The 143,473-nt window shown below is 49.4% G+C and overlaps 3 protein-coding genes across 4 annotated transcripts in view; all 3 read left to right on the plus strand.

The window, feature by feature from the left end:
* LOC147104992 (synaptophysin-like protein 2) overlaps window positions 1–5,238 on the plus strand; it is a 28,730-nt gene extending 23,492 nt beyond the window's left edge. The window contains exons 5-6 of the mRNA XM_086010988.1: window positions 1,522–1,713; window positions 3,795–5,238. Of these exons, the coding sequence (XP_085867114.1) occupies window positions 1,522–1,713; window positions 3,795–3,920 (318 nt within the window). The 3' untranslated portion in view covers window positions 3,921–5,238. The remainder of the gene's footprint in view (window positions 1–1,521; window positions 1,714–3,794) is intronic.
* Window positions 5,239–31,280: 26,042 nt separating this feature from the next.
* On the plus strand, window positions 31,281–92,296 carry atxn7l2a (ataxin 7-like 2a). Of its 2 annotated transcripts, none has more exons than XM_086010989.1 (11): window positions 31,281–31,386; window positions 43,907–43,975; window positions 45,234–45,338; window positions 50,066–50,282; window positions 52,077–52,396; window positions 56,095–56,180; window positions 58,075–58,310; window positions 64,517–64,712; window positions 69,511–69,632; window positions 70,750–71,551; window positions 87,512–92,296. In XM_086010989.1, exons 1-11 carry the CDS (start codon window positions 31,284–31,286, stop codon window positions 87,527–87,529), a joined length of 2,274 nt encoding a protein of 757 aa, XP_085867115.1. In that variant the 5' UTR covers window positions 31,281–31,283; the 3' UTR covers window positions 87,530–92,296. The 2 variants fall into 2 exon arrangements, with proteins under 2 accessions (XP_085867115.1, XP_085867116.1); XM_086010990.1 differs by having other exon boundaries at window positions 56,098–56,180.
* A 9,786-nt stretch (window positions 92,297–102,082) lies between these two features.
* cyb561d1 (cytochrome b561 family, member D1) lies at window positions 102,083–116,064 on the plus strand. Its single transcript, XM_086010992.1, has 3 exons — window positions 102,083–102,466; window positions 104,799–104,836; window positions 109,767–116,064. The coding sequence occupies exons 1-3, from the start codon at window positions 102,298–102,300 to the stop codon at window positions 110,268–110,270; spliced, it is 711 nt and encodes a 236-aa protein (XP_085867118.1). The 5' UTR covers window positions 102,083–102,297; the 3' UTR covers window positions 110,271–116,064.
* Window positions 116,065–143,473: the final 27,409 nt, after the last annotated feature.

Genomic DNA, 143,473 nt, shown 5'->3' on the forward strand with positions numbered 1-143,473 from the left:
TGCTTCTAAAATAACCTTCCCTCCAACATAAGGTCACAAGTGGGGGTGTTCGCTGATGATTGCACAGTGTTCCTTTCCATTTGCATGCAGCAAGACCTGGACGACATTCAGGCTTGTGCTGATAAGTGGCAGGTAACATTCACGCCACACAAGTGCCAGGCAATGACTATCTCCAACAAGTGAGAGTCTAACCACCGCCCCTTGACATTCAACGGCATTACCATCGTCGAATCCCCCACCATCAACATCCTGGGGGGTCACCATTGACCAGAAACTTAACTGGAACCAGCCACATAAATACTGTGACTACAAGAGCAGGTCAGAGGCTGGGTATTCTGCGGCGAGTGTCTCACCTCCTGACTCCCCAAACCATTTCCACCATCTACAAGGCACAAGTCAGGGGTGTGATGGAATACTCTCCACTTGCCTGGATGAGTGCAGCTCCAACAACACTCGAGAAGCTTGACACCATCCAGGACAAAGCAGCCCGCTTGATCGGCACCCCATCCACCACCTTAAACATTCACTCCCTCCACCACCAGCGCACCGTGGCTGCAGTGTGTACCATCTACAAGATGAACTGCAGCAACTCGCCAAGGCTTCTTCGACAGCACCTCCAAAACCCACGACCTATTCCACCTAGAAGGACAAGGGCAGCAGGCGCATGGGAACACCATCACCTCCAAGTTCCCCTCTGAATCACACACCATCCTGACTTGGAAATATATCACCATTCCTTCATTGCCACTGGGTCAAAATCCTGGAACTCCCTCCCCTACAGCACTGTGGGAGCACCTTCACCACACGGACTGCAGCGGTTCAAGAAGGCGGCTCACCACCACCTTCTCAAGGGCAATTAGGGATGGGCAATAAATGCTGGCCTTGCCAGCGACGCCCACATCCCAGGAACAATTTAAAAAAAAATCATTTCTGATGTAACAATAGGGAAAGAAAATACACAGTAAATGTTGAGAAATTTTCCTCTTCAAGTATTTATCCAATTCCTTTTTGAAAGTTACCATTGAATCTGCTTCCACCGCCCTTTCAGGCAGCGCATTCCAGATCACAACAACCCGCTGTGTAAAAAAACCAAAATTCTCCTCTCCTCTGGTTCTTTTGCCAATTATCTTAAATCTGTGTCCTCTGGTTACCGACCCTCCTGCCAGTAGAAACAGTTTATCCTTATCTACTCTTATCAAAACCCCTCATGATTTTGATCACCTCTATTAAATCCCCCCTTAACCTTCTCTGCTCTAAGGAGAACAACCACAGTCTCTCCACATAACTGAAGTCCCTCAATCCTGGTGCCAGTCTGGTCAATCTCCTCCACACCCTCTTCATGGGACGTTTTTATGCTTGACTGAAGTCAAATGGAGCATCTACTAATCAAACGTGCAGAGAGAAGTTGGTGAATAGTTACAATCTTATTGGATCTGCATGCGAGTCTCCCAGTTTGAACTGGTGAGTTCGACAGTGTTCGCTACTTGTATTAACATTTATTTCTCTCTCTCGCTTTCTCAGGATTTTCTCGTGACTGCACTTTTCGCCTTCCTCTGGCTGGTCTCCTCCTCGGCTTGGGCGCAAGGTCTGACCAATGTTAAGAACGCGACGAAACCGGAGATCCTCCTCAGTGGTGCACGAGCATGCCAGAAGCAGGCTACCGTCTGCACAGCTGGTGCTCTGCCCCCCATGGGACGCCTTAACGCATCTGTGGTAAGTGCAGAGCTTGCGGAGGGTCACTGGGGCTGTGACGGTGCCGGGCCGGCTTGTGCTGTTGCCTTGCTGCTCAGGTGAAAGAGAGAACTTTCATTTCTCCCGCGCCTTTCACAACGCTAGGCCATCCCAAAGACGCTTTACAGCCAATGAAATACTTTTTTGAAGTGTAGTCACTGTTGTAATATAGGAAACACGGCAGCCCATCTGCGCACAGCAAGCTCCCACAAACAGCAATGACCAGATAATCTGTTTTAGTCATGTTGGTTGAGGGATAAATATTGGCCCAGGACACTGGGGAGAACTTTCCTGCTCTCCTACGAAATAGTGGCCGTGGGATCGTTTATGTCCACCTGAGAGAGCAGACAGGGCCTCGGCTTAACTTCTCATCCGAAAGTGCAGCAACTCCGACAGTGCAGCACTCCCTCAGCACTGCACTGAACTGCCAGCCTAGATTGTGTGCTCAAGTCTCTGGAGTGGGACTTGAACCCTGTTGAACTGCCTGTTACAATCTGTTTTTTACCCAGCACTCACTTGTATTGGCAGCAAAAAGTCAGATTCCATCAGCAGGCTTAGAAACATAGAAACTAGGAGCAGGAGTAGGCCCTTCGAGCCTGCTCCGCCATTCAACGAGATCATGGCTGATCATCCAAACGCTAGCACCCGGTCCCTACACCGATTGCCATCCCACCCAAGCCCTATCCCCGTAACCCCACATATTTAATCCCCCCCCCTAACACTAAGGGTCAATTTTTTTTTTATCATGGCCAATCAACCTAACCCGCACATCTTTGGACTGTGGGAGGAAACCCACGCAAACACGGGGAGAATGTGCAAACTCCACACAGACAGTCACCCGAGGCCGGATTTGAACCCGGGTCCCTGGCGCTGTGAGGCAACAGTGCTAACCACTATGCCACCGTGCCTCCTGCCACCTCAGGCCGGACGTTAATGGGATAACACATGCGGGAATACTAATTACCCCGTTACCATGACGCACGTGGATTTCAAAAAAACAAAAGAGAGAAGGAGAAAGAAAGGAACTTGCATTTATATAGCGCCTTTCATGACCACCGGACGTCTCAAAGCGCTTTACAGCCAATGAAGTACTTTTTGAAGCGTAGTCACTGTTGTAATGTAGGAAACGTGGCAGTCAATTTGCACACAGCAAGCTCCCACAAACAGCAATGTGATCATTTTTAGTGATGTTGGTTGAGGAATAAATATTGGCCCAGGACACTGGAGAGAACTCCCCTGCTCTTCTTCAAAATAGTGCCACGCGATCTTTTACGTCCACCTAAGGGGGCAGACGGGGCCTCGGTTTAAAGTATCATCCAACGTTCTATCATCTGTCTTAATATCACACAATCAGACCAAGATATTCAGGCTAAAACTGATGAGTTAAATTTATTTACAAATGAAACAATTACACAGAAGCCAAAATAAACAACAAGGAACTAGTAAAATATTTGACTTACTATATAAAGTCCTTGTTTTCAAATCCCTCCATGGCCTCGCCCCTCCCTATCTCTCTAATCTCCTTCAGCCCCACAACCCCCCCCCCCCCCCCCGAGATATTTGCGCTCCTCTAATTCTGCCCTTTTGAGCAATCCCTGATGATAATCGCTCCACCATTGGTGGCCGTGCCTAGGCCCTAAGCTCTGGAATTCCCTGCCTAACCCTCTCCATCTCACTACCTCGCTTTCCTCCTTTAAGATGCTCCTTAAAACCTACCTCTTTGACCAAGCTTTTGGTCATCTGCCCTAATTTATCCTTCTGTGGTTCGGTGTTGATTTTTTTTGTCTTAAAATATTCCTGTGAAGCGCCTTGGGACCTTTTACTACGTTAAAGGTGCTATATAAATACAAGTTGTTGTTAAAGTGTTTCAAAACCATAAAAGGCAATTAATCTATAGTCCTTTCCAATAACCTTTGGCTTCTGTCTCTGAAGCATTATATGGCAACAGTCTGTGGAGCGCCCCCCGCCTTCGCGAACTGGAAACTCGAGGACTGCTTTCCAGACGTATTTCACAGATCAAGATGTCTGAAAATGGGCTGTTAATTCTCCTTCTCTCTCCGCAGATATTTGGCTTCATGAACTTCATCCTGTGGTCGGGCAACAGCTGGTTTGCCTATAAAGAAACCTCGTGGCACAAGCCGGCCATTCCACAGGATGTTGCCGAGCAAGGCACTAATGTGGAACACTGATGTGATCGCCAGCTGCCCCGTTCCCCCTCCCCCCGTTTCCGTGTCCCGTTCCCCCCCCTCCGTCCCCCTCCCCACCCTCTTACAGAAGAACCTTGTTCAGACGCCTCGGGGCAGAGTTGGGCCGCGCGATCAGCCTCCAAGTGCCTAACCCAACGGGGAGAAATGATTGGCTTTTGGATTTGAAACATCCAATCAGATCATAGGATTATCACTTCTGTCTCGTTCGCAATCCAAGCTGCCCAATAAAGTGACTGTGTAGGTGTTTGGGGACCTGTGTAAATCGCTACACAGCCGAGAGGGGAGTGGGAGGGAGTCCCATTGAGCCATGACCTCACTATTCTGCACCACCTACCCCCCTCCCAATGATTACAAGCGATCCCTGCACCTTAAGATGACTCTTCACTCCCCCGACGCTGACTCTTTTATAGAGAGCTTATTGCGTTCAAATGATACCCAATTGCTGATCTCGTGGTAACTGTGTGCCTGTTGTATCCTCTGATGAGCTTTAACGCGCACCAACATTGGAACAACAGCGGTTAATCTTTTTAATTAATTGAAAATATTGGGACATAGCTCACTCCAGGCCTCAGAGTAGGCAATTCCATATCTTGGGACTAGGCTTTAGCTCCAAGTTCTGGATTGCTTGGGGCTTAAATATAAAAGAGAACGGGAGATCTTTCTGACAATGCACAGACACCGTCCTCCCCATCCCTTCCCTACAGCCCTGGAAAACCTTTGCCCAGTAACATTATCACTTTAAGAGGATAGAGTGCATCCTTCCAGCAATCTATTATATATGTAAATTACTTCTGATTCCACAGAGTGTCAAAGGTATGGAGGGGGAGGGTGGGGGTAAAGAAAGTTTGTCAATTCAGGCTGTATTTCTTTCTGATTTGTAGCCTAATGCTTGCAAGCTTCCTGCCAGCATGCAATTGAACTCTAAGTGACCTCTGTCCATGTTTCCTGACAGGTCGACTTAAACCGGGCTCCTCCTCAGCATTGTAAAACACTGTATTGTCTAGTTTCCTTTGGACAATGCCATGGGGCAATCGCTTAGTAAAACAAAACAAAAATAATACATGGGGCTCTTTCCATTTTGCAAACCCCCCCCACCACCAATTTACGCTCTTGTTACAGTTTGCAGGAATTCTGAAGGGTTTCTTTTTGTGCTGATGTGTTGTGTGTTTTGCCCCTGGTGTGTTGATGATTGGAAACTGATGTGTGTTTATCTAGCTGCTGAAACATTCTTTGGAAGGTGAGGCTTCACTGAGTTTGGTCGGGGGGGGGGGGTGCGATTTGTGAGCCGAGAATTTTTTTTTTTTAAATGATCTGTTGGCGTTACTGAGAGTCAGCGCTCTGCTTTTATTCTGTCCGATCATTTCAAACGCAAGCCCCTTGACTGCCAAGCGGCTGCTCTCTACGGTGGGGAAGCACCAATAGGCAACTATCGCCCCTTCACCCAAGAGAGGGCGAGAGAGGGGGGGGGGTCTCATAGGGACTGGAAAACCTCAGGCGGGGGGGGGGGGGGGGGGGTTTGGAGGGGCTACAATGTGGGTTTGGGAGCACTTGCGGGGGGGGGGGTGCAGATCGTTCAGATACGGGGGGGGGCTATTAAGCTCGATCCAGGGGTGGGAGGGGGGCTGGGTTGGTTTGCGAAGCAGGGTCTAGCACATACTGGCTGGGGGTTAGACGGGAAGGCGGGGAGGGCTATTGGCACTTGCTTGCGAGTCGGTTCACTGCTCGTCTGATCATTCACCCCAAACACTGGCCTCATGATCTATAAATGTTTCCTGTTTCTCAGGGAGCTGGTTTACAAAACATTGAGATTTTTCAAATGAACGCAAGCTGTGAACAGGGTGGGGAGGCACGCCCTTGCAACGAGTGTGAGTGTGAGCGTGTGTGTGTCACATTCCCGCTGATCAGGCGTGCAAACAGCTTCCTGCTTGTGTCGACAAACTGTGACCTTAATGCTCGGGGAAAATGTAGCCTTCCGATGGCTTGAAATTTTGCGATTGAAATAAAACTATGGAATGTCTCCGTGTGTCCGTGTTCATGTGTGGGAGGAGGGCGGAACGGGAAGGAAGAGGGTTGCAACCTTCAATCAGCCAGGAATGGCCACTGCTGAGACCCAGTCACCAGCTCTCGATGCAACTCTCCCTGTCCGTCGCTCAGCGAGTTCAGAAATTACAACAATAACAGCAACAACTTGCATTTATATAGCACCTTTAACATAGTAAAACGTCCCAAGGTGCTTCACAGGAGTATTTTAAGACACACAATTTTTACACCGAGCTACATAAGGAGAAATTAGGGCAGGTGACCAAAAGCTTGGTCAAAAGATGAGAAAGAAAAAGTAAGACTTGCATTTATATAACAACAGAAAATGCTGGAAGCACTCAGCAGGTCAGGGAGCATCCGTGGAGAGAGAAACAGAGTTAACGTTTCAGGTTGGAGACCCTTCGTCAGAACTGGAAAAAGCTGGAGATGGAACAGGTTTTAAGCAGGTGCGGAGTCAGGGAAAGGTGGGGTGGGGAGGAGAGAACTGAAGGAACATTCTGTGCTAAGGGAGGAGGCAGGAAAGATAAAATGTTGCAGATGAGGATGGCAAAATCATACAGCCTGAAAAATGGGGGCAGGGGTTTACAATCTGAAATTGTTGAACTGGATGTTGAGTCCAGAAGGCTGTAAAGTGCCAAATCGAAAGATGAGGTGCTGTTCCTCGAGCTTACGTTGAACTTCATTGGTGGGACATGATCCCACCACCAAACACATCTTCCCCTCACCTCCCCTTTCAGCATTCCGAAGGGACCGCTCCCTCCGCGACACCCTGGTCCACTTCTCAATCACCCCTAACAGCCCCTCCCCTCCCCACAGCACCTTCCCGTGCAAACGCAAGAGATGTAACACCTGCCCTTTTACCTCCTCCCCATTGTCCAGGGCCCCAAACACCCCTTCCAGGTGAAGCAGTGATTTACTTGTACTTCTTGCAATCTAGTATACTGTATTCGCTGCTCACGATGCGGTCTCCTCTACATTGGGGAGACCAAATGCAGATTGGGTGACCGCTTTGCGGAACACCTCCGTTCAGTCTGTAAGAGGGACACCGAGCTTCCGGTCGCCTGTCACTTTAATTCTCCACCCCACTCCCACTCAGACCTCTCCGTCCGCGGCCTCTTACACTGTTCCAATGAAGCTCAACGTAAGCTCGAGGAACAGCCCCTCCTCTTCCGATTAGGCACTTTACAGCCTGCCGGACTCAACATTGAGTTCAACAATTTCAGATCAGAACCTCGGCCCCTATTTTTCAGGCTGTATGATTTTGCCATCCCCATTTGCAACATTTTATCTTTCCTGCCTCTTACTTAGCACAGAATGTTCCTTCAGTTTCTTCCTCCCCCCCCCCACACCTCCCCCCCTGTCTCTGCACCTGCTTAATATCTGTTACATCTCCAGCTTTTTCCAGTTCTGATGAAGGGTCCCAGACCTGAAATGTTAACTCTGTTTCTCTCTCCACGGATGCTGCCTGACCTGCTGAGTATCTCCAGCATTTACTGTTTTTATTTCAGATTTCCAGCATCTGCAGTATTTTCAATTTCAATTTCAATTTTATTGGCCACATAACTAAATACAAGAAGTGTAATCTAGTCAGTGAAATGCTTTTTTCTTGACGAGCCGAGAGCACCAAGAACACTGAGCTACCTGGTACGCACGGAGCTCGCAAGGACGGCAGCCATCTTCATCGGCGCCATCACAAAAAAACACATACCGACATATACACGCATACATACTTTAAATATAAATAAAGCAGACATAAAATAAATAAAAGACATAAAAAGACAGCACATAAAATGAACAAGCAATAATGTAAAAAAAGTAATTTCTACAGTAATTACATTGATATTTCTACCCAGGCTTCTAGAATAATCCCTGGTTACAGGGTGGCCGCACTGGGAGAGCATCGTGAGGAACTCACAATTTATAATTAAATAAATTTAAATAATTAATTAATTAATAAAATTAAATAAATAAAGTGCCCCCTCAGTCTTTCTCGATGTTTCCATCTTGGTCTCTCTCGATGTTTCCTCTGTCTTCCTCGATGTTTCCTCTCAGTTTTTCTTGATGTTTCCCCTCGGTTTCTTCCACACACCTGGCCTGCACATTACCCCTGGCTGTCCAACTTGGCGTCCTGGTAACCGGGTTCCGCTCCAGCTCTCATCCTTCAAACTGTCACTCCAGCTCTCGACCTTCAAACTGTCTCTCCAGCTCTCACCCTTCAAACTGTCTCTCCAGCTCTCATCCTTCAAACTGTCTCTCCAGCTCTCGACCTTCAAACTGTCACTCCAGCTCTCGACCTTCAAACTGTCTCTCCAGCTCTCAACCTTCAAACTGTCACTCCAGCTCTCGACCTTCAAACTGTCTCTCCAGCTCTCGACCTTCAAACTGTCACTCCAGCTCTCGACCTTCAAACTGACTCTCCAGCTCTCGACCTTCAAACTGACTCTCCAGCTCTCGACCTTCAAACTGTCACTCCAGCTCTCGACCTTCAAACTGTCTCTCCAGCTCTCGACCTTCAAACTGTCTCTCCAGCTCTCATCCTTCAAACTGTCTCTCCAGCTCTCGACCTTCAAACTGTCACCCCAGCTCTCGACCTTCAAACTGTCTCTCCAGCTCTCATCCTTCAAACTGTCTCTCCAGCTCTCGACCTTCAAACTGTCTCTCCAGCTCCCGACCTTCAAACTGTCTCTCCAGTTCTCATCCTTCAAACTGTCTCTCCAGTTCTCATCCTTCAAACTGTCTCTCCAGCTCTCATCCTTCAAACTGTCTCTCCAGCTCTCGACCTTCAAACTGTCTCTCCAGTTCTCATCCTTCAAACTGTCTCTCCAGCTCTCATCCTTCAAACTGTCTCTCCAGCTCTCGACCTTCAAACTGCCACTCCAGCTCTCATCCTTCAAACTGTCTCTCCAGCTCTCGACCTTCAAACTGGTATTTTCTTCTTGTACCGGGGAGAACTCCCCTGCTCTTCTTTGAAATAGTGCCATGGGATCTTTTATGTCCACCTGAGAGAGCAGACGGGGCCTCGGTTTAACGTCACCTCTGACAGTGCAGCGCTCCCTCAGCACTGCACTGGAGTGTCAGCCTAGCTTTATGTGCTCAAGTCTCTGGAGTGGACTTGAACCCACAACCTTCTGACTCAGAGGCGAGAGTGCTGCCCACTGAGCCACGGCTGACACAAAAGAGGTGGGAGCATCTTGAAGGAAGAAAGAGAGGAGGAGAGGTTTAGGCAGGGAATTCCAGAGATTAGGGCCTCGGCAACAGAAGACACGGCCACCAAAGGTTGAGTGATTATAATCAGGGATGCTCAAGAGGGCAAAATTAGAGGAGCACAGATATCTCGGGGGGGGGCGGTTGTGGGGTTGAAGGAGATTACAGCGATAGGGAGGGGCGAGGCCATGGAGGGATTTGAAAACAAGGATGAGAATTTTGAAATTGAGGCGTTGCTTAACCGGGAGCCAATGTAGGTCAGCGAGCACAGGGGGTGATGGGTGAGCGGGACCTGGTGCGAGTTAGGACACGGGCAGCCGAGTTTTGGATGACCTCAAGTTTATGTACAACAATGAACTGAGAGGTTTGAACTGAGAGGTTTTAACTATCAGGAAAGATTGAACAGACTGAGGGGAGACCTGATAGAGGTCTTTTAAATTATGAAGGGGTTCGATAGGGTAGATGTAGAGAAGATGTTTCCACTTGTTGGGAAGACCAGAACTAGAGGCCATAAATAAAAGACAGTCACTAATAAATCCAATAGGGAATTCAGGATGACTGCTCTTCTTTGAAATAGTGCCATTGGATCTTTTACATCCACTTACAAGGACAAGTTAAACGTCTCATCTGAAAGACGGCACCTCTGACAGTGCGGCGCTCTCAGCACTGCACTGGGAGTGTCGGCCTAGATTTTGTGCTCAAGTGTCTGGAGTGGGACTTGAACGCTGACTCCGAGGCGAGAGAGTGTGCTACCCACTGAACCACGGCTGACACCGTAACAGAGCAGGATGGGACCCAGTACCGTCCCCTGGCCTGTGCTGTGTCCGCTAATCTTGGGGAGTGCCCTGGTCAGGTGGCTGAAAACTGGCCTCAGTGCTCCTGAAATAATCAGCCAGGAGCCTGGCTCCTGATCACAACCCAATGGCCCAACCCCCGGCTGCCAAGTGGATATGTGAGTACAGAATAGGGCTTGACTCTGAAGCCTCCTACAGTTGAATAGGCTGCTGATGTGCACTGTCTTGATTCAAATGGGGAAAAACAGCCAGTTGGGTGAGGTAGTGGAGGCTAGCCAGTGCTTGTGGAACGTGCCCCAGTGCAAGCAGTGCCTTCGGGGGGGCGAGGGGGAAATGTTATTCACTTGTCTTTCCCCCCAGACTGAGTGGGAACTCACAGAGTGATCCAGTTCACCCATTTCCCCAGTATCACTAAATAATTAAAAAGGCTGATGGAATGTTGGGGGTCAATTTTCTGGCTGCCGTCGGGCGGCTTTTCATGCGGCCGAGGGCCGAGAATCAGCGAAAAAGCGGGTCGGGACCCCCCCCTGCCTGATTCCCCGCCCCGTCTGACTTTCGGACCGCCGTTTCCCCGCGACCCACTTCAGTCCCGGCCGCCGCTGGCGGGACTGGTCGTCGGCACACTAATTACCAATTATCAGCTTGTTGAGGTAATTATTCCGGGGCCGTTGCAACTTTGGGGCTTTCCCCACATCAACCCCACTGATGAAACCTGGCGTGAAGCTTGCCGGCTTGCTTGCTGTCAGCTGCAGGTCAATCGGAGAAGCTGCGATTTAAAGGGACAGCACTTGTATGTTGAAGGACCTTGTTGCAGGTTTGGGGCTACTTCTTCAAGGCTTAGGCACAGCTGTGGAAGGTTGGAGCCTCACACACTTCTCCAATGCGATCTCCTGGGAAGCCCCTCTCGCCACCCTCACTCAGCGCTTCCTCAGCGGAGGCATCTACCAGAAACATGGGACGCCTTTTTTTCCTTCCCTTCTTGCCATTAGAGGATCTCCAGCAGCAGAGGCGGCAGCCGCAGAACCAGGAACAGCAGGATGAGCACCAGGAACAGCAGGATGAGCACCAGGAACACCAGGCTGCTGCTCACTCACCTGAAGCTGCACAGGCCAGAAGGGGCCAGTGCTTGGAAGTGGCTTGAGAGCACTTTGCTGCGCTTTAGGGGGCCATGGGGACCCGTTTCTGCACTGGCAGTCCTACTCAGAAGGACTTCCATGAAGATCTGGTTTCTCTGTTCAACAGATGGCCAACGCTCCTCAAGAGATGTCATTCTCTTATGAGCACTCACCATGTTTTCCGTACCCTGGCGAGTTATCTCCTCCATGGAGGTTGCCAACCTTTCCATGGTGATGCGTTCATGCGCCAATGAGTCCACAAAGGCTCTGCTCATGGTCGCTATGGACTCCTCCATTCGCTACACACTCGCAGCGACCCTGGAGACAAAACCTGCCAGAGACTCCTGAATCTGTGCATGGAGATCCATCACCTCTTCTCTTGCGGATGGACCCAGAGGCAGAGGGTCGACATGCAGCGCAGCTGAGCTGAGCTGGCAGAGTCCTGCGCCCTCCGACGAGGACTCTCCACTGCTGTCCCTGTCTCCAGAATCTGCTGAGGCTCACTTGTGAACTGTGAAACACCAGGTGACAACACTACTCTATGTCCCGAAGGTCCCCCCGAGGTGTGAGTGTCTGCGCTGGTGCTGGGTGCGCTTACTTCTGCTGACGCTGCGCCCTCAGAGGTTGGAACTTCCTCTGAGGAGTCTGGCTGCACAGCCTCTTCCTCCTCCACAGTGAGGACGGGGGCTCTGGATGGTACTGTGGGGGAGTAAAGGAAGGAGTTAGAGATGTAATGCCAAGGTTCTTCTGGTGACTCCCAGCGAGTTGGCATCTGCTGACACCTGTATCCATGCAGCATTGGTCTCAGTGGGAGGCCTCTTCCTCCCTGACCTAGGGAAGAGGACCTCCCTGTGGGCCCTAACCCCATCCAATAATGGCTGCAGTGAAGCCTCGTCGAATTTGGAGGCAGCTCGGGGTCTGGCACTGGCCACAGCTGCTGCAGGCTCCTCTGCCATCCTGTGTGGTTTGTTTGGAAGCCTTCAGAGGATGCAGTGCTTGCTATGGACCTTGAAAGCACCACAAAGGATGACATCATACTGTGGGGATTTCTGACTCGAATTGGACAATTAGCAAGGCTTCCCACATGCTGGGAATTAATTGGCCACTTGAGGGAAAATTGCGTGGAGCTGGCTGACACTTTTTTATGTGTGTCAGAAACCCCACATTCAGGGAAACCCGACCATTTCCCACACAAGCCGAAAATCGGGGCCTTGGTCTTTATCTCAGGGGGCTGGAATACAAAGGGGTGGAAGTGATGCTTCAGTTGTATAAACTTCTGGTCAGACCCCACCTGGAGTAACTACGTTCCGTTCTGGGCCCCGCACCTCAGGAAGGATATCTCGGCCTTGGAGGGGGCGCAGCGCAGATTCACCACAATGATACCCCGGGGGCTAAAAGGGTTAAATTATGAGGACAGGTTGCACAGACTGGGCTTGTATTCCCTCGAGTTTAGAAGATTGAGGGGTGAACTAATCGACATGTTTAAGATGATTAAAGGAGTTGATCGGGTGGATACGGAGAAACTATTTCCTCTGGTGGGGGGGAGTCCAGAACTGTAAAGTCTGTGGGTTGTTTAGTTAATTAATACACAGACTACCAGAGTAACTTAAAACAGGACTTTACTATTCGAAGGTCAGGGCGAATCTGCCCAGTAAATCCTGACACAGCACTTATATACCGGTGGGGTCACCGTCGGTATTACAGTATACAGAAGCCAACAAAGTAGTGCAACACCTAAAGTAGTTCTCTTAAAGGTGGACGGTTACATACAATAGTTCTCTTAAAGGTAGACGGGTACATACACTACAATCCTCCCTTTTTAGCTTACAACATACTGATTCCCCATTAAACATACATTATAACATATATACAACTTTATGCAAGACAGTTCACAGATTCAGTCTCTCTGGAGGTTTCCGGACTCTGTCCGGATAACGCCTCGGTGGTGTCGTAACTCCCGGCGGGGTAGTAGGTGCTTCTGGCAAGGTCGATTCGGCTTGAAGGACAGTGTCAGGTTCATCTGATTCCAGTATTACCAGATCGGAGGTAGGTGTTCTGGGTATCTCTGTCTCAACATTAACCGTGTAAGGTGGTGGAATAGGTTGGCCATTTGTGGCTGACCCTATGATCTGGTCAACATGGCGCCTTATTATACTGTCCCCAATGTCCACCGTATACATCAACGGCCCTAGCCTTTTTCCAATAGTTCCAGGCTGCCATTTCTCGGTACGGTAGTCCCGGGCCAAAACTTGTTGACCTATCTGAAAAGATCTAGTTGGCCTTTCATTCATGCCCTGGATTGCCGGTTCTCTACGTCCCTTCTGACGTTTGGCTTAAGCAAATCCAGCCGGCATCTTAGTCGTCTATTAAAAAACATCATAGCGGGAGTTTGATTTGTGACCGCATGTGTTGCATTCCTGTACGCCAACAAGAAGCTATCCACCTTATGTTGTAAGTTAATGGCTTCATTACCCATGGCCTTTATGGCCTTCTTGAAGGTCTGGACAAACCTTTCAGCCAATCCATTGGAGGCGGGATGGTATGGGGCTGACGTGTAGTGCTTAACCCCATTGCTCTTTAAGAATTTCTTGAATTCTTCGGACACAAATTGCGGTCCATTATCAGAACAGATCTGTTCCGGCAGCCCATTCCTAGCAAACATGGTCCTTAACACTGTGATGGTTTTTTCCGTGGTGGTGGTGGACATCTTTATTACCTCCGGCCACTTGGAGTGTGCATCCACCGCTATTAGAAACATTAAGTCCATAAATGGACCAGCAAAGTCGATGTGTACCCTTTGCCAAGGAGATGAGGGCCACTCCAATGGATGCAGAGGAGCCTGTGGTGGCGCGTTTTGGACCTTCTGGCATCCTAGACAGCTCTTAGTGATTTCTTCGATGTCCCTATCAATGCCTGGCCACCACACAAACGCTCTTGCTAGGTTCTTCATTTTCACTCCACCCAGATGTCCCTCGTGCAGCTCCTTTAACACCTTCTGTTGAAGTTTGGGTGGAATCACCACTCTAGATCCACACATCAGGGTTCCTCGACACACTGACAGCTGTTCTTTTCTCTGCGAAAATGCTGGCAGTGTTGGTTCGCCCTGTGCTGGCCATCCCTCCACCGTTAAATCATAGACTCGTGAGAGAGTCGGGTCATTTCTTGTTTCGTTTTCGATCATCGAATTTGTTACTGGTAGACATTCCACTATGGATGAGTGGAACATCTCTACCAGGTCCACTGTAGTCGCTTCTTCTACTATCAGCAATGGCAAGCGCGATAACCCATCAGCATTTCCATGCTGTTTGGACCTTTTGTATTCGATGTCATATTGGTGTGCCCCAAGTAACACGGACCACCTCTGTAACCTTTGCGCTGTCATGGTGGAAACGGCCTTGTTAGGGTTGAATATGGACACCAACGGCTGGTGGTCTGTCAGTAATGTGAACTTCTTGCCCTGCAGGTAATGATTGAATTTCTTTACGCCCCACACAAGGCTGAGGGCCTCCCTATCTATTTGAGCATAATTTCGCTCCGCGGAGGTCAATGATCGGGACGTGAATGCCACTGGCCTTTCCGAGCCATTTGGTAACTTGTGTGACAGTACTACTCCAATTCCATAGGGGGAAGCATCACAAGCTAGACGAAGAGGTAACGTTGGGTTGAAATGAGCCAACACTTCTTCAGAGGTAATCAACGCCTTGCTTCTGCGAAAGGCCTTTTTACATTCCTCACTCCACTTCCATGGTACTTCTTTCCGCAACAGAGCATTCAGCGGATGCAGCACCGTGGATAGATTCGGCAGAAACTTGTGATAATAATTAATCAACCCCAAGAATGATCTTAACTGTGATATGTTTTCCGCAGCGGGGGCCTTCACGACAGCTTCTATCTTGTCAGGTGACTTGTGCAGCCCCTCTCGGTCAATGACATGACCGCAGTACGAGATCCGTTTTTGGAAGAACTCACATTTCTTGCGATTAACTCGAAGGCCATATTCCTTCAACCTAGTGAGCACCAGTTTCAAATTTGTGAGGTGTTCTTCCTCGTCTTCTCCCGTAATCAGGATATCGTCTAAGTAACACTGCGTGCTTGGAATTCCTTGTAATACCTGCTCCATGGCCCTCTGCCAAATTGCTGGAGCCGAAGCTACCCCAAAAACCAGTCTATTATAACGATACAAGCCTCTGTGTGTGTTGATGGTGAGGTACTGACGCGACTCTTCCTCGACTTCCATTTGTAAGTATGCCTGTGCCAGGTCTATCTTGGTGAAGTGTTTCCCTCCAGCCAACGAAGCAAAGATGTCTTCAATCCGCGGAAGCGGGTATTGTACCGTGTGAAGCACCGGATTCACTGTGATCTTGAAGTCTCCGCAGATGCGGACCTTCCCCGGTCCCCCTGGCTTGTTACTTGGTGAAGACTTCATGACGGGAACAATGGGCGTGGCCCACTCACTCCAGTCCACTTTTGACAGTACCCCTGATCGTTCAAGTTCTTCCAGTTCTGCCTCCACAGCAGGTCGTATCGCGTAAGGTACCGATCTGGCTTTGAAAAATTTTGGGCTTGCATGTTCTGCAATCTTAACCTTTGCTTTAATTCCTCGCAGTGTTCCCAGTCCTTGCTGGAATACCTCTTTAGCTTCGTCCAATATTCTGGACAACCGTTCAGGTTTGACATCTTCCTTTCCGGAATCTACCGTCATGGTGTTTAGTGAATGCCAGTCTATCTTTATTTTCCTGATCCACTCCCGTCCCAGAAGTGGTGGACCTCCCTCAGGCAACACATACAGGTCCATCCTTTGGTGATCTTTGTCCTTGTATCTCACCTTGACTTCTATCTTTCCGATGGGGTATACTTTGTGCCCCGTGTATGTCTGCAATACTAGTTCCGTATCCCGTAGGGGAATATGCTTGAATAACTTTTTATAATCATGCTTATTCATGACCGTCAACGCCGATCCGGTGTCCACTTCCATTTTCACTTGGACTTTTGCAATCTGTAGTGTGATCCAGATAGCTTGTCGGTCAGCTTCATTACTCACATTGTGAATTCTCAGACTATCCAGTTCCTTGCAGTTGGAGTGTGAGTCCGAATTCTGTTCTTCCGGACTCTTCCTAGTCACCTCATGTACCTTCCTGTACCTCTTTTGTGGTGACTCATTATTGTTGGTCTTCTTTCCTGACCGGCATACCTTAGCTATGTGACCGAGCTTGCCACATTTCCTACATTCCTGGTTTTTAAACCAGCATTGGTTCTGGTCGTGTGTTGTCTTCCCACAACGATAGCATTTCGTTGTACCCGAAGTAATTTGCTGCACACTGAGTGCCGCTGCCTTTAGCTGCATTTCCGCCGTTCCTTTCGCTGCGGCTTCGTTCGATGCAGCAATAAGGACAGCCTTATCAAGTGTAAGATCGTTCTCTTCGAGCAGTCGTTTTTGTGTTTCTTCCTTCGACATTCTGCACACGAATTTGTCTCTGAGTGCCTCTGCCAGATCTTCCCTAAACTGACAGTGTTTCGCTAGCCTACGCAGTTCAATCAGGTACTCCGCGTTGCTTTCCTCTTTCCGTTGCGTTCTCGCGTAAAATTTGGATTGTTCCACTAACATCAGTGGTGCAGGGTTAAAATGATCCTTCAGGACAGCAACAATATCATCGAAAGTCTGATCCGCCGGTTTAGCGGGTGCTAGTAGATGCTTCAAGAGCCCGTATGTCTTCACGCCCATCGAGTTTAGCAAGGTTATAGCTTTGTCATCTTCTTCTATTTTATTGGCCTCACCATAGATCTCAATGCGTTCCACATACGTGGCCCAGTCTTCTACCTCGGAATTAAAATCGTTGATGTTACCACGCTTAGGCATCTTCCTCTCTTCCTGATAACACCACGGATTATTTCTTTAAATTTTCTTTTTTTTTCTTCAAGATGGCGGTTCCCGCGAAAATGGCGGTTTCCCGCGCTTCTGTCTTCTTCTCCGCCTAATGGCGGCTTCCCGCGTTTCTTCCCCTGGCGGGAGGGGTACACTTTCCCCACGGGCGACGGCCGCTGGCTTTCAGGTTCACAGCCTGCGCGTCGGCTTCAGTGCTTTCCCTTTTCTCGGCAGGGCAACCGGCGCTGGGTACACCCCGTTGATGGCGAACAGTTTCAGCCGCTGGGCTGGCTCTCGCTCAGTTCCCCTTGCTCGGGCTCTGTCTCTCTCCCGCTTGCTCGGCTCTACCGGCGCTGGGTACACCCCGTTGACGGCAAACAGTTTCAGCTGCTGGACTGGCTCCCGCTCAGTCTCCCTTGGTCGGCTCTGCCTCTCCCGCTCGCTCGGCTCCCAATCGCGCCTCCCAGCCCTCTCGCAGTCCGGTGCTTCCCTCCCCGGCTGCGGCTGAGTTTTTATATCTTCCCGCGCCTACGCTCCCGGTCGCAGCGCTTCGTGGCTTCGGTCGCTGCCCGGCCTTTTTCGCCGGTCGCGGTCTAGCTGTCTCACGACGCCGTTGCGTCCCCAGCCTGTCTGTACCGCGGCTTCCTTGCTCCACGCTGCCCCAGTCTCAGCGCCTCTGGGCCCGACTTCTGTCCGGCTCCTTTCCCCCTCGACCGTGGTCGAGTGCACCGCCCTTATCCTCCAGTTATTCTTTTTACTTTTCCCTTACTCACAGTCACCGTGGCCGGCTTGCTTCTCGTGCTGATCGGCTCACTCCTCACCGTGGCAGAAGGGACAGTCAGTGCCTGTTGCTGATGGAAGTCTTTGTCTCTGAATTCTTCCTCCTTTCCAGCTCTGCAGACTCGAGTTTTCTCCCAGCAGAATGACGAGGGCGGTTGCCTCTTCTCGACGCTCGTTAACTGCTTCGGAAGTATTGTTGCCGCAGGGTACGATCGGACTCGTCGCCACTGTAAAGTCTGTGGGTTGTTTAGTTAATTAATACACAGACTACCAGAGTAACTTAAAACAGGACTTTACTATTCGAAGGTCAGGGCGAATCTGCCCAATAAATCCTGACACAGCACTTATATACCGGTGGGGTCACCGTCGGTATTACAGTATACAGAAGCCAATAAAGTAGTGCAACACCTAAAGTAGTTCTCTTAAAGGTGGACGGTTACATACAATAGTTCTCTTAAAGGTAGACGGGTACATACACTACAAGAACAAGGGGGCAGAACCTTCAAATTAGAGCCAGGCCGTTCAGGGGTGATGTCAGGAAGCACTTCTTCACACAAAGGGTGGTGGAAATCTGGAACTCTCTGCCCCAAAAAGCTGTTGAGACCGGGGGGGGTCAATGGGAAATTTCAAAACTGAGATTGTTAGATTTTTGTTGGGTAAGGGTATTGAGGGTTACGGATCCGAGGCGGGTAAATGGAGTTAGGTCGCAGATCAGCCCTGATCTCATTGAATGGCGGAATAGGCTCAAGGGGCTAAATGGCCTCCTCCTGTTCCTATAACCATACATGCTGCACTCCCTCAATCAAGGAACATAAGAACATAAGAAATAGGAGCAGGAGTCGGCCATTCAGCCCCTTGAGCCTGCTCCGCCATTCAATAAGATCATGGCTGATCTTCGACCTAAACTTCACCATCCTGCCCGAACTCCATATGCCTTGATTCCCTTAGTATCCAAAAATCTATCGATCTCTGTCCTGAATATACTCAACGACTGAGCCTCCACAGCCCTCTGGGGTAGAGAATTCCAAAGATTCACCACCCTCTGAGTGAAGAAGTTTCTCCTCATCTCAGTCCTAAATGGCCGACCCCTTATTCTGAGACTGTGACCCCTGGTTCTAGACTCCCCAGCCAGGGGAAACATCCTCCCTGCATCTACCCTGTCAAGCCCCTTAAGAATTTTATAGTTTCAACGAGATCACCTCCCATTCTTCTAAACTCTAGAGAATATAGGCCTAGTCTACTCAATCTCTCCTCATAGGACAATCCCCCCATCCCAGGAATCAGTCTAGTGAACCTTCATTGCACTCCCTCTAAGGCAAGCAGACCACAGTAGTCCAGGTGTGCTCTAACCAAAGCCCTATATAATTGTAGTAAAGGAGATCAGCAAATACATTCCTACGCCAAAATAACCGAGACAAAGAACTCACGTTTACTAAAGTGCTTCGCAAGCGATGATGAAGTGCAGTCAGTGGCATATAGAGAAATACCACAGGCAACTGGACATTGCTCATATAGACAAATACCACAGGCAACTGGACATTGCTCACATCTCAGAACAAGCACGTAAGATGAACGACTTCCTAATCTATTTTTGGTCAAGGGAAGAATGTTGGTCCCGGGACACCGGGGAGACCGCCCCTGCTCTTCTAACAACTTTAACATCCACCTGAACAGGCAGACGGGGCCTTGGTTTAACATCTCATCCAAAAGATGGCACCTCCGACAGTGCGGCACTCCGTCAGCACTGCACTGGGAGTGTCGGCCTGAATTATGGGCTCAAAACACAAGGGGCACAACTTGAACCCTCAACCTTCTGAATTTGAGGCACGAATACTGAGCCAAGCCGAGAGCGAAATTAGATTCATTGAAATTTACGGCCCATCATGTCTGCGCCGGTCGACAAAGAGCTATCCAGCCTAATCCCACTTTCCAGCTCTTGGTCCGTAGCCCTGTAGGTTCCGGCACTTCAAGTGCATATCCAAGTACTTTTTAAATGTGATGAGGGTTTCTGCCTCTACCACCCTTTCAGGCAGTGAGTTCCAGACCCTCACCACCCTCTGGGTGAAAAAAGTTCTCCTCAACTCCCCTCTAATCCTTCTACCAATTACTTTAAATCTATGCCCCCTGGTTATTGACCTCTCCGCTATGGGAAATAGGTCTTTCCTATCCACTCTATCTAGGCCCCTCAGAATTTTATATACTTCAATCAAGTCTCCCCTCAGCCTCCTCTGTTCCAAAGAAAACAACCCAGCCTATCCAATCTTTCCTCATAGCTATAATTCACCAGTCCTGCCAACATCCTCGTAAATCTCCTCTGTACTCTCTCTAGAGCAATCACATCTTTCCTGTAATGTGGTGACCAGAACTGCACGCAGTACTCTAGCTGAGGCCTAACTAGTGTTTTATACAGTTCAAGCATAACCTCCCTGCTCTTATATTCTATGCATCGGCTTATAAAGGAAAGTATCCCGTGTTCCTTCTTAACCATCTTATCTACCGGCCCTGCTACCTTCATAACATAAGAAAAAACAAAGTTAAAAGCTCTCTATCTGAATGCATGCAGCATTCATAACAAGATAGATGCGTTGACGGCACAAATAGATACAAATGGGTATGATCCGATCACCATTACAGAGACAAGGTGACCAGGGCTGGGAACTCAACACTCCGGGCTATTTGATAATTCGGAAGGATAGACAGAAAGGAAAGGGAGGTGGGGTGGCTTTGTTGGTAAAACATGGGATCAGTGCAGTGGTGAGAAGTGATATTGGCTCAGAAGGTCAAGGTGTAGAATCGGTTTGGGTGGAGATAAAAAATACTTAGAGGCAAAAGTCTCTGGTGGGCGTAGTTTACAGGCCCCCAAACAGTAGCAATGCTGTTAGACAGAGTATAAATCAACAAATAATGGAGGCCTGTAAAAAAGGTACGGTAACAATCATGGGGGATTTTTATCTCCATATTGATTGGACAAATCAAATTGGCCATGGTAGTCTGGAGGAGCAGCTCATAGAGTGCATCCGGGATGTTTTCCTAGAACAGTATGTAATGGAACCAACCAGGGAGCAGGCTATCTAGGAACTGGTACTATGTAATGAGATAGAATTAATAAATGATCTTATAGTAAAGGATCCTCTAGGAAAGAGTGATCATAACATGGTTGAATTTCAAATTCAGTTGGAGGGTGAGAAAGTTGTATCTCAAACCAATATCCTGATATTAAACAAAGGCAATTATATTGGCATGAAGGCAGAACTGGCTAAAGTGGACTGGAAAAACAAATTAAAGGGTAAGAAAGTTGAAATGCAGTGGCGGACATTTAAGGAGATATTTCATAACTCTCAACAAAAATATATTCCAGTGAGAAAGAAAGATTTTAAGAGAAGGGAGCACCATCTGTGGCTAACGAAGGAAGTAAAGGATGGTATCAAATTGAAAATGAAGGCATACAATGTTGCCAAGATTGGTGGGAGACCAGAGGATTGGGAAATTTTTAAAAACCAGCAAAGGATGACTAAAAAAAAATAGAGAGATGAATTATGAGAGTAAACTGGCAAGAAATATAAAAACAGACTGTAAGAGCGTCTACAGGTATATAAAAAGGAAGAGAGTAGCTAAAGTAAACATTGGTCCCTTAGAGGATGAGACTGGGGAATTAATAATGGGGAACGGGGAAATGGCAGAGACTCTGAACAAATATTTTGTATCTGTCTTCACTGTAGAAGACACTAACAACATCCCAATAATGGATAATCAAGGGGCCACAGGGAGTGGGGAACTAAAGACAATCACTATCACTAAGGAAATAGTACTCAGTAAAATAATGGGACTAAAAGACGACAAGTCCCCTGGACCAGACGGCCTGCATCCCAGGGTCTTAAAATAAGTGGCTGCAGAGATAGTGGATGCATTGGTTGCAATGTACCAAAATTCCCTGGACTCTGGAGAGATCCCAGCGGATTGGAAAACTGCAAATGTAACACCCCTATTTAAGAAAGGAGGGAGACAGAAAGCAGGAAACTATAGACCAGTTAGCCTAACATCTGTCGTTGGGAAAATGCTGGAGTCCTTCATTAAGGAAGCAGTAGCAGGGCATTTAGAAAAACATACTGCAGTCAAACAGAGTCAGCATGGTTTTAGGAAAGGGAAATCATGTTTAACAAATTTGCTGGAGTTCTTTGAGGAGATAACGAGCAGGGTGGACAAGGGTGAGCCAGTGGATGTGGTGTATTTGGATTTCCAGAAGGCATTCGATAAGGTGCCACATAAAAGGTTACTGCATAAGAGCTCACGGAGTTGGAAGCAATATATTAGCATGGATAGAGAATTGGCTAACTAACAGAAAGCAGAGTCGGGATAAATGGGTCATTTTCCGGTTGGCAAACGGTAACTAGTGGGGTTCCACAGAGATCGGTGCTGGGGCCTCGACTATTTACAATCTACATTAATTACTTGGATGAAGAGACCGAGTGTAATGTAACCAAGTTTGCGGATGATACAAAGATGGGTGGGAAAGCAAGTTGTGCAGAGGACTCAAAGAACCTGCAAAGGGATATAGACAGGCTAAGTGAGTGGGCAAACATTTGGCAGATGGAGTATAATGTGGGAAAGTGCGAGGTTATCCACATTGGCAGGAAAAATAAAAAAGCAAATTATTATTTAAATGGAGAGAGATTACAAAATGCTACAGTTCAGAGGGACCTGGGGGTCCTTGTGCATGAAACACAAAAAGTTAACATGCAGGTACAGCAAGTAATCAAAAAGGCAAATGGAATGTTGGTCTTTATTTCAAGGGGGTTGGAGTATAAAAGCAGGGAAGTCCTGTTACAACTGTACAGGGTATTGGTGAGACCACACCTGGAGTACTGCGTACAGTTTTGGTCTCCTTATTTAAGGAAGGATATACTTGCATTGGAGGCAGTTCAGAGACGATTCACTAGGTTAATTCCAGAGATGAGGGGGTTGACTTATGAGGAAAGGTTGAGCAGGTTGGGCCTATACTCATTGGAATTTAGAAGAATGAGAGGTGATCTTATTGAAACATATATGATACTGAGGGGGCTCGACAAGGTAGATGCAGAGAGGATGTTTCCCCTCGTGGGGAAATCTAGAACTCGGGGGCATAGTTTCCGAATAAAGGGTCGCCATTTTAGAACTGAGATGAGGAGGAATTTCTTCTCTCTGAGGGTCATAAATCTGTGGAATTCTCTGCCCCAGGGAGCCGTGGAGGCTGGGTCATTAAATACATTTAAGGTGGAGATAGACAGATTTTTACAAGATAAGGGACATAAGAAATAGGAGCAGGAGTCGGCCATTTGCCCCTTCGAGCCTGCTCCGCCATTCAATAAGATCATGGCCGATCTACCTCAACTCCACCTTCCCGGACTAGCCCCATATTCCTTAATTACCTTAGTTCCCAAAAATCTATCGATCTCTGTCCTGAATATACTCAACGATGGAGCCTCGACAGCCCTCTGGGGCAGAAAATTCCAAAGATTCACCACCCTCTGAGTGAAGAAATTTCTCCTCATCTCAGTCCTAAATGGCCGACCCTGTATTCTGAGACTGTGACCCCTGGTTCTAGACTCCCCAGCCAGGGGGAAACATCCTCCCTGCATCTACCCTGTCAAGCCCTGTAAGAATTTTATATGTTTCAACTAGATCACCTCTCATTCTTCTAAAGTCTAGAGAATATAGGGATCTGTGTACATGCACTCCGAAGTCCCTCTGTTCCTCTACACGTCTCAATATCCTGCCATTTATTGTGTATTCTCTTGTTCCAAAACTTGACCGAGATTCTTCTTCTACTTTAAAACAAAAATTGCAGCAGATCTAATGATTTCTTTATGATAATGTCCGACATCCATTGTCTCCGGTCCTTGCCACAAGCTCTCTTCCCTAGCCGCTGACTCCATCCCTCTTCCTCGCCACTCTCTGAGGGTAAACCAGACAATTGGCAACTTTGCCGTCCTATTTGACCCTGAGCTGAGATTCCGACCACATATCCGCTCCATCACCAAGGCCGCCTACTTCCAAATCCATAACATCGCTCGTCTCCGCTCTGCTTCAGTCCTTCCGCTGCTGAAACCCTCATCCTTGCCCTTGTTACCTCCAGACTTGCCTATTCCAACACACTCCTGGCCGGCCTCTCACCTGCCACCCTACGTAAATTCAGCTCATCCAAAACTCTGCTGCCCCGTGTCCTAACTCGCACCAAGTCCCGTTCACCCATCACCCCCTGTGCTCGCTGACCTACATTGGCTCCCGGTCCAGCAACACCTCGATTTCAAAATTCTCATCCTTGTTTTCAAATCCCTCCATGGCCTCACCCCTCCCTATCTCTGTAACCTGCTCCAGCCCCACAACCCCCGAGGTCAGGGGGAGATAGAGGAACAGATATGTAGGCAAATCTCAGAGAAATGTGCAAATAATAGGGTAATAATAATGGGGGATTTCAACTTCCCCAATATTAACTGGGATAGTCAGAGTGTGAAAGGCTCAGAGGGTGTAGAATTCTTAAAGTGAATCCAGGAGAGCTTTTTGAGCCAGCATGTAGAAAGTCCTACAAGAGAGGGGGCGGTACTGGACCTAATTCTAGAGAATGTGACCGGCCAAGTGGAAAAAGTGCTAGTAGGTGAGCACTTTGGTGATAGTGACCATAATATGGTAAGATTTAAGGTGGTCATGGAAAAGGACAGGGATGGGCCGGAAATAAAGGTTCTAAATTGGGGGAAGGCCGATTTTAATAGGATAAGGCAGGATCTGGCCAAAATGGACTGGGATCAGCTACTTGTAGGAAAATCCGCATCGGAGCAATGGGAGGCTTTCAGAAGGGAGATTGAGATCATACAATGGCAACATGTTCCCGTAAAGGTCAAGGGTGGTTCCAAAAACCACAGGGAACCTTGGATGTCAGGGGATATACGAGAATGGATTAGGAAAAAAAGGAGGGCTTTTGGTAGATACAAAAGGCTAAAGACGGAGGAAGCCCTAGAGGAGTACAAAAAGTGCAGGGGGATACTTAAAAAAGAAATTAGGAGATCAAGGAGGGGCCATGAAATAACACTGGCGAGCAAAATAAAGGAAAATCCGAAGATGTTTTATAAGTATATTAAGGGTAAGAGGATAACTAGGGAAAAAATAGGGCCCATTAGGGACAAAAGTGGCAATCTGTGTGTGGGGCCGGAAGATGTAGGAGGGGTTCTAAATGAATTTTTTGCATCTGTTTTCACTATGGAGAAGGACGATGTAGACATAGAAATAGGGCGGGGGGACTGTGATATGCTCGAACATATTAACATCGAGAGGGAGGAGGTATTAGCGGTTTCAGCTGGCCTAAAAATGGATAAATCCCCAGGCCCGGATGAAATGTATCCCAGGCTGCTGTGTGAGGCAAAGGAGGAGATTGCGGGGGCTCTAACACATATATTCAGGACCTCTCTGGCCACAGGGGATGTGCCAGAGGACTGGAGAACCGCTAATGTAGTACCATTATTCAAGAAGGGTAGTAGGGAAAAACCGGGGAACTACAGGCCAGTGAGCCTAACATCAGTGGTAGGAAAATTATTGGAAAAAATCCTGAGGGACAAAATTTGTCTCCACTTGGAGAGGCAAGGATTAATCAGGGATAGTCAACATGGCTTTGTCAAGGGAAGATCATGTCTGACTAATTTGATTGAATTTTTTGAGGGGGTGACTAGGTGTGTGGATGAGGGTAACGCAGTGGATGTGGTATACATGGATTTCAGTAAGGCCTTCGATAAAGTCCCGCACAGGAGACTGGTCAAGAAGGTAAGAGCCCATGGAATCCAGGGTGCCTTGGCACATTGGATACAAAACTGGCTTAGTGGCAGAAGGCAGAGGGTGATGGTCGAAGGTTGTTTTTGTGACTGGAAGCCTGTGGCCAGTGGGGTACCACAGGGATCGGTACCGGCTGGGTCCCTTGCTGTTTGTGGTCTACATTAATGACTTGGATATGAGTGTAAAGGGTATGATCAGTAAGTTCGCGGATGATACAAAAATTGGTAGGGTGGTAAATAGCGAGGAGGGTAGCCTCAGTCTGCAGGACGATATAGATGGGTTGGTCAGATGGGCGGAACAGTGGCAAATGGAATTTAACCCGGAAAAGTGCGAGGTGATGCACTTTGGGGGGACTAACAAGGCAAAGGAATACACAATGAATGGAAAGACCCTAGGCAAGACGGAGGGTCAGAGGGATCTGGGTGTGCAAGTACACAGATCCCTGAAGGCGGCGGAACAGGTGGATAAGGTGGTAAAAAAGGCATATGGGATACTTGCCTTCATTAGCCGAGGCATTGAATATAAGAGCAAGGAGGTTATGATGGAGCTGTATAAAACACTGGTTAGGCCACAGCTGGAATACTGTGTGCAGTTCTGGTCGCCACACTACAGGAAGGATGTGATCGCGTTGGAGAGGGTGCAGAGGAGGTTCACCAGGATGTTACCAGGGCTGGAGCGCTTCAGCTATGAAGAGAGACTGGGCAGATTGGGTTTGTTTTCCTTGGAGCAGAGGAGGCTGAGGGGGGACATGATTGAGGTGTACAAAATTATGAGGGGCATAGATAGGATGGATACTAAGGAGCTTTTTCCCTTAGTAGAGGGGTCAATAACTAGGGGGCATAGATTCAAGGTAAAGGGCAGGAGGTTTAGAGGGGATTTGAGAAAGAACTTTTTCACTCAGAGGGTGGTTGGAGTCTGGAACTCACTGCCTGAAAGGGTTGTGGAGGCAGAAACCCTCACAACATTTAAGAAGCATTTGGATGTGCACTTGAAATGCCATAGCATACAAGGCTACGGGCCAAATGCTGGAATATGGGATTAGATTAGACAGGGCTTGATGGCCGGCGCGGACACGATGGGCCGAAGGGCCTCTATCCGTGCTGTATTACTCTATGACTCTATCTATCTCTGCACTCCTCCAATTCTGGCCTCTTGAGCATCCCCGATTATAATCGCTCAACCATTGGTGGCCGTGCCTTCAGCTGCCTGGGCCCTGAGCTCTGGAATTCCCTCCCTAAACCTCTCCCCCTCTCTCTCCACCTTTAAGACGCTCCTTAAAACCGACCTCTTTGACCAAGCTTTGGTCATCTGCCCTAATTTATCCTTATGTGGCTCGGTGTCAAATTTTATTTGATAATCGCTCCTGTGAAGCACCTTGGGACGCTTTATTATGTTAAAGGTGCTATATAAATACAAGTTGTTGTTGATGGGGCGGTAATTAGCTGGGTTGGATTTGTCCTGCTTCTTCTGGACAAGGCATACCTGGGATCTCGGCAATTTCCCACATTGAGACTGGTTAATGTAGTCTGGTTAATGGAGGCTGGTTAATGCAGTCTGGTTATTGGAGGCTGGTTAATAGAGGCTGGTTAATGTAGTCTGGTTAATGGAGGCTGGTTAATGCAGTCTGGTTAATGGAGTCTGGTTAATGCAGTCTAGTTAATGGAGGCTGGTTAATGAAGTCTGGTTAATGGAGGCTGGTTAATGTAGTCTGGTTAATGCAGTCTAGTTAATGTAGTCTAGTTATTGGAGGCTAGTTAATGTAGTCTGGTTAATGCAGTCTGGTTATTGGAGGCTGGTTAATGTAGTCTGGTTAATGTAGTCTAGTTAATGTAGTCTGGTTAATGCAGTGTGTTGGTTGAAGCTGGTTAATGCAGTGTGTTGGTGAAGCTGGTTAATGCAGTGTGTTGGTGAAGCTGGTTAATGCAGTGTTGGTGAAGCTGGTTAATGCAGTGCTGGTGAAGCTGGTTAATGCAGTGTGTTGGTGAAGCTGGTTAATGCAGTGTTGGTGAAGCTGGTTAATGCAGTGTGTTGGTGAAGCTGGTTAATGCAGTGTGTTGGTGAAGCTGGTTAATGCAGTGTTGGTGAAGCTGGTTAATGCAGTGTGTTGGTGAAGCTGGTTAATGCAATTTACAATTTAAATCGCTTTATTGGCATGATAAGTCACATCTTATGTTGCCAAAGCATCAAAATACATTTATGGTTTAGCACATAAACGCAGTTCTATTCATACAGTGTATAAACAGGTATATCCCTGAGTGTATAAACATACATTCGCATTGTCTATATATATTTTTTTCTTAGTTTACTGGTTGTCCCTCTGTTCATGGCAAGCTGTAACATAGTGCGCCGCCAGTGTTATACAGCTTCTCTCCTCTCCCAGTAGGAATGGGAGTTTTTGGTTGTCATTCAGATTTCTGAAATCAGGGCATATTTGTGAGAATTTTTGGTAGAAATTCTCCCTGATGCCCTGATATTTTCCACAAGCTGTGAGGAAGTGCATCTCTGTCTCCACCACTCCCTGACTGCAGTGAGAGCATATCCTGTCCTCTCTTGGCAGCCTGGTCTGCCTGTGTCTGCCTTTTTCGATCGCTAGGCTATGTTCGCTAAGTCTGTACCTTGTCAAGGTTCTTCTCAGTTTGTTATCCTTTACCATGGTCAGGTAATCAGCTATGTTGTATTGTCTGTTTAGGGCCAAGTAGCAATTGAGTTTGCTTTGGGTTTTTGTTGTTTCTGCCCAATATGTCAGATATTTTTCCTTTTGCTTAGCGACGATTGTGTTGGGTCGAATTCTTTGTGTTACCCTGTCACTGTCCTGGGGCTGGTTATTGTTAGTATTGTTAGTAGTTACTTCACTGAGTCCCAGGACTAATTGACTGAGGGTATTCTTCTTTATGGTCAGCTCTTGGCATTTCAGGGCGTCGTAGTGATAGCATTGGGGATTGCTCATTTGTAGGTGATTCCAAAATTTGGTGGCTCTTTTTTGGATAGTGATTATTAATGGATATTGGCCTAGTTCCGCCCTGCATGCATTGTTTACTGTTTTCCTTTGAGTCCGGAGGATACTTTTACAGAATTCTGCATGTAGGATCTCAATTGGGTGTTTGTCCCATTTTGCAAATTCTTGTTGAGTTAGCGGTCCCCATACCTCACTGCCATAGAGTGCAATTGGTTCAATTACTGATTTGAAAATTTTGAGCCAAATGCTAATTGGGATTTCTATTTGGATTGATTTTTTGATGGCATAGAAAGCCCTTCTTGCTTTCTCTTTCAGTTCATTCACAGCCAGTTTGAAGTTTCCCGTAGAACTGATTTTTAAGCCCAAGTATGTGTAGTTAGTGGTTTGTTCAATTTTGGTTGTTCCTACTGTGAAATTTATTTTGGGTCCCTGATGTTTGGATCTTTGCTGGAACACAAGGACTTTGGTTTTTTGGGGATTTATTGTCAGGGCCCAAGTCTGGCAGTACGACTCCAGCAGGTCCAGGTTTTGCTGTAGCCCCTCTTTAGTAGGTGACAGCAGAACCAGGTCGTCTGCATAGAGGAGGAATTTAACCTTGGATTCATATAGGGTGAGGCCGGGTGCTGTAGATTGTTCAAGTAGTTTTGCCAATCCATTTATGTAAATATTAAAGAGTGTCGGTGAGATTGGCGAGCCCTGCGTCACCCCCCGCCCCTGTGGGAAGTATTTTGTTTGTTTGTCTCCAATTTTAACTGCACATTTGTTGTTTGTATACATTGATTTAATTACATCATATGTTTTCCCTCCTACCCCACTTTCGATAAGTTTCAGGAATAAACCGTCATGCCAGATGGAGTCGAAAGCCTTCTGGAAATCTACAAAGCATGCGTAGATTTTGCTTTTGTTATTGTGAACGTGTTTGTCAATTAGGGTCTGTAGGGTGAAGATATGATCGGATGTTCTATAGTTTGGCAGGAATCCAATTTGGCTTTTACTCAAGACATTGTGCTCCTCAAGGAAGTTTATAAGTCTTTTGTTTATGATGCTACAGAATACCTTCCCCAGGTTACTGTTTACACAGATGCCTCGATAGTTGTTTGGGTCGATTTTGTCCCCACTTTTGTATATGGGCGTTATGAGTCCTTTGTTCCAGATATCAGGGAAATAACCGACACTCAGAACCAAGTTGAAGAGTTTTAGGATAGCCAGTTTCATTTTGTTGTCTGTGTGTTTAATCATCTCGTTTAGTATGCCATCTGTCCCGCAGGCTTTTCCTGGTCGCAGGTCCTTGAGTTTTTCAAGAAGTTCTTTTTCTGTTATTATGGCGTCCAGCGGGTTTTGGTTATCTTTTATGGCCATTTCTAGCTTTTCCAGTTTTTTGCATATTTGGTGTTGCTCTGGTCTTAGTGTTTTTTTCTGGTATAATTTTTCAAAGTGGTTTACCCATGTGTCCCCATTTTGAATGGCCAAATCGTCGTGTTGTTTTTTGTGTAGTGTTTTCAAGTTTTCCCAGAAACAATTGGAATCAATGGATTCCTCCATGGAGCTGAGTGTATTCTTAATATATTGCTCTTTTTTGGTTCTGAGTGTGTTTCTGTATTGTGTTAGTGTCTGACAATAAGTAAGGCGTAGTTCCTCGTTTTCTGGATGTCTGTGTTTTTGGTTTGATATTTTTCTAAGTTTTTTCCTCATGTTATGGCAATCTCGGTCAAACCATTTTTCATAGTTTTTTGTTTTGGGTTTGTTCTTGCGAGCTTTCAAGTTTGCATTTGTTGCCAAATTATCAAAAATATTGTTTAGTTTACTAACTGCCCGGTTTACGCCTTCTTTATTGTGAGTGTATATGTTATCCAGAAAGGTGTCTAAGAGAGCTTGAGTTGATGCATTGCTAATTGTTTTCTGGTATTTTTCCGTGTCGTTTTTGGCCCATCTGTACGATTTTTTGGTGTTGTACAGTTTACTGGGTTGTGTTTCTATGTTGTTTGTTTCTGTCTTTTTGAGGAACATAGTAATTTGACTGTGATCTGACAGTGTTGTTTGTGGTTTGACTGTGAATGCTCTGAAAGAGGATGGGTCTAAGTCTGTAATCATATAGTCTACTGTGCTGCAGCCAAGAGGTGAGCAATAGGTCGATCTTCCTAGGAGGTCTCCTATGAACCTACCATTGACAATGTACAGACCCAGGTTTCGACAGAGCTGTAGTAGCTGTTTTCCGTTGGTATTTGACTGCTTGTCGCAGTTATGCCTGTATGGAAGGGAAGGGATGTCAAAGTGGTTATTCCCGAAAACATAATTGTTTCCCTGATTATTGGTGAAGTCTGGTTCTTCGCCCGTTCTTGAATTGAGGTCCCCACAGATCAACACGTTCCCCTGGGCCTGGTATTGGATAATTTCCCCCTCCATGTTGGAGAAGGTGTCCTCTTTAAAGTACGGGGAATCGATTGGAGGGATATAAAGTGCGCAAATGTAAACATCTTGGGTGTTTGAGATAATCTCCCTCTCAAGTTTGAGCCACATATGGTTTTCGCCCTTTTTTATAAATTTGATGTAATTCTTAAGTTCTGTTTTAAACCAGATCAGTATGCACTCTGGTGAATCTTTGATGCACCACCTGTTGCTGGCGCGCCCCCTACTGTCAGTTTGTGTGTCGCTACATTGCAGCCGCGGGCTCCCTCTAGTGCCGGGGAGCTGGCACTGCAGCCTCTGGCCCCGCCCCCTGACGCTAACGCTGACGCGGGGGGCACGCAGCGTGCCGGGCGCGCGCGCGGTGATGGCGGCTCGGGAGCGCGCACTGTGATGATGGCGGCCTCGGAGCGCAGGCTCCCGAGTCCCGAGGCGTTCGTGGGCCAGTCGTGGAGCAGCTGGATCGAGCGGGCCGAGGCGCTGCGGCTGGCGGACGGTGAGTGGGCCCTGGGCTCGGTGGGGAGGCCGCAGAACGGCGGGTCGGCCGGGGTGGGCTGGGCGGGCAGGCTGTGAGCGGACAGCCGGTGAGCGGCCTCCTTCCCCCCCCCTTCCCGCACTCAGAGCGCGGCCGCCGGGTCCTAGTGCCCGCCCTCGCGCGCGACACTGCCATCCGGGCTCCCGCCGGGTCCTAGTGCCCGCCGTCCCGACAACGCCAGCCGGGCTCCCGCCGGGTCCTAGTGCCCGCACTCCCGACACTGCCATCCGGGCTCCCGCCGGGTCCTAGTGCCCGCCCTTCCAGCACTGCCATCCGGGCTCCCGCCGGGTCCTAGTGCCTGCCCTCCCGACACCGCCACCCGGGCTGCCGCCGGGTCCTAGTGCCCGCCATCCCGACACCGCCAGCCGGGCTCCCGCCGGGTCCTAGCGCCCGCCCTCTCGACACTGCCACCGGGCTCCCGCCGGGTCCTAGTGCCCGCCCTCCTGACACCGCCAGCCGGGCTCCCGCCGGGTCCTAGTGCCCGCCCTCCCGGCACTGCCATCCGGGCTCCCGCCGGGTCCTAGTGCCCGCCCTCCCGGCACTGCCATCCGGGCTCCCGCCGGGTCCTAGCGCCCGCCCGCCCGACACCGCCACCCGGGCTCCCGCCGGGTCCTAGTGCCCGCCGTCCCGACACCGCCAGCCGGGCTCCCGCCGGGTCCTAGTGCCCGCCCGCTCGACACCGCCACCCGGCTCCCGCCGGGTCCTAGTGCCCGCCCTCCCGACACCGCCAGCCGGGCTCCCGCCGGGTCCTAGCGCCCGTCCTCCCGACACCGCCAGCTGGATTCCCGCCGGGTCCTGGCGCCCGCCCTCCCGGCACTGCCATCCGGGCTCCCGCCGGGTCCTAGTGCCCGCCCTCTCGACACTGCCATCCGGGCTCCCGCCGGGTCCTAGCGCCCGCCCTCCCGACACCGCCATCCGGGCTCCCGCCGGGTCCTAGTGCCCGCCCTCCCGACACCGCCAGCCGGGCTCCCGCCGGGTCCTAGTGCCCGCCCTCCCGGCACTGCCATCCGGGCTCCCGCTGGGTCCGAGCGCCCGCCCGCCCGACACCGCCACCCGGGCTCCCGCCGGGTCCTAGCGCCCGCCCGCCCGACACCGCCAGCCGGGCTCCCGCCGGGTCCTAGCGCCCGCCCTCCCGGCACCGCCATCCGGGCTCCCGCCGGGTCCTAGTGCCCGCCCTCCCGACACCGCCAGCCGGGCTCCCGCCGGGTCCTAGTGCCCGCCCGCCCGACACCGCCAGCCGGGCTCCAGCCGGGCTCCCGCCGGGTCCTAGCGCCCGCCCTCCCGACACCGCCAGCCGGGCTCCCGCCGGGTCCTAGTGCCCGCCCTCCCGACACCGCCAGCCGGGCTCCCGCCGGGTCCTAGTGCCCGTCCTCCCGACACCGCCAGCCGGTCTCCCGCCGGGTCCTAGTGCCCGCCCTCCCGACACCGCCATCCGGGCTCCCGCCGGGTCCTAGTGCCCGTCCTCCCGACACCGCCAGCCGGTCTCCCGCCGGGTCCTAGTGCCCGCCCTCCCGACACCGCCATCCGGGCTCCCGCCGGGTCCTAGCGCCCGCCTGCCCGACACCGCCAGCCGGGCTCCCGCCGGGTCCTAATGCCCGCCCTCCCGTCACCGCCATCCGGGCTCCCGCCGGGTCCTAGTGCCCGCCCTCCCGACACCGCCTGCCGGGTTCCCGCCGGGTCCTAGCGCCCGCCCTTCCGACACCGCCATCCGGGCTCCCGCCGGGTCCTAGTGCCCGCTCTCCCGACACCGCCAGCCGGGCTGCCGCTGGGTCCTAGCGCCCGCCCGCCCGACACCGCCAGCCGGGCTCCCGCCGGGTCCTAGCGCCCGCCCGCTCGACACCGCCACCGGGCTCCCGCCGGATCCTAGCGCCCGCCCGCCCTCCCGACACTACCAGACGGGCTCCCGCCGGGTCCTAGCGCCCGCCCTCGCGACACCGCCAGCCGGGCTCCCGCCGGGTCCTAGCGCCCGCCCGCTCGACACCGCCACCGGGCTCCCGCCGGGTCCTAGCGCCCGCCTGCTCGACACCGCCGCCGGGTCCTAGCGCCTGCCCTCTCGACACCGCCAGCCGGGCTCCCGCCGGCTCCTAGCGCCCGCCCGCTCGACACCGCCACTGGGCTCCCGCCGGGTTCTAGCGCCCGCCTGCCCCCCCGACACCGCCAGCCGGGCTCCCACAGGGTCCTAGCGCCCGCCCTCTCGACACCGCCAGCCGGGCTCCCATAGCGTCCTAGCGCCCGCCCGCTCGACACCGCCACCGGGCTCCCGCCGGGTCCTAGCGCCCGCCCTCCTGACACCGCCAGCCGGGCTCCCGCCGGGTCCTAGCGCCCACCCTCCCGACACCGCCAGCCGGGCTCCCGCCGGGTCCTAGTGCCCACCATCCCGACACCGCCAGCCGGGCTCCCGCCGGGTCCTAGCGCCCACCCTCCCGACACCGCCAGCCGGGCTCCTGCTGGGTCCTAGCGCCCGCCCTCCCGACACTGCCAGCCGGGCTCCCGCCGGGTCCTAGCGCCCGCCCACCCGACACCGCCACCGGGCTCCCGCTGGGTCCTAGTGCCCGCCCCCCCGACACCGCCACTGGGTTCCCGCTGGGTCCTAGCGCCCGCCCTCGCCACACCGCCACTGGGCTCCCGCTGGGTCCTAGCGCCCGCCCTCGCCCCTGCTTCAGCTCATCCACTGCTGGAACCCTTTCCGTGCCTTTGTCACCTCTAGACTCGACTAAATCCAACACCAGTGGATGTGGTGTATTTGGACTTTCAGAAGGCTTTCGATAAGGTCCCGCATAAGAGATTAGCGTGTTAAGTTAAGGCACATGGGATTGGGGGTAAGGTACTGACTTGGATAGAGAACTGGTTGGCAGACAGGAAGCAAAGAGTTGGAATAAACGGGTCTTTTTCCCCCGAGTGGCAGGCAGTGACTAGTGGGGTACCGCAAGGATCGGTCCTTGGACCCCAGCTATTCACAATATATATTAATGATCTAGACAAGGGAACTAGATGTAATATCTCCAAGTTTGCAGACGACACAAAGCTGGGTAGGCGTGTGTGCTGTGAGGAGGATGCCGTGAAACTCCAGTACGATTTGGACAGGTTGGGTGATTGGGCAGAAGCATGGCAGATGCAGTATAATGTGGATAAATGTGAGGTTATCCACTTTGGTGTCAAAAACAGGAAGGCAGATTATTATCTGAATGGCAATAGATTGGGAGAAGGGGAAGTGCAACGAGACCTGGGTGTCCTTGTACACCAGTCGCTGAAGGTAAGCATGCAGGTGCAGCAGGCGGTTAAGAAAGCAAATGGTATGTTGGCCTTCGTAGCGAGAGGGTTTGAGTACAGGAACAAGGATGTCTTGCTGCAGTTGTACAGGGCCTTGGTGAGACCACATCTTGAGTATTGTGTGCAGTTTTGGTCGCCTTATCTGAGGAAGGATGTTCTTGCCATGGAGGGAGTGCAGCGAAGATTCACCAGGCTGATACCTGGGATGGCAGGAATGACGTATGAGGAGAGATTGGGTCGATTGGGCTTATACTCACTGGAGTTTAGAAGAATGAGAGGGGATCTCATTGAAACTTATAAAATTCTAACAGCACTAGACAGACTAGATGCAGGAAGGATGTTCCCAATGGTCGGGGAGTCCACAACCAGGGGTCACAGCCTAAGGATAAGGGGTAAGCCATTTAGGACAGAGATGAGGATGAATTTCTTCACCCAGAGAGTGGTGAACCTGTGGAATTCTCTACCACAGAAGGCAGTAGAGGCCAATTCATTAAATATATTCAAGAAGGAGTTGGATATAATTCTTAAGGCTAAAGGGATCAAGGGATATGGGGAGAAGGCAGGAACAGGGTACTGAATTTGGATGATCAGCCATGATCTCATTGAATGGCGGAGCAGGCTCAAGGGGCCGAATGGCCTACTCCTGCTCCTATCTTCTATGTTTCTATGTTTACCATCCCACCCTCCATAAACTTCAGCTCATCCAAAACTCTGCTGCCCCGTTCACCCATCACGCCTGTGCTCGCTGACCTACATTGGCTCCTGGTTAAGCAGCGCCTCTATTTTAAAATTCTCATCCTTTGTTTTCAAATCCCTCCAGGGCCTCGCCCCTCCCTATCTCTGTAACCTCTTCCAGCCCCACAACCCTCCCAGATCTCTGCACTCCTCCAATTCTGGCCTCTTGCAGATCCCCGATTTCCACCGCTCCACCATTGGTGGCCGTGCCTTCAGCTGCCTGGGCCCTAAACTCTGGAATTCCCTCCCTAAACCTCTCCGCCTCTCACTCCTCCTTTAAGACGCTCCTTTAAACCGACCTCTTTGACCCAGCTTTTGGTCACCTGCCCTAATATCTCCTTATGTGGCTCGCTGCACTGTCAGAGGGGCAGTACTGAGGGAGTGCTGCACTGTCGGAGGGGCAGTACTGAGGGAGCGCCGCACTGTCGGAGGGGCAGTACTGAGGGAGTGCTGCACTGTTAGATGGGCAGTACTGAGGGAGCCCTGCACTGTCGACGGGCAGTACTGAGGGAGCGCCGCACTGTCGGAGGGGCAGTACTGAGGGAGTGCTGCACTGTCGGAGGGGCAGTACTGAGGGAGCGCTGCACTGTCGGAGGTGCCATCTTTCAGATGAGACGTTAAACCAAGGCCCTGTCTGCACTCTCAGGTGGGCGTAAAAGATCCCATGGCCACTATTTCGAAGAAGAGCAGGGGAGTTCTCCCCGGTGTCCTGGGCCAATATTTATCCCTCAACCAACATCACTAAAACAGATTATCTGGTCATTATCACATTGCTGTTTATGGGAGCTTTCTGTGCACAAATTGTCTGCCACGTTTACAACAGTGACTTTAAAAGTACTTCATTGGCTATAAAACGCTATGGGATGTCCTGAGGCAATATAAATGTAAGACCTTTCTTTATGGAAACCCTCTTGTTATCTGGATGTTTTGTTTTTTTAAACACTAACCCCATGGATTATAGCCTGTGCCACAGTTGGAATATCCCATAGCTCCTTGTATATCCTGTTGGTAACAAACGTTGTCAACAATCAGCACGAGGTGCCCGTGCCTAAATGCCCTGCCTGGTGTGGTACTGAGGCACACAGACCAGGAAGGCGCAAGGTTGAATCCTTGGTCTGTCCTGAGGGAGCTGAGGTTAGCTAGAGGATTTGGGGGGGGGTGTCTACAACTGGCCCCAAAATTCCTATTGGGAAGAGAAAAACCCTATCCAGACACCCCAGCAGAAACATGCATGTGTCAGTTGGCCAAGGACAGTGATGCCCCCTGTGATCGAATTGCCAGCGGACATCTGGAGTCCCACAGGAAGAAAGGTATTGTTTTGGGTGGGTTACCGGAGGGCCTTTGGCGCCTGTGGAACCGAGACCCCAGCGAGAGTCAGCACCTTCGCGGGAGATAGTTAGATTCCAACGCTAATTGTAAACACTGTGTGTGTTTTATCGACAATGCTGTGTGGCATGGTCTGGCAGTGGAGGTTGAACCAAAAACGACCGAGGCTTAAACTCTGCTGTCGGTGTCGTTGAATTAGCTCTGCGCTCCTTTTGTTTAAATTTTGAAAGTTCCAACGCACTTCTGGCCGGCCTCCCAGCTTCCACCCTGCGTGAACTTGAGCTCATCCAAAACTCTGCCCCGTGTCCTAACTCACACCCAGTCCCGTTCACCCATCACCCCCTGTGCTCACTGCCCCGTGTCCTAACTCACACCCAGTCCCGTTCACCCATCACCCCCTGTGCTCTCTGCCCCGTGTCCTAACTCACACCCAGTCCCGTTCACCCATCACCCCCTGTGCTCACTGCCCCGTGTCCTAACTCACACCCAGTCCCGTTCACCCATCACCCCCTGTGCTCACTGCCCCGTGTCCTAACTCACACCCAGTCCCGTTCACCCATCACCCCCTGTGCTCACTGCCCCGTGTCCTAACTCACACCCAGTCCCATTCACCCATCACCCCCCGCGCTCACTGCCCCGTGTCCTAACTCACACCCAGTCCCGTTCACCCATCACCCCCTGTGCTCACTGCCCCGTGTCCTAACTCACACCCAGTCCCGTTCACCCATCGCCCCCTGTGCTCACTGCCCCGTGTCCTAACTCACACCCAGTCCCGTTCACCCATCACCCCCTGTGCTCGCTGCCCCGTGTCCTAACTCACACCCAGTCCCGTTCACCCATCACCCCCTGTGCTCACTGCCCCGTGTCCTAACTCACACCAAGTCCCGTTCACCCATCACCCCCTGTGCTCACTGCCCCGTGTCCTAACTCACACCCAGTCCCGTTCACCCATCACCCCCCGTGCTCACTGCCCCGTGTCCTAACTCACACCCAGTCCCGTTCACCCATCACCCCCCGTGCTCACTGCCCCGTGTCCTAACTCACACCCAGTCCCGTTCACCCATCACCCCCTGTGCTCACTGCCCCGTGTCCTAACTCACACCAAGTCCCATTCACCCATCACCCCCCGTGCTCACTGCCCCGTGTCCTAACTCACACCGAGTCCCGTTCACCCATCACCCCCTGTGCTCACTGCCCCGTGTCCTAACTCACACCGAGTCCCGTTCACCCATCACCCCCTGTGCTCACTGCCCCGTGTCCTAACTCGCACTGAGTCCCGTTCACCCATCACCCCCTGTGCTCACTGCCCTGTGTCCTAACTCACACCGAGTCCCGTTCACCCATCACCCCCTGTGCTCACTGCCCCGTGTCCTAACTCGCACTGAGTCCCGTTCACCCATCACCCCCTGTGCTCACTGCCCCGTGTCCTAACTCACACCAAGTCCCCTTCACCCATCACCCCTGTGCTCACTGCCCCGTGTCCTAACTCACACCCAGCCCCGTTCACCCATCACCCCCTGTGCTCACTGCCCCGTGTCCTAACTCACACCCAGTCCCGTTCACCCATCACCCCCTGTGCTCACTGCCCGTGTCCTAACTCACACCCAGTCCCGTTCACCCATCACCCCCTGTGCTCACTGCCCCGTGTCCTAACTCACACCCAGTCCCGTTCACCCATCACCCCCTGTGCTCACTGCCCCGTGTCCTAACTCACACCCAGTCCCGTTCACCCATCACCCCTGTGCTCACTGACCTACATTGGCTCCCGGTCCGACAGCACTTTGATTTTAAAATTCTCATCCTTGTTTTCAAACCCCTCCATGGCCTCGCCCCTCCCTATCTCTGTAATCTCCTCCAGCTCCACAACCCTCTGAGATCCTCCTCCAATTCTGACCTCTTGAGCATCCCCGATTCTATTCGCTCCACCATTGGCAGCCGTGCCTTCAGCTGTCTAAACCCTAAGCTTTGGAATTCACTCCCTAAACCTCTCCGACTCGCTACCTCTCTCTCCTCCTTTAAGACGCTCTTTAAAACTTACCTCTTTGACCAAGCTTTTGGTCACCTGTCCTTCTGCGGCTCGGTGTCAAATTTTGTCTGATAATTGCTTCTGTGAAGCGCCTTGGGACTACATTAAAGGCGCTGGATACATGCAATTAACTGATTGTGCTCACAGGTTATTCTCATGATGTAGTTGAGATGCACCCTGGACTCTTTGTCGCTCTGAATTTAGGGAGTGAGAACAAGCCTGTGTCCGTGATCAAGGGACTGGAGTCTGCGGGCGAGCAAGGGTCTGCTTGCTTCCTGGACTAATAACTCTAGACGTTTACAGCACAGAAGGTTGCCATTCGACCCATCGTGGCTGCTGGCTGTTCACTGGAGCTTTGCCACAATCAGTTCCACTGTCCTGCTCTCTCCCCATAACCCTGCAACTTCCTCTGCCCTTCCCTGAAAAGATGCAATGGCCTCAACCACTCCCTGTGGGGGGAAAACCACTCCCTGTGGGGGGAAAACCACTCCCTGTGGGGGGGAAAAACATTCTGTGCTCCAGTAACTTGTGTAAAGATATTTCGCCTAACCTCACTCTGTTGGTCACAATTTTAAACTGAGTCCCCTCGTCACTGATTCCCCAGTCTTTCCCTGTTCACTTATGCAGAACCCTTCATAATTTTTAAAACCTTGATTAAATCTCTTCCTAGCCTTCTCTGCTCCAGTGGACACAGTCGCAGTATCTCAGGTCTCTCCTCGTAACTATAGTTTCACACCCCAGGCATCACGCTGGTGAATCTGAGCTGTACGGTCTCTGTGATATTCACGCACCCCCCCCACCCCCAAATCCCGGGATACTTTCATACTCCAGTACTTGGCAAAGTCCCTTCTCTGTCAGTACTGGTGGGTACAGGTCTGTCACTATAACACTGAGGTACAGTAGTGGTGGGTACATGTCTGTCACTGTATAACACTGGGGTACAGGTCTGTCACTGTATAACACTGGGGTACAGTACTGGTGGGTACATGTCTGTCACTGTATAACACGGGTACAGTACTGGTGGGTACAGGTCTGTCACTAACACTAGGGTACAGTACTGGTGGGTACAGGCCTGTCTCTGTATAACACTGGGGTATAGTACTGGTGGGTACAGGTCTGTCTCTGTATAACACTGGGGTACAGTACTGGTGGGTACAGGTCTGTCTCTGTATAACACTGGGGTACAGTACTGGTGGGTACAGGCCTGTCTCTGTATAACACTGGGGTACAGTACTGGTGGGTACAGGTCTGTCACTAACACTGGGGTACAGTAGTGGTGGGTACAGGTCTGTCACTGTATAACACGGGTACAGTAGTGGTGGGTACAGGTCTGTCACTGTATAACACGGGTACAGTACTGGTGGGTACAGGTCTGTCTCTGTATAACACTGGGGTACAGTACTGGTGGGTACAGGTCTGTCACTGTATAACACTGGGGTATAGTACTGGTGGGTACAGGTCTGTCTCTGTATAACACTGGGGTACAGTACTGGTGGGTACAGGTCTGTCTCTGTATAACACTGGGGTACAGTACTGGTGGGTACAGGCCTGTCTCTGTATAACACTGGGGTACAGTACTGGTGGGTACAGGCCTGTCTCTGTATAACACTGGGGTACAGTACTGGTGGGTACAGGTCTGTTACTAACACTGGGGTACAGTAGTGGTGGGTACAGGTCTGTCACTAACACTGGGGTACAGTAGTGGTGGGTACAGGTCTGTCCCTGTATAACACGGGTACAGTACTGGTGGGTACAGGTCTGTCCCTGTATAACACGGGTACAGTAGTGGTGGGTACAGGTCTGTCCCTGTATAACACGGGTACAGTAGTGGTGGGTACAGGTCTGTCACTGTATAACACGGGTACAGTAGTGGTGGGTACAGGTCTGTCACTGTATAACACGGGTACAGTAGTGGTGGGTACAGGTCTGTCACTGTGTATTGTACTAATTGGAGGGGATGAATTAAGAGGTGCAGATGTTAAATATAATTGTTTAAAAGTGTTTCCCTATCATGTATCAATCCTGATTCGCTACATAACCCAGTGAAGGTAGTGACTCATTTGCTGTTTACGCTGTGGCACTGTGCTATATTCAGACCACACCATACAGACTGAAAGGGGAAGTGAAGCATTTCCACCAGCTGCTGAACCTGGGGGGGTTAGGTTAGATGCCAGCTGGCCTGCCCAAAGAGACAGCAGCGTACCGCACCCCTTGGCATGTGTGAAGCTTCCTCTTCAGACTGGCTCTGGGAGACGAGTGAGGGCAGCAGATGATGATTCCGCTGCTCTGTTTAATTTGTTTTGTTCCCCTCTCCCCTTGAGACGATGGAGAGATCTCTTCGCCCCTGGTTGGCACCTTCCCCCTGACTCGCACCAAGTCCCGTTCACCCATCACCCACTGTGCTTGCTGACCTACATTGGCTCCCGGTTAAGCAATGTCTCGATTTAAAAATTCTCATCCTTGTTTTCAAATCCCTTCATGTCCTTGCCCCTCCCTACCTCTGTAATCTCCACCAGCCCCACAACCCCCCGAAATCTCTACACTCCTCCAATTCTGGCCTCTTGCGTATCCCTGATTTTAATCGCTCCACCATTGGCGGCCGTGCCTTCAGCCGCCTGGGCCCCAAGCTCCGGAATTCCCTCCCTAAACCTCTCCGCCTCTCTCTCCTCCTTTAAGACGCGACATCTGCCTAATATCCCCTTAAGAGGCTTGGTGTCAAATCTTGTTTGATAATCGCTCCTGTGAAGCGCCCTGGGAGGTTTCACTATGTTAACGGCGCTGTATAAATGCGAGTTGTTGTTGTTGTAGCACTCTTGCCTCTGAGCCACTCCAGAGACTTGAGCACAAACTCCAGGCTGACACTCCCTGTACTGGTAGACAAGGTATTATACAGATAATGGGGTAGGTACTGCAATATAAATTAACAGGTATATTTTCTGCAAGGGAACATAAAAGGTTTTATTTACTAAACATACAAACTGAGGGAGTGCTGCACTGTCGGGGGTGCCGTTTATTGGATGAGACGTTAAACCGAAGCCCCGTCTGCCCTCTTAGGTGGATCCCACAAACAGCAATGTGATAATGACCAGATTATCCATTTCAATGATGTTGGTTGAGGGATAAATATTGGCCCAGGACACCGGGGAGAACTCCCCTGTTCCTCTTCGAAATAGTGCATTGGGATCTTTTACATCCACCCGAGAGAGCAGACGGGGCCTCGGTTTCTGTTAGTTAACGGTATCGAGCGATATAGAGCTAAGGCGGGTAAATGGAGTTAAGGTACAGATCAGCCATGATCTAACTGAATGGCGGAACAGGCTGGAGGGGCTGAATGGCCTGTTCCTATGCCTCCGGTTGAGTGCTGACCGAGCGCTGTGTGTCGATACATCGGGAGATCGGGAACGCCTGACGCTGGTGGAAAATGGGCAGAGGGTGAGGTGGGCAGAGTGTGCCTGTGGAACTCGACCCCGGCTAGAATCGGGGCCTTGGGGGAGAGGGAGAGGAGATCGGGAGGCAAGGAAATGAATTCTGTGCATGGGGCTGTATTCGGGAGAAAGGAAATTCTCCTTTGGCCTGTGGCTTGTCCCAGACTGAGCAGTTGGTGATTGGTGTCGGAGTGTTTATTTGAATAGTCCTTCTATTATAAACGGGACAGAAACACAACAAGTCGCGTTCAGTCACTTCAAGGTTACACCGTGCGGGCTCTCGGCAACTCTGTTGTGTTGGGAAAAACTCTGTTTTAGTTTAAATTTTCCGATTCGAGAAGTAGATCTTCTTGATAAATTAGTGGCAGGAATGCACTTAACCCTTTGAGAGCTGTCGATTGGCGAACTTTGTGCTAACGGAGGAAAGGCCAGACAGTGAACTAATCGGGAAAGCGATCCAGAGTGAACAGTGAATGAATTCAAGAAATCTCCAGCAGTTTAAAGGTTAATGAGGTCCTGAGTGCTGAGCTCCTGAGGTTGTCTTGTCGTCCTGCACAGTGCTGTAGATTCTACCAGTCGCCATGGCTCAGTGGGAACACACTCGGCTCTGTGCCAGCAGACGGACTGCTCACTATAGTGAAGGGCTCAAACCCAGCACTCCCTCAGTACTGCACTGGATTGTCAGCCTAGATGACATGCTGCCACATAATAGACTTTTTAGCAAAATTGAAGCCCATGGGATTAAAGGGGCAGTGGCACTGTGGATACAAAATTGGCTAAGGGACAGAAAGCAGAGCGTAGTGGTGAACGGTTGTTTTTCAGACTGGAGGGAAGTGTAGAGTGGTGTCCCCCAAGGGTCGGTGTTGGGGCCACTGCTCGTTTTGAAATATTAATGACCGGGACTTGGGTGTACAGGGCATAATTTCAAATTTGCAGATGACACAAAACTCGGAAATGTATTAAACAGTGAGGAGGGTAGTAGCAGACTTCAGGAGGACAGACAGACTGGTGAAATGGGCGGACACGTCACTTTAAGAAGGTTGTCAAAGCCTTGGAGAGGGTGCAGAGGAGATTTACGAGAATAGTCCCGGGGCTGAGGGACTTCAGTTACGTGGAGAGACTGGAGAAGCTGGGGTTGTTCTCCTTGGAGCAGAGAAGGTTAAGGGGAGATTTGACAGAGGTGTTTAAAATTCTGAGGGGTTTTGATAAGAGTGAATAAGGAGAAACTGTTTCTGCTGGTGGGAGGGTCGGTAACTAGAGGACACAGAGTTAAACTAATTGGTAAAAGAACCAGAGGGGAGATGAGATTATTTTTACTCAGGGAGTTGTGGTGATCTGGAATGCGCTGCCTGAAAGGGCGGTGGAAGCAGATTCAGAAGTAACTTTCAAAAGAGAATTGGACAAATACTTGAAGGTGAAAAATTCACAGGGCTGTGGGGAAAGAGCAGGGAGTGGGACTAATTGGAGAGCTCTTTCAAAGAGCCGGCACAGGCACGATGGGACGAATGGCCTCCTGTGCTGTATCATTCTCTGATTATGGGCTCAAATCTTGAAGTGGGGCTGGAGTGATACTGACCAAGGGGAGCTAGCATGTAGGGCAAGTTATTTTCTTTCATTACTGTACAGTATGATGCTCGTTCATTTTTTTTGGTGATTGCTGCAAGAGTTGTGACTGTCTGAACATATTTTGTTTTTGCAGGTGCAGAATCAGAGGATAGCGGCAAGGATGTGAGAAAGAAGATTGAAACAATGAGGCTCATTAGAGAAGGTGAGGGACTGGGCTGGATATAAATAGAAAAAAGTCACAGTCACCATTGACCAGAGACTTAACTGGACCAGCCACATACAGGAAACTCTCGTTTAAACGGCACCTAAATATCCGGAATTCTCTATTTACCGGCAAAATTCTCACTCCGAAAACAACACCTCAATAACCGGAAATGTTGCCGAGTCCCAAGTTTGAGTCTCCCGCGGTGGCCGAGTTAGTCAGTGGGGGTAGTTCTCCAAACTGCCACTACTCGGCTTCTTGGCGCTGTCGGAAGTCCGAACACCTCAATAACAGGAGTTTGACTCTGTTAAAAATAGCCTCGGTAGATAAGCCTCTCCATCATCCGGAATTTTTAATCAACCGGCACCATCCCGGTCCCGTCGGTGCCGGATACCAAAGAGTTTCCTGTAAATACTGTGGCTACAAGAGCAGGTCAGAGGCTGGGTATTCTGCGGCGAGTGTCTCACCTCCTGACTCCCCAAAGCTTTTCCACCATCTACAAGGCACAAGTCAGGAGTGTGATGGAATACTTTCCACTTGCCTGGATGAGTGCAGCTCCAACAACACTCAAGAAGCTCAACATCATTCAGGACAAAGCAGCCCCGCTTGATTGGCACCCCATCCACCATCTTAAACATTCACTCCCTCCACCACCGGCGTACTGTGGCTGCAGTGTGTACCATCTACAAGATGCACTGCAACAACTCGCCAAGGCTTCTTCAGCAGCACCTCCCAAACCCGCGACCTCTTCCACCTAGAAAGACAAGGGCAGCAAGCGCAAGGGAACACCACCACCTCCAAGTTCCCCTCCAAGTCACGCACTATCCTGACTTGGAAATATATCGGCCGTTCCTTCATCGTCGCTGGGTGAAAATCCTGGAACTCCCTCCCGAACAGCACTGTGGGAGCACCTTCACCACACGGACTGCAGCGGTTCAAGAAGGCGGCTCACCACCACCTTCTCAAGGGCAACTAGGGATGGGCAATAAATGCTGGCTTTGCCAGTGATGCCCACATCCCAGGATTGAATAAAAACAAGTTGCAGATACTTTTGTGTCTGAATGATTGAACTTTGTGATTTTGCTTGGCGTGGGGGTGGGGGGCGGTCTCTCAAGTGTTTATGGGGTGGGGGGGTGGGGGGGTAGGGGGGTAGGAAGGTGAGATTCAGGTATTGAGATTAAAGTATTTCCTGCCCCCCCCAACTTTCTTTCCGCGGTACCGGGTGTGTATGTACTGACTATTTTTCCCTCTGTTTCAGATATGCCAATCTTCGGTCACTGTCCGGCCCATGATGAGTTCTTCCTCGTGGTGTGTAACCAGTGCGGACAAGTCGTTAAACCTCAGGCATTCCAGATGCACTGTGGTGAGTGATTTTGTGTCGGAGTGCCTTTGCATCTTTCTTTAAAAGAAACAAAAGACGTACACACTCCTTGAGTCTGATAACCCGCAGAAACCCTTCCTTAAACTAACTGATGGTTGCAGCTCCCTCCCATGCCAGCTCTGGGACCGGGAAAGGTTAGGTCAGCCTGATTGGGCCTTGAGGTCTCTGTAGATGGGCGCAAGGGCCAATGCAGTGAGGGGACTCGCACTGTTTTTATGTTTTTGTTCCATCCTTTCCTATAGTGCAGCATCTCCGCTCAGTACCTGCCTTGGGAGTGTTTGATGGGACAGTGTAGAGGGAGCTTTACTCTGTATCAAACCCGTGCTGTACCTGCCCTGGGAGTGTTTGATGGGACAGTGTAGAGGGAGCTTTACACTGTATCTAACCCGTGCTGTACCTGCCCTGGGAGTGTTTGATGGGACAGTGTAGAGGGAGCTTTACACTGTATCTAACCCGTGTTGTACCTGCCCTGGGAGTGTTTGATGGGACAGTGTAGAGGGAGCTTTACACTGTATCTAACCCGTGCTGTACCTGCCCTGGGAGTGTTTGATGGGACAGTGTAGAGTGAGCTTTACTCTGTATCTAACCCATGCTGTACCTGCCCTGGGAGTGTTTGATGGGACAGTGTAGAGGGAGCTTTACTCGATATCTAACCCGTGCTGTACCTGCCCTGGGAGTGTTTGATGGGGCAGTGTAGAGGGAGCTTTACTCTGTATCTAACCCGTGCTGTACCTGCCCTGGGAGTGTTTGATGGGGCAGTGTAGAGGGAGCTTTACTCTGTATCTAACCCGTGCTGTACCTGCCCTGGGAGTGTTTGATGGGACAGTGTAGAGGGAGCTTTACTCTGTATCTAACCCGTGCTGTACCTGCCCTGGGAGTGTTTGATGGGACAGTGTAGAGGGAGCTTTACTCTGTATCTGTAGCCTTGCAGCACAGAGCACTGGTATTTTTCCCACTGCTTATCATTTCCTTCACCAAGTCCGCCTACTTCCACTTCCGTAACATCACCCGTCTCCGCCCCTGCCCCAGCCCATCTTTTGCTGAAATGCTCATCCACGCTTTTGTCGTCTCCAGACACGACTATTCCAATGCGCTCTTGGCTGGCCCCCCACCTTGCACTCTCTGTAAACTTGAACTCATCCAACGTTCTGTTGCCCGTGTCCTAACTCGCACCAAGTCCCATTCTCCCATCACCCCCTGTGCTCGCTGACCCATGTCCTAACTCACACCCAGTCCCGTTCACCCATCACCCCCTGTGCTCACTGCCCCGTGTCCTAACTCACACCCAGTCCCGTTCACCCATCACCCCCTGTGCTCACTGCCCCGTGTCCTAACTCACACCGAGTCCCGTTCACCCATCACCCCCTGTGCTCACTGCCCCGTGTCCTAACTCGCCCCAAGTCCCGTTCACCCATCACCCCCTGTGCTCACTGCCCCGTGTCCTAACTCACACCGAGTCCCGTTCACCCATCACCCCCTGTGCTCACTGCCCCATGTCCTAACTCGCCCCAAGTCCCGTTCACCCATCACCCCCCGCGCTCACTGCCCCGTGTCCTAACTCACACCCAGTCCCGTTCACCCATCACCCCCTGTGCTCACTGCCCCGTGTCCTAACTCGCACCCAGTCCCGTTCACCCATCACCTCCTGTGCTCACTGCCCCGTGTCCTAACTCGCACCCAGTCCCGTTCACCCATCACCCCCTGTGCTCACTGCCCCGTGTCCTAACTCACACCCAGTCCCGTTCACCCATCACTCCCTGTGCTCACTGCCCCGTGTCCTAACTCACACCCAGTCCCATTCACCCAACACCCCCTGTGCTCACTGCCCCGTGTCCTAACTCACACCCAGTCCCGTTCACCCATCACCCGCTGTGCTCACTGCCCCGTGTCCTAACTCGCACCAAGTCCCATTCACCCATCACCCCCTGTGCTCACTGCCCCGTGTCCTAACTCGCACCCAGTCCCGTTCACCCATCACCCCCTTTGCTCACTGCCCCGTGTCCTAACTCGCACCCAGTCCCGCTCACCCATCACCCCCTGTGCTCACTGCCCCGTGTCCTAACTCACACCCAGTCCCATTCACCCATCACCCCCTGTGCTCACTGCCCCGTGTCCTAACTCACACCCAGTCCCATTCACCCATCTCCCCCTGTGCTCACTGCCCCGTGTCCTAACTCACACCCAGTCCCGTTCACCCATCACCCCCTGTGCTCACTGCCCCGTGTCCTAACTCACACCCAGTCCCGTTCACCCATCACCCCCTGTGCTCGCTGCCCCGTGTCCTAACTCACACCCAGTCCCGTTCACCCATCACCCCCTGTGCTCACTGCCCCGTATCCTAACTCGCACCCAGTCCCGTTCACCCATCACCCCCTGTGCTCACTGCCCTGTGTCCTAACTCACACCCAGTCCCGTTCACCCATCACCCCCTGTGCTCACTGCCCCGTGTCCTAACTCACACCCAGTCCCGTTCACCCATCACCCCCTGTGCTCACTGCCCTGTGTCCTAACTCGCACCAAGTCCCGTTCTCCCATCACCCCCTGTGCTCGCTGACCTACATTGGCTTCTGGGTCCGGCAACGCCTCGAATTTAAAATCCTCATCCTGTTGTTGAAATCCCACCCTATCTTTGTAACTTCCTCCAGCCCTACAACCCTCTGAGATCTCTGCACTCCTCCAATTCTGGCCTCTGAGCGATTTTTATCGCTCCACCATTGGTGGGTGGGCCCTAAGCTCTGGAATTCTCCCCCTAAACCTCTCCGCCTCGCTACCTCTCTCTTCTCCTTTAAGACGCTCCTTAAAACCGACCTCTTTGACCAAGCTTTTGGTCATCTGACCTAATTTATCCTTATGTGGCTCGGCGTCAAATTTTGTTTGATAATCGCTCCTTTGAGGCGCTATCTAAATGCAAGTTGTTGTTGTGGCTTCTCCATGCCACTCATTGGATAATCTTGCAACCCATTTATAGTTTTAAAACAAAAACAGGAAAATTTGGAGCAAATTAAATCTGTGTGACTCTTTTTTGTCGCTGGTGTGCTTTAACAATTTATTTCGCAGGATTTGGGTTTCGCTGGAAAGCTCGGCATTTTTTTCCCATCCATAGTTTCCCTGAATCGGTGTCTGATATCGCGCTTGTGAAGCGCCTGGGGACGTTCTACTACGTTAACGGTGCAATATATCAACAACTTGTATTTATATAGCGCCTTTAATGTTGTAAAACATCCCAAGGTGCTGCACAGTAGTACAGGAAACTTTCGATTTACCAGCACCTAAATAACCGGAACTCTCGGTTAACCGGCAAAATTCAGGAGTAGGTTCAGGTAACTTTTATTACTTGCCTTCCTCCATTTGTTGCTGTGCAAGGGTGTGGCTGCAGCTGTTGCTAAGCTACAGAGACGCTTGCAACTTGTGGCCATTGTTCTGAAGCTCAACAGGGTTTGTTGCTTTATACGGAGCTCTCAGCTCCGTATCTTTTACTATAGCTTTCGGTTATCCGGAATTTTTGATGAACCGGCACCACGTCGGTCCCGTCGGTGCCGGATTAAAAAACAGTTTCCTGTACAGGTATAAATACAAGTTGATGCTGTTGACTTGATTGTCTCGCTGGGCCACTTCAGAGGGCATTTAAGAATAACCCACATTGGTGTGGGACTGGAGTCACCTATAGGCCCAGACCGGGTAAGGACGGCAGGTTTCCCTCCCCTAAAGGGACATCAGTGAACCAGTTGGGTTTTTACGACAATCCGACAGCTTCACGGTCACTTTTATTGAGACCAGATTTTGATTTCCGGATTCTTTTTTGCAAGACAGACTTGCATTTCTATAGCGCCTTTCACATCTTCAGGACGTCCCAAAGCGCTTTACAGCCAATGAAGTACTTTTGAAGTGTAGTCACTGTTGTAATGTAGGAAACGGGGCAGCCAATTTGCACACAGCAAGCTCCCACAAACAGCAATGAGATAATGACCAGATAATCTGTTTTAGTGATGTTGGTTGAGGGATAAATATTGACCAGGACACTGGAGATAACTCCCCTGCTCTTCTTCAAATAGTGCCATAGGATCTTTTATACCCACCTGAAAGGCAGACGGGGCCTCGGTTTAACGTCTCATCTGAAAGATGGCACCTCCGACAGTGCAGCGCTCCCTTAGTACTGCCCCTCTGACAGTGCAGCGCTCCCTCAGTACTGCCCCTCCGACAGTGCAGCGCTCCCTCAGTACTGCCCCTTCGACAGTGCAGCGCTCCCTCAGTACTGCCCCTTCGACAGTGCAGCGCTCCCTCAGTACTGCCCCTTCGACAGTGCAGCGCTCCCTCAGTACTGCCCCTCTGACAGTGCAGCGCTCCCTCAGTACTGCCCCTTCGACAGTGCAGCGCTCCCTCAGTACTGCCCCTCTGATAGTGCAGCGCTCCCTCAGTACTGCCCCTCCGACAGAGCAGCACTCCCTCAGTACTGCCCCTCCGACAGTGCTCCGCTCCCTCAGTACTGTGCTGGGAGTGTCAGCCTAGGTTATGTTCTCAAGTCTCTGGAGTGGGGCTCGAACCCACGACCTTCTGACTCAGGCGAGAGAGCTACCCACTGAGCCACGCCTGAATCTAAATTCTCAAACATGCCCATGGTGAGATTTGAACTCACGTTCTCTGGATTTTATATTGTGTGTTTGACGTAAACCCCCTGTATTGAGAACCTAAATAACTCTGACTTATTGCAGAGAGAAGACACGGGCCACCGAACAAATTATCAGCACGAAAATCCCCTGCCTTGAATTCCCCAAACTCCATCGTCCTGCAGAAAGCGCGATACAACAGTGTCCAGACTGCAGTTACCTCCAACCACGGCACCAGATCCTCCAAAGAGAAGCTGCAGAGCGCTGGTAACAAGGTGCTACAGTTAGATGTGCCTTCAAAGGGACCAAAAGAAAATCTGTGGTAATTTCATTTTCTTTTTGACCGTGATCAAGTAGAGAAAGGAAAGAGCTCTTCAGTGTTCCAAGTCAAAGGAATGGCTCTTGCGGTATAATCAGGGACGAGGAACTTCAGTTAGGTGGAGAAGCTGGGGTTGCTCCCCTTAGAGCAGGGGAGATTTGATAGAGGTGTTCAAAATCATGAAGGGTTTTGAATAAGGAGAAACTGTTTCCAGTGGCAGGAGGTTCGGTAACCAGAGGACACGGATTTAAGGTGATTGGCAAAAGAACCAGAGGGAGATGAGGTTTTTTTCATGCAGCAAGCTGTTGTGATGTGGAACGCGCTGCCTGAAAGGGCGGCGGAAGCAGATTCAATAACAACTTTCAAAAGGGAGTTGGATAAATAGCCGAAGGGGAGAATTTGCAGGACTCTGGGGGAGTGGGACTAATTGGAGAGCTCTTTCAAAGAGCCGGCACAGGCACGATGGGCCGAATGGCCTCCTCCTGTGCTGTAAGATTGTAATGAAGGCGGGAAGTAGCAGTTTTTGATGACCCACTTCCCATCCTCCCCTGAAGATATTTGCTGGGGGTACAGTTCGGTGCTGAGGCCGACTGACCCTTCTGGAAGTGACGCCCCAGACAGTGAGAGCCAGATGGCTGTTTGACTGTGGGTAGCATCGCACATGAGCTCGATCCTGCCCTGGCCTGATTCACGTGAAATTACCAGCAGGAGTCGCTGGGTGCTGATGAAGAGTGGGAATCCTGATTGATTTTGTGTTTTCAAGGGCATTAATCTTAAGGTTATATATGAGGAAGTCTTAAAACGTGCGCAGGTCACTGTGAATAATCCGGAGTAGGTTTTTAATTTTACCCTCTGGTTTACCCTGTTGTTCTCCCAAATGTGTTTGCTATTTCTCGGGTGCCGTTTCACAGCTGCTGGCAACCCTTTGGTACCTTACACAAGTGCTCATTCTTTGTGTGTGAGGCTAAAAAAATCACCGTCGGGCTGGCTATTCAACAATGAGGGCCATCACAGCCAGGTCCAGTCCTCATCCAACGTCCATACTCTTTCCAGCAATGGTCATTAGCTGACCATCAGGCGTTGACTCTGACCCTGAACCCTAAACCTCGAATCCTAAACCCTGCCTGCTTTCTTCCCCCACCCCCCCTCTCAATAACCAGGGGGCAGAGATTTAAAGTAATTGGTAGAAGGATTAGAGGGGAGTTGAGGAGAACGTTTTTCACCCAGAGGGTGGTGGGGGTCTGGAACTCACTGCCTGAAAGGGTGGTAGAGGCAGAAACCCTCATCACATTTAAAAAGTACTTGGACGTGCATTTGAAGTGCCGTAACCTACAGGGCTACGGGCCAAGAGCTGGAAAGTGGGATTAGGCTGGATAGCTCTTTTTCGGCCGGCACAGACACGATGGGCCAAATGGCCTCCTTCTGTGCAGTAAACTTCTGTGATTCTTCTGGCTGGGGTAGTCCGATGTAGTGGCCTAACTCACACAGCCGAGGGATTGAACCTGGGACTTTCCCACCGTGTCTCGTTTCCCACCCGGTGCCTTGACCCACTGAGCCATGGGGAGAGCTCTGCAGCATGTTCCGAAAAGCCCCTTCACTTCCCCTCCCATTGGACCATCTCCTGGAAGCTGCACATGTGTGGACGTTGGGCGCGGCAAGGAGTGGGCTCTGCTGCGATGCCCCATCTGGTGGAATGGCCTGCTGACCCCCGCTGTGGCGGCTCACGCGGGAACAAGTTTGACTTATCCGCGCAGCTGGAATTTATTTATTAAACAGTTTTGTTTATTTCCTTTCCAGCTTGTTTGTTCCTGTGGTGAACCTGGAGAAGATCCCCTCTCTCGGAAAGGCAGAGAGCTCCTGCATCAAACTGAGCTCCAAGCCCCCCGCCACTTCCCTCTCCCCTCCCGACCCCACCTCGCCGCCCGCGAAACCCACCCCGGCCCCCGTCCTTGATTCCGCGGCAAAGATGGGGGCAGCGAGCGCAATCCCAAAGGCGGCTGAGCCTCCCCTGCCAGCGCCGGTGATTCAGAACGGCAAAGGGGAGAGATCACCCGTGCGGGAGGAGCCTGCACTCAGTAACAGGAGAAACAGCCATAAAGTCCACAGGAGACTAACGGGTGAGTTTACAGTCACCCCACAAACTGGTCAAGTAATGGTGGGCCAAATGGGGGTAGGCATGGGGGCGGGAGCTGAGCACTGGCTTGTTATATTTGGAGTTGGCTTGAATAATATATTTTATTTTCTGTTTTTATGATCGAGATCAGTGATGTTTGTGCTGGGGAGTAGAACAGTCTCCCATTTCCTGCAGTCAAGCATAAGAACATAAGAAATAGGAGCAGGAGTAGGCCAATCGGCCCCTCGAGCCTGCTCCGCCATTCAATAAGATCATGGCTGATCTGATCCTAACCGCCAATCCACTATCACAGAACCATCTCCTGAATCTAACAGAATTAGACACACGAAATAGGAGCAGGATCAGGCTACACGGCCCCTGGACCTGCTCCACTACCCACAGGGCCATGACCGATCCGAACCTAGACTCATGTCCAAATTCCTGCCCGCTCCCCGTAACCCTTAATTCCCTTTACTTCTAGGAAACTGTCTATTTCTGTTTTAAATTTATGTAATGATGTAGCTTCTACAGCTTTTTGGGGCAGCATATTCCATGGACCTACCACCCTCTGAGTGAAGTAGTTCCTCCTCATCTCAGTTTTGAAAGAGCAGCCCCTTATTCTAAGACTATGCCCCCTAGTTCTAGTTTCACCCATCATCGGGAACATCTTCCCCGCATCCACCCGATCCAACCCCTTCACAATCTTATATGTTTCAATAAGATCGCCTCTCATTCTTCTGAACTCCAACGAGTAGAGTCCCAATCTACTCAACCTCTCCTCATATGTCCATCCCCTCATCCCCGGGATTAACCGAGTGAACCTTCTTTGTACTGACTCGAGAGCAAGTATGTCTTTTCTTAAGTATGGACACCAAAACTGTATGCAGTATTCCAGGTGCGGTCTCACCAATACCTTGTACAACTGAAGCAATACCTCCCTATTTATATATTCTATCCCCCTAGCAATGAAAGCCAACATTCCATTGGCCTTCTTAATCACTTGCTGCACCTGCATACTAACCTTTTGAGTTTCGTGCACCAGGACCCCCAGATCCCTTTGTACTTCAGTACCTTCCAGTTTCTTGCCATTAAGATAATAACTTGCTCTACGATTTTTCCTGCCAAAGTGCATAACCTCACACTTTCCAGTATTGTATTCCATCTGCCAAATCTCTGCCCACTTACTTAGCCTGTCGATGTCCCCTTGCAGGTTTTTTATGTCCTCCTCACTCACTACTTTCCCTCCCATCTTAGTATCATCTGCAAACTTTGATATGTTACACTCGGTCCCCTCCTCCAAATAGTTAATATAGATTGTAAAGAGTTGGGGACCAAGCACTGACCGCTGCAGAACACCACTAGTTACTGATTGCCAGTCTGAGAATGAACCATTTATCCCAACTCTCTGCCTTCTGTTAGATAGCCAATCCTCTATCCATGCCAGAATATTACCCCCAATCCCATGATTTTTTATCTTAAGCAATAATCTTTTGTGTGGCACCTTGTCAAATGCCTTTTGGAAGTCTAAATACACTACGTCCACTGGTTCCCCTTTATCCACCCTATATGTTACTTCCTCAAAGAACTCCAGCAAATTTGTCAAACATGACTTCCCCTTCATAAAACCATGCTGACTTTGTCCTATTAAATTATGATTATCCAAATGTCCTGTTACTGTCTCCTTAATAATGGACTCCAAAATTTTACCTACCACAGATGTTAGGCTAACCGGTCTATAGTTTCCAGCCTTCTGTCTACTGCCCTTTTTAAATAAGGGTGTTACATTAGCAGTCTGTCCCATCCAACACTCCCAGGGCAGGTACAGTGCCCGTTAGATACAGTGTAATCTGATGTAACAGTGTAGAGGGAGCTTTACTCTGTATCTAACCTGTGCTGTACCTGCCCTGGGAGTGTTTGATGGGACAGTGTAGAGGGAGCTTTACTCTGTATCTAACTCGTGCTGTACCTGCCCTGGGAGCGTTTGATGGGACAGTGTAGAGGGAGCTTCACTCTGTATCTAACCCGTGCTGTACCTGCCCAGGAGTGTTTGATGGGACAGTGTAGAGGGAGCTTTACTCTGTATCTAACCCGTGCTGTACCTGTCCCGGGAGTGTTTGATGGGACAGTGTAGAGGGAGCTTTACTCTGTATCTAACCCGTGCTGTACCTGCCCTGGGAGTGTTTGATGGGACAGTGTAGAGGGAGCTTTACTCTGTATCTAACCCATGCTGTACCTGCCCTGGGAGTGTTTGATGGGACAGTGTAGAGGGAGCTTTACTCTTTATGTTACATGCACAGAAAATGTTAGATACAAAGTTAAATATAAACACGCACATAAATGGGGAGAGAAACTGGGATAAAACTAGGGAATGTGGTAGTTGGAATCTGTGTGCTTACAGTGAACTCTCACCTTTGACCCCTCTGCATAGTTAGGATTTTTCCCTTATTGATCAGCAGCATTTCACACATCTCCCATTCCAGAAACATGAAGCATTTCAGGTATGTGTCAGATGTTTAAAAAAAAAATGAAATTCTTCTTGTCTCTCTCCCAGAGGGTACAATGTGGTTTTGAAGTGATTGTTCTCTTTTAGTATCAAACAATCGTGCATTGATGGCTCAGTGAGTGCACGCACCGCCCTGTGAAGACCTGAGCCGGGGGTGGGGGGTGGCATCCCACTGTCGTTGCCCGGTCTGCGTGGAGTTATCTGACCTCCGCTTGGTCGGCAGTAATGGGGTGACGCAGTGGCTCCCCCCCGCACCCCCCCCCCCCCCCCCGCCAAACCCAACCTAGGGAGCAGGCGGAATCGGTCAGGGCTCATTTCGAAATCCCCGACCGCTGTCCAGCAATCCCTCCTGCGAAGTGCATACCTGTTTGCTGAGGGAGTGCAGGATTGGGCTCGACTACGATGCCCCTTCCCCCACCTTGGTCGAATAGCTTTCGGAAAACCCCCCAGCTGTCATGGCTGGCACTTGCAGAATGGCCGCATGCGCCAGGTACCAGAGAGTGGGGTGTGCCTGTGGAACCGTCCTCCAGTGAGGACGGGTCAATGTCTGCGAGAGGATATTTGGCCATGGAGGGCTTCACAGCTGAGCTGAATCCGACTTTCATGCAGCTACCCCATTCGGATTAACGCAGGAGCAGGAAGCAGGGCGATGTGGCTCTGCTTGAGACTAGCCAGCGGAGAACAGATCAGGAATTGTCCTGGAATTCCCTCCCTAAACCTCTCCACCTCTCTCCTCCTTTAAGACGCTGCTTAATACCTACCTCTGTCCTAATAGCTCCTTATGTGGCTCGGTGTCAAATTTATGTTTGGTAACAGTCCTGTGCAACGCCTTGGGACGTTTTACTACATTGTAGGCACTATATAAATGCAAGTTGTTGTTGTATGCTTCAGTACCACATGCATTGAGCCTCTCCGCCATTGAGGAATTCCCTGTTTGACACCCGCCCTCACCCCCCCCCTCCCGCCAACCCCCTTTGTTTAAAAGCTTTTGTTCCCCCACAGTATCGGATTCTTTTATATTTCAAGAAAAATTCTTGGAAATTGTATCGGGTTCAACTCCATCCCTTTTATTTCCAAAAAGCAACTTTTGAGTCTTTCTGGGCGGGTGGGGGAGAAAAACCCAACAAGTCCTGAGATATCTCGGAGGCATTTAACAGGAAACATCTGTCATGCCGCCTAACCTCTACATAATCTCTCAGCAGAGAAAGAAAGTGACCTCAATAAACACTGCGGAGTCATGGACCCAGAGACCAAGAAACACTGCACCCGCTCGCTAACTTGTAAGGTAATCTCTTTCTCCCCTCCCTGGCCTCCATCTTTAGTTTGGATTTGGTTTTTTACTTCAGGCAAAATTTCCGGTCGGCTCGGTTGCTGGATTTAAAGTGCCAGACACGCAGACTTTTGACTGGAAATCTAACAAAATAATTTGAAAGCTTAAATGTAATTAGTGTCAATTTTCTGAGCTAGTGCTGCAGATAATTTATAAAAACAGGAAAAAAAAAGAAAAGAAAAGCTTTTTATAGACAACACTTGGTCTGTGGGATCTCCTGGACTGGTTTCGATGGATTGATGGAGTCGGAGAGCAATTTCCAGAGTGTTTTTTTCCCCCGTTATTGGCCCTGGGCTTCTTTGCCTCCCAGGAGATTTCACAGCTGCGGGGGAGCGAGGGAAGAAGTGTTTAGTCAGGACGGTCCTGCCATTGTGGTGTGGGACAGGCTTGATGGCGACACTGGTCTTTTCCTGCCCGTGGGTTTCGTGTGTTCTGCTGCCACGCCAGCTCCAGTATTCAGGATCAGTGGAGGTGACGCGGCCTTCAATCCAGGAGGGGTTTTAAACCCAGCCTGTTCTTGACGTCAGAGCCTGAAGAGTAGAACGGCCTCTGAATCAGAACAGGAAGGTGGTCCTGTATATTTGGAGCGCTGCGATCCGAGTAACGCATTGTCGCTCAGAACAGACACCGCTTTAAAAGGAAAATGATGACAGTCTTGTAAAATGGTGGATAAATTGATACAGGAGTTCAGACAGTTTTCCTCTGTGTACTGAGCCCATCACCAGCTGTGCATATAGTGCCTTTCTCTCAACTCTCAAACTACTCGAAAATAATGAAATCATGTGTGGAGCACAGTGCCTGTTGTAATGTAGGGAAACACAGCAGCCATTTTGCGTGTAACAGGATCTCACGAACAGCAATGAGGTGACTGACCTGTAAATCTGTTGTTGGCGGTGTTGGAGGGAGGAATGTTGGCCCCAGGGCACTGGGAGAACTCCCTGCTCCTCTTCAAATAGTGCCATGGGATCGACCTGAACCAACAGATGGAGCCTCAATTTAAAGTCTCATTGAAGTGCCGCCCCTCAGACAGTGCAGCGCTCCCTCAGTGCTGTCCCTCCGACAGTGCAGCACTCCCTCAGTACTGCCCTCCGACAGTGCAGCACTCCCTCAGTACTGCCCCTCCGACAGTGCGGCGCTTTCTCAGTATTGACCCTCCGACAGTGCAGCGCTCCCTCAGTACTGCCCTTCCGACAGTGCAGCGCTCCCTCAGTACTGCCCCTCCGATAGTGCGGCGCTCCCTCAGTACTGCCCTCCGACAGTGCAGTGCTCCCTCAGTACTACCCCTCCGACAGTGCAGCGCTCTCTCAGTATTGACCCTCCGACAGCGCAGCACTCCCTCAGTGCTGCCTGGATTATGTGCTCAAGTGTCCGAAGTGGGGCTTGAACCCACGACCTCTGACTCAGAGGCTTCCGGTCCGGCAATGCCTCGATTTAAAAATTCTCATCCTTGTTTTTAAATCCCTCCATGGCCTCACCCCTCCCTATCTCTGTAACCTCCTCCAGCCCTGCAACCCCCCTCAAGATCTCTACGCTCCTCCATTTCTGGCCTCTTGTGCATCCCCGATTTTAATCGCTCCACCATTGGTGGCCGTGCCTTCAGCCGCCTGGGCTCTAAGCTCTGGAATTCCCTCCCTAAACCTCTCCGCCTCTCTCTCCTCCTTTAAGACGCTCCTTAAAACCGACTTCTTTGACCGAGCTTTTGGTCACCTGTCCTAATCTCTCCTTATGTGGCTCAGAGTCAAATTTTGTTTGATAATCGCTCCCGTTAAGCGCCTTGGGACGTATAAATACAAGTTGTTCTTCTTTCCCCCAGCGTCAGCTAACGATAAACTTTCTGTTTCCGTGTTAGACGCACTCGCTGACTCAGAGAAGGGGCGTTCCCGGGCGCCGGCTGGCCTTCGATGAGTTGCTGGCAGAACATCGGGCAAGCTTGAAGAACAAGGAGAGTGGTAAGGAGAGAAAGCCGCAGGCCAAGGTGGCAGCGCCGCTCTCCCCTGTGCCAGAGGCAGCCTCCGGAGGCTGCGGTTCGTTGATGCCAGGGGTCTCTCCGAGCCGGACAAAGGTCGCCTGCTGTTCTGGAACGAGGTACGGTCCAACTCGCTAAGATTCTGACACACATTGGCTCCCCTTGGGGTTTTAGGGGTTCGGGATACAGAGAATAGAATTCAATCTGGAGAAGTGTGCGGTAATGCATTTGGGGAGAGTTAACAAGGCAAGGGAATATACAATAAATGGTAGGACACTGAGTAGCGTAGAGGAACAGAGGGACCTGGGAGTGCATGTCCACAGATCCCTGAAGGTAGCAGGACAGGTAGATAAGGTGGTTAAGAAGGCATATGGAATACTTGCCTTTATAAGCCGAGGCATAGAATATAAGAGCAGGGAGGTTATGCTTGAACTGTATAAATCAATAGTTAGGCCACAGCTAGAGTACTGCGTGCAGTTCTGGTCTCCACATTACAGGGAAGATGTGAGTGCACTAGAGAGGGTACAGAGGAGATTTACAAGGATGTTGCCAGGACTGGGGAATTTTAGCTATGAGGAAAGATTGGATAGGCTGGGTTGTTTTCTTTGGAACAGAGGAGGCTGAGGGGAGACTTGATTGAAGTATATAAAATTTTGAGGGGCCTCGATAGAGTGGATAGGAAGGACCTATTTCCCTTAGCAGAGAGGTCAATAACCAGGGGGCAGAGATTTAAAGTAATTGGTAGAAGGATTAGAGGGGAGTTGAGGAGAACTTTTTCACCCAGAGGGTGGTGGGGGTCTGGAACTCACTGCCTGAAAGGGTGGTCGAGGCAGAAACCCTCATCACATTTAAAAAGTACTTGGATATGCACTTGAACTGCCGTAACCTACGGGGCTACGGACCAAGAGCTGGGAAGTGGGATTAGGCTGGAGAGCTGTTCAGCCGCCGCAGACACGATGGGCCGAATGGCCGCCTCCTGTGCTGTAAGTTTCTCTGATTCTAAGGGTGGGGGACACAATCTTAAATTTAGAGCTAGGCCGTTCAGGAGTGAAATCGGGAAGTGCTTTTTCACACAAAGGGTGGTGGAAATCTGGAATTCTTTGCCCCAAAAGGCTGTGGATGCCGCGGGTCACTTGGAGCTTTCAAGATCGCGATCAATAGATGTTGTGTAAGGGTATTGAGGGATATCTAACGGGCTCAAGGAACTGAATGGCCTCCTCCTGTTCCTGTGTAACAGGCTCGAGGAACTGAATGGTCTGCTCCTGTATTCTACAGCTAACCTCAGCAAGCCCAGGGTCAGGAAGGAGCCCAGGGAAATAAAGATAGATATCAGCCAAGGTTCCTGCTCCTGACCGCGAGCCTGTGACCTTGCTGTAAAGTGCGTGTGTGAATACATCAAACCAGGACAGCAGCAGTGCTGGAGTCTAGACTGTCATCCCAGCCATCTGGGCTGCCTTTACATCCAGGTCCCAGAGGTGGAAAGTCAGTGTCTAAACCCACTGCCTCTGCCCCCAGATTCAGCACCTTGTGCAGGAACTAGAAAGCACGCCTGACAAAGCCAGTTTCTACTCAGTAAAAGCTCCCCCTCTCTCCCGCCCACCGCCCCCCCCCCCTCACCCGGTGAAATACCCTTCAGGCACTCGCAGCCTAGAACCTGCACAAAAAGCGCAGGCGATGGGTGAGGGCTCGAAGGGTAACCAACAATGTTCCCTTTAACTTTTTTTTGGCTGCGCGGCCCCTTTAAGGGGCTGTGCGGCCCATTCAAAATTCCAGGCATGCGGTGAGCCGGCTGTGCGGGAGCTCCAGAGCGCTGCGCGGTCACGCAGCTTAAAGGGGATGTTGAATCATAGAAAGTTACAGCGCGGAAGGAGGCCATTTTGGCCCATCGTGTCCGCGCCGGCCAACAAAGAGCTATCCAGCCTAATCCCACTTCCCAGCTCTAGGTCCGTAGCCCTGCAGGTTACAGCATCCCAAGTGCACATCCAAGTACTTTTTAAATGTGGTTAGGGTTCCTGCCTCTACCACCCTTTCAGGCAGCGAGTTCCAGACCCCCACAACCCTCTGGGTGAAGAAATTTCCCCTCAAATCCCTTCTAAACCTTCCACCAATTACTTTAAATCTGTGCCCCCTGGTTTTTGACCCCTCTGCTAAGGGAAATAGGTCCTTTCTATCCACTTTATCTAGGCCCCTCATAATTTTATACACCTCAATAAGGTCTCCCCTCAGCCTCCTCTGTTCCAAGGAAAACAGACCCAGCCTATCCAGTCTTTCCTCATAGCTAAGATTCTCTACTCCCGGCAACATCCTTGTAAATCTCCTCTGTACCCTCTCTAGTGCAATCACATCTTTCCTGTAATGTGGTGACCAGAGCTGCACGCAGTACTCTAGCTGTGGCCTAACTAGTGTTTTATACAGTTGCTATACAGTTGGTAACCAGTGCTGTGAGATCTGAACCCCACTGTACCCCAGCCTGAATCAGCACCATGGGGGAGGGGCGCCTGAGAGCCCGTTGAGGTAACGGTGTTGGCCATAAGTCACAGGGGATGATAATCGGGGAGTTGTTCTGTTTTAACGCTGAATTATAAGGGGATTCATAGAATCATAGGGCTCAGAAGGAGGCCATTAAATGCCTGTTACACATGTTAAACCTCCTGCTCACTGGTTTAAGCCAAGCGACTGGGGTGTCTGATGCTGAGTAGGAACTGTGGTTTCGTCTGATGTATCTCGGCACTGTGAAGTTCTTCCATGAAAGAAGCTGCAGTCTTGATCCACTGCCAGGTGAGCATGCGTATCTCACCCAGCGCCGCTCGCCCCTGCAATCTGTATAAAGCTTCATTGGTATCATTTCTTTTTTCCTTTTACTCCAGTTTTCTCTCTCTGCTTCTCTCCTGACTCGCAGTTCCACAACTGCCGCGCCGCCTCCAGTTCCTCACCCAGCCTTCGGGTGTGAACCCAACACAATCACCGTCCACGGCTGTTCGGTCATGGCGGGCATCGCAGCCGAGTCCTGATCCGGTCCTCACATCCAGCCACACACGTCCAGTATGGAGTCGCTGGATAACGATGAAGAGCAGGAATGCTGGCTCATTTTCTACATTTACCCCCCAGCCCAGGTTGATCCCCTCTCCCTAACCCCCTCCCCACTCCAGTCGTGCGATTGGCCAATGATTGGTATGACATCCGATTGGGGTCCTGGTGTGATGCATTCGGCCGCAGAGAGGAATAGGTCACCCGACCAGGTTTCCGGGCTCGGTACAACCTATCGCCGTATCCAGGGTTACAGCAGGGGTGTTTCTCAAATATAACCCCCCCCCCCCCGCAGGCACAAAGTGGCTGGAGGCAACACAGAACTGTGAGCGATTCAACGCGAACAAGGTCAGGCGGAAAACAGGCCCCCTCGTGCAGTGGCAGATGTACAATTGGTTGGAACTGTGGCCAAATTCAGCAATGGAAAAGCAGACCTTTTATGTACTGTTTTCAACGATAGAACAAAAGAAAGACTTGCATTTATTCAGCGCCTTTCACAACCTCAGGACATCCCACAAAGCGCTTTACAGCCAATGAACTGCTTTTTGAAGTGTAGTCACTGTTGTAATGTAGGAAACGCGGCAGCCAATTTACGCACAGCAAGCTCCCACAAACAGCAACATGATAATGACCAGTTAATCTGCTTGTGATGCTGACTGAGGGATAAGTATTGGCCCAAGACACTGGGGAGAACTCCCCTGCTCTTCATCGAAATAGTGGCCATGGGATCTTTTCCATCCACCCGAGAGAGCAGACAGGGCCTCATTTTAATGTCTCATCTGAAAGACGGCACCTCCGACAGTGCAGCACTCCCTCAGCTCTGCGCTGGGAGTGTCAGCCTGGATTTTGTGGTCAAGTCCCTGGAGTGGGACTCGAACCCACGACCTTCTGACTCGGGGGTGAGAGAGTGCTACCACGGCCGACACACAATTATCAGATTTACCAGCATGGAAGGAAGTTAACCGAAGCTGATCACCAACTTTAGAAATGTGTTTTTATTTCAAGATTTGGGATATGTATTCCATAACTGAAAATTGAATGTCACAGCTCATCTCGGGTTACATGGAATATGCAGCACAGAAACAGGCCATTCGGCCCAACTGTTCCCTGCTGGTGTTTATGCTCCACACGAGCCTCCTCTCACCCCCACTCATAGAACATAATAGGAGCAGGAGTCGGCCATTCGGCCCCTCGAGCCTGCTCCGCCATTCAATATGATCATGGCTGCTCTGATCTTGGCCTCAACTCCACTTTCCTGCCCGCTCCCCATAACCCTTGATTCTCCTGTAGCTCAAATATCTCAAGATCGACGGATGTTTGAGCTACAGGGGCGTCATGAATCAAGAATGTGAGGGTGCACCCTGACTTGTTCAGTTGCTTTATGCTATTTCGCGATGATTTCATTTCCCGCTGTTGTAAACTGCAGCGTTACATTGTCTTTCTGGAGCATTTCAGACAAGATTATAAACTCGTCTCTCTCAAATGCATCATTGCAAGGGGCCCATACAGCAGCACCCTGATATTTGGCAGCAGTGGTCTTGCAGTGCACAGTTCCTGCCACCAGATGGTGGACATGTGCCTTATCTGCTGGTAGCACCTTGTACTAATTGAGAATATGGCCTAGAAATTGAGTTGACGCCGCGCCAGGGCTTTAGCGCCGGAAATTTAGCGCCGGCGCTAATTCCCTTGCGCGCGCCAAAAATTCAGTAGCGCCGCGCCCAGACGGCTGCCGGCGCTACTGGCGGGCGTGAGTGCCTCCCAATGGGCGCTGAGTGCCGCATTGCGGCGCTAATCCGGCGCTGCGGCACCCGATGCGGTGCGGCAGGCTGGGGAAGTGCAGGCCTCCTCCTCCCGTTAAGGAGGCGCTGCCTTCACCCGATCGCTGGTCGTTTGATTTTTTCAAAAATGAGCCCAGCACCTCGGACAAGTGCCGGGCTTGCAGGCCAGACGCATCTGTTCCGCGGGGGGGGGGGGGGGTGGAGGAGTCCGGGGAGGGAGGTGCGGGCAGGCGGCTGGCGGGAAAGCGGCCGGCCGCCGCGCGACCTTAATGCACCGGCGCTAACTTGTGTAAGACTTGGTTGCCAGAGTCTTAGTTGCGGCTGCCACGGGCGAGGCGGCCACAACTGAATTTCGGCGTTCGGGCGCGTTGCCACGGCAACCGGGACGCTGCGCACACCGATGACGTCATCGGTGCCGGCGCAGCGCAACCGGCTAATGCCGATGGCAGCGCCGAAGTGAATTTCAGAAACGGCTATCATTGCGGCGCTAGGCCCTCTAGCGCCGCAAAATGGGCGCTAACCCTACTGAATTTTCAGCCCTATAAATCTCCCACTGTGTCCTGATTTATGGTACTTCTGCATTAAAGTGCATGAATCCTGCACTGCAGGGAACTATCCGGTGAAAATCTATCTTTTTCACAAAGCGCAAAGTATTTTTCATTTACAATATTGAAACCATCATTTACTGTAAAAGTAGTTTGTGTTCTGTTTTGTAAGTATCACTGGATGTGAAGTCATATGATTCACCTTGGGGTTATCTGCATTGTGTTACTGGTGACTGATGATGACTGGGCTAGGAGGAGTTACTGAGTGACGGTGGGAGGGAGCTGGATTAAGATCAGTCGAGATACAGTCAGTAACACAGGGCGCTGGGGGGTGTGGTGGTGCCAAGGGACAGTGTATCTAACCCGTGCTGTACATGTCCCGGGAGTGTTTGATGGGACAGTGTAGAGGGAGCTTTACTCTGTATCTAACCCGTTCTGTACCTGCCCTGGGAGTGTTTGATGGGACAGTGTAGAGGGAGCTTTACTCTGTATCTAACCCGTGCTGTACCTGCCCTGGGAGTGTTTGATGGGACAGTGTAGAGGGAGCTTTACTCTGTATCTAACCCGTGCTGTACATGTCCCGGGAGTGTTTGATGGGACAGTGTAGAGGGAGCTTTACTCTGTATCTAACCTGTGCTGTACCTGCCCCGGGAGTGTTTGATGGGACAGTGTAGAGGGAACTTTACTCTGTATCTAACCCGTGCTGTACCTGCCCCGGGAGTGTTTGATGGGACAGTGTAGAGGGAGCTTTACTCTGTATCTAACCCGTGCTGTACCTGCCCTGGGAGTACTAAAATTCAAAAATGTTCCTTTCTCGGTATTATGTCTTGCTTTGATCAACATAGGTATTCAATTGGAACCCATAGCTGTATTCCATATACATAAATTCCAGGGACAGTGGACTTGGGGCTCGGGGCTGCCGCACTGTGCTGAGATCTCGCTGCCAGGTTAATGTATTTTATTTCCTTTTTGCAGGGTTTCTTTGGAAAGTGACTTGACTGAGGGTGAGAGACGTCCTGCCGATCCCGCTCAACATGCTGAGCTCTCCTACCCTCTGTTCAGGTTCGAGATAAACAGCCGGCTATCGAGCGAGGAGAGTGACGAGGAGCTGACGGAGGAAGCGGAGAAGCTGGACTGTCACTATTCACCATTGCATCCGAAGCCTCTGGCAGTACGTTCCGTTTCAGCTTGGCCCCCTCGCCCTCTGCTTTTCATCTGACCCACTGGGAATGTTGAGGGTTTAAGCTGAGTCCTCTGCAGAGCAGATGGGGCGGGGAAACGTCTGTAGCCACGCTGCATTATTCAGTGTTCAACTTGAAACATTTTTATTTAGTTTCATAGAATGATACAGCACAGAAGGAGGCCACTAGGCACATCGTGCCTTTGCCGGCTCTTTGAAAGAGCTCTCCAATTAGTCCCACTCCCCCTGCTCTTTCCCCCCACAGCCCTGCACATTTCTCCTTTTTCAAGTATTTATCCAATTCCTTTTTGAAAGTTACTATTGAATCTGCTTCCACCGCCCTTTCAGGCAGCGCATTCTGAATCATAACATCTCGCTGTGTAAAAAGAATTCTCCTCATCTCCCCTCTGGTTCTTTTGCCAATTATATGTGTGTCCTCTGGTTACCGACCCTCCTGCCACTGGAATCAGTTACTCCTTATTTATAATAGAAAGAAAGGTTTGCATTTCTGCAGCGCCTTTCACAACCTCAGGACGTCCCAAATCACTTTACAGCCATTGAAGGACTTTTGAAGTGTAGTCACTGTTGTAATGGAGGAAAAGCAGCAGCCAATTTGCGCACAGCAAGCTCCCACAAACAGCAATGTGATAATGACCAGATAATCTGTTTTAGTGATGTTGGTTGAGGGATAAATATTAGCCAGGACACCGGGGAGAACGCCCCCGCTCTTCTTCGAAATTGCGCCGTGGGATCTTGTATGTCCACCTGAGAGAGCAGACGTGGCCTCGGTTTAACGTCTCATCCGAAAGACGGCCCCTCCGACAGTGCAGCACTCCCTCAATAAGGACAGAATTGCTGACTTTAACATGGGGGCTGAATTACATCTGCGTTCTCCCCTCTCCACCTGAAGACTCCACTTGGCATTGGAACCAGTTCTTGGGGAGGAGTGACCTGTACCAAGGGGACGGTCTACACCTGAACTGTGAGGGAGCCGATGTCCTCGGGGTAATATTTTCTAGGGCGGTTCGGGAGGATTTAAACTAATTTGGCAGGGGGATGGGAACCTAGGTAGTGGAAAAGAGGGAAGTCATATGAAGTCAGAAATAGATGGTAGAAAGGTGAGAAGCAATAAGCAAAGGAGAGAAACACAAAGGGCCAAACTAATTCATAATGAGAGTGTGAAAAAAGCAAGCCTGAAGGCTTTGTATCTTAATGCTAGAAGCATTAGGAACAAGATGGATGAATTAGTTGTGGAAATAGAGGTAAACAAGTATGATTTGATTGGGATTACAGAAACGTGGCTGCAGGGTGGGCAAGGCTGGGAACTTAACATCCAGGGATATACAATATTTAGGAAGGATCGGCAAAAAGGTAGGGGAGGTGGGGTAGCATTGCTGGTAAAGGAGGGGATTAATGCAATGGAAAGGAAGGATATTAACTCGGATGAAACGGAATCTGTATGGGTAGAAATGAGAAATAGCAAGGGGAGGAAAACGTTAGTGGGTGTGATATATAGGCCTCCAAATAGTAATATGGAGGTGAGGGAAGGCATAAAAAGGGAAATTAGAGAAGCGTGCGATAAGAGCACAGCTGTCATCATGGGTGACTTTAATTTACATATTGATTGGACTACCCAAATTAGTAAAAATTCTGAGGAGGAGGAATTCCTGGAATGTTTTCGGGACGGTTATCTGGACCAATATGTCGAGGAGCCGACTCGAGATCAGGCCATTTTAGACTGGGTATTGTGCAATGAGAAGGGACTTATCAGCAATCTTCTTGTACGAGGCCCCTTGGGTCAGAGCGATCATAATATGATCGAGCTCTCAGTCGAGATGGAGAGTGAGGAAATTGAATCAGAGACTAAGGTCCAGAACTTAAATAAAGGGAATTACGAGGGTCTGAGACGGGAATTGGGTAAGATTGATTGGGTGGTGTTTCTGGGGGGATTGACAGTGGAGAGACAATGGCAAGCATTCAAAGATAGAATGGAAGAATTCCAGAACATGTTTATACCGGTTTGGCATAAAAATAAACCTAAAAAGGTGACTCAACCGTGGATAACGAGGGAAATTAGGGACAGCATAAAATCAAAAAAAAGGGCATATCAACTGGCAAAAAAAAGCACCAGACCGGAAGATTGGGGGCAGTACAGGATACAGCAAAAGAGGACAAAGGGATTAATCAGGAAGGGGAAAATAGAATACGAAAGTAAACTTGCAGCAAACATAAAGACAGACTGCAAAAGCTTTTATCGGTATATCAGGAGGAAAAGACTGGTAAAATCCCAAGTCGGTCCCTTGCAGTCCGATTCGGGAGAATATATAATGGAGAATAAGGAAATGGCAGACCAATTAAACTCATACTTTGGTTCTGTATTCACAAAGGAGGACACAAATAACCTCTCAGGAATATCGGCAAACATAGGGACTAATGAGAGGGAGGAGCTGACAGAAATTAGTATCTCTAGGGATATGGTGTTGGGTAAGTTGAGGGGACTGAAGGCCGACAAATCCCCGGGGCCTGATAAACTACATCCTAGGGTACTTAAGGAGGTGGCCCTGGAGATAGCAGATGCTCTAAGGATCATCTTCCGGAACTCCATTGACTCGGGAACAGTACCCGTGGATTGGAAGGTAGCTAATGTTACCCCAATATTTAAAAAGGGGGGTAGAGAGAAAGCAGGGAATTATAGACCAGTAAGCCTTACATCGGTTGTGGGCAAAATGCTAGAGTCCATTATTAAGGATAAAATAGCGGAGCACTTGACAAATGGGGAAAGGATCGGACAGAGTCAACATGGATTTACAAAGGGTAAATCGTGTTTGACTAATCTGCTGGAATTTTTTGAGGAAGTAACTGGTAAAATAGATGGGGGAGAGCCAGTGGATGTGGTGTACCTTGACTTCCAGAAAGCCTTCGATAAGGTTCCACACAAAAGATTATCATGCAAAATTAAGGCTCATGGAATTGGGGGCAAAGTATTAACATGGATAGAGAACTGGCTGGCGGATAGAAAACAGAGAGTTGGAATAAACGGCTCGTTTTCGGAGTGGCAGGCAGTGACCAGCGGGGTGCCGCAAGGATCTGTCCTGGGACCCCAGCTGTTCACAATATATATAAATGATCTGGATCAGGGAATTGGATGCAATATTTCCAAATTCGCTGACGACACTAAACTAGGAGGAGGGGTGGGCTCTGATGAGGATGTCAGGAGGCTACAGTGCGATTTGGACAGGTTGGGGGAATGGGCGGATACGTGGCAGATGCACTATAATGTGGATAAATGCGAGGTTATCCACTTTGGGGGTAAAAACAGGAGGGTAGATTATTATCTAAATGGCAATAGATTGGGAGATGGGGAAGTGCAGAGGGACCTGGGTGTTCTTGTGCACCAGTCACTGAAGGAGAGCATGCAGGTGCAACAGGCGATTAAGAAGGCAAATGGTATGTTGGCCTTCATATCAAGGGGGTTCGAGTATAGGAATAGGGATACCTTACTACAGCTGTACAAGGTGCTGGTGAGACCGCATCTGGAGTATTGTGTACAGTTTTGGTCGCCCCATCTGCGGAAGGATGTTCTTGCCATGGAAAGAGTGCAACGGCGATTCACCAGGCTGATACCTGGAATGGCGGGAATGACCTACGAAGAGAGATTAAATAGTTTGGGCTTGTACTCACTGGAGTTTAGAAGATTGAGAGGGGATCTCATCGAAACATATAAAATTATGGCAGGCCTGGACAGGCTGAATTCAGAGAGAATGTTTCCAATGGCCGGGGAGCACAGAACCAGGGGCCACAGTCTAAAAATAGCGGGCAAATCATTTAAAACAGAGATGAGGAAGAATTTCTTCACTCAAAGAGTGGTGAGCCTGTGGAATTCCCTGCCACAGAGGGCTGTGAAGGCTAATTCAATAAATATTTTCAAGAGAGAATTGGATATATTTCTGAAGGCTAAGGGGATTAAGGGTTACGGAGAAAAGGCGGGGACGGGGTACTGAACTGGTAAGATCAGCTATGATCTCAGACGAAGATCAGCCATGATCTCATTGAATGGCGGAGCAGGCTCGAAGGGCCGAATGGCCTACTCCTGTTCCTATCTCTATGTTTGACTCGCCATGTGCAAGGTCATGACAGGGCGACATATTCTGGCATGTTCTATCCCCAGTCAGCCAGGGCATTTGTAAGGGGCACTGCTGTTGGCCTCAGTACCCAGGCATTGGGAGGAGATAATCAGCCGGGTTCCTGCTTCTGATCCCTGTCCAGCAACCCTTGTGGGAAGTCAGTGTGAGTGTTTGGGCAAAGCACGATGACACATTCAAAGGAACACAGGAACAGGAGGAGGCCATTCAGCCCCTCGAGCCTGTTCCACCATTCGATGAGATCACGGCTGATCTGTATCTTAACTCCATCTACCCGCCTTGGTTCCGTAACCCTTAATACCCCTTGCCCAACAAAAATCGATCAATCTCAGTTTTGAAATTTTCAATTGACGCCCCCCCCCCCAGCCTCAACAGCTTTTTGGGGGAGAGTTCCAGATTTCCACCACCCTTTGTGTGAAGAAGTGCTTCCTGACATCACCCCTGAACGGCCCTGGCTTTAATAAATTGAAATTCTTTATAAATTCCGCAAGGTTTAACTCGGATTTAGAAGTTGGACAGGAATGAATTGGCCTTTCCCCCTAACACTCCCCGTCCCTTCGATGAGGAATTGCTCTTGTTGGGGACAAGCGGGGCTGGTGCTGATCTGATCCCGATCTCACCCGTGGCTTTTTTTTTTCCCTTTACAGTTTTGCACTTTCGGAAGCCGGATGATTAGTCGGGGCTGTTATGTCTTCAACAGGCGATTGGATCGTTTCCGTTCGGCCCTCAACTCCATGGTGGAAAGGCACCTAAATTCTCAGATGTGGAGGTCAGTACATTTTGCTTTTCCTCGCCCGGATTTTCTTTTCACTGAGACACTTGGGAGAAAGGGGCCGAATACACTGTGCAGGACACCACACCACCTGGGTTAGAAGGGGGCGGAGAGAGGTGGTGAGCTAAATCAAGAAGCATCGGTTGCTTGAGCCAACTTGGGTTTTAAAAGCCCGTGGATTGTCGGTGGCAGGCGGCCAATAATGGTCTGATGTTCATGCACAGCGGCGCAGCTAAGGCTCCGTTGAAAGGTTCCAAGCTGGGCAGACTGTCAGTACTGTGAACATGGAGACTAGTGGAGTGCTGAAGTTCTGTCACTCTGTCCTGGCACCCTCTATTCCTTCGCACAGAGCTGCCTCACTCAGGACATCTAGCGGTGGAATGGGGTCAAGGCCCCGAACTTTCTCGACCGCGCAAGGGATTTGGGTTCAGATATAGGCATCAGGCTACAAAAATGACTCTGATTAACTTCCCATCCGAAAGACGGCACCTCCGATAATGCAGTACTGGTTCACCGACAGTGCAGCGCTCCCTCAGTACTGCCCCTCCGACAGTGCAGCGCTCCCTCAGTACTGCCCCTCTGACAGTGCAGCGCTCCCTCAGTACTGCCCCTCCGACAGTGCAGCGCTCCCTCAGTACTGCCCCTCCGACAGTGCGGCGCTCCCTCAGTACTGCCCCTCCGACAGTGCGGCTCTCCCTCAGTACTGCCCCTCCGACAGTGCGGCTCTCCCTCAGTACTGCCCCTCCGACAGTGCAGCACTCCCTCAGTACTGCCCCTCCGACAGTGCGGTGCTCCCTCAGTACCACACTGGAGTGTCAGCCTAGATTTTGTGCTCAAGAACCTGGAGTGGGGCTGTCCCGACACCATAATCCAATGGTGCTACCATGCGGTCCTCATGGGAGTGAAATTAGCGTTCGGTAACAACACAAAACAGGCGAGAGCGAATCGGCAGCGCTCCCGGGAGTGTTGGCCTGGATTTCATACTCCAGTCTCTGGAGTGGAGCTTGAACCCACAACCTTCTAACTCAAAGACGAGAGTTGTCCCACTGAGCCACATCCGACACCTTGTAGCACGAGGAGTTATCTGATTCATTTCTTTTTCTTTTCAACACAGGAAAATTCCTCCGGCCACGGATCCCCAGAGGGTGCCGCTCACTGCGCCGCCTCCCGCCCCTTCGGCGCTCTCGCTGCAGTCCGTGCCGTGTCATTCAGCATCCTCTTCCTCGCCCCCCTCTGCAGGCACGGATCCGAAGCCAGCGCCCTCGCCCGCCGCCTGCTGCCGCTCACTCCCTCCGCCGACCCCGACCCCCTCCCCTTCCTCGGGCAGGACGCCCTGGGCCAAGGCCGGACGGGCTTCTGGATTCCACCAAGGCCCCCGTCCCATCGCCGAGACCTCGCCGGGCAAGCGGAAGAAACCGGCGGCATCCTCCTCCTCCTCCGAGCCCCCGCCCGCCTTGGACCCCCCCCTCAAAAGGAACTGCGTGCTGAGTCTGGGCAGGATCAGCGCCCTCCCTCCCGGCGGGATGGCCCCCCGGAACCCCCACTCGAATACCTCTTCACACAACACTAACAATGGAGTCGCTGCCCACGGCCCCAAAGCAGTGCGCTCAAGACAAGCGGGAATTCTGGGCCATTCAGGGAACGCCGTCAGAGGGGCAAGCAGGACAGCGGAACACTTTGATCCCAAGAGGGAGGCCCGCCTCTGCGAGGGGCGCAGGCTGGGGGTTCACAACCCCTCGTCCCCCCCACCCACCGCCAACTCCCCCGCACGGAGTGAGGGCAGGAAACGGAAGAACGCAGCCGCCTGCTCGAAGCCCACCAAAATAGCCAAGTCCCCTGAAGTCAACTGTGTTCAAAGGAAGAGAGAGGAGAGCCTGGTGACGACGCGGCCGCACAGCAACTCTCACACACACAAGGTAGGGGAAGCACAGGTTCTGCTGCAATCGCCACGTAAACGCGCCACGTGGCTAGGAACTGTGCGTGGAGATTTCTGGTTCGAATCTGGGAGCTAGCTGCTCCCAGCCAAGGAGCCGATAGGGGCGCTACAGCTGGCTTCAGCTTTCTTGGGCTAGGAAGGAGCGAAGGTGTCTGAGATTCTCGCCCCTGTTTACCACCCAGTGGTCCCCCTCCCCTCCGCACCCCTGCTGGAACGTGAGTGTGCACGCTTGAATGAGTGTGCGTGTGTGTGAGTGCATCTGTGTGTGTGCCTGAGTGTACACACACGTTGGGTGAGGACAGGTTGAGGCTCGACTGTGATGGTTCTGAGGTTGAATAGCCCGCCGACACTCACTGTCCAGAGCGAACCTTTGGCTCAATGGTAACATTCCTGCAGAAGATGAAGGGTTTGAACCCCACTCCGGACAGTCCCAGTGAGTGGAGACTAGAGCAGGGTCTGTGAATACTGGGTTGAGATCGAGTGTCCATTGCCACAGTAACTGCAGTCAGGGAGTGGTGGAGACGCACTTCCTCACAGCCTGTGGAAAATATCAGGGCATCAGGGAGAATTTCTACCAAAAATTCTCTCAAATATGCCCTGAATTCTGAAATTTGAATGACGACCAAAAACTCCCATACCTACTAGGGGAAGAGAGAAACTGTGTAACACTAGCGGCACACTATGTTACAGCTTGCCATAAACAGAGGGACAACCATTAAATCTAAGAAAAGAGTATATATAAATAATGCGAATGTATATTTATACACTCAGGGATATATCTGTTTATACACTGTACGAATAGATCTGCGTTTATGTGTTCAACCATAAATGTATTTTGATGCTTTGGCAACATAAGATGTACCTTATCATGCCAATAAAGCGATTTCAATTGAATTGAAAAAAAAAAGTGGTGTAGATGGGAGCAGAGTGCGGTAGTCTGACGTCATGCCCTTTGAACCTAAGAAATATCAGAGTATTTTCTAAATGTTGTGAAACTAGGAACTGTGTGAGAGCAGGGGGATTTAGGGGTCAAGTTCAGAAATGACTGAAAGCTAGTGGATAGGTAAAAAAAAAAAAAATTAAATAGGCTAATGGAATGTTGGCCATTATCTCGAGGGGACTGGAGTACAAAGGGGTCGAAGTTAAACTGCAGTTGTATAAAGCTCTGGTTAGACCCCATTTAGAGCACGGCGTTCCGTTCTGGGCCTCGCACCTTAGGAAGGATATATTAGTCTTGGAGGGGGTGTAGCGCTGATTCACCAGAGTGATACCGGGGCTTAAAGGGTTACACTATGAGGACAGGCTGGGCTTGTACTCCCTTGAGTTTAGAAGATTGAGGGGTGATCTAATCGAGGTGTTTAAGATGATTAAAGGATTGGATAGAGTAGATGGGGAGAAACTATTTCGTCTGGTGGGAGAATCCAGAGCAAGGGGCATAATGGTCGACGGGAACGGTAGCGTAGTGGTAATGTTACTGGACTAGTAATCCAGAGGCCTGGACTAATGATCCGGAGACACAAGTTCAAATCCCACCACGGCAGCTGGGGAATATAAATTCAGTTAATTATATAAATCTGGAATAAAAAGCTAGTATCAGTAATGGTGACCATGAAACTATCGGATTGTTGTAAAAACCCATCTGGTTCACTGATGTCCTTTAGGGAAGGAAATCTGCCGTCCTTACCCGGTCTGGCCTATATGTGACTCCAGACCCACAGCAATGTGGTTGACTCTTAACTGCCCTCTGAAATGGCCCAGCGAGACACGCAGCTGTAACAAACCGCTACGAAAAACACTAAGAATAAAACCGGACAGACCACCTGGCATCGACCTGGGCTCCAGCTACGGACACGACAGCGGCACACCCAGCCCAGTCAACCCTGCAAAGTCCTCCTCACCAACATCTGGGGACTTGTGCCAATATTGGGAGAGCTGTCCCACAGACTAGTCAAGCAACAGCCATACTCACAGAATCATACCTTTCAGCCAGTGTCCCAGTCTCCTCCATCATCATCCCTGGGTATGTCCTGTCCCACCAGCAGGACAGACCCACCAGGGGTGGTGGCACAGTGGTATACAGTCGGGCGGGAGTGGCCCTGGGAGTTCTCAACATTGATTCTGGACCCCATGAAGTCTCATGGCTTCAGGTCAAGCATGGGCAAGGAAACCTTCTGCTGATTACAACCTACCGCCCTCCCTCAGCTGATGAATCAGTATTCCTCCATGTTGAACACCACTTTTAAGAAGCACTGAGGGTAGCAAGGTCACAGAAATGACTTCAATATCCATTACCTAGTGTGGCTCGGTAGCACCACAACTGACCGAACAGGCCGAGTCCTAAACGACATAGCTGCCAGTCAGGGCCTGCGACAGGTGGCGAGAGAGCCAACACGAGGGAAAACCTACTTGACCTCATCCTCGCCAATCTACCTGTCGCAGATGCATCTGTCCATAACAGCAGTGACCACCGCACAGTCCTTGTGGAGACGAAATCCTGTCTTAACACTGAGGACACCCTCCATTGTGTTGTGTGGCACTACCACCCTGCGAAATGGGATAGATTCAGAACAGATCTGGCAGCTTAAAACTGGGCATCCATGAAGTGCTGTGGGCCATCAGCAGCAGCAGAATTGTATTCCGCCACAATCTGTAACCTGGCATATCCCTCACTCTACCATTACCAACAAGCCAGGGGACCAACGCTGGTTCAATGAGTAGTGTAGAAGAGCATGCCAGGAGCAGCACCTAAAAATGAGGTGCCTACCTGGGGAAGCTGCAACACAGGACTACATGCATGCTAAACAGTGGAAGCAGCATGCTGCAGACAGAGCTAAGCGATCCCACAATCAACGGATCAGATCAAAGCTCTGTAGTCCTGCCACATCTAGTCGTGAATGGTGGTGGACAATTAAACAACTAACGGGAGAATATCCCCATCCTCAATGATGGTGGAGCCCAGCACGTGAGTGCAAAAGACAAGGCTGAAGAGTTTGCAACCATCTTCAGCCAGAAGTGCCGAGTGGATGATCCATATCGCCTCTTCCTGACATCCCCACCATCACAGAAGCCAGTCTTCAGCCAATTCGATTCACTCCACGTGATATCAAGAAACGGCTGAGCACACTGGATACAGCAAAGGCGATGGGCCCCGACAACATCCCGGCTGCCGAGTTGAATGCTTGTGCTCCAGAACTAGCCGCGCCTCTAGCCAAGCTGTTCCAGTACAGCTACAGCACTGGCATCTACCCGACAATGTGGAAAACTGCCCAGGTATGTCCTGTCCACAAAAAGCAGGACAAATCCAATCCAGCCAATTACCGCCCCATCAGTCGACTCTCAATCATCAGTAAAGTGATGGAAGTTGTCGTTGACAGTGCTATCAAGCGGCACTTACCAATAACCTGCTCACTGATGCCCAGTTTGGGTTCCGCCAAGACCACTCTGCTCCAGACCTCATTACTGCTTTGGTCCAAACATGGACAAAGAGCTGAATTCCAGAGGTGAGGTGAGAGTGACTGCCCTTGACATCAAGGCAGCATTTGACCGAGTGTGGCATCAAGGAGCCCTAGTAAAACTGAGGTCAATGGGAATTGGGGGAGAAAACCCTCCACTGGCTGGAGTCATAACTAGCAAAAAGGAAGATGGTTGTGGTGGTTGAAGGACAATCATCACAGCCCCAGGTCATCGCTGCAGGAGTTCCTCAGGGCAGTGTCCTAGGCCCAACCATCTTCAGCTGCTTCATCAATGACCTTCCCTCCAACATAAGGTCAGAAGTGGGGATATTCGCTGATGACTGCATAGTGTTCAGTGCCATTTGCAACTCCTCAGATAATGAAGCAGTTCATGCGCGAATGCAGCAAGACCTGGATGACATTCAGGCTTGGGCTGATGTATGGCATGAATGTTACTTGCCACACAAGTGCCAGGCAATGACTCTCCAACAAGCAAGAGTCTAACCAATGCCCCATGACATTCAAAGCATTACCATCGCCAAATTCCCCACCATCAACATCCTGGAGGTCACCATTGACCAGAAGCTTAATTAGACCAACCACATAAATACTGTGACAACAAGAGCAGGTCAGAGGCTGGGTATTCTGCGGCGAGTGTCTCACCTTCTGACTCCCCAAAGCCTTTCCACCATCTACAAGGCACAAGTAAGGAGTGTGATGGAATACTCTCCACTTGCCTGGATGAGTGCAGCTCCAACAACACTCAAGAAGCTTGACGCCATCTAGGACAAAGCAGCCCGCTTGATTGGCACCCCATCCACCACCTTAAACATTCAGTCCCCCCACCACTGGCCCACCATGGCTGCAGTGTGTACCGTCTACAAGATGAACTGCAGCAACTCGCCAAGGCTTCTTCAGCAGCACCTCCCAAACCCGCGACTCCTACCACCTAGAAGGACAAGGGCAGCAGGCGCATGGGAACACCACCACCTCCAAATTCCCCTCCAAGTCACACACCATCCTGACTTGGAAATATATCGGCCGATCCTTCATCGTCGCTGGGTCAAAATCCTGGAACTCCCTCCCTAACAGCACTGTGGGAGCACCTTCACCACACGGACTGCAGCGGTTCAAGAAGGCGGCTCACCACCACTTTCTCAAGGGCAATTAGGGATGGGCAATAAATGCCGGCCTTACCAGCGAAGCCCACATCCCAGGAATGATTAAAAAAAAATAGAGCCAGGCCGTTCAGGGGTGATGTCGGGAAGCACTTCTTCACACAAAGGGTAGTGGAAATCGGGAACTCTCTCCCCCAAAAAGCTGTTAAGGCCGGGAGTCAATTGAAAATTTCAAAACTGAGATTGATCGATTTTTGTCAGGCAAAAGGGTATTAAGGGTTATGGAGCTAGGGCTAAGGGTAAATGGAGTTAAGATACCGATCAGCCATGATCTAATTGAATGGCCTCCTCCTGTTCCGATGGCTCCAGGGGTATTATTTCTGTCTGTGAGTCAGAAGGGTTGGGTCTGAGCCCCACAGCAGATAGCCCCAGCGAGTGGAGATTGGAGCACTGGCTCTGAATACTGGAATGACGTCCAGCGGGTGTGGGACGTGTGGGTGCGCACCCCCCCCCCTTATTTTAAAGGGTGGGTGGGATGCTTTTTAGCCTTGGTTGCAGCTCACCTAGGAGAAGGTACATCGAAGATATAAACCGCGAGGAAAGGCAACAGGGAAACCGCAGTAAGCGGCTCAAGAATCTCCCGCGTGAGACTTGGGACCTGCCCTAGGGCAGAACACCAAGAAACTGACTGTCTAGGTTGACGTGCGGAATGGCATTGGGGTGAGTTAGTGACGGCAGTGCCTGTGGAACCTGTATCCCAGCGAATGTCAGCGCTGTCTGGAGGAGAGGGGAAAATGTGGGCAAAGAAAAAATAAACCCAGTTTGTGACACCATTTGAAAACCTCAATCACCTTGTGTCTGTTACTGCCTTTGAATACTTCTATCTCCTACAGAATATTTAACAAACCACTGCGATTGCCTGTTTAAACAAAAGTATCATGTACTTAATTACAGAGCAGCAGAAATATGTGATGGGAATAGCTTAAAGCGGTAATGTAACGTGATCCCACTCACTGTCTGTGTGGATAGGAAGATCCAGTGGGCACTGCCCATGTTTTGTTTATTTATTTGTTCTTGTGATATGGATGTCGCTGACACGGCTGGCATTTATTGGCCATCTCTAGTGGCCCTTGAGAAGGTGGTGGTGAGCCGCCGCCTTGAACCGCTGCAGTCCGTGTGGTGAAGGTGCTCCCACAGTGCTGTTAGGGAGGGAGTTCCGGGATATTGAGCCAGGATGGTGTGTGGCTTGGATGGGAACTTAGAGGCGATGGTGTTCCCATGATGTTGCTGCTTGTGATTGGGGTTCATCTCCCTTGAAAGAACAATGACAACTTACAATTATATAGCGCCTTTAACATAGTAAAATGTCCCACGGTGCTTCACAGGAGCGTTATCAAACAAAACTTGAAACTGAGCCACATAAGGAGATATTAGAAAAGCAAAATACTGTGGATGCTGGAAATTTGAAATAAAAAGAGAAAATGCTGAATATACTCGGCAGGTCAGGCAGCATCCGTGGAGAGAGAAACAGAGTTTCAGGTCGATGACCTTTTTTGTTAGAACTCCCTCCAAAGATGCTGCCTGACCTGCTGAGTATTTCGAGCATTTTCTGTTTTTATATAAGGAGACATGTGACCAAAAGCTTGGTCAAAGAGGTAGGTTTTAAGGAGTGTCTTAAAGGAGGAAAAAGAGGCGGTGCGGTTTAGGGAGGGAATTAGGACCCAGGCAGCTGAAGGCACGGCTGCCAATAAGGTAGGAACATAAGAAATAGGAGCAGGAGTGGGTCTTTTGGCCCCTCGAGCCTGCTCTGCCATTCAATAAGATCATGGCTGATCTTCTACCTCAACTCCACTTTCCTGCACTATCCCCATATCCCTTGATTCCCTTAATATCGAAAAATCTGTCAATCTCTGTCTTGAATATACTTAACTGATCCTCCATTGCCCTCTGGGGTTGAGAATTCCAAAGATTCACCACCCTCTCAGTGAAGAAATTTCTCCTCATCTCAGTCCGAAATGGCCGACCCCTTATTCTGAGACTGTGACCCCTGGTTCTAGACTCTCCAGCCAGGGGAAACATCCTCCCTGCATCTACACTGTCAAGCCCTGTAAGAATTTTGTATGTTTCAATGAGATCACCTCTCATTCTTTTAAACTCAAGAGAATATAGGCCTAGTCTACTCAATCTCTCCTCATAGGGCAATCCCCCCATCCCAGGAATCAGTCTGGTGAACCTTCGTTGCACTCCCTCTATGGCAACTATATCCTTCCTTAGGTAAGGAGACCAAACTGTACACAATACTCCAGGTGTGGTCTCACCAGGGCCCTATATAATTGCAGTAAGATGTCTTTACACTTACACTTAAATCCTCTTGTAATAAAGGCCAGCATACCATTTGCTTTCCTAATTGCTTGCTGTACCTGCATGTTAACTTTCAGTGATTCGTGTACAAGGACACCCAGGTCCCTCTGAACACCAACATTTCCCGATCTCTCTCCATTTAAAAATACGCTGCTGTTCTATTTTTCCTACCAAATTTCTCCACATTATATTCTATTTGCCATGTTCTTGCCCACTCACTTATCCTGTCTATATCCCCTTGAAGCCTCCTTGCATCCTCCTCACAACTTACATTCCCACCCAGCTTTGTATCATCAGCAAACTTGGATATATTACATTTGGTCCCCTCATCCAAATCATTGATGTAGATTGTGAATAGCTGAGGCCCAAGCACTGATCCTTGCGGTACCCCACTAGTTACAGCCTGCCAACCTGAAAATGACCCGTTTATTCCTACTCTCTGTTTTAAGAACATAATAGGAGCAGTTGTAGCAAGATTTCCCTATTTTTATACTCCATCTGCGTTGCAATAAAGGCCAATATTCCATTTGCCTTCCTAATTACTTGCTGTACCTGCATGCTAACTTTTTGTGTTTCATGTACGAGGACAGCCAGATCCCTCTGTACCGCAGCATTCTGTAGTCTCAATTTAAATAACATTTTCTTTCCGTTAACCAATCCTCTATCCATGCTAGTCTATTACCCCCAATCCCATAAGCACTAAATTTGTTTAATAACCTCTTGTGTGGCACCTTATCGAATGCCTTCTGAAAATCCAAATAAACCACCTCCACTGGTTCCCCCTTCTCTATTCTGTTAGTTACAACCTCAATAAACTCTAACAGATTTGTCAAACACGATTTCCCCTTCATAAATCCGTGTTGACTCTGCCCAATCCTATTATTATTTTCGAAGTGCCCTGTTACCATGTCCTTAATAATAGATTCTAGCATTTTTCCTACTACTGATGTCAGGCTAACTGGTCTATAGTTCCCTGTTTTCTCTCTCCTTTCTTAAATAGTGGGGTTACATTTGCTACCTTCAAATCCGCGGGAACCATTCTAGAATCTATGGAATTTTGGAAGATGACAACCAATGCATCCACTATCTCTGTAGCCATCTCTTTCAAAACCCTAGGATGTAGGCCATCGGGTCCAGGGGATTTCTTGGCTTTCAGTCCCATTATTTTCTCCAGTGCTATTTTTTTACTAATACTATTTTCTTTCAGTTCTTCATTCTCACTAGACCCTTGGTTCTCCACTATTTCCGGGAAGTTTTTTGCGTTGTTTTCCGTGAAGACAGACACAAAGTATTTGTTTAATTTCTCTGCCATTTCCTTATTCCCCATTATAATTTCTCCTGTCTCAGCCTGCAAGGGACCCACATTTACTTTTGCTAATCTTTTCCTTTTTACACACTTATAGAAGCTTTGACAGTCTGTTTTTATGCCTCTCGCTAGTTTACTCTCATATTGGCCCAGAAATTCGTGTCGGGGGCTTCCCGCGGGTGCAAGCCCCCGACCTACACTTACCTAGCGCGCCGACAGTTGAAGCCTGGGCCTGCGTGGATTTCCTGTCTGTGGCCCGGTTCAGCTCCCGGCGCGCTGTGCTTGCGTGACCCAGCGGCGTACTTAGTGCGATGCGTCGGCTGGGATCACGTGAGCACTGGGCAACCAATCGGAGGATGCAAAAGTTCATTCATGAGTTTGACAGTAAGAACTGTCAAACTCATGAAAACTCTGGGCGCCCAAAACAGTACTTAAACTTGAAATAAAAATTTTTTTAAATCACGCTATTTAAATGAACTATAAATAACTTTAAATAACTGTTTTAAACAATAAATTAAATTTTTGAAAAAAATAATTTTATAAAAAATTGGGGCTAAAAATACACTTACCTTACTGTAACGTCTTTAAAAATAATAAACCTGTGGAAAAAAAATTCTAATTTTAATTATTAGACCACTTACCTTTTAAAATTAAGTCCTTGCGTCTGCTTTTTTCAAGTGGAGGCCTTCACGCACGGGCAAACCTGGAGGAAAAAAAAGGAAGTTCAACGCGCACACGCAGACTCCTGCGCGCACGCGTTCGACCTCTGAACCCCTTGCGTAGTGCATGCAAGATTCCGGCACTTCCATCGGGTCCACGCGTGAGTACTCCATCCGTACTCACGCGTTGGGACCCGAATTTCTGGGCCATTGTGTTTTTCCCTTTCTTTATCAATTTCTTGGTCTTCCTTTGATGAATTCTAAAACCCTCCCAATCCTCAGGCTTACTATTTTTGGCAACATTGTAAGCCTCTTCCTTTGATCTAATACTATTTTTAACTTCTCTTGTTAGCCACGGTTGGACCACATTTCCTGTGGGGTTTTTGTCCCTTAAAGGAATGTATATTTGTTGTAAATTATGTATTAATTCTTTAAATACTAGCCATTGCTTCTCTACCATCATACCTTTTAATGTAGTTTCCCAATCTACCTTAGCCAACTCCCCCCTCATTCCTACGTAGTTTGCTTTGTTGAGATTTAAGACCCTAGTTTCGGATTTAACTAAATCACTTTCAAACTCAATATAAAATTGTATCATATTATGGTCACTCTTCCCTAAAGGCCCCTTTACTACAAGGTTATTAATTAACCCTTTCTCATTGCACAATACTAGATCTAAAATAGTCTCATCCCTAGTTGGTTCCTCAACATACCGATCTCGAAAACTATCTTGCATACATTCCATGAATTCGTCCTCCACACTGTTACTACAAATTTGGTTTGCCCAGTCTATATGTAGATTAAAGTCCCCCATGATTACTGTATTACCCTTGTTACATGTGACTCTAATTTCCTGATTTACACTCTGCCCTACATTACAACTACTGTTTGGGGGCCTATAAACAACTCCCACCAATGTTTTCTGCCCCTTGCTGTTTCTTAGCTCCACCCAAACGGATTCCACGTCTTGATTTTCGGAACTAAAATCCTTTCTACTGTCTTTATCCCATCCTTTATTATCAGGGCTACCCCTCCTCCTTTTCCATTTTGCCTATCTCTTCTGAAAGTTAAGTATCCTGGAATATTTAGTTCCCAACCTTGGCCACATTGCAACCATGTCTCCGTTATGGCTATTAGATCAAACCTGTTAATTTCTATCTGTTATTAATTCATCTATTTTGTTGCGAATGCTTTGCGCATTCAGATATGGTGCCTTTAGCTTTGACTTATTTCTATTTTTCCCTGATGTCACCTTAGTCACTGATGCCCTATTACCTTTGTTACTCTCTCTGTCCCTTCCTGACCCACTCTGCTTATTTTTACCCAAAACTCTACTCTGCTCTAGAGCCTTGACATTTCTCTCGCTACTTTTAAATTTACTCTTTCCTGAATCCTCCCACCCCCCCTTCATTTGTTTAAAGCACTGTCTACTGCCCTAGTTACTCGGTTTGCCAGGACACTGGTCCCAGCCCAGTTTAAGTGGAGCCCATCCCAACGGAACAGCTCCCTCTTTCCCCCAGTACTGGTGCCAGTGCCCCATGAACTGAAACCCCTTCCTCTCACACCACTCTTTGAGCCATGCATTTAAATCTCTAATCTGTTTGTCGCTATGCCAATTTGCGCATGAGGTTTTGCTTTTTAATTTGGATCCTAGCTCCTCAAACTCCCTCAGCAGAACCTCATTCCTAGTTCTACCTATGTCGTTGGTTCCTATGTGGACCACGACAACTGGATCCTCCCCCTCCCACTCCAAGTTCTCCTCCAGCCGTGCGGAGATGTCTTTAACCCTGGCACCGGGCAGGCAGCGCAACCTTCGGAACTCTCTGTCGTGGCAGCGGAGAACAGTATCTGCCCCCCTGACTATACTGTTCCCTATCACAACTACAGTCCCTTTCATTCCCCCACTTGAATGGCCTCCTGCACCAAGGTGCCATGGTCAGCGTGCTCATCCATTCTGCAGGCTTTTCCCTCATCCACACAGGCAGCAAGAGCCTCATACCTGTTGGACAAGAGCAAAGGCTGAGGCTCCTCCAGCACTGCACCTGGGGTCCCCTTACCTGCCTGTGGAGAGATCAGAATCGGGAATGCACAAGAAGCCATAATTGGAGGAGTGCAGATATCTGAGGGCTGTCGGCAATGTTCCCTCTAAACTGTCTTTGTTTTGCGCGGCCTGTTTATTTCCTTTAAATTTCTTTGCCTCCGCGGTATTTCAGATGGAAAAGCTTGTGAGCGGCCGACGCGGTACCTTGCAGATGACTGCGCAGCCATGCACGCGCGCAGCTTAGAGGGAACGTTGGTTGTGGGGCTGGAGGGGGTTCCAGAGGTAGGGCGGGGCGAGGCCATGGAGGGGTTTGTAAACCAGGATGAGAATTTTGAAATCGAGGTGTTGCAGTGCCAGTAGTCAATGTAGGTCAGCAAGCACAGGGGAGATGAGTGAATGGGACTTGGTGCGAGTTGGGGCACGGGCAGCCTTGGTGCGAGTTAGGGCACGGGGCAGCCTTGGTGCGAGTTGGGGCACGGGCAGCCTTGGTGCGAGTTGGGGCACGGGCAGCCTTGGTGCGAGTTGGGGTACGGGGCAGCCTTGGTGCGAGTTGGGACACGGGCAGCCTTGGTGCGAGTTGGGGCACGGGCAGCCTTGGTGCGAGTTAGGGCACGGGGCAGCCTTGGTGCGAGTTGGGACACGGGCAGCCTTGGTGCGAGTTGGGGCACGGGCAGCCGTGGTGCGAGTTGGGACACGGGCAGCCTTGGTGCGAGTTGGGACACGGGCAGCCTTGGTGCGAGTTGGGACACGGGCAGCCTTGGTGCGAGTTGGGACACGGGCAGCCTTGGTGCGAGTTAGGTCACGGGCAGCCTTGGTGCGAGTTGGGGCACGGGGCAGCCTTGGTGCGAGTTGGGGCACGGGGCAGCCTTGGTGCGAGTTGGGACACAGGCAGCCTTGGTGCGAGTTGGGACACGGGCAGCCTTGGTGCGAGTTGGGACACGGGCAGCCTTGGTGCGAGTTGGGACACGGGCAGCCTTGATGCGAGTTGGGACACGGGCAGCCTTGGTGCGAGTTGGGACACAGGCAGCCTTGGTGCGAGTTGGGACACGGGCAGCCTTGGTGCGAGTTGGGGCACGGGCAGCCTTGGTGCGAGTTGGGGCACGGGCAGCCTTGGTGCGAGTTGGGGTACGGGGCAGCCTTGGTGCGAGTTGGGGTACGGGCAGCCTTGGTGCGAGTTGGGGCACGGGGCAGCCTTGGTGCGAGTTGGGACACGGGCAGCCTTGGTGCGAGTTGGGACGCGGGCAGCCTTGGTGCGAGTTGGGGCACGGGGCAGCCTTGGTGCGAGTTGGGACGCGGGCAACCTTGGTGCGAGTTGGGACACAGGCAGCCTTGGTGCGAGTTGGGACACGGGCAGCCTTGGTGCGAGTTGGGACGCGGGCAGCCTTGGTGCGAGTTGGGGCACGGGCAGCCTTGGTGCGAGTTGGGACACAGGCAGCCTTGGTGCGAGTTGGGGCACGGGCAGCCTTGGTGCGAGTTGGGACGCGGGCAGCCTTGGTGCGAGTTGGGGCACGGGGCAGCCTTGGTGCGAGTTGGGGCACGGGCAGCCTTGGTGCGAGTTGGGGCACGGGCAGCCTTGGTGCGAGTTGGGGCACGGGGCAGCCTTGGTGCGAGTTGGGGGCACGGGCAGCCTTGGTGCGAGTTAGGGCACGGGCAGCCTTGGTGCGAGTTAAGTCATGGGCAGCCTTGGTGCGAGTTAGGGCACGGGGCAGCCTTGGTGCGAGTTGGGGCACGGGCAGCCTTGGTGCGAGTTGGGACACGGGCAGCCTTGGTGCGAGTTAAGTCATGGGCAGCCTTGGTGCGAGTTGGGGCACGGGCAGCCTTGGTGCGAGTTGGGGCACGGGCAGCCTTGGTGCGAGTTGGGACACGGGCAGCCTTGGTGCGAGTTGGGGCACGGGCAGCCTTGGTGCGAGTTGGGACACGGGCAGCCTTGGTGCGAGTTGGGGTACGGGCAGCCTTGGTGCGAGTTAAGTCATGGGCAGCCTTGGTGCGAGTTGGGGCACGGGCAGCCTTGGTGCGAGTTGGAGCACGGGCAGCCTTGGTGCGAGTTGGGGGCACGGGCAGCCTTGGTGCGAGTTGGAGCATGGGCAGCCTTGGTGCGAGTTAGGGCACGGGCAGCCTTGGTGCGAGTTAAGTCATGGGCAGCCTTGGTGCGAGTTAGGGCACGGGGCAGCCTTGGTGCGAGTTGGGGCACGGGCAGCCTTGGTGCGAGTTGGGACACGGGCAGCCTTGGTGCGAGTTAAGTCATGGGCAGCCTTGGTGCGAGTTGGGGCACGGGCAGCCTTGGTGCGAGTTGGGGCACGGGCAGCCTTGGTGCGAGTTGGGACACGGGCAGCCTTGGTGCGAGTTGGGGCACGGGCAGCCTTGGTGCGAGTTGGGACACGGGCAGCCTTGGTGCGAGTTAAGTCATGGGCAGCCTTGGTGCGAGTTGGGGCACGGGCAGCCTTGGTGCGAGTTGGGACACGGGCAGCCTTGGTGCGAGTTGGGGCACGGGCAGCCTTGGTGCGAGTTGGGACACGGGCAGCCTTGGTGCGAGTTGGGGTACGGGCAGCCTTGGTGCGAGTTAAGTCATGGGCAGCCTTGGTGCGAGTTGGGGCACGGGCAGCCTTGGTGCGAGTTAAGTCACGGGCAGCCTTGGTGCGAGTTGGAGCACGGGCAGCCTTGGTGCGAGTTGGGGCACGGGCAGCCTTGGTGCGAGTTGGGGCACGGGCAGCCTTGGTGCGAGTTGGGGGCACGGGCAGCCTTGGTGCGAGTTGGAGCATGGGCAGCCTTGGTGCGAGTTGGGGCACGGGCAGCCTTGGTGCGAGTTGGGACACGGGGCAGCCTTGGTGCGAGTTGGGGCACGGGCAGCCTTGGTGCGAGTTGGGGCACGGGCAGCCTTGGTGCGAGTTAAGTCACGGGCAGCCTTGGTGCGAGTTGGAGCACGGGCAGCCTTGGTGCGAGTTAAGTCATGGGCAACCTTGGTGCGAGTTGGGGCACGGGCAGCCTTGGTGCGAGTTAAGTCACGGGCAGCCTTGGTGCGAGTTAAGTCATGGGCAGCCTTGGTGCGAGTTGGGGCACGGGCAGCCTTGGTGCGAGTTAAGTCATGGGCAGCCTTGGTGCGAGTTGGAGCACGGGCAGCCTTGGTGCGAGTTGGGGCACGGGCAGCCTTGGTGCGAGTTAGGGCACGGGCAGCCTTGGTGCGAGTTGGGGTACGGGCAGCCTTGGTGCGAGTTAGGGCACGGGCAGCCTTGTTGCGAGTTGGGGCACGGGCAGCCTTGGTGCGAGTTGGGGCACGGGCAGCCTTGTTGCGAGTTGGGGCACGGGCAGCCTTGGTGCGAGTTGGGGCACGGGCAGCCTTGGTGCGAGTTGGGGCACGGGCAGCCTTGGTGCGAGTTGGGGCACGGGCAGCCTTGGTGCGAGTTGGAGCACGGGCAGCCTTGGTGCGAGTTGGGGCACGGGCAGCCTTGGTGCGAGTTGGGGCACGGGCAGCCTTGGTGCGAGTTGGGGCACGGGCAGCCTTGGTGCGAGTTAGGGCACGGGCAGCCTTGGTGCGAGTTAAGTCATGGGCAGCCTTGGTGCGAGTTGGGGCACGGGCAGCCTTGGTGCGAGTTGGAGCACGGGCAGCCTTGGTGCGAGTTGGGGCACGGGCAGCCTTGGTGCGAGTTAGGGCACGCGCAGCCTTGGTGCGAGTTGGGGTACGGGCAGCCTTGTTGCGAGTTGGGGCACGGGCAGCCTTGGTGCGAGTTGGGGCACGGGCAGCCTTGGTGCGAGTTGGGGCACGGGCAGCCTTGTTGCGAGTTGGGGCACGGGCAGCCTTGGTGCGAGTTGGGGCACGGGCAGCCTTGGTGCGAGTTGGGGCACGGGCAGCCTTGGTGCGAGGTGGGGCACGGGCAGCCTTGGTGCGAGTTAGGGCATGGGCAGCCTTGGTGCAAGTTGGGGCACGGGGCAGCAGAGTTTTGGATGAGCTCAAGTTTACGGCGGGTGGAAGGACGAAGAAGGCTGGTGGTTGTTAACCATATGGAGCAGGAGGGCCAGGGCTCCAGTCCAGATTGGCGCTGATCTTGGCTGAGGTACTCCAATTGCCCTTCATGCCCTTGTGGAGGGTGTGAAAAGCAGTGATGGAACCGCGAGGGGGGGTGGTCACTGGTGAACAGTGCCAAGGTGTAACTTGGGGGCATTGCTCCTGTTCTTCTTGGTGATAGCGGTTTGCAGGGGAGGGAGTAAAACCATGATTGGTGTGCGCCTGAATTCCTGCTGCATGCAAAGCGCCTGCCACAGTGAGAGCATGTTAAACTAGCCCCGCTTTTAACTTAACCTCAATTTTTTTTAAAAAATCATTTATTTCTGTCAGCCACTTGGAGAACTCGCCAGGTTTTCATAATGGTGGGGCAACCTCTGGACAAGCCACGTCCCCCCATCCAGATGTGTAGGAGCAAGGATCAGACACTGCGCTTTGAATCGGAGACCCACCGTTAATGCAGTCTCCCTTCCCCACATCTGAAGAGTGTTTCGTTCGAGTCAGCCGTGGCTCAGTGGGCAGCACTCTCACCTCCGAGGTTGCGGGTTCAAGTCCCGCTCCAGAGACTCGACCACAAAATCTAGGCCGACACTTCCAGTGCAGTGCTGAGGGAGTGCTGCACTGTTGGAGGTGCCGTCTTTTGCATGAGGCGTTAAACCGAGGCCCCGTCTGCTCTCTCAAATGGATGTAAAAGATGCCACGGCCACTATTTCGAAGAAGAGCAGGGGAGTTCTCCCCAGTGTCCTGGCCAATATTTAGCCCTCAACCAAGATCATTAAAAGAGATGATCTGGTCATTATTACATTGCTGTTTGTGGGAGCTTGCTGTGTGCAAATTGGCTGCCGCGTTTCCTACATTGCAACAGTGACTACACTTCAAAAAGTACTTCATTGGCTGTAGAGGGCTTTGGGACGTCCTGAGGTCACGAAAGGAGCTGTAGAAATGAAAGTTCTGAGAGTGGGTTCGTTTAGTGGATGTTAATCTCTCTTTCTGTCTCCCCCCCCAGGCAAAAGTGCGCCCCTGAAAGCGAGCCTGCCCCAGATCTGCTGGGGGGATACGGGACCTGGAACCTTCCGTCCGTCAGTCACCACCTCCAGCCCTTTGTCCACACAAACCAGAGCCAGTCGCGGGCGTCGAGCCTTCAGTCGTACCACAGGCTGTTTATGCACAAATCGAAGCGGGCACCCGCACTAGCCGCCTCGTTCGGTACAAACTGCTTTTTTGAGCGTGTGGACGACGACTCGTATTGCGTTCCATGTCTGTAGTGGGAGTCGCTGCGCTCGTCATCGATTGGCTTTGTTTGTCGGCTTCTTCCGATCTCTCCACTCTGAGGTGACGCCTTCCCGGTCGCTTGACGTGGCAGCCTTGCTCCGTGCCAATGTGAAAGGGACCTTTTTACAAACGCGCGCAAAAATGGCCCATGAGGCGCGCATCCCCGTGATTTTGCCTCCAAAGCATTGGAGAATGACGGGGAGTGTTTCAGCCACGTTTTCGATCTGCGCTCCCTGCGGGCGGGGGGGGGGGGGGGTCTCCCCATGGCATTGCTTGTGCTCCCCCGCCCCCTCCCCCCCCACCCCATCCTCTCCTAAAGGCACTGACTCACATCGGGGTTCAGTCCCACGGGCGCCGGACGCCCTCTGGGCAACGTTCCCTGTGAGTTGCGCTTTGTTATGCGCGGCCTGTTTCTTTTAATGTGCGGTCCCTTTAAATTTCTGCGTGTAAAAGTCGATGAGCGGCCTGCGTGGGATCTTTCAGATTACCGTGCGGCCGTACGCCCGTACCTTAGCGGGAACATTGCCTCTGGATACCTTCCCCCGAGGAGCCATTGCTCTCGTAAGACCCTAGATGTTTCACTGTCAGCAAGAGCCCCCAACACCCCCCCCCCCTCACTGGCTGTGTTTCCCCCGGCCCACCTCCCCCCTGTCCAGGGCACCAAGGCCCAGCACTGTATCCCTCTTGCCACCCTAACGGTGATCACCCTAGCGCCCAGACTGGGCAGTGCCCCTTACCCACACTGAGCAGTCTGATGGAAGGGAGAAAGGTTGAGAGACGAGGAGGATGGCTGTCACCGGCTTGAAGTTTCTACGTACCGAATATCTGATTGGAAGAGCCTGAACAATTCCGATCACAAACGTAAAAGGGGGAGGAAAAAGATTACACATCCACAGGAACTGGAGACGAATGGGCCGATTTTCTTCTTTCCGAACATGTTACATCACTGGGAAACATTTCCCGAAACGTGGGTCCGGCCATGAGGCACATTTGGAATATGGCCTCTTGCGTGTGAAAGCGTGACAGACTTGAGATAGAACGCACTGAAGGCAAGGAATGGTTTGACTTCTGGTAATTCGGTAATCATTCATTATTGCTCTTTAAGCCTGGTTTCAAATAATACCTTGGCTTCCCCGTCTGCCGCCGGGTGATGGTCTGGTCATTGGTGACCCCCCAGTGTTTGGGTGAAGCCTGGAAGCGTATTTGCCATTTTATTAACTTTCTGCCCTCTCGCTCCAGCTTGCCCCCATCCCCGGAAGGTGCTGACTCTGTTGTACACAGCCCCTCAGTGCAGGTGTCTCTGCCCTCTGCTCCTTTGCTAAAGTGGTGTCAACCTAGAGAGTCACCATTGTGGGGGAGGGAGGAGGAGGCCCAATCCTGCCTCAACCAGCTGTCTCGGATCAGCTAAGATGGTTGATTGATCCTGAGCTCCTCCTGGCCCGCATGGCTCACTGTACAGTACCCATCGAAGCTTCGGGTGAGCAGTTCCAGTTAGCACTCTGCTGCCTCACTGACCCGGAGAGATGGGAACTAAGCTAAGTTCACGTTTTAATGATAAGTATGACCCTATGAGGGGCCTGCACCCGTTGTAATGTCATTTGATTTCCCTCGCTGCCACCAAAAGAAACCTCTATTTAACCTTTGAACGAGGGGCCCTGACCTGGACCCGAGTGCGCACACCTCCTCTTGTGACCATTGCAAAGAGCTGGAGCCTGATCCAACAGGGGAGAAGGGACAGATTTACGATGCCCACTGCAGACTCGTTCAGCATGTGGAGTGCGTCACAATAAAGAGCAGCTTTAAATAACAGAACACAGATGTTTGTGGGTGGAGAGTTTATATTTAAAAAAAAGAACCTTTGCCGGTCCCAGCAAGCTTCCAATATCTGCGACCAGGTTCCTGGAGTATTCATAGTGCGACGGGCTCATTCAAAGGCCCGGGGCTTTCTTCAAACTCTCTCTTTTGTTTCTTCCAACTGAACTATTCTCAAATCAAACCATTCCTTAGTCCACGATAAGCTGAGCAGAAGTTTCATACATTTCGCTGGTGCTCGAAGCTCCTATTTTGGAGCAGAAAAGGTTGAACGATATTTTATTTTTTATTTCATTCGGTTATTTCATATTTATGTTTCCGGCCTAATTGGTTTCAACAGCCTTTTAGAGATCGGAGTGACTTTTTTTATTTCTCCATAGCTTTTCTTTTTTTTTTATTGTATAACTATATATATTTTTTTAAGTTGTGTATTTTTTTTATATATATATAATTTTGCTGTACATTTCTCACAATCAGTGCTGTGAATCAGTAACCGAGGGACCGCGCTGAGCGGCCGAGCGGCTTCTGGTGGTGATTTTTTTCCTGGGTAATGTTTGAAATCTGGGTTCACGAGGAAAAAAAATTAACTACGCAATGTTGTTGTTCTCTCCGTCGGTGACTGAAAGGGTTAAATTCCAAATGCACACGCAAACCTGCTGTGTTACAAACACCTGAGCGGAGAGGGCAGTTTTCGCTGGACTAGTCCAGTGTCTACAGTCACCCGCTGGGAGCTTGTACACGGTTTGAACGAGCTCGATGAATGCACTCGGCAGGGTTCAGGTTAACCTAACGCGCTCCCACGGCAAACGTGACGCGATCGACTTAGGAATGATACAGCACGGAAGGAGGCCATTTGGCCCACCGTGTCTGTGCTGGCTCTGAAAGAGCTATCTAATTAGTCCCACTCCCCCTGCCCCTTTCCCCACAGTCCTTCAAATTTTTCTGTTTCAAGTATATATCCAACAGAACATAATATTGGGCACTGTGTAAAATCGGGTAGTCGATCTGATTACGTCAGTTTCCCACCGGACAGGTTAGGTTAAAATTACCCCCAATCTATAATTTTGCCATTATGGATTTGTTTTGTGTTTTTACGGTAAGGGATGTTTGGTGCTGGGGAATGAACACTTCCCGTATCCGGCACTAGTTGTCATCATCAAGCACTCAAAGAGTTGGGGTACCTGGTGCCTTATTCATTGAGCACCCTGAGCGAGATCACAACACGGCCAAGGTTCCACCGCCAAGGCCAATCCCGCTCACTCGCCATCCCTGTCCTCAACGGCCTCCACTGGCTCCTTGTCCCGCAGTGCACTGAGTTCAAAATCCTTGTGCTTGTTTACAAATCCTCTCCACCCCCCCAACCCTGGCCTTGCCCCTCCCTACCTCTGTGTCCTTCTCAAACCCTACATCCCAGTTGACACACTTTGGTCCTCTGATTCTGGCCTCGGGTGCATTTACCCCTCCCACCCCAATACTGCACCATTGGGAGCAGAGTTTCCAGCCCTCTGTGTGCAACTCCCTTCCCTAAACTCTACTCCCTCTCCCCCACATGCTACTTCCCGCTCCTCCTCTAAAAGACTGTAGGAAACCTATCCATTTGTGCTTACAGTCACTGCTCCCAACTGTCCCACTATCACTTGCCATCCATTGCTCCGTGAAGCACCTCTACTTTAACAACACTGTATAAATTTGAGTAGAATAAGGCCCCCTTCACTCAGCCCACCCTCAGATGAGTGCCCGCTACCCTACCTCTCCTGCAGCAGTGCGACAGTTTTCCATTTCCCAGACCACCAGTTTTGTGGTAATTAATGCCGAATCAAGAGCCATTTTATGCTGGGCGCTTGCCATTAGACACTGGATTCGGACTGCCCCAAGCTCATTTCACACACGACCCTAACAGTCAGCAAATCGAGGAGAGTTTCGACCCATCAGTCTGGGCTGGATTGGAACCCAGGTCCCGGAGATAAAAGGACAGCTTCTGACTAAGTGCCCGAACCAGCCCAGCCTGCGGTCCTAGTTACCGTTCTAGCAGACACGTCTCTCTTGTTACCTGTGCCCCACCTGCCTTAAACAGCCAGTTCAGTGGAGTGCGAAAGGTGACCCTCATAATACAGGTTCAAGCAATTGGCTGAGAGAGACATGAGAATGTAAAGTATTGAACTATAGCGTCAGTCGTGGAGATCAAAATGCCAAGGAGTGTAAATGTCTGGAAAGTTTGTAATCGTTGTGTATTGATAATTATGCAAATATCTTTTGTATTTGATCTAGTAATGACACATTGTCTATAATATTTTACAAGTTTGAAATGGTCAAATATATATCTATATATACAGATAAATACATATATATAGTGACCGAATGTTACAAATGCCAGGTGTATACCATTGAGGGTATCTGAGAGATACCTGGGCTACAACTGAAGGGCAGTGAGCTGTCAGAATGCAAACCTTTGCGGTGTCAGTAGTCATTGTAATTTATTGTATAGATCAAGGCTTCAAAATCTGAATCAGGTTTTGAATTTTTGTTTCAATTTTTAACTTTTTTTGGGGGGGTGGGGTGCGCGTGGGGGCGTTAAGTTGACGTCTGGATTGGAAAGACTCCAGATCAGGTTCTATCCAGCCCAGTCGGATCCGACTTACTCCTTAGCACATCCTGAACCCAACCAGACTGATCTAAAACATGGTCAGGGGTCCCGGTGTGGGGGCGGTGGGGGGGGGTTGGCGGGGGAGAGTAAGTGTGATAATTCAGTGCGTAAGGTCCCGCCTGCGTTCACACTCTCATTTAATAACAATTTTCCAACGTGCAGAGTGAGATACAATTTAAAAAGAACTATGAAAAGAAAATGGGGTTTGTAAACACTGATAACAAATGTACATGTTAATGAGGCGTTGCACAGTAGGAAGAAAGACTGAAGATAGGAGAGAGTGTCTGCGATTGCACAGCAACTCTTTTTCTGGTTCTCTTAATTTTGAGCCCCCATCATTAATGCCTCACCCACCAGTGAGAGCGATGTACCACTATCTACTCATCATAATCTTTCACCATCTTGGAAGGCCTCTTATCAGGTCACCCCTTGCATAGAATGTGCAGCACAGAAACAGGCCATTCGGCTCTACTGGTCCGTGCCGGTGTTTATGCTGCACACGAGCCTCCTCCCACCCGCTTCTCACCCTATCAGCATATCCTTCTATTCCTTTCTCTTGCATGTGTTTATCTAGCTTCCCCTTAAATGCATCAATACTATTCGCCTCAACCACTCCCTGTGGCAGCGAGTTCCACATTCTACACAGGATTTCATGGGATATACAGCACAGAAACAGGCCATTCGGCCCAACCAGTCCATGCCGGCATTTATGCTCCACTCGATCCTCCTCCCGTCTTTCCTCATCTAACACTATCAGAATAACCCTCTATTCCCTTCTCCCTCATATGCTTGTCTAGCCTCCCCTTAAAGGCATCTATACTATTTGCTTCAACCACTCCCTGTGGTAGCGAGTTCCACATTCTCACCACTCTCTGGGTAAAGAAGTTTCTCCTGAATTCCCTATTGGATTTCTTGGTGACTCTTATATTGATGGCCTTTAGTTATGCTCTTCTCCACAAGTAGAAACATTTTCTCTCTATCCACTATCAAAAATTTTCATAATTTTAAAGACCTCTATTAGGTCAACCCCCAGCCTTTTTTCAAGAGAAAAGAGACCCAGCCTGTTCATCCTTTCCTGATATGTATACCCTCGCATTTCTGGTATCATCCTTGTAAATCTTCTCTGATCCCTCTCCAGTGCCTCTATATCCTTTTTATAATATGGCGACCAGAACTGTACGCAGTACTCCAAGTGTGGTCTAACCAAGGTTCGATACAGGTTTAGCATAACTTCCCTACTTTTCAATTCTGTACCTCTAGAAATAAACCCTAGTGCTTGGTTTGCTTTTTTTATGGCATTTCTAACCTCCGTCGCAACTTTTAGTGATTTGTGTATTTGTACTACGGAATCCCTTTGTTCCTCTACCCCACCTAGACTCGCACCCTCCAAGTAATAAGTGACCTCCCTATTCTTCCTACCAAAATGTAATACCTCACATTCTCACCACTCTCCGGGTAAAGAAGTTTCTCCTGAATTCCCGATTGGATTTATTAGTGACTCTCTTATATTGATGGCCCCTAGTTCTGGTCTCCCCCACAAGTGGAAACATCTTCTCTCCAAGTCTACCCTATCAAACCCCTTCCTAATTTTATAGACCTCTATCAGGTCACCCCTCAGCCTTCTCTTTTCTAGAGAAAAGCACCCCTTGACCTTCTACACTCTAATGAAAGTTCGAAAATCACAAATGTTGGAAATCTGAAACAAAAATAAAAACTGCTGGAAATGCAGAGCAGGTCAGTCAGCATCTGAAAGAGCAAATCTCAACCCGAAACGTTGACTCTATTTCTCTCTCCACGGATGTTGCCTGGCCTGCTGAGTTTTTCCAGCGTTTTCTGTTGTTATTTCTGAAAGAGCAAAGACGGGTTGAGGGGGTGTGACCAGGGTGCTTGTCGAGGGTAGGGGAGCCAGCTCTGATTGGACGTATTCCAGAAGGTTTAATCACATGACCTCCCAACGACCCCGCGCTCGCTCCATTGATCACTTGACGTCCGTCCTCACGGCGCCCTGCCTTCCCACAGCCAATCAGAAAGCGAGCAGGCTCTTCATTACCTGATTGGATGATTCTTGCCCGCCAGTTGAGCAGCCTCCCCCCCCCCCCTCCCCCAATCTCCAATATTGTCCTAATGCTCCTATGATTTTCCTCCTGGGAAATTAATCTTTAATTTCCTAATGGAGGATTTTGCTGAAACATTAATCTCACTTTTCTCTCTCTCGTTTTCATTATACCAGAGTGTTGGGACTGCACTGTGCTCAGGAGGGGGAACAACTGCGGGTGTGATTTAGATCATTTTAAAGTTGGATTAGTTGCAGTGAAAGTTCTTTTAAGCTAGAAGATAAGGAATCGAATAATTACCTCATACGAGCTGCTGCTCAGGCCTGTAAGCTGACAATTTTGTTTCAGTCGTTTTTTTTGTGTGGTTGATCCCACTTTGCTACAAACTATTTAACAAGTGTGCTCATTGTTTATTAGAGGTTACTAGTTACTTTATAAATCGGATCATAGTCTCCATCCCTTTTATGGCCCATCGCTGTACTGTAAGCTGGGACTTGGGACTGATAAAAGGCGATGTCCCGTTGGCTCCAGGGTATTATCCAGTGAGTAGCTGAACCATATAAGATTGGTCAGGTCCTTGACACTATCCCTGATCCGTGCTACGGTTGGTTGAAGTCACCTGGGACGGCCTTTCAAAATTCTACCTTTGCCATCAGCGTCTCTAGTCTCAGAAGGCGAAGGTTCCTTCTGACTATCCAGTGATTCCCGCTGGAATTGAGCAAGTATCTCTTCGGCAGTCCCTCGGAACCGAGGATGACTTGCTTCCACATTAAAAATGAGTTCACAGGTGACTGATGAGTCCAATGCGGAACCTACAGCCTCTGTCACAGGTGGGGCAGACGGTGGTTGGAGGGGCGGGTGGGTGGGGTGCTTGGATTGACATGCGCTGCCTGCGCTTGGCTTCCGCTTGCTCCCGGCGAAGAGACTTGAGGTGTTCGGTGCCTTCCTGGATGCATCAGTATGGGCATCAGTTGAAGGCAGGGTCCGGCTCCACTGTGAACCCTCTGTAGTTGAACAGCCTGCCAACACTTTGGCTGGGGTTCTCCTCCTCCCTGTTAGGGGGAGGACTCATGGGCTGAGGAATAGAGAAGTGGGAAACCTCCGCCTTTGCTTTCTGGGCAAGGTGAGGTATCCGAGAGCCGTCAGCGACCTCGGCATAAACTAGTGCAGCAGGAAACGGCAAGAGAAAGGAAAAAGAGCCAAGGGGCTGAGAAAGGACTGGAGCCCTCGGAAGCTGCCAGAACCAGCGCAGTGTCAAAAACAAAATGTTTTCTGATTTACCCTGCCTGTTCTTTTCAGGTGATGTTTTTATTTCAAGCACATAACTTTATAAAACTGAGAGCAGCCCTTTCGCCGGAGGCCGGATTCAAAACCCACACAGGGCTTCAGGCGAGCTGAATTATTATTAAACCGACCTGGCGTGGCTGCTGTTAAATGACCGACGGGAACCTCCAGCCACAACAAACGGAAATGGGTTCCAACATGTTTTATGTTGATCAGGACTGGTTCGGAGTCACCCCTTTCCCCCACTCCCCTCCTGAAGGTGCTGACTCCCGCGGGGCTGCCAGCCACGCTAAGGGTGAGCCTAGATGGTGAATGTGTGGTAGGCTGTTTGACCATGGAAGGCACCACAGCCCAGCTCAAATCTCTGCTGGGACTGATGGTTTCCCCCCGCTACACATGTGCAATCCAGCAAGGGTCACTCGATTGTGATCATGGGCTGGAATCCAGGCTGATGGTGCCCTGGGGCCGCTGAGGGCGAGCGCACACTTCCCCAGCAGAGATCAGCCACTATTGGAACCGCAATCCACCCCCGGACCCCCTTGGGAGTCATTCACCCCGCCGACTCGCCATTCCACTCATCCTTGGCTCCAGGCTGCCTCCTGTACACCTGCTGGAGAAAGTTTGCTTTGAATGATGATTACTGTCTAACTAATATTTATGGGATTTTTTTTATATAGACTTTAGACCTCACTGTTTTTTGGTTTATAAGCAAATAAATGTATAATTTATAACACCCAAACAGACGTTTTGAATAAAGTTTTTTTGTTGTTTATCGCTGTTTGCTGAGCAATTTGGATATTTTTTTTAAATAAAGTTTTATTAGAATTTTTCAAGCGTCCTGTCTCATATTAACTTCTAAATACGCCGCTTGATGTGAGAGTGGGACTGGAGAGTATTCGCATTTATATCACAGACAACAGAAATGTTACAAAGCACTGCATGTGGAATTTGTTACTTTTTGAAGTGCAGACACTCGTTGACTAAAAAGACAGACTTGCATTTCTATAGCGCTTTTCACACCCTCAGCACCTCCCAAAGCGCTTTACAGCCAATGAAGTACTTTTTGAAGTGTAGTCACTGTTGTAATGTAGGAAAAACGGCAGCCAATTTGTGCACAGCAAGCTCCCACAAACAGCAATGTGATAATGACCAGATAATCTGTTTTAGTGATGTTGATTGAGGGATAAATATTGGCCCCAGGACACCAGGATAATTCCCCTGCTCTTCTTTGTGTCATGGGATCTTTAACATCCACCTGAGGGTTCAGATGGGGCCTCGGTTTAATGTCTCATCCGAAAGACTGCACCTCCGACAGTGCAGCACTCCTTCAGCACTGCACTGGGAGTGTCAGCCCAGATTTTTGTGCTCAAGTCTCTGGAGCGGGACCTGATCCCACAAGCTTCAGACTCGGGCAAGAGTGCTGCCCACTGAGCCACAGCTGACACCTGTAGGCAAACATGGCAGCCAATTTGCACACAGCAAGATCCCACGAGCGGCAATGAGATGAATAAGTAAATAATTAGTTTTTGGTGGTGTCGAATGTGAGAGGAATATTGTGCCAGGGTGCCAGCAAAACTCCCCTTCTCTTCGATTGGTGCTTTGGTATCTTTAATGTATGCCTGCATCCATTAGAACAGGCCAATATGAACTTGGTTTAACATCTCACCCAAAGGCCAGTACCTCCGACAATGCAGCACTCCCTCAGTACTGCATTGAACTGACAATCTATAGGTGCCTTTCCATAACTCACATGGATACTGGGAGAGCAACACTTGGAGAAAGAAAGGTAAGACTTGCATTTCTATAGCGCCTTTCACGACTTCAGGACTTCCTAAAGTGCTTTACAGCCAATGAAGTACTTTTGGAGTGTTGTCATGTAGGAAACGCAGCAGCCAATTTGCACACAGCAAGATCCCACAAAAAGCGATGTGATCATGACCAAATCATTTTAGCGATGTTGGCTGAGATATAAATATTGGCCAGGACACTGGGGAAGAACTCCCCTGCTCTTTGAAATAGTGCCATGGGATTTTTTACGTCCACCTGAGAGGGCAGACGGGGCCTCAGTTTAATGTCTCATCTGAACGACGGCACCTCCGACCGTGCAGCACTCCCGCAGCACTGCACTGGGAGTGTTGGCCTGGGATTTTGTGCTCAAGTGTCTGGAGTGGGACTTGAACCTATGCCCGTCTGACTCAGAGCTAAGAGTGCTACCCACTGAGCCACCAGGAAAGGCACAGGAATTGTGTAGCACTCATAGGGTTGCAACCATCCAGATTTACAAACATATGAACAATGACAGACAGGGAAAGACCCTCTTGTCCATCCAGCCTGTCCCACACAGTTGCGATGCCTTGTGTATCACAATATATACACTCCCCGCCCCACCCCAAACCTCCCCACCCCACCCCAAACCATGCAATCTCCTGGGAGAGGTTAAAAAACCATGCCAATTTCTGTGAAATTCATCTCTGACACCTCCCCCCCCCCCCCGGCAATTGAAACTAATGCAGGAGATCACTGGAACTGCGCTGTCTGAAGATTAAATTACAAATTGGATGCCTGGAGTTTGGATTTTTTTGAAAGAGAATGCCCTTTTTGTTGTATTTAAGGGTGGGGCTCACTTCTGAAAGGGTTGAAGTATGAAGACGGGTTGCATAGACGAGACTTGTATTTCCTTCAATATAGAAGATTAAGGTGTGATCTAATTGAAGTATTTAAGATGATTAAAGGGTTTGATAGAGAAACTACTTCCTCTGCTGTGGAAGTCCAGAACAAGGGGGCATAGCTTTAACATTAGAATTAGGCCGTCCAGGGGTGATGTCAGGTAGCATCTTCACACAAAGGGTAGTGAAAATTTGGAACTTTCTCCCCCAAAAAGCTGTTGAGGCTGGGGGTCAATTGAAAATTTCAAAACTGAGATTGATAGATTTTTGTTAGGTAAGGGAATTAAGGGTTACGGAACCAAGGTGGGTAGATGGAGTTAAGGTATAGATCAGCCATGATCTCATTGAATGGCAGAACAGACTTGAGGGGCTGAATGGCCTGTTCCCTTGGATTCCCTGCCCCAGCTCATCTGCTGCTGAAACCCTCATCCATGCCTTTGTTACCTCGAGACTTGACTATTCCAACACACTCCGGGTTGGCCTCCCATCTTCCACCCTCCATAAACTTCAGCTCATCGAAAACTCAGCTGCCTGTGTCCTAAATCGCACCAAGACCCGTTCACACATCACCCCTGTGCTTGCTGACCTACATTGGCTCCCTGGTCCAGCAATGCCTCGATTTTAAAATTCTCATCCTTGCTTTCAAATCCCTCCATGGCCTCGCCCCTCCCTATCGCTGTAATCTTCTCCAACTCCACAACCCCCTGAGATCTCTGCGCTCTTCCAATTCTGGTCTCTTGCACATCCCGTTTTTAATCGCTCCACCATTGGTGGCCATGCCTTCTGTTGCCTGGGCCCTCAGCTATGGAATTCCTTGCCTAAACCGCTCCGATTCTCTCTACCTCTCTTTCCTCCTTTAAGACGTTCCTTAAAACCTGCCTCTGGCCAAGCTTTTGGTCACCTGTCCTAATATCTCCTTATGTTGCTTGGTGTCAAGTTTTGTTTGATAATCGCTCCTGTGAAGCATCTTGGGATGTTTTACCAAGTTAAAGGTGCTGTATAAATACAAGGTGTTGTACCCTGGGGAGACCAAATGCAGATTGGGTGACCGCTTTGTGGAACACCTCCGTTCAGTCCGCAAGCGTGACCCCGAGCTTTCGGTCGCCTGTCACTTGGGGTATGGTAGCATAGTGGCTATGTTACTGGACTAGTAATCCAGAGACCTGGACTAATGATCCAGAGACATGAGTTCAAATGCCCACCATGGCAGCTGTGGAATTTAAATTCAATTAAATAAATCTGGAATTAAAAAAACTAGTATCAGTAATGGTGACCATGAAACTACCGGATTGTCATAAAAACCCATCTGGTTCACTAATGTCCTTCAGGGAAGGAAATCTGCCACCCTTACCTGGTCTGGCTTGTATGTGATTCCAGACCCACAGCAATGTGATTGACTCTTAACTGCCCTCTGTGGTTCAAGAAGGTGGCTCACCACCACCTTCTCAACAACAACAACAACTTGTATTTATATAGCGCCTTTAACATAGTAAAACATCCCAAGATGCTTCACGGGAGTAATAAAAGACAAAAAATTTGACAGCGAGCCACATACGGTGAAATTAGGGCAGGTGACCAAAAGCTTGGTCAAAGAGGTAGGCTTTAAGGAGCGTCTTAAAGGAGGAAAGAGAGGTAGCGAGGCGGAGAGGTTTAGGCAGGGAATTCCAGAGCTTAGGGCCTAGACAATAGAAGGCACGGCCGCCAAAGGTTGAGTGGTTATAATCAAGGATGCTCAAGAGGGCAGAATTAGAGGAGCGCAGATATCTCGGGGGGTTGTGGGGCTGAAGGAGATTACAGAGATAGGGAGAGGCGAGACCATGGAGGGAGGTGTAAACAAGGATGAGAATTTTGAAATCGAGGCACTGCTTAACTGGGAGCCAATGTAGGTCAGCGAGCACTGGGGGTGATGGGCGAATGGGACTTGGTGCAAGTTAAGACACGGACAGCCGAGTTTTGGATGACCCCAAGTTTACGTAGGGCAGAATGTGGGAGGCCGGCCAGGAGTGAGTTGGAATAGTCAAGTCTAGAGGTAACAAAGGCAGGGATGAGGGTTTCAGCAGTGGATGAGCTGAGGCAAGGGCGGAGACGGGTGATGTTATGGAGGTGGAAATAGGTGGTCTTAGTTATGCTGCGGATATGTGGTCGGAAGCTCATTTCAAGGTCAAATATGACACCAAGGTTGCGAACAGTGTGGTTCAGCCTCAGACAGATGCTAGGGAGAGGGATGGAGTCAGTGGCTAGGGATTGGAGTTTGTGGCAGGGACCGAAAACAATGGCTTTGGTCTTCCCAATATTTAATTGGAGAAAATTTCTGCTCATTCAGAACTGGGTGTCAGACAAGCAGCCTGGCAATTTAGAGACCGTGGCGGGGTCGAGAGAAGTGGTGGTGAGGTAGAGCTGGGTGTCGTCAGCATACATGTGGAAACTGACGCTGTGTTTTCGGATGATGTCGCCAAGGGGCAACATGTTGATGAGAAATAGGAGGGGGCCAAGGATAGATCAAGGACAATTAGGGATGGGAAATAAATGCTGACCTTGCCAGCGACGCCCACATCCCATGAACAAATGAAAAAAACTTTAACTCTCCACTCCGCTCCCACTCTGACCTCTGCCTCCGACACTGTTCTAATGAAGCTCAACGTAAGCTCGAGGAACAGCACCTCATCTTTCGATTAGGCACTTTACAGCCTTCCAGACTGAACATCGAGTTCAACAATTTCCGATAATAACCTCTGCCCCTATTTTTTCGGACGGCCGCTGTTGCTGATGATTCTGTTATTCCCATTTTCACCTCCTCTCAACCCATCTTTTGTTTCTTTACTTGTCCCATTACCTTCTCCTTTTGGCTCACATCATCATCCCTTTTGTCATTTAATCGCTCCTGCCTTCCAGCCTATCACAGACCTTGTCCCCTTTCCCCCTTTCCCTGCCCCTGCACTTGTTTAAAACCTGTTACATCTCTAACTTTTTCCAGTTCTCCGATGAAGGGTCATTGACCTGAAATGTTAACTCTGTTTCTCTCTCCACAGATGCTGCCTGATCTGCTGAGTATTTCCAGCATTTTCTGTTTCTTTTTTCAAATTTCCAGCAATTAACAGGACTAGACAGACTAGATGCAGGAAGGATGTTCCTGATGGCGGGGGAGTCCAGAACCAGGGGTCACAGTCTAAGGATAAGGGTAAGAAGTCACACAACACCAGGTTATAGTCCAACAGTTTTATTTGAAATCACAAGCTTTCGGAGCACTGCTCCTTCGTCAGCAGCGCTCCGAAAGCTTGTGATTTCAAATAAAACTGTTGGACTATAACCTGGTGTTGTGTGACTTCTTACATTTGTCCACCCCAGTCCAACACCGGCATCTCCACACTAAGGATAAGGGGTAAGCCATTTAGGACTGAGATGAGGAGGAATTTCTTCACCCAGAGAGTGGTGAACCTGTGGAATTCTCTACCACAGAAGGCAGTTGAGGCCAATTCATTAAATATATTCAAGAAGGAGTTAGATATTTTTCTTAAGGCTAAAGGGATATGGGGAGAAGGCCGGGACAGGGCACTGAATTTGGATGATCAGCCATGATCTCATTGAATGACGGAGCAGGCTCGAGGGGCCGAATGGCCTACTCCTGCTCCTATCTTCTATGTTTCTATATTTCTATATTTCTATGTTTCTATCTTGTTTGTATATTTCTATATTGTTTGTATATTTCTATGTTTCTATGTTTCTATATTTCTATGTATGTTTCTATGTTTCTATATTTCTATGTTTGTATGTTTCTATGTTTCTGTTTGTATATTTGTATGTTTCTATATTACTATGTTTCTATATTACTATGTTTCTATATTTCTATGTTTGTAGGCATCAATGTGTTGCTGATGGACAAGTGTTGTTGTTGTTGTAGTGCAGCTACCTGAGCACCGTCACCTGGGGCTTGCTGTGATTGGCTGGCCCGACTGTCAATCACTCAGTCTGCCCACACTTCCGGCCGGTATCCAGGAAGTGACGCGGAGGCGGGCCTGGTAGGCGGCGGTGAGGAGCCGGGAGCCGAACCCGGAACGGGGAGATGCGGAGTCCCCAGCGCCTGCTCGGTCCCGAGCGCTCGGGCGGATGGGCCGGGGAGCGGCGGCGCTGCGGCCTGTGGCCCTGCCTGAGGAAGGCGGCCGGAGCGGCGGCGCACCTGAGCGCGATCGGGCTGAGCGTCTACCTGGGAGCGCGGAGCCGGCCCGGCAGCAGTGAGTGACTGGGGGCAGTGGAGGGAGAGGGTAACCCTGGGGGCAATGGAGGGAGAGGGTAACCCTGGGAGGAGTAGAGGGAGAGGGTAACCCTGGGGGCAATGGGGGGAGAGGGTAACCCTGGGGGCAATGGTGGGCAGAGGGTAACCCTGGGGGCAATGGAGGGAGAGGGTAACTCTGGGGGCAATGGTGGGCAGAGGTTAACCCTGGGGGCAATGGAGGGAGAGGGTAACCTTGGGGGTAATGGAGGGAGAGGGTAACCCTGGGGGTAATGGAGGGAGAGGGTAACCCTGGGGGTAATGGGGGGAGCGGGTAACCCTGGGGGCAATGGGGGGAGAGGGTAACCCTGGGGGCAATGGAGGGAGAGGGTAACCCTGGGGGCAATGGAGGGAGAGGGTAACTCTGGGGGGAGAGGGTAACCCTGGGGGTAATGGGGGGAGAGGGTAATCCTGTGGAGAGAGGGTAACCCTGGGAGGAATGGGGGGAGAGGGTAACCCGGGGGGTAATGGGGGGAGAGGGTAACCCTGGGGGTAATGGGGGAGAGGGTAACCCTGGGGGCAGTGGAGGGAGAGGGTAACCCTGGGGGCAGTGGAGGGAGAGGGTAACCCTGGGGGCAGTGGAGGGAGAGGGTAACCCTGGGGGTAATGGGGGGAGTGGGTAACCATGGGGGGAGAGGGAAAGGGTAACCCTGGGGGCAATGGGGGGAGAGGGAAAGGGTAACCCTAGGGGCAATGGGGGGGGAGAGGGTAGCCCTGGGGGCAATGGAGGGAGAGGGTAGCCCTGGGGGCAATGGCGGGCAGAGGGTAACTCTGGGGATAATGTGGGGAGAGGGTAACCCTGGGGGCAATGCGGGGAGACTGAGGAGGAGAGGTGAGTGCCTGGGGGGAGAGGGAGAACTCGGGGCAAACTGGGGTGTCTAGGGGAGGGGGGAGCACTGAGCCAGCTGGGCAGATGTGGGAGGGGGGAGACTGGGGGAAATGGATCCAAGACAGGAGGAGGGAATGAGACGGGAATAGACTGGGAAATAGAGGTGGGATGGGGGTGTGGGGAAGGAAGGAAGGAGGAGGAAACGGGAGAATGGGAAATGAGGCTGGGGAGAATGGGAAATTAGTGTTGGAACAGGGGGAATGGGGGCAGATGGAGAAATGCAGGTGGGGCACAAGGTAGAATGGAAAATGTGGGTAGGCACTGGGTAAAAGGGGGGATTGAGGGTGGGACGGGGGTAGGAGGGACGATGGGAGTGTAGAGGAGGGCATGAAGGTGGTGCGGGGTAAGGAGGGGGAAAGGTGCTGAAGTTGAAATCCCTTCTTCCTACTGCTGTATCTGTGTCTTCTATCAATATTTATCAGCCTTTACCAATATCCCTGGCCTTTCTAAAGATGCTATTGTGTGGGATATTAAATTCCCAGCCATGTCCAGTTGTAGCCAGGTCTCTCTCATGGCTAGTATGTCTTGCCCTGTAAGCTGAATTTGTGTTTCTCACTCACTCACTAGTTTTATTTCTTATGCACCCTTGTCCAGGACTCTTACTTGGGTAATTGTCCCTGTCTTGCCCGTATGTCCTGCTGTTTCTTCTCTTTTTGATGGTGTGGATGTTCCCCCTCCCACCCTCTAGCAGAAACCTTTCCCACTGTCCTATTTACCCCTTCTGCAAGGATGCAGGTGCCTCTTTGGGTTAGGTGAAGACCATCCCTGGCCCCAAAAGTGGTCCCAGTGTCCCAGGAATCTGAAACCTCTACACCATCCTTCCAGCCCTGGGTTGACGATACTAATCTTTCTCTCCCTGTCTGATCCAGTGTGCGGGAAGTGGGAGAGGGAGGAAGGAATGCGGCAGAGCGATGGAAAGGACAGAAAGTAAAGCTCCCTCTACACTAACCCATTAGGTACAGCATGGATCAGATACAAATTAAAGCTCCCATCTAATGTGCGTCATCACAACCCCCTTGCTCCTACTCTAGCAGTGCGATATTTCCACATGACTCATCTTTGTGGCACTCCCGATTAATGGGGAATGTTGTTTGTATAATCTCCCGCCCATAAAAACTGGAGTCAGGCTACAGTCCCAGGAGGTTTAAAGGTGATAAAGAGGGCACTTTTGTTGTCAATCTGGGTTGATTGAATCCCAGATCCCAGAAGTGAAAGGACTGTGTGACAGCGCTGGTCACAGTGCCCAGAGCAGCATGCCCTGCTGCTCGCGGTGCGCACTGCCCAGAGCGGTGCCCAGTGCCCAGAGCAGCGCCTTTATGGCACATCATCAAATAGTATTTTATTCTGGATTGGGCTCAGTGCCGTTCTCGTAATGTTCACCGTCTGAATATCTGATCTTTTGCAGGTCGTTTCTCCTGGCACCCGACCTGCATGGCTGTAGCAGTAAGTGTTTCTTTTTGAAGCATAGAAATGATTTGACACGAAAGTAGTCTGTTTGTTTTTAAAAGAACATTTTATGTATTGATTAACTTAGCGTGGCTTTCTTCTGTGAGCAGTCTTCACAACAAGCGTATCCCAGCTTTTTTCTGCAAAGGTGTCCCAGAGTCTTGGGGGATCACTCGTGAAGTTTGAATCCCTGTTGCCATGAACTGGTGCACATCCCGAGTTGATGAAACATTCGGCCCAACCAGTCCGTGCCGGTGTTTATGCTCCACTCGAGCCTCCTCCTGTCTTTCCTCATCTAAATCTATCAGCATAACCCTCGATTCCCTTCTCCCTCATGCTTATCTAGCCTCCCCTTAAATCATCTATACTATTCACTTCAACCACTCCCTGTGGTAGCGAGTTCCACATTCTCACCACTCTGGGTAAAAAGTTTCTTCTGAATTCCCTATTGGATTCCTTGGTGACTATCTTATGTTGATGGCCTCTAGTTATGCTCTTCCCCACAAGTGGAAACATTCTCTCTCTATCCACTCTATCAAAACCTTTCATAATCCTCACATTTCTGGCATCATCCTTGTAAATCTTCTCTGCACCCTCTCCAGTGCCTCTATATCCTTTTTATAATATGGTGACCACAACTGTCCGCAGTACTCCAAGTGTGGTCTAACCGAGGTTCGATACAGGTTTAACATAACTTCCCTACTTTTCAATTCTATCCCTCTAGAAATAAACCCTAGTGCTTGGTTTGCTTTTTTTTTATTGCCTTGTTAACCTGTGTCGCAACTTTTAGTGATTAGAACCCTTTGTTCCTCTACCCCACCCAGAACTGTGACCTCCCTATTCTTCCTACTAAAATGTAATAACTCACATTTATTTGTGTTGAACTTTATTTGCCAATTATATGCCCATTCTGCAAGTTTATTAATGTCTGCCTGTAATTTATCAAAAATATTGCATCTGCACGCACTTCATGCCAACTGTTCCGGTATAAATTCCTATGTCTGCATTTGTAATGGAAGCTGCTAGGTGAGTTGGTCTCTGGAACTGTGGAAGTGCTGCGGTGCCACCGTTAGCAGGAGGATTTAATTACGGCACGACGAGTCTGCACAGGACGTTCCCATTATAAATGTGGACCCAATTTATAATTGAAGTATAATCATAAGGCAAGAATGTGTGGCTTTAAAATGAGGGTTGAATTGCATCTGCACGCCCTGGTCCAATTATCCCCGGCCCTCTAACACCGTCTGAAGACTACATGTGGTCTTGACTCCCTAAACCCCTCTACCTCTCTTTCCTCCTTTAAGATGCTCCTTAAAGCCTACCTCTTTGACCAAGCTTTTGGCCACCTGTCCTAATATCTACTTATGATGTCAAAATCTGTTTGAAAATGCTCCTGTGAAGAGCCTTGAGACGTTTTACTACGTTAAAGGTGCTATATAAATGCAAGTTGTTGTTGTTGACTCTTCATGTGCAACACCACAAGAAATGGGGTAGTTTAAAATAAAAATTGACATTAAGGAACAATCTGGTGGCACTAACCGACTAATTGACGGGCCTTGTCCATGTCAGATCATGGGAGAAAGCTGGGGATTGGTCAATTTATCCTCTGGAGTTTGAGTGGGGGGAAGGACTGGTTCAATTCCACATCTCTGCTCAGGGTAATTCATTGTCTGAAGTGCTCTGACACTGTTTCTTGATTCATGCACTTAGACCACTTTTATACTACGTGAATGCTGTGCATCAACTGACGGTTCCCAACCCACAGCTCTCGCCCAGTCGCTTGCCATCCCAAATGCTAACCTGGATTCAGTAAGGCTGTTTTTTTTCTATAAAGGCCACCTTGGGCATCTCTCTTGGCGATTCCCAACAGATATCCCATCGAGCAGCAGCTATTTGTGTGTTGCGAGCCAGTAGTGCTGGTATGGACCGGACAGTCTAAAAGCAGTTGTACTGAGCTCTTTTTGTTCTGGTCTTGTGGGGGAGTGACTTCTGTACACCCTGTTTTACACTTGGCGTGGAGTGCTTGTCTCTAGGTATGTTGGACTTTGCTGTGTATTATGGGAACCTGCTGTGCATACAAGCAGCTCTCTGCATTCACCTGACTGGAGTGCGTAGCCTTAATCATACAGTGGATTGATAGGCCTGCATTTTGGATTTATGACACCTGACAGTTCCCTGTCTTTCACACCATGGAGAACTGTGTGTCTTGTCAGCTGCGCTCCCCTAACTCTTATTCGAGGCGATGCTAGTACGTGTGGGGGCACAGAGCACTTTCCCAAGAGGTGGTTTCTTTCCCTGCCTCAGTGCTGCTGTTGCCATTTATCTGGGACTGTGGAGGAGGTGTGAAATCGTGAATGCAGCTGGGAGATTGTCACAAGTGATGCTCCTGGAAAGATGCGGGTTTTGAAGCTCCTGAACAGGAGTGGCTGCACCAGTTCTACCAGCGCATTCTTGTTTGTGTTGACATCAACGATTCAAATCCGCCTGCAGTATAAACACAACACCTTCAGAACACGGGCCACTGCATCACTTTGCAGGAACTGCTACCACCAGGGTAGAGTGGGGAAATGAGCTGCCTTGTGGCTCCCACCAGAGCACAGGAGAGCTGAGAATAGACGTGGGGGGGGAAATGTTAGTTGTTATGGTTTAACAAATATGTTTCATGAGATTGGGTAATGAAATACTCAATCTGTGTTGGTGTTTTTAGCTTATTAAAGGCCACAGTAGCACGCAGTGTGCAAGTTGGCTTTGGTGAAAGCAAAGCTGTTAAAATTCTCTTCCTCACTCTGTGTAGCTGTTATTGGCAAGTGAAAAACATCCACTGTGTCATTTGCGTATTTTCTGCACACTGAAATAATGAGAGTAGCTGCCTTGCTGGGTCAGTGCAGTGCCCGTGCAGACTGAGAGCGCACCGGTTTCGAATGTCGGTCAGTGCCGACCTGGCCCAGCTCGGGAGCTACACCTGGTGTCTCCGATCCTCGGCTAGGGAGGGAGAACCAACCAGTGACTCCTGCTAGAAAATGTGCAACTGGTGGATATCGGGTAAGGACAGGATCGGCATCACCAATGATGGCACTGCAGTCGGCTTGCTCGCTGACACTCATTCTGTAGGATGACGAATGGCCACTTGCTCGAAGTACCAGAGGGCTGGCAGTGCCCACGGCTCGAGCCCCAATGTGAGTCAGTGCCTTCTGCAGGGGGCAAATAGGTGAAGGGACGGAATGAGTTACTTCGAGTGTACAGCACAGAAACAGGCCATTCGGTCTATGCCAGTGTTTATGCTCCACACAACCCTCCTCCCACCCCATTTCATCTAACTGTCCTAACAGCATAACCTTCTATTCCTTTCTCCCTCCTGTGTTTATCTAGCTTCCCTTTAAATGCAATTAATGATGGGAACTCGATGCTGGAGAAAGTTTGTTTTAAAGCATTATTCCTGTGGATTCTTATCGGGAGTGGAGATGGGATCAAGTGCGTTACTGCAGAGACCCAGTCCCATAACCTGGGTTAAATGTTAGAATGTGGCAGTGCCAGTTTAATGAAACTGCTTCATTTTGCGCTGTTGGTAGCTCCACTTGTACCAGTTAAAGTATTTTTCAAAAATCCACGCAGGTGCAAGCTATTTTGCATTTCTGTTTTCCCAGTGTGAATGTATTGGGGGTGGGGGGTAGTGGCTGGGAGTCTTGCTGTAGCAAGGAAGGTTCACTAGACAGATTCATGGGATGAGGGGATTGTCCTAGAGATTGAGTAGACTAGGCCTATATTTCCTAGAGTTTAGAAGAATGAGAGGTGATTTCACTGAAAAGTATAAACTTCTTAGAGGGCTTGACGGTAGATGCTTAGAGAATGCTTCCCCTGGCTGGAGAGTCTAGAACTAGGGGACATAAGGGGTCGGCCATTTAGGACTGAGATGAGGAGGAATTTCTTCACTCAGAGGGTTGTGAATCTTTGGAATTCTCTACCCCAGAGGGCTGTGGATGCTCAGTCGTTGAGTATATTCAAGGCTGAGATCGATAGATTTTTGGACTTCAGGGGAATCGAGGGATATGGGGATTGGATGGGAAAGTGGAGTTGAGGTCGAAGATCAGTCATGATCTTATTGAATGGCGGAGCAGGCTCAAGGGGCCGTGTGGCGGAGCAGGCTCGAGGGCCCGTGTGGCGGAGCAGGCTCGAGGGGCCGTGTGGCGGAGCAGGCTCGAGGGGCCATGTGGCGGAGCAGGTTCGAGGGGCCGTGTGGCGGAGCAGGCTCGAGGGGCCGTGTGACGTAGCAGGCTCGAGGGGCCGTGTGGCGGAGCAGGCTCGAGGGGCCGCGTGGCCGACGACTCCTATTTCTTATGTTTTGTAAATCGCAATGAGGTGAATGAGCCGTTCGTCGTTTATTTTTTGTGGTGTTGGTTGAGGGAATGTTGGCCCGGACACCAGGAGAACGACCCGCTGCCCAAATAGTGCCATTGGATCTTTAATGCCCACGTGAGCCGCCAGCGCACTCTCTAATGTCGTATCCCAAGGATGGCGCTTCTGTTAACGCAGCAACAACAACTTGTATTTATACAACACTGTTAACGTAGTAAAAAGTCCCAAGGCGCTTCACAGGAGCGTTATCAAACAATTTGACACCGAGCCACATGAGGTGGTTTTTGGACAGGTGACCAAAAGCTTGGTCAAAGAGGTAGGTTTTAAGGAGCGTCTTAAAGGAGGAGAGAGGTGGAGAGGTTTATGGAGGGAATTCCAGAGCTTCGAGCCCAGGCAGCTGAAGGCATGGCTGCCAATAACGGAGTGATGGGAATCAGGGATGTGCAAGAGATCAGAATGACTGCAATGGAGCGTCAGTCTGAACCCACAACCGCCTGACTCTGGGGTAAGTGCGCTACCAACTGAGCCAAGCTGAATTGCATTGATATGAGCCTGTGTCCGTTTTGTTTTCCAGGTCTGCTTCTGTATGACGGAAGCCATTCTGACCTTCTCCCAGGACAGCTCGCCCTTCTTCTTTTGCTCCATTAAAGCCAAGGTGCGAGTTCACTGGGTATTGCAGGTCCTTGCTGCAATCTTTGGCTCCGTCGGCCTCATCTTCATCTTCTCCAGCAAGAACATCTCGGAGTCCCCACACCTCACCTCGTGGCACAGCATCCTGGGAATAGGGACCTCAATCGCGGTCTGCGGCCAGTTGCTGTGCGGCCTCTGCCTCTTGTTTCCGAATTTGATTAACACCTACTCGGTGGCTCGGCTGCGGCTCTACCACGCCACGTGCGGTCTAGTGACTTACTTGATGGCGACGTCTACAGTGGTGCTGGGCCTGTGCTCGGATTGGTTCAAAGCCCAGGTTAGCGGGGTCTTGTGGTACTTGTGCTTAATCGTTCCGCTGATTCCCGCTCTCGTCATCATGAACCAGATTAACAACAGTTACCTCTCCAAGAAGAAAATAGAGATTTAACATTGTCAATGTCGACAGTCAGTAATTGCCATGTGCCGTGTGCACAGCATCTCTCTCTCAGATAAGGATGAGCCTGAAAGTCTGATGTGACATTGGAAGAGTAGTTCAGTGATTGATTGGTCTGGGCAAATAGATTTTTTTTGAACAAAGCTGGCTTTAAGAAACCTTTAGTACCCCTTTTATTTCTTTCTCTTTCCCCCCCAAATCTATTCTATAACTGGCCAACTGACGGTGCTCCGAAGCAGCACAAAATGAATGCTGCTTTTGCCAAATTGCCCTGTTCCTGCTTGCTGCAATAATTGCAATAAAAATTCCGAATGAGTGCAATTGATTTTTAAATAATGAGGATTAAATGGATATAAATGTGCGCCCCGTGTGACATGCTGGCCATGCAGTGATGCTGCGAATTAATGCAGTAATTATCTCCCAGGAGATCTCACGGTTTGGGGTGGGGTGGGGAGTGTATATATTGTGATACACAAGGTATCGCAATTGTATGGGACAGGCTGCATGAACCAGAACTGTCCGTCGCTCGTATATATATTTGAGGATGTTTGTGGACAGTGTTATGGGACAACTTGGCACTTTTAACACACTGTCATGGGATGTGAATTGAGGAACCCTGCCTATCCCTCGTCCCCCTTGTCATGCAGAGAGCCAGAGTCCATGACCGCCCAGTTTGTGTCACAATGGGACCAGCTGTCGCAAATATTCAAATCACTGAGTGCATCAACGTATCTTCTGACGCAGATTTATTTTTATATATTTATATAACTGTTAGCAGTGAAAATGGAAATGCTTTGAGTATAAATTAATTCATTATGTTGCTCCAAGGGTGGATGCGAAGTAAGCAAAGATGTACCTAAAATCATCAACATTTACTGCAAACTGTAATTTCTGATTCTGTGCTTGCTTTATCAAGAGCATCATTAGAGACAATCCACATCAGGTTGTTGGTCTTGTTCCTCTTGTGAACTGAGGCTGTTGGAATTTTGTTCTGATGCCTGCCTCCTTGGGTAATGAATAAGGTGTGTGATCTGTCACTGTGTGACGTCCCAGGATTTTTATATGCTGAACACAACTTTACTCTTAAGTAGTGTGAATTCTTCTTAAATTTTAACTTTTTATGGGATGTAAAAAAAAATAATAATTTGAAATCCATTGCTGTAAACAACTAATAGAAACTTAAATTTAAGCATCAGAATTGGCTGGATTATCAATGGCATCATCAGCCATGATCTAACTGAATGGTGGAACAGGCTTGAGGAGCTCAATAGCCACCTCCTGTTCCTATGAGTGCTACATTCTATCAGCTGAAATACAGCATTGCAAGTGTGTTCAGGCTGCAATCGGAGTGAGTTACAGGTTGGAATCTGTTCGAATGGTTTATATATAGAATAATAACAGATACCTGGGACTCCAGAGAGTGAGTTACGACTGGATCGCCTAAGCTGAATGAATGTGATATAAACTCCACAATCAAGTGAGCCAATAGCTGGGCAATAATGGAATATGTTGGAATTTATCAAACCTTTAATTACAGAGCTTAGCATCTGTGTGCTGCTAAAATTGCACAGGCTGCCGGTGGCTTGGAGTGCTAACCTGTCACTGTCACTGCTGGGAATTGGGTTTGTTCCTGCTCCAACCTGATGTCACTCTGGGAGCCTTAAGCAGCAGGAGTGTGCTGACAGTTTCTGGTGAGCCTTCGCCACTCAGCATAGCACAGGTTGGCCCTAATTCACTCGAGTGTGCTTGGCTGGTCTGAAAAGGGGAAATGCTGCACCTGTTCAGCAAGGAGTACACTTCAGGGGTTGAGTTGAAAGCCCACAGGCCAGAGTCCTGAAGCCTAGGAGTACTATCCCTGTTTGTATAGTGAAGACATTTTAATCGTGCAGCTCAAATGTATTCGACCCAGAGCAGAATCATCTCCCATTTTCCCCAGCAATGACTCCTGTACCTTTTTAAGGATCAAAATATTCCCGAAAAATAAAACTGTGCAGTCAATATCTTGGATGTACCAGGAATATTCTGCCAATCACTGCACAGATGGCTTTATTTGGAATTCCCTCCCTAAACCTCTCTACCTCTTTCCTTCTTTAAGACGCTCCTTAAAACCTACCTCTTTGACCAAGCTTTCGGTCACCTGTGTCACATATCTCGTTATGTGGCTCGGTGTCAAATTTTGATTGATAATCGCTCCTGTGAAACACCTTGGGACGTTTTACTTCGTTAAAGGCATTGTATAAATGCAAGTTTATTTCTTTGTTACTTGAATATTTGACATCTGTTTAGCCTCAAATGTTAACAAGCTGGTTCCAAATATGTGGTCTTTTTGGCTTATTCAACACTCGGTTGCAACAAAATCGAAGTCTCGATTCTGTGCTAGATTAGAGTGGGTTGCAGCAGAGTTGAATCGTGGGCTCCTGTTGTAGGTGGCTCAGTACTTTCACCATGGGCATAGTTCGAGGTGGCGCCTGAATTAACTGGCATGGTTAGAGCATGTCCATTTTACTTTCCTGTACTTCGGACATCTCTTAAACCTGAAAAGAGGCAGCTTAATTCTGTTGCAGTACCGTTTTGCTGGCACTAGATGTTGTTGTTTCACAGAGTATGTTAAACGTACCTGGAGTATTAAATACAGGATGCTGTCTGGAGCTAGTGCCATCTCTCATTTTGTTTTTACTTTGTCCAAGCATTTGTCTGTACTTTGCATTAATTTAATATTCACGGCAATAAAGTAGTGGCCCTTTATCTCATCTTTTCACAGTTGAATAATGGGACTGTTGCACAAATCATGACTTAAAAATAATGTACAGTGAATAGACATGGTGTGAAACCAATTAGTCATTTGGCTGGGGATGGGGCTGATCTTTCACTGACGGTAGCAAACCCTTGGTCAGAATGTTTGTTTGCTCTCGTTCTCCTCTTTCCCACCACTCTTTCCTCCCCCCCCCCCCCTCCCCCCAACACCACCACCCTTCCCCGTGATCTAGAGGCCACGTGACTGGGTCACTGCAGCACTTGCGATGGGACCTTACAAGCAGGTCGGTTGGCATCTGAAAGAGACAGATCTTGGAGTTGGGGCCCTTCACTCTTTCTGGAACTCATTCTGGGCTCTATCCAGTATTTAAATAGATTGCACCAACTGAGGATTCTGTGTCGCTGGCAAGCTCATTTTCATCTTTACTTCCTCTTAAATTTTGACACTACTTCAGTGCAGCAAATAATGAGTAATGTGTACGTATATGATGGATATAAAGTACATAAACCGTACGCACCCCGTTATTGTAAAGGCAGGCGATCCAGTTATAAACATCTGTTAAAATGAAACATGCCAGGTGACTGCGGTCAAGGAGGATGCAGGCAGACTGGCCACAGAAATACCACTTTTATAATGTGCAGTTTGAACGCCAGGGTCTTTAGTCGAGCTATTTAAATTGTTTTGATTTTGGGTGAGGTTACTGATTTCTGCGTCATTAGGAAGGGTTCTGTCACTTGAGAGCGTAGCAGAAATCGAGCAGTCCACATTTGGTTAATTAATCTGATTTATCGAGTATCAATTATTTCAATGCTGTTTCCTACTTCTAGGGGTATGGTAGCACAGTGGTTATGTTACTGGACTAGTAATCCAGAGGCATGGACTAATAATCAGGAGACATGAGTTCAGATCCCGCCACAGCAGCTGGGGAATTTAAATTTAATTAAATAAATCTGGAATAAAAAGCTAGTATTCCGTAATGGTGATTGTCATTAAAAACCCATCTGGTTCACAAATGTCCTTTAGGGAAGGCTATCTGCCGTCCTTACCTGGTCTGGCCTATATGTGACTCCACAGTAATGTGGTTGACTCTTAACTGCCCTAAAATGGCCAAGCAAGCCACTCGGTTGTATTGAAGAAGGTGACTCACCACCACCTCGAGAGCAATTAGGGATAGGCAATAAATGCTGGCTTTGTCAGCGAGGGCCGCATCGCATGAATGAATAAAAAAAAAACATGCACAGCAACTGGGGGAGTAGGCCATTCGGCCCCTTGGGCCTGTTCCACCATTCAATTAGATGCTTTAAAGTGTGTTCTATAAATGGAGCAGGGAACAGCCCAGTCACCCTGCACCATCATGAGAACTATGCCTCAGGGCGAACTTTAAAAAAAAAATGATAGAATCAGCTCAGTATATCAGCAACAGTGATCTTGCCAAGCCCTGTCAAGACTCCCTTGGAGTGTTTTAAAATTAATCCTTTCAGTTGCTACCCTTCTAGCCCTTTTGCTGTCAATCGATCACACTATCACTTGCGTTTGTCATGATCAGGGGATAGATGGTGCAATCTTTGCAATGCCACGACTGCCAAGCAGCCTGCAGCCTTGGAAGAAATAGAATGAGATTCCCTTTTATTTTTGATTAGTTTTTATCTTTGTTAGAGAATAGAATCCTTGGCATCTGGGGACCATGTTTAAACTGTAATGCTATATTTAATACTGTGTTCTTAAAGAATGAGTTTATATCTGCTTTTATTATCATGTTGCGATCTGTTCTGGTGGTACCAGCTCTTTGTGTGGGCCTCTCCCAGCCTAGGCACATCTGGTGGTCCAGGTCTTAATGCGATATTAAAGTAGCTTTTGATTCTGACTCTTTTAATAGCCTGGAGGTTTATGTAACATCACTGGCTGTTACTGTCAGGGGAGTTGGTGCCTTCAGGAGAGGAAGACAGAGAAATGGGATTGGGGGGGGGGATAGAAAATATTAGACCTGCTGTAATCCCTTTGTTAGCCATCTAACGCACTATTTAATGTCTAACATTATTTAAGTGTGGTATGTGGTCCTTGTCTCAGTCTGTGCAATAGAGAACTATTTTGTTGTTGGGAAGTAATATGGAACATGTGCAGTGGAGAAGAAAGTTGGATTGAGAGATACTGGTAGAGCTGCCAGATTCATATAGTTTGCGCTGGGGGTGAACGGCGTGGAGAGAATTGCATGTTTGAGGTAACATGTTTGGACCGTGGAAGGAGCAGGCTCGCTGGACCGAGAAAAAGACTTGCATTTCTACAGCGCCTTTCACGACCTCAGGACGTCCCAAAGTGCTTTACAGCCAGTGAAGTACTTTTGAAGTGTAGTCACTGTTGTAGAGAAATACAGCAGCCAATTTGCACACAGCAAACTCCCACAAACAGCAATGAGATAAATGACTAGTTAATCTTTTTTACTGATGTTGGTTAAGGAATGAATGTTGGCCAGGACACGGAGGAACTCCTCTGCTCTTCTAATCGTGCTGTAGGATCTTTTACATCCGCCTGAGGGGGCAGACGGACCCTCCGTTTAACGTCTCATCCGAAAGACGGCACTTCTGACAGTGCAGCACTCCCTCAGTACTGCACTGGGAGTGTCGGTGTAGATTATGTACTCGAGTCTCTGGAGTGGGGCTTGAACCCACGACTGTCTGACCCGGAGGGTGAGGGTGCTGCCCCCTGAGCCATGGCTGACGCACATGGTCTCGTCCTGTTCCAAGCTTCATTTCACCAGCGCAGGGCCACAGTAACCTGGACCCATGTCTGCTGGTTTTGTCTTTTTTTTCTGCTCCATCTCCGTGCTATTATTTCAATGCCGTGCATGACTGAAATACAAGCTGTGTCTTGCTGCTGTTTATTTTAAATTTTTGGTGCAAAAAAAAAAGTCTAGCATCATCTTGGCTGTAATGAAAGATCTGTTCTATGATTACAACATTGTGTTTGGTAGCATTTACAAGAATCCTACTTGCAGCTTATTAAATAAAGTGTGTGTGTGTGTGTACACAAACTGGATTTGTTTTCCCATTCTTAGTTGACAACCCAAAGAAAGTGATGCCCACAGCTCACAACAACACCTCTCATCATTGTGGGTCGAGTGTGATCTGTAATTCTTTGTTCATCCAAATCCAGCACTGTGACGTGACTTGTCACTACAGCTATGCTCCAGGAAAGACTTTTTTTTCAATTCAATTTTATTTGTCATTGTGCAGTACACACGTCTGCTGCATATATGAAATGTTGATTTTTACAAGTCCTCCCAACATTGGAATAAATATACCATAACAATGATAAAAATACTAATAGAAATACAGTATTAATAAATAAAACAACAGTAATAAATTACTCGTTCATGAGTCTTATGGCCTGGGGGTAGAAGCTGTTTCGAAACCTGCTGGTACAAGACCGTATGCTTCGGTATCTCTTACTGGACGGGAGCAGTGCGAAGAGGTTGTGGCTGGGGTGGCTCGCGTCTTTGATGATTCTCAGGGCCTTCCCCCGGCACCTCTCGGGGTAGATATCCTGCACAGCAGGTAGTTTAATTCCTATAGTATGTTGTGCAGCTTTCACCACCATCTGTAGAGCCTTGCGGTCTGTGGTGGTGCAGTTGCCATACCAGGTAGTGATGCAGCCGGACAGGATACTCTCGATGGTGCACCGGTAGAAGTTGGTGAGAATCTGGGGGGCCATTCCAAATTTCTTCAGTCTTGTACACAGAACCTTATCATGTATCTTGAATGTTTCAAAGCACAGTGAATTAAGCTGATCACTGTCACTTGCCACTGTCACAGAGACAAATCAGGCAGCTGTTTTTTTGTGCACAGCAAGATTCCACAAACCGAATAGTAGACGAATGACCTAAGTGAATGTATTTTTGGTAGTGTTGGTTGAGGGAGGAATTTCAGCCAGGACTCCCTGCCCCTGTTCAGATAGTGCCGCGGGATCCTTAATGCCCACTAGACTTGCTGGACCAGCAGCTGAGGTCCTCCATTTAATATCTCGCCTGAAATGCAGCACTCCCTCAATGAGCTGGAGTGTGAGCCTGGATTATGTGCTCAAGTCCTACTTGCTGCAGGTGTTGGATGTGGTCCGAGAATTTCCTTGTCTTGCCTGTTTGGTTGCTGATGGGTTTTTAAACTTTGCTCCGCGTTACTGCAACTCAATTCTGTTCTAAGTGACAGCTAAGCTTGTGTTGTACTATTGTGTATTTAAAAAAAAAAAAAAAAAATTGCACTAAATCTATTATTAAAGGGAATTGAGAATGATATAATTTGCACCATCTTTTAAATTAATGTGCTATTTTAATAAAATAAATCTTGGCTGTTTGAATTTGGCACAAAGGTGCTTTTTTTTAATGCTTTGCTTCGAACTGCAAATAAAGTGTAACAAATGACCGATTCTATGCTTTGATCCTGTCAAAGTTCATGGGGTCATAGTATCATAGAAAGTTACAGCACGGAAGGAGGCCATTTTGGCCCATTGTGTCCACGCCGGCCAACAAAGAGCTATCTAGCCCAATCCCACTTCCCAGCTTTTGGTCCGTAGCCCTGCAGGTTAGAGCATCCCAAGTGCACATCCAAGTACTTTTTAAATGTGGTTAGGGTTCCTGCCTCTACCATCCTTTTAGGCAGTGAGTTCCAGACCCCCACAACCCTCTGGGTGAAGAAATTCCCCCTCAAATCCCCTCTAAACCTTCCACCAATTACTTTAAATCTGTGCCCCCTGGTTTTTGACCCCTCTGCTAAGGGAAATAGGTCCTTTCTATCCACTTTACCTATGCCTCTCAATTTTATACATCTCTAAGGTCTCCCCTCAGCCTCCTCTGTTCCAAGGAAAACAAACCCAGCCTATCCAGTCTTTCCTCATAGCTAAGATTCTCTACTCCTGGCAACATCCTGGTAAATCTCCTCTGTACCCTCTCTAGTGCAATCACATCTTTCCTGTAATGTGGTGACCAGAACTGCACGCAGTACTCTAGCTGAGGCCTAACTAGTGTTTTATACAGTTGAAGCATAACCCCCCCCCCCGCTCTTGTATTCTATGTCACGGCTAATAAAGGCAAGCATTCCGTATGCCTTCTTAACCACCTTATCTACCTGGCCTGCTACCTTCAGGGATCTGTGGACATGCACTCCAAGGTCCCTTTGTTCCTCTACACTACTCAGTGTCCTACCATTTAATGTGTATTCCCTTTCCTTGTTAGCCCTCCCCAAATGCATTACCTCACATTTCTCCGGATTGAATTCCATTTGCTACTGTTCTGCCCACCTGACCAATTTATTGATATCTTCCTGCAGTCTACAGCTTCCTTCTTTATCAACCACACAGCTGATTTTAGTATCATCTGCAAACTTCTTAATCATACCCCCTATATTCAAGTCCAGATCATTGATATATATACCACAAAAAGCAAGGGACCTAGTACTGAGCCCTGCGGAACCCCACTGGAAACAGCCTTCCAGTCTCGACCATTAACCTCTGTTTCCTGCTCCCGAGCCAGTTTTGAATCTAATTTGACACTTTTTGCCCTGGATCCCATGGGCTTTTAACTTCGTGACCAGTCTGTCATGTGGAACCTTATCAAAAGCCTTGCTAAAGTCCATATGCACTACATCAAATGCACTACTCTCATCTACCCTCCTTGTTACCTCCTCAAAAAATTCAATCAAGTTTGTCAGACACGACCTTCCCTTAACAAATCCGTGCTGACTATCCTTGATTAATCCATGTCTTTCTAAATGAAGATTTATCCTGTCCTTCAGAATTCTTTCCAATAACTTTCCCACCACCGAGGTTAGGCTGCCTGGCCTGTAATTACTTGGTCTATCCTTTTCTCCCTTTTTAAACAAGGGTACCACATTAGTAGTCCTCCGCCACCACACCTGAAGCCAGAGAGGATTGGAAAATGATGGTCAGGGCCTCTGCTATTTCCTCTTTTGCTTCGCTTAACAGCCTGGGATACATTTCATCTGGGCCTGGGAATTTATCCACTTTTAAAGCTGCTAAACCCCTTAATACTTCCCCTCTCACTATGTTTATTTCATCTAATATTTCACACTCCTCCTCCCTGATAGCAATGTCTGCTTCACCCTCTCCTTTGTGAAAACAGACGCAAAGTATTCATTAAGAACCCTACCGACATCTCCTGTCTCCACACACAGATTACCCTCATGATCTCTAATAGGCCCTACTCTTTCTTTAGTTATCCTCTTACTCTTAATATATTTATAAAATATCTTTGGGTTTTCCTTGATTTTACTTGTCAAGAATTTTTCATGCTCTCTCTTTGCTTTCCCATATCCTTTTTAATTGTCAGCGGGGAAAGTCACCTCACTAACAAACTGGGGTCAGCGCTCTCCTTACTAGGGGCAAATCTCAGGCACCCAACCCGGCGCTAAGGTTACAAAATGTGGCTTTGGAAGCCTGCTCCGAGTGAGGTGGTGGTCAGCACTCTTTACCCCCCCCTCCCCCCCCCACATCCCAAACACACCCACCATCGGCCCACTTTACAAGAGAGAGACAAACTTTAGCTTACCAACTCTTCGGGGGTGGGCTCCCTTCTGGGCTAAGCTCAAGCTCTGGACCCCCAAACTAGGCCTTTTTTCCGCCATTGGATGAGCCCGTGCTCCTGGACCCACTCCATCACACTGCAGCCCGTGCTCCTGGACCCACTCCATCACACTGCAGCCCGTGCTCCTGGACCCACTCCATCACACTGCAGCCCGTGCTCCTGGACCCACTCCATCACACTGCAGCCCGTGCTCCTGGACCCACTCCATCACACTGCAGCCCGTGCTCCTGGACCCACTCCATCACACTGCAGCCCGTGCTCCTGGACCCACTCCATCACACTGCAGCCAGTGCTCCTGGACCCACTCCATCACACTGCAGCCCGTGCTCCTGGACCCACTCCATGACACTGCAGCCCGTGCTCCTGGACCCACTCCATCACACTGCAGCCGAGGAAATGGGGTCTCCATGTCACGCGACAGCATGAATGGAAAAACTGGACTTTTTTTTAACGAGCGTTTGCTTTATTTCGGGGAGGAAAACATTGTGGAGAGCCCATTGGAAACCAGGATCGTTCAAGAGCAAAACATTGGCAACCCGAAGAGAAAATGAGAAGGTAACATACCCTCCAATTTAAAGAGACCTTTATAGAGTAATTTCCCCTTAAACTTATTCTAATTAGTGCCGTCTATACTTATAACTAAATTGTGCATGGAGCTCCCCAGGTTTTCTTACATAGGATATACGGCCCAACCAGTTTATGCTCCACTCGAGTCTCCTCCCATCTTTTCTCATCTAACTCTATCAGCATAACCCTCTATTCCCTTCTCCCTCATATGCTTGTCTAGCCTCCCCTTAAATGCATCCATACTATTCACCTCAACCACTCCCTGTGGCAACGAGTTCCACATTCTCACCACTCTGGGTAAAGAAGTTTCTTCTGAATTCCCTATTGGATTTCTTGGTGATTATCTTATATTGATGGCCTCTAGTTGTGCTCGTCCCCACAAGTGGAAACATTCTCTCTGTATCCACACTATCGAAACCTTTCATAATTTTAAAGGCCTCTATTAGGTCACCCCTTAGCCGCCTTTTTTCAAGAGAAAAGAGACCCAGCCTGTCCATCCTTTCCCAATAGATATACCCTCGCATTTCTGGTATCATCCTTGTAAATCTTCTCTGCACCCTGTCCAGTGCCTCTATATCCTTTTTATAATATGGCGACCAGAACTGTACACAGTATTCTAAGTGTGGTCTAACCAAGGTTCAATACAGGTTTAGCATAACTTCCCTACTTTTCAATTCTATGCCTCTAGAAATAAACCCGAGTGCTTGGTTTGCTTTTTTATGGCCTTGCTAACCTGTGTCGCAACTTTTAGTGATTTGTGTTTTTGTACTCCGAGATCCCTTTGTTCCTCTACCCCACCTAGACTCCAAGTAATGTGACCTCCCTATTCTTCCTACCAAAATGTAATGCCTCACATTTATCTGTGTTGAACTTCATTTGCCAATTATATGTCCATTCTGCAAGTTTATTAATGTCCTGTAATTTGTTGCAGTCCTCCTTAGTATTGACTATCCCTCCCAGTTTGGTGTCATCCGCAAATTTAGAAATCGTGTTTTTGATTCCAAACTAAATCGTTAATATAAATTGTGAACAGCAGTGGTCCCAGCACTGATCCTTGTGGAACACCACTACCCACCTTCTGCCACTGTGAATAGCTAACCTTTACCCCTACTCTCTGCTTTTAAGCCAGCTAGTTATCCATTCTGCTACTTGTCCCCTGACTCCGCATTCTCTGACCTTGTTCATCAGTCTATTATGGGGTACCTTATCGAAGGCCTTTTGAAAATCTAGATAAATTGCATCTACTGCATTGCCCTTGTCTACTCTCTGTTCCCTCTTCAAAAAAATTCAGTGAGGTTGGTCAAGCAAGACTTTCCCTTTTGAAATCCATGCTGACTATTCATTACTATGTTTTTGGTTTCTATATATTCTTCTGTTTTCTCCTTTTAGTAGGGATTCCATTATTTTTTTCTACCACCGATGTTAAGCTGACTAGTCTATAATTCCCTGGACATGTTCCATCCCCTTTCTTAAATATAGGTATTACATTAGCTATCCGCCAGTGCTCTGGCCCCACACATTTTTCTAACGGATTATTAAATATGTATAATAATGCCTCTGTTATCTCTTCCCTAGATTCTTTTAAAATGCGTGGATGCAATCCATCCGGACCAGGGGTTTTATCCTCAGTTTGATTAGTTTATTTAATATATCCCCTCTTTTTTTATTTTAAATGCACTTCCCTCATTACTAATCTCATCACCCAATGCTATGTCCACCTGTTCTATCTCCCTGGTAAATACTGAAGCAAAATAATTATTTAATATTTCTGCCATCTCTCTCTCTCGTTACCTATGGTATTATCCTGTCTATCCCTTAATGGCCCTATTACCATCCCAACCTTCCTTTTTTTTATTGATGTGCCTGTAAAATATTTTACTATTTTTTTTATCTTCCTTGATAATTTAATTTCATAGTTCCTCTTTGCCTTCCTAGTTGTGTTTTTGACTTCTCTCCTAATCTTTTTGTATAGACCCTTATCCTGCACTCCCCTGCTGTCTATGTACTTAATGTATGCCTCTTTCCTTACCCTCAATTGTTCCCTTATGGCTTTATTCATCCATGAAGTCTCATTAGTGTTTAGTTTGTTCTTTCCTTTTAGCAGAATATATTGTTCCTGCACTCTGTTGAACACAGTTTGAAATGTTTCCCATTGCTGTTCTACATTGTTGTTTGCCAATATTGTTGCCCAATTCTTCCCCCCCACCCAAAAGTTCTATTCTCAGCCCCTCAAAAATCAGCCTTTCTCCAATCTATTAACCTGGTTTTCGTCATACCTCTGTCCTTCTCAATTATCATCTTAAAGCATATTATATTATGGTCACTATTGCCTATATGTTCCCCTACTTTTACTTCTCTTATCTGCTCTGGTTCATTCCCCATTGCTAGATCCAACAGCGAATCCTCCCTTGTTGGGCTTTTTACATATTGGGTTAGAAAGGAGTCCTGTACACATTGTAGGAACTCCATTCCCTTATCCCCCTTTACCTACCTCTTCTGTCCAGTTAATATCGGGGTAGTTGAAATCACCCATGATTATTATTTTATGTTTTTTACTCATTTCTCTAATTTGTCTGCATATTTTTTCCTCCACCTCCCTTCCACTATTAGATTGTATGGCTAACAATATATGGAGACTAGTTAATCAGCCTTACTACTGCTAAAGAATTAAATGTCATTTACTGTAAAGTCTGGATTTACCGTCTCAATCATACAATGGTACAGTTGAAGTATTAATAATCAGTTGGCATAAAAATAGCACCTGTTAACTTTAGTACCGTTGGATCTTTAACATCCACCTGAATAGGCAAATAGCGTCTCAGTTTAACATCTCACCTGAAGAATAATGCAGCACTCCCTCAGTACTGCACTGAAGCATCTACCTAGACTACGGGCTCAAGTCCTGGAGTGGGTTGCATATTGCAATGAGCAACAGCAAGAGAGGTCCACTAGTAATGTAAAACAAATGACTCCTACAAGCTTGTTTGGCTGACAACACACATACAGATATGCCCATGAGCTGTAGAAAGCAGGGAAGGGAATCCTTGCTGTGTTTCCATCCCATTCCCCCATCTCACTGGGTACTGAGGCTAGTTTTAGTGCCCCTGGTTGAGATGAGCTAGCTCAGCTTATACTAAGCACTTTTCTGGCCTGTGTCGTTCACTATCAGATTGGCAGAGCATTTACTAATCAAATATGGGTGCTATTCTTGCATTACAGTCAGATCCCCCACCCCCAGAAATCTCATGTTACAGGAAACTTTCGATTTACCGGCACCTAAATAACCGGAAATCTCAGTTAACCGGCAAAATTCAGGAGTAGGTTCAGGTAACTTTTATTACTTGCCTTCCTCCGTGTGTTGCTGTGCAAGGGTGTGGCTGCAGCTGTTGCTAAGCTACAGAGACGCTTGCAACTTGTGGCCATTGTTTTGAAGCACAGGGTTTGTTGCTTCCGTATCTTTTACTATAGCGTTCGGTTATCCGGAATTTTTGATGAACCGGCACCATGTCGGTCCCATCCGTGCCGGATAAAAAAAAGTTTCCTGTACATAATTCCGCTGTATATTAGGCTGGTTAACCCCACTCAGTTATGGAAATAAGCTACCAGGGGCGGACATTGAAACGGGAAGTATAAATACTTTGAGACAATTGGACGTCTTTCTAGAGAGGAGATTGAGGGATGTGGGGTTGAGGGTCGTGGGGAGAAGGTGGGGTTGAGGGTTGTGGGGAGGTGGTGGGGTTGAGGGTCGTGGGGAGAAGGTGGGGTGGGGGGTCGTGGGGAGAAGGTGGGGTGGGGAGAAGGTGGGGTGGGGGGTCGTGGGGAGAAGGTGGGGTGGGGAGAAGGTGGGGTGGGGTGGGGAGCAGAAGGTGGGGGGGGGGGAGCAGAAGGTGGGGGGGGAGCAGAAGGTGGGGGGGGGGCGCAGAAGGTGGGGGGGGGAGCCGAAGGTGGGGGGGGGAGCGAGAAGGTGGGGGGGGGGAGCAGAAGGTGGGGGGGGGCCGTGGGAGAAGGTGGGGGGGGGCCGTGGAGAAGGTGGGGTGGGGGGTCGTGGGGAGAAGGTGGGGTGGGGGGTTGTGGGGAGAAGGTGGGGTGGGGGGTCGAGGGGTGGGGGGCCTTGGGGAGAAGTTGGGGTGGGGGGTCGTGGGGAGAAGGTGGGGTGGGGGGTCGTGGGGAGAAGGTGGGGTGGGGGGTCGGTGGGGTTGATCTATGAAAGTGTGGCAGGCTTGATGTGCCTAATGGCCTTTTCCGTTTCCTAAAAAATGTTTATATTATTGAGACAAGGCTGTTTTTATTAAAAAAAAAAAAAAAAAATTACAAAGAACTGCCAATACAAAACATGTGTACAGACAGTGAAAGCGGTTCATCAATATCCCTGCAATTAAAGGCAAATGTCAAGGGGAAAGACACAAGCTGGAGCCAGCAAAAGTAGCCACTGACTGATTAACGATGAAATTCAGCAAGTGACGAGAGCAAAACCTTCCGAGAAATGGGTTGATTGTAATCCAGTGTTTATCATTTCAGAGGCGTGCAGTAATCATTCTCTTTCATGGTTAGATGCACTTCTCTCTCTGGAAAGGAAGGAGTTTTGCACTGACCCAGTTCCAGCTAATTTCACATTCAGCAAGGGTCTCCTGGTCATGCTGCAAATATATTCATTTCAGGGCAAGCAAAAGATGCTGGGCTTTCTGTTTGGTTTTTCACCCAAATAATTTTATTTTTTTTAATGTTATTTTTCTCATTTCTTTCCTGGGCTCACTGGGTCCCACGTCGCCTGTTATCAGGCTGCTAAGTCACCTCCTTCCACAATGTCACCGTTACCACCTCGGGTGGCTGTTTGGAGGCGTGCGCCCAGGGTTCCATTGTACCTTTCGCTAGCTGTCTCTCCTCCTGACCCGAAGGTGTTAATTCCTGCTGGGATATGGCTCCTTAGATGCCAGGCACCATCCAGTGCTTGCCCTTGCCCATGTCAACTGGGGAAAATGAGCCAAAGCTGGCCAGCAGCTCCATAAAAAAAACAGCACCTCCGTTAATCAGCTCATCAGATTTTGGAGTGGGGCTTCAACACACAGCACTCTCACCTCTAAGGCAGAAGGTTGCCACTGGGCCAAGGCTGATATCTTAGAGGATTGAAGGTGCAAATTTATTCTCTAGGAGTGTCTGAAAGCCACATCTTTGATACATTATTTGGTGTATTTTCCAGCATTTTGAGTAATCCTGCCTAATCAAATCAAAACTAATATACCCTGGGAAGGGGGTCACAGACTCACCACCAAGTTTTTAATCTTGTCCCGCCAAGGAGGGAGGACTCGCATGGAAAGACCGTATACTATAAATGGCACGATTTTGAAAAGTGTAGACGAGGAGAGAGACCTTGGTGTCCACATACACAAATCTTTAAAGGTGGCAGGACAAGTTGATAAGGTGGTTAAAAAAGCATCCGGGTCACTTGGGTTTTTCAATAGAGGAATAGAATATAAAAGCAAAGAGATCATCCTAGAACTTTATAAATCACTGGTTAGGCCTTCGCTGGAGTATTGTGGACAATTCTGGGCCCCGCACTTCGTGAAAGATGATGGAAAGGCCTTGGAAAGGGTGCAGAGGAGGTTTACCAGGCATCAGGGACTTCAGTTATGAGGAGAGGTTGGATAAGTTTTGACTGTTCTCTGCGGAACAGAGAAGGTTAAGAGGTGACCTATTAGAGGTTTTCAAGATGATGAGGTTTTGAGCGAGTAGAGAGAGAAACACTATCCCCTCTGGTGAGACGGTCAATAACCAGAGGTCACAGATTCACAATCATTGGTAAAAGATCTAGAGTGGGATGAGAATTTTTTCCGCTCAGAGTTGTGGGGATCGAGAACGCTCCACCTGAAAAGTGGTGGAAGCTGATACCATCAATAATATTAAAAGGGAGTTGGATGGGTTCTGGAGGATGAGGAACTGACAGGGTTACGGACAAGAAGCGGGGGGATGTGGGACTGAACGCTCTTTCAAAGAGCCAGCACTGGCACGAGGGGCCGAATGGCCGGCTTCTGTGCTGCAAGTTCCTATGATTCTAGAAACCCATCGCAATTGCCCCTCCCCGACCACCCTTACAGTAAAAATAATTTTAAAGGTTTTTTAAAAAAAAAAACCTTATAAGATCATAGTTCTGAAACAATCACAGCAAAAAACAGAATGTAATCTTTATTGGCTTGCAATGACCTTGCATTCCCTCCACCATCTTCGCTAGCACTGAGCTCATTCTGTTGCTGTGGTAACGGCTCTGGCTGTGACTCAGCATCCACATCCCTTTGGATTATCGTGTCTGCCTCAAAGGCCCATTGGCTGTTGGCGGAATATATTCCCCAGATACGATGAGCTCGGGAATGACCCGTGGGTCTGTGGAGTCGCCGGGAAAACCACATGCATGAACTAAAATTGGTTTAAAAAATCTTCAAGCCTTCAAAGGTTTGGCTGACGGTTTCTTAACTCCTTACACACCAATCTCCCCAGCACTTTGAGAAGCTCAGTCCTGCTCCGTTTCCATTGTTGATCCCTGCTGTTTTATTGATTTTCGGTTGAGTGTGTGTGTGTGTGTTATTGGGATCTTCCTCTTTCTTCAATTCCCCCAAACTAGGTCGCCACTCCCGGCTGAGGTGAGGATAGCCTCAATTCGTGGCCTTCCAGCGCCTCGATTTTAAAAATTCTCATCCTTGTGTTCAAATCCCTCCATGGCCTCGCCCCTCCCTATCTCTGTAACCTCCTCCAGCCCCACAACCCTCCGAGATCTCTGCGCTCCTCCAATTCTGGCCTCTTGCGCATCCCCGATTTTAATCGCTCCACCATTGGTGGCCGTGCCTTCAGCTGCCTGGGCCCTAAGCTCTGGAATTCCCTCCCTAAACCTCTCCACCTCTCTCTCCTTTAAGACGCTCCTTAAAACCTACCTCTTTGAGCAAGCTTTTGGTCACCTGCCCTAATTTCATCTTGTATGGCTCGGTGTCAAATATTGTTTGATAATGCTCCTGTGAAGCACCTTGGGACATTTTGCTATGTTAAAGGCGCTATATAAATGCAAGCTGTTGATCACCCCTTCATCTATACTCCAAGGAGTACAAGCCTGGTCTATGCAACCTGACCAGATAACTTAACCCTTTTAGCCCTGGTATTCTGGTGGAATGGCTTCCTGCTGGGTGTGCATAACGTTTCATGTTAAAAGTAGCGGAGCTGAACTAACCCAGTGGTGCAGTGTGACGAGTGCCTGAGTGTGTTTCTGGAATAGCTACCCTCTCTGTGGGCCCCATTTGAACCATGAATCCATGTTTTATTATTATTAACGCTGTGTATCGCAATTTATAAATTGTTCATCAGATCCATAAATTTTCATAAGCACATTTCACCATGATAGCCGGGCTGTTCCAGTTACTGCTGTGTTATCACTGGACGGACTAGATTTACATGACGAGAGAGTTGGGACTCTGCAGTCCATGAAAAGTCACTGTTTACTCTTTCTAATTTATAATGGAAAAAGCTGTAAATTTCTGTATGTTATAAATCTAATGTTGGCTTCTGTAAAACAAAATGTTTTTGCTCTACCAGGCTGAGTCAGTCACACTGAGTCCCAGAACATCGTTCGCGCCTCAAAATTCACAGAATTTTAAACTATTCTGTCCACAGGGACCCCCTGTAAATACTGTCACACTCCCGGGGACCCCCTGTAAATACTGTCACAGTCCCGGAGACCCCCCTGTAAATACTGACACACACCCGGGGACCCCCTGTAAATACTGACACACACCCGGGGACCCTCTATAAATACTGACACACTCCCGGGGACCCCCCTGTAAATACTGACACACACCCGGGGACCCTCTATAAATACTGACACACTCCCGGGGACCCCCCTGTAAATACTGACACACACCCGGGGACCCTCTATAAATACTGACACACTCCCGGGGACCCCCCTGTAAATACTGACACACACCCGGGGACCCCCTGTAAATACTGACACACTCCCGGGGACCCCCCTGTAAATACTGACACACACCCGGGGACCCCCTGTAAATACTGACACACTCCCGGGGACCCCCCTGTAAATACTGACACACACCCGGGGACCCCCTGTAAATACTGACACACTCCCGGGGACCCCCCTGTAAATACTGACACACACCCGGGGACCCCCTGTAAATACTGACACACACCCGGGGACCCCCTGTAAATACTGACACACTCCCGGGGACCCCCTGTAAATACTGACACACTCCCGGGGACCCCCCTGTAAATACTGACACACACCCGGGGACCCTCTATAAATACTGACGCACACCCGGGGACCCCCTGTAAATACTGACACACACCCGGGGACCCCCTGTAAATACTGACACACTCCCGGGGACCCCCTGTAAATACTGACACACTCCCGGGGACCCCCTGTAAATACTGACACACTCCCGGGGACCCCCTGTAAATACTGACACACTCCCAGGGAACTACCCCCTCCACCCCCCGCCCCCAGGGCCGGTACAGCGCAGGTTCGATAGAGTAAAGCTCCCTCTGTTGCGTCCAAGAACGAGTCTGACCTCTACCCTCAGTGGTGCAGCCTGTACTCTAACTGTTCGATATTACTTACTTCCCACACCAGCCTCCTTTGTGACCTATTTGAGTGAGTTTGCCAATTGTTGTACCTAACTTTTTTTATTTGTTTATGGGATGAGGGCGTCGCTGGCAAGGCCAGCATTTATTGCCCATCCCTAATTGCCCTTGAGAAGGTGGTGGTGAGCTGCCGCCTTGAACTGCTGCAGTCCGTGTGGTGAAGGTACTCCCACAGTGCTGTTAGGTAGGGAGTTCCAGGATTTTGACCCAGCGACGATGAAGGATCGGCGACATACTTCTAAGCCAGGATGGTGCGTGACTTGGAGGGGAACTTGGAGGTGGTGGTGTTCCCATGCGTTTGCTGCCCTTGTCCTTCTAGGTGGAAGAGGTCGCGGGTTTGGGAGGTGCTGCTGAAGAAGCCTTGGTGAGTTGCTGCAGTGCATCTTGTAGATGGTACACACTGCAGCCACGGTACGCCGGTGGTGGATGTTTAAGGTGGTGGATGGGTCGCCAATCAAGCGGGCTGCTTTGTCCTGGATGGTGTCGAGCTTCTTGAATGTTGTTGGAGCTGCACTCATCCATTAACGCCATCCCGCCTCTACGCAACTTTACAAAGTGTCGGGTCTGCGAGTCCCGATCAGACCCGGCACCAAGCGGTGGGAGAGGCAGTTAACAGCTTGTTAACTGCCTGGATAATCCGATTTTAAGAGGCTCTTCCCATTTTACTACATTTTCAGTATGTTGACGTTGTGTGACCAACACGCCAGCTGATTGTGTCGGGTTCAGCAACTCGCTGAATACTTGAGAGCTGCTCCTGCAGCTTAAAAGCGGACCTGTAACATGGCTGAATTCAGATGGCACAACTTTGTGTTTTGAGGTTCTGGAACACATTCTGCAGGTCTATTGAGCTTGTAAGTGTTTAAGCTGAGATCCATATGCACTGTGATCTCCTTGGAAAACCTTCTCCCCACATTCACTGAGCGCTTATAACATCTATTCCTCAATTGAGATATATACCAGTGGAATGGGAACCATTTATACCCTCTCATCCTGGCCCTCAGCATCGGAGGAAGAGCAGCCACAGCTGCAGCAGAACCAGGCACAACAGCAGCAGCAACAATAGGAGCGCCAACCTTCTCCTCACCCACCTGATGCTGCACAGGGCAGAGGGTGTCAGCGCAGGGCTGCACCTCGCCACTGGAGATACCCCAACACAAGGTTTACAGGCCGAGGATGAGCTTCCTCAACGTGACAGCACAGCAGTGCCAAAGGAGGCTGAGACTTTCGCGAAAGGTAGTCGCTGACATCTGCACAATGCTGCACCAACACTTGGAGCCCAGAGGAGCGGGTGGACACTCCTTACCAGTGGCTGTCAAAGTCACCACCGCCCCAACTTCTTTGCTTCAGGGTCCTTCCAGGGATCAGCAGCAGACATCAGCGGCATCTCCCAGTCGGCCGCACACACTTGCATCACGCAGGTGACCGATGGCCTCTTTGCAAAGGCGCACAATTATGTCCACGGATGAAGTATAACCGCGCGTACGGTTGGCTTTGCAAATATGGCAGGCTTGCCAAGGGTGCAGGGCGTCGTAGACTGCACACGTGGCCAGCTGTATTTGTGAACCGCAAGGGCTTCCACTCCCTTAATGTGCAGCTGGTGTGTAACCACAGTAAGAACATTATGCATGTTTGCGCAAGTTCCCTGACAGTGCCCATGACTCGTTCGTCCTGCGGCAGTCTACTGTGCCTCCACTCTTCAATCCGCCAACCCAACTTTCCAGATGGCTACTTGCAGACGAGGGCTATCCCTTGAAGGCGTGACTAATGACACCGATGAGGAGGCCATCAAACGAAGCTGAGGAGCGCTACACTGTGAGCCACATTTCATAAGAACATAAGAAATAGGAGCAGGAGTAGGCCAATCGGCCCCTTGAGCCTGCTCCGCCATTCAATAAGATCATGGCTGATCTGATCCTAACCGCCAATCCACTATCACAGAACCATCTCCTGAATCTAACAGAATTAGACACACAAAATAGGAGCAGGATCAGGCTACACGGCCCCTGGGCCCGCTCCGCTACCCACAGGGCCATGACCGATCCGAACCTAGACTCATGTCCAAATTCCTGCCCGCTCCCCGTAACCCTTAATTCCCTTTACTTCTAGGAAACTTGTCTATTTCTGTTTTAAATTTATGTAATGATGTAGCTTCTACAGCTTTTTGGGGCAGCATATTCCATGGACCTACCACCCTCTGAGTAAAGTAGTTCCTCCTCATCTCAGTTTTGAAAGAGCAGCCCCTTATTCTAAGACTATGCCCCCTAGTTCTAGTTTCACCCATCATCGGGAACATCTTCCCCGCATCCACCCGATCCAACCCCTTCACAATCTTATATGTTTCAATAAGATCGCCTCTCATTCTTCTGAACTCCAATGAGTAGAGTCCCAATCTACTCAACCTCTCCTCGTATGTCCATCCCCCTCATCCCCGGGATTAACCGAGTGAACCTTCTTTGTACTGACTCGAGAGCAAGTATGTCCTTTCTTAAGTATGGACACCAAAATTGTACGCAGTATTCCAGGTGCGGTCTCACCAATACCTTGTACAACTGAAGCAATACCTCCCTATTTTTATATTCTATCCCCCTAGCAATGAAAGCCAACGTTCCATTGGCCTTCTTAATCACTTGCTGCACCTGCATACTAACCTTTTGAGTTTCGTGCACCAGGACCCCCAGATCCCTTTGTACTTCAGTACTTTCCAGTTTCTTGCCATTAAGATAATAACTTGCTCTACAATTTTTCCTGCCAAAGTGCATAACCTCACACTTTCCAGTATTGTATTCCATCTGCCAAATCTCTGCCCACTTACTTAGCCTGTCTATGTCCCCTTGCAGGTTTTTTTATGCCCTCCTCACTCACTACTTTCCCTCCCATCTTAGTATCATCTGCAAACTTTGATATGTTACACTCGGTCCCCTCCTCCAAATCGTTAATATACATTGTAAAGAGTTGGGGACCAAGCACTGACCCCTGCGGAACACCACTCGTTACTGATTGCCAGTCTGAGAATGAACCATTTATCCCAACTCTCTCTGCCTTCTGTTAGATAGCCAATCCTCTATCCATGCCAGAATATTACCCCCAATCCCGTGATTTTTTATCTTAAGCAATAATCTTCTGTGTGGCACCTTGTCAAATGCCTTTTGGAAGTCTAAATACACTACGTCCACTGGTTCCCCTTTATCCACCCTATATGTTACTTCCTCAAAGAACTCAAGCAAATTTGTCAAACATGACTTCCCCTTCATAAAACCATGCTGACTTTGTCCTATTAAATTATGATTATCCAAATGTCCTGTTACTGTCTCCTTAATAATGGACTCCAAAATTTTACCTACCACAGATGTTAGGCTAACCGGTCTATAGTTTCCAGCCTTCTGTCTACTGCCCTTTTTAAATAAGGGTGTTACATTTGCAGTTTTCCAGTCTGCCGGGACCTTTGCTGAGTCCAGGGAGTTTTGGAAAATTATTACCAATGCATCCACAATCCCTACCGCCACTTCCCTCAAGACCCTAGGATGTAAGCCATCAGGTCCAGGTGATTTATCCACCTTGAGTCCCATTATTTTACCGAGTACCACTTCCTTAGTGATTTTGATCGTGTTTAGCTCCTCCCCCCCCCCCCTTTAGCCCCCTGTTTGTCCAGTGTTGGGATATTCTTGGTGTCTTCTACTGTAAAGGCTGATACAAAATATTCATTCAGTGTTTTTGCCATCTCCATATTTCCCACCATTAATTTCCCGGTCTCATCCTCTAAGGGACCAACATTTACTTTAGCCACCCTTTTTCTTTTTATATAACTATAGAAACTCGTACTATCTGTTTTTATATTTTTTGCTAATTTACTTTCATAATCTATCTTCCCTTTCTTAATCAATCTTTTTGTTATTTTTTGCTGTCTTTTAAAGTTTTCCCAATCCTCTATCCTCCCACTAGATTTGGCTACCTTATATGCCCTTGTTTTTAGTCGAATACTATCCTTAATTTCTTTACTTAGCCACGGATGGCTGTCTTTTCTTTTACACCCTTTTCTTCTCAGTGGAATATATATTTTTTGGAAGTTGTAAAATAACTCCTTAAATGTACACCACTGATCATGTATCGTCTTACCCTTTAACCTATTTTCCCAATCCACTCTACTCAATTCCGCTCTCATACCTTCATAGTCTCCTTTATTCAAGCTTAGCACGCTTGTTTGAGATCCAACCTTCTCACCCTCTAATTGAATATGGAATTCAACCATGTTATGGTCACTCATTCCAAGGGGATCCTTTACTAGGACATTTTTAATTAATCCTGTCTCGTTACACAGGACCAGATCTAAGGTTGCTTGCCCCCTGGTCGGTTCAGTTACATACTGCTCAAGAAGCATCATAGAGCAAACCATCGGCTTACTCAAAATGCGATTCAGATGCCTCGACAGATCTGGTGGAGCCCTGCAGTACTCACCAGCCAGGGTCTCCAGAATCATTGTGGTCTGCTGTGCACTGCACAACATCGCACAGCAGCGTGGCTTAGCGCTGCCTGAGGAACAAGGGGCTCAGCGCACAGCCTCCTCAAAGGAGGAGGAGGAGGATGCAGATGAGGAAGACCTTGCAGAGGCTGATGTGCCAGTTCCACCAGTGTGTCTGCATGTGTGTGTGAGTGCGTGTCTGTGCGTGCACGTATTGTCTTTGAATGGTCCACATCATAAAACCTTACTACACGATCAGGAAAACAAGTCAGCACTTCCTAATAAAACCTGTTAAATAACCTCCCACACAGCAACACTTGCTCAGTGTGGGCTGGGAGATTTATTTATCTTTTGTTTATCTAACAATACAGAATTATGAGTGGTAAGAAATCATTGTTTGTCCTGCTCACCTTTGTTCAGTCAAAATGAGACAAGAATGACAAACTTCAAACTGCAGATTGATGGGTTGCACTAAAAGGAACGGAGCTGGGCGGAGGGAGTGTGACGTAATAAAACTCACTACACACTTGGTTTGAGTATAAAGCAAGGCTTTAATCAACTTGTTTCAGAACATGGAGGTCTAGTTGTATTTCACTAGTTCCTTGTCTTACAAAATGTCCTAGGCAAGCTGGGCCCACGTCCGACTATTTATACTCCTTGGACGGCGCCACCAGCTGGCCGTCCAGTGTTATTTCGTGTGTAGTTCTTTACGATGATGAGATTTATAACATTGTGTCTGTAAAAAATATTTGCATTTATAGGTGCTACATTTTTTCTTTTCAATTTGCTTCCTTCCTGAGATCACTGACTCTGCTGATGTTCCGCACGGCTTACCTTCCCCCACACAGTATCTCACCCACTGATCATTACTCGTGTGTGAGAGTAGATGGTGTTGACAGCCTATTCTGCCATGTGGGCCATCCCGGCCAAGCCCAGTCCCGCCCATTATCCGATGTCCGCGCTGAGGCCATTGTCTAATTTAAAATTCTCATCCTTGTTTTCAAATCCCTCCATGACCTCGCCCCTCCCTATCTCCATAAACTCCTCCAGCCCCACAACCCTCCGAGATCTCTGCACTCCTCCAATTCTGGCCTCTTGTGCATCCCCGATTTTAATTGCTCCACCGTTGGTGGCTGTGCCTGCAGCTGCCTGGGCCCCAAGCTCTGGAATTCCCTCCCTAAACCTCCACCTCTCCTCCTTTTAAGACTCTCCTTAAAACCTATCTCTTTGACCAAGCTTTTGGTCACCTACCCTAATATCTCTTTATAGAAACATAGAAACATAGAGATAGGAACAGGAGTAGGCCATTTGGCCCTTCGAGCCTGCTCCGCCATTCAATGAGATCATGGCTGATCTTCGTCTGAGATCATAGCTGATCTTACCAGTTCAGTACCCCGTCCCCGCCTTTTCTCCATAACCCTTAATCCCCTTAGCCTTCAGAAATATATCCAATTCTCTCTTGAAAATATTTATTGAATTAGCCTTCACAGCCCTCTGTGGCAGGGAATTCCACAGGCTCACCACTCTTTGAGTGAAGAAATTCTTCCTCATCTCTGTTTTAAATGATTTGCCCGCTATTTTTAGACTGTGGCCCCTGGTTCTGTGCTCCCCTGCCATTGGAAACATTCTCTCTGAATTCAGCCTGTCCAGGCCTGCCATAATTTTATATGTTTCGATGAGATCCCCTCTCAATCTTCTAAACTCCAGTGAGTACAAGCCCAAACTATTCAATCTCTCCTCGTAGGTCATTCCCGCCATTCCAGGTATCAGCCTGGTGAATCGCCGCTGCACTCTTTCCATGGCAAGAACATCCTTCCGCAGATGGGGCGACCAAAACTGTACACAATACTCCAGATGCGGTCTCACCAGCACCTTGTACAGCTGTAGTAAGGTATCCCTATTCCTATACTCGAACCCCCTTGATATGAAGGCCAACATACCATTTGCCTTCTTAATCGCCTGTTGCACCTGCATGCTCTCCTTCAGTGACTGGTGCACAAGAACACCCAGGTCCCTCTGCACTTCCCCATCTCCCAATCTATTGCCATTTAGATAATAATCTACCCTCCTGTTTTTACCCCCAAAGTGGATAACCTCGCATTTATCCACATTATAGTGCATCTGCCACGTATCCGCCCATTCCCCCAACCTGTCCAAATCGCACTGTAGCCTCCTGACATCCTCATCAGAGCCCACCCCTCCTCCTAGTTTAGTGTCGTCAGCGAATTTGGAAATATTGCATCCAATTCCCTGATCCAGATCATTTATATATATTGTGAACAGCTGGGGTCCCAGGACAGATCCTTGCGGCACCCCGCTGGTCACTGCCTGCCACTCCGAAAACGAGCCGTTTATTCCAACTCTCTGTTTTCTATCCGCCAGCCAGTTCTCTATCCACGTTAATACTTTGCCCCCAATTCCATGAGCCTTAATTTTGCATGATAGTCTTTTGTGTGGAACCTTATCGAAGGCTTTCTGGAAGTCAAGGTACACCACATCCACTGGCTCTCCCCCATCTATTTTACCAGTTACTTCCTCAAACAATTCCAGCAGATTAGTCAAACACGATTTACCCTTTGTAAATCCATGTTGACTCTGTCCGATCCTTTCCCCATTTGTCAAGTGCTCCGCTATTTTATCCTTAATAATGGACTCTAGCATTTTGCCCACAACCGATGTAAGGCTTACTGGTCTATAATTCCCTGCTTTCTCTCTACCCCCCTTTTTAAATATTGGGGTAACATTAGCTACCCTCCAATCCACGGGTACTGTTCCCGAGTCAATGGAGTTCCGGAAGATGATCCTTAGAGCATCTGCTATCTCCAGGGCCACCTCCTTAAGTACCCTAGGATGTAGTTTATCAGGCCCCGGGGATTTGTCGGCCTTCAGTCCCCTCAACTTACCCAACACCATATCCCTAGAGATACTAATTTCTGTCAGCTCCTCCCTCTCATTAGTCCCTATGTTTGTCGATGTTCCTGGGAGGTTATTTGTGTCCTCCTTTGTGAATACAGAACCAAAGTATGAGTTTAATTGGTCTGCCATTTCCTTATTCTCCATTATATATTCTCCCGAATCGGACTGCAAGGGACCGACTTGGGATTTTACCAGTCTTTTCCTCCTGATATACCGATAAAAGCTTTTGCAGTCTGTCTTTATGTTTGCTGCAAGTTTACTTTCGTATTCTATTTTCCCCTTCCTGATTAATCCCTTTGTCCTCTTTTGCTGTATCCTGTACTGCCCCCAATCTTCCGGTCTGGTGCTTTTTTTTGCCAGTTGATATGCCCTTTTTTTTGATTTTATGCTGTCCCTAATTTCCCTCGTTATCCACGGTTGAGTCACCTTTTTAGGTTTATTTTTATGCCAAACCGGTATAAACATGTTCTGGAATTCTTCCATTCTATATTTGAATGCTTGCCATTGTCTATCCACTGTCAATCCCCCCAGAAACACCACCCAATCAATCTTACCCAATTCCCGTCTCATACCCTCGTAATTCCCTTTATTTAAGTTCTGGACCTTAGTCTCTGATTCAATTTCCTCACTCTCCATCTCGACTGAGAGCTCGATCATATTATGATCGCTCTGACCCAAGGGGCCTCGTACAAGAAGATTGCTGATAAGTCCCTTCTCATTGCACAATACCCAGTCTAAAATGGCCTGATCTCGAGTCGGCTCCTCGACATATTGGTCCAGATAACCGTCCCGAAAACATTCCAGGAATTCCTCCTCAGAATTTTTACTAATTTGGGTAGTCCAATCAATATGTAAATTAAAGTCACCCATGATGACAGCTGTGCTCTTATCGCACGCTTCTCTAATTTCCCTTTTTATGCCTTCCCTCACCTCCATATTACTATTTGGAGGCCTATATATCACACCCACTAACGTTTTCCTCCCCTTGCTATTTCTCATTTCTACCCATACAGATTCCGTTTCATCCGAGTTAATATCCTTCCTTTCCATTGCATTAATCCCCTCCTTTACCAGCAATGCTACCCCACCTCCCCTACCTTTTTGCCGATCCTTCCTAAATATTGTATATCCCTGGATGTTAAGTTCCCAGCCTTGCCCACCCTGCAGCCACGTTTCTGTAATCCCAATCAAATCATACTTGTTTACCTCTATTTCCACAACTAATTCATCCACCTTGTTCCTAATGCTTCTAGCATTAAGATACAAAGCCTTCAGGCTTGCTTTTTTCACACTCTCATTATGAATTAGTTTGGCCCTTTGTGTTTCTCTCCTTTGCTTATTGCTTCTCACCTTTCTACCATCTATTTCTGACTTCATATGACTTCCCTCTTTTCCACTACCTAGGTTCCCATCCCCCTGCCAAATTAGTTTAAATCCTCCCGAACCGCCCTATGGGGCTCGGTGTCAAATTTTGTTTGATAATCGCTCCTGTGAAGCGCCTTGGGATGTTTTACTACATTAAAGGCGCTGTATAAATGCAGGTTGTTGTTGTTGTCTAGCAATGGTCATGGGAAGGAGATCTGAGCTGGAACCCTGGCAGATTTTTCCCTATGGCCGGGGCCACTGAGACCAGTTGTAGCACACTCGAAGCCTGATTTTTATCTCCCGGCGTGAGTCGAGCGGGGGGTGGTGGGGATGGGGCAGACAGAAGGCCTTCTGTCCCTGCGCAGCGAGAGGCTCTGGAGTCTCCCACCCGAACCCAGCGGGAGGCACCACCTCTCCCACGGGCGTGAGTGGGACTTTGGCCGGCAGGAGGCCGCTGTCGGGGACCTTGACAGGAGGTTGAGGAACGATTTTTCCCAGTCAGGTGAGTCCTTAGTAGGGGGCATTGGGAGGGTATCACTGGAGGGGGAGGGGAGGCCCGAGGTTTCCTTGTGAGACCTGGAGGAGTCACACCTGTTGTTGTGGAGTATTTTAAACCAACACCCGACACAAGGTTTTCAGATCGATAGTCAAGTTGTCTTTATCACACGGGGGGAGGGGGGGGAGACAGTCTCTACTGGCGTGCCAGGAGATTTCTCCCAAATTGTTACAGCAAACACTACATTTTTATACATTAAAATACACATGGCAGCCTCATGCACAATACATTCCTGCAACCTGATTGGATCTTGGCCCACATTCACCTTCACGGATTGGTTACATGTCCTAAGGTAAACATGTGTAAGCTCAAACTGCTGAATGCTGATTAAAAGATAACTTGGAATGCGACCCAGATAATAAAGCTGTTAAGGGCAGTTGAAATGCTGGACATCCCGTCTCCACTTAATTGTTTTTAGTCTTCAAAGGTCAGCTATCTTGACTGCATCTTTGTGGATGTGGCCTTTCATGTTCGCACCTGTTTTTATTACACCATTCAGTGAAACTGCCAGCGATGTCATTTTAACTCTTTCCCCACTTCACCTGCTCCTCCGGGCGCAAAGGAAAATAAAAAAATTATTAATTTTCTTGGCATCTTCTGGTCCTGGATCCATTTGACGATAGGTTTCAGTGGGCGGCTCTGCCACTCGCGGGTAAAGTGGCATCGGGATCCTAATTGCCTAGCCTCTGACCTGCTCCAGTAACCACGGCATTTATGTGGCTGGTTCAGTTGTGTTTACGGTTAATGGTGACCCCCAGGATGTTGATGGTGGGGGATTTGGCGATGGTAATGCCGTTGAATGTAAAGGGGAGGTGGTTAGACTCTTGTTGGAGATAGTCATTGCCTGGCACTTCTGTGGCGCGAATGTTTCCTGCCACTTATCAGCCCAAGCCTGAATGTCGTCCAGGTCTTGTTGCATGTGGGCATGGACTGCTTCATTATCTGAGGAGTTGTGGATGGCGCTGAACACTGTGCAATCATCAGCGAACATCCTCACTTCTGACGTTATGATGGAGGGAAGGTCATTGATGAAGCAGCTGAAGATGGTTGGGCCAAGGACACTGCCCTGAGGAACTCCTGCAGTGATGACCTGGGGCTGAGATGATTGACCTCCAACAACCACAACCATCTTCCTTTGTGCTAGGTATGACTCCAGCCAGCAGAGAGTTTCCCCCCTGATTCCTATTGGCGTCAATTTTACTCGGGCTCCTTGATGCCACACTCGGTCAAATGCTGCCTTGGTGTCAAGGGCAGTCACTCTCACCTCACCTCAACTCACCTCAGAAAGTTCTTTCTTTCTTTAAACTAAATAAAAATAGGAGAGAGGGTTGGGAAATTAAGGGCAATAATACGGGCAGAATTAAATTTAATTTTTCTGAATGTTTAATAATTATTTTAAGTGTATATTTTAGTTTTATAAGATTATTAATCCACAAATAAATTTACTCCCAATGTTTGAGCAACTTTATTACTCTAATAAAGAAATAAAGAACTTGCATCTCTATAGCGCCTTTCACCACCTCAGGATGTCCCAAAGTGCTTTACAGCCAATGAAGTGTGGTCACTGTTGTAATGTAGGAAACACGACAGCCAATTTATGCACAGCAAGCTCCCACAAACAGCAATGTAACAATGACCAGATAATCTGTATTTATTTATGTTTGTTGAGGGATAAATATGGGCCAGGACACTGCGGAGAGCTCCCCTGCTTTTCTTCCAAATGGTGCCATGGGATCTTGTACATCCAGCTGAGAGAGCAGACGGGGCCTCGGTTTAACGTCTCATCTGAAAGGCAGCACCTCCGACAGTGCAGCGCTCTCTCAGTAATGCCCCTCCGACAGTGCAATGCACCCTCAGTACTGCTCCTCCGACAGTGCAATGCACCCTCAGTACTGCTCCTCCGACAGTGCAATGCACCCTCAGTACTGCTCCTCTGACAGTGCAGCTCTCCCTCAGTACTGCTCCTCCGACAGTGCAGCTCTCCCTCAGTACTGCCCCTCCGACAGTGCAGCTCTCCCTCAGTACTGCACCACCGACAGTGCAGCACTCCCTCAGTACTGCCCCTCCGACAGCGCAGCACTCCCTCAGTACTGCCCCTCCGACGGTGCTGCTCTCCCACGGTGCTGCTCTCCCTCAGTACTGCCCCTCCGACAGTGCAGCACTCCCTCAGTACTGCCCCTCCGACAGTGCAGTACTCCCTCAGTACTGCCCCTCCGACAGTGCAGCACTCCCTCAGTACTGCCCCTCCGACAGTGCAGCACTCCCTCAGTACTGCCCCTCCGACAGTGCAGCACTCCCTCAGTACTGCCCCTCCGACAGTGCAGCACTCCCTCAGTACTGCCCCTCCGACAGTGCAGCACTCCCTCAGTACTGCCCCTCCGACAGTGCAGCACTCCCTCAGTACTGCCCCTCCGACAGCGCAACACTCCCTCAGTACTGCCCCTTCGACGGTGCTGCTCTCCCTCAGTACTGCCCCTCCGACAGTGCGGCGCTCCCTCAGTACTGCCCCTCCGACAGTGCAGCGCTCCCTCAGTACTGCCCCTCCGACAGTGCAGCACTCCCTCAGTACTGCCCCTCCGACAGTGGGGCGCTCCCTCAGTACTGCCCCTCCGACAGTGCAGCACTCCCTCAGTACTGCCCCTCCGACAGTGGGGCGCTCCCTCAGTACTTCCCCTCCGACAGTGCAGCGCTCAGTACTGCCCCTCAGACAGTGCAGCGTTCCCTCAGTACTGCCCCTCCGACAGTGCAGCACTCCCTCAGTACTGCCCCTCCGACGGTGCTGCTCTCCCTCAGTACTGCCCCTCCAACAGTGCGGCGCTCCCTCAGTACCGCCTGTCCGACAGTGGGGCACTCCCTCAGTACTGCCTTTCCGACAGTGCAGCGCTCCCTTAGTACTTCACTGGAGTGTCAGCCTGGATTTTGTGCTCAAGTCTCTGGAGTGGGGCTTGAGCCCACAACTTTCTGACTCGGAGGCGAGAGGGTGCTGCCCACTGAGCCATGGCTTACATGTAAGATTGTTGCTTTATTTAAAAATACCATCTAATAGTTGGTATTGGCCAGGCCAAGGATCCAGAGGAATGTTTGGCCAGTGTAAGGTTCACTCGTAAGGAACATTACACTGAATTTATCAAGTGATAATTAACGTGGACAATTTTTATTTTTTATTGATGTGAATTATTAGTTCCTGGATGGCAAAATTCCCTCTCCGTGCTGGTGAATAATTCAACTGGAACCCAATGACTTGGTAATGACTCAGGATTAGTATAATGAGAATATCTTTAATTAAAGATGTAGCAATGTCACGACACACTGGGCTGTGGAGGAAACGCTCCTGAAAATCAGATTATCAATGTGCCTTTAATTTCAGGCTAACTGAAAACCATGATAATAGTGACAGATTAGCACTGAAATAAGGTCATAAACATTGCTAAAGAAAGGTCTTTTAAGCGTATAATTTTCTTTAGTAACAGGAGAGACCGGAGAAGCTGGAGCTGTTCCCCTTAGAGCAGAGAAGGTTAAGGGGAAATTTAATAGAGGTGTTCAAAATTAAGAGGGGTTTTGATAGAGTAAATAAGGAGAAGCTGATTCCAGTGGCAGGAGGGTCGGTAACCAGAGGACACAGATTTAAGGTAATTTGCAAAAGAACCAGAGGGGAGGTGAGAATTTTTTTAACACCCCTGAAAGGGCGGTGGAAGCAGATTCAATAGTAACTTTCAAAAGGGAATTGGATAAATACTTCAAAGGAAAAATCTGCAGGGCTCTGGGGACAGAGCAGGGGGAGTGGGACTAATTGGAGAGGTCTTTCAAAGAGTTGGTACAGGCACGATGGGCTGAATGGCCTCTTTCTGTAATCCAACAAGCCTGTCCGATATCGACAGATCAAACCCACCCACCCGCTGTCTATGTCCATCACTCCATTCCTCATTCCCGCTCTCCCCTTCTCCCCCAATCCCTTCCCTCTCCACAAACACATCTAATTGGTTCTTGAATCCACAAACTCTGTGCTTTCGATGTGCTTCCCTGCTAGCTTATTCCACAAATTTATCACTCTTTGGGTGAAAAGTTCCCCAACTTTATTTCTTACTCCTAACCTCATTTTGAACTGGTGTCCCCTCCCTGGGATTTCGACCCTTCACCATATTCAATACCCCAATGGTAAAATCTTCAGCTCGCCCAATGTTGACTAATATGTTGAGCACTCGCCTCTTGTGGCTGATTGGGAATCCAAATGTGGCTAATTGCATTTCTGATTAGTAAATAGATTGAGCAATAGACACTGTCACTGCTCATGTGACCTCACTACTCATTCACACGGTGTATGCATGTGAACTTTAATGTTATTGTGCGTTTGTTGGTAAAATCGTGAGACGATAAGTAGAGTGTGTGAGCGTTTTTTGATCGCTGTGAGTGCTTTACTCCCTTGGTCACTGAATGGTGCGAGATGTTTGTTAAGAAACTATTTCCGCTGGTTGGGGATTTGAGGACTGGGGACATAGTCTAAAAATTAGAGCCAGACCTTACAGGATTGACATTAGAAAACACTTCTACACACAAAGGGTGGCTGAAGTTTGGAACTCTCTTCCACAAACAACAATTGATGCTAGATCAATGGTTAATTTTAAATCGGAGATTGATAGATTTTTGTTAACCAAAGGTATTAAGGAATATGGGGCAAAGGTGGGTAGATGGAGTTAGGTCACAGATCAGCCATGATCTCATTGAATGGCAGAACAGGCTTGAGGGGCTGAATGGCCTCCTCCTGTTCCTATGTTCCGAATCACATTTACCTGGATTGTGTGTGAGGTGTTTTCTACTATAATCAGTGCCTGTGGCTAAAAAGGTGTCGCCATAGCCTCACCTGTGGATAATCCGCGAATTCTATTGGACAACACTGAATTAGACCATCTCAAAGACCCTTTTTGAGAGGAAAAAAAAGCCCAATTTTCTTAACTTTACCTCACAGCGGTCCGATACCTCGATCAGGGGAACGAAAAACATCATCAGAAGCTCGGGCTTTCGTTCCTTTTAATCATTTTTTGCCCCATTGAAATCAGGGAAGTTACACCAGAGGAATGAGATTTCTTTTCAACTTCTGTCATCCTCAATCACAGTAAAGCTCAGGAGGAGCACAGAGAGCTTCAGAGCAAAGTTCCCTCTACGCTGCTCCTCAGCCCAAATCACACAACACCCCTACCACACCAGGGTATCCTGTACCAGACCGCATTCGGACATTTGCTTTTTGCTCTTTGCAAACAGGCTGGGGTTCTTTTCTCTAGAAAAGAGGAGGCTGAGGGATGACCTGATCGAGGTCTTTAAGATTATGAAAGGGTTTGATGGGGTAGACTTGGAGAGAAGATGTTGC

Source organism: Somniosus microcephalus, chromosome 18, assembly GCF_052327205.1.
Source record: "Somniosus microcephalus isolate GS21.2 chromosome 18, FLI_Smic_1.0, whole genome shotgun sequence".
Taxonomy (NCBI): domain Eukaryota; kingdom Metazoa; phylum Chordata; class Chondrichthyes; order Squaliformes; family Somniosidae; genus Somniosus; species Somniosus microcephalus.

Bases quoted from the DNA above. Each gene is read 5' to 3' on its own strand.
- atxn7l2a (XM_086010989.1), top strand. From the start codon at position 31,284: ATGATGGCGGCCTCGGAGCGCAGGCTCCCGAGTCCCGAGGCGTTCGTG. The intron at 31,387-43,906 runs GTGAGTGGGCCC...TTGTTTTTGCAG, and splicing joins GGCGCTGCGGCTGGCGGACG to GTGCAGAATCAGAGGATAGC. The intron at 50,283-52,076 runs GTAATTTCATTT...TTTCCTTTCCAG, and splicing joins GGACCAAAAGAAAATCTGTG to CTTGTTTGTTCCTGTGGTGA.
- cyb561d1 (XM_086010992.1), top strand. From the start codon at position 102,298: ATGCGGAGTCCCCAGCGCCTGCTCGGTCCCGAGCGCTCGGGCGGATGG. The intron at 102,467-104,798 runs GTGAGTGACTGG...GATCTTTTGCAG, and splicing joins GCGGAGCCGGCCCGGCAGCA to GTCGTTTCTCCTGGCACCCG. The intron at 104,837-109,766 runs GTAAGTGTTTCT...TTTGTTTTCCAG, and splicing joins CGACCTGCATGGCTGTAGCA to GTCTGCTTCTGTATGACGGA.